This window comes from Ambystoma mexicanum, chromosome 9, assembly GCF_040938575.1.
Source record: "Ambystoma mexicanum isolate Mex_15411 chromosome 9, UKY_AmexF1_1, whole genome shotgun sequence".
In the NCBI taxonomy this organism is placed as follows: domain Eukaryota; kingdom Metazoa; phylum Chordata; class Amphibia; order Caudata; family Ambystomatidae; genus Ambystoma; species Ambystoma mexicanum.
In genome coordinates this window covers 614,656,584-614,800,762 of record NC_090931.1, presented here as the reverse complement: position 1 = coordinate 614,800,762, position 144,179 = coordinate 614,656,584, and positions in this window count along the sequence as shown.

The window sequence follows — 144,179 nt, the reverse complement described above, 5'->3', positions numbered from 1 at the left end:
CAAACAACTGCTAAGTGATGCAAGGGCCAGGAAGGAGCAGAATGGGGAGGATCCACTGTTTCACCCCACCACACCCATGCACGTGGAAGGGGCATGTCACTGAAGCCAAACCTATGACACTGGCCCGTTAAGGGAAACGTATGCCCCAAAAATAGCTGCTCCGATCTCAACTTCTCCATGAGCAGATTAATCTAAAAAGTAGCTTATTGATATTTAAGTGCACAATAGATAACAGATACTAGACACAGGTATTGTGATAAATCTGGCGATGTCACCACTCTTTCCCCGGAAGTAGCTTCTCCTCATGTGGGCAGGGGATGGCAGCGGCTATCTGATCCTGACCCTGCGGGTGACTATATGAGGGAGGACCACACGGGCGGAGACGACCATCATGGCAAGACATGGCATTGTCAGAGGAAGTCACAGATCCCCATTCACGTATAGGGATGTTCCCTTCCTTCCCGAGGCCTTATTGGCATATTGTAACAAACTCCCTCTATCACTTGCTGAGCCAATGGGCAGTTTTTATCAATATCACATGAAAACCAGTTCGATAGGAACCGGGATAAGGACGAGGCTAGGAGTAGTAAGGATTACTCCTAAAGAGAACCAACACCAGCTTCCTCAATATCACATGGAAAAGGACATGCCAGAAACTGTGATGTTGGGACAATCCCATTCGCCCGGCACGGTTGAAAACCATGCTGGAAAAGGAAACATTGAGTTCCCCACCACAAAGCAGATCGAGGTACCGGCGGCATCGCAGACATCCGAACTTGTGAACGGAGCAAGAATGAAACCCGGTGTGCTGTAAATGCAGAGCAGCTCCGCCAAGGCCGTGGCAGGATGTGAGAAAGCAAGTCATGCTTTCTGAGAGCCAGGGAAACTGGAACACCAAATGAAAACTAAGCGCCTGTCAGAGGCGCTTGCATTGGCCACAAGAGATGCGAGAGCCGGAGAAACACCTGACGTCGAATCTGGAAAGCCGCTGAAGTGCAGGCAACAAACCAGTGAGTGCAGGGAAAGGGTTGGGACACTGAGGCACTGTCGGGCAAGAGAATGAAGGCCCTAGACAGTGGACTTGGGGTCTGGGACCCATGATACGAACTTGTGAAAACCAAAAGAGAGAAACCAAACAGACATTGGGCCTCATTACGAGTGTGTCAGTAAACCTGCAGGTGATACCGATGGGTTGCCGTCAGACTTGCAATATTTACTGGCAGTTGGCTTGCTGGAATCACAGGGGATTACGACCCTGGCGTTCCAGGAAGTCAAGCGTCGGTAAATGTTAATCCCCATTCCCATTTCAGTCCCACAGGACTCAATGGGAATAGGGACCTCGGAAGCACCGGCACCGGTAATGGTGCCGGTGCTTCCGTGAAACTCTGCGGGCAGGTGCCGTTCCGTCCATCAGGTCTGACCCTGGGACGGCACCTGCCCGCAGAGTCGTACAATGCTGGTACAGTAACAACGGTGCCGGTAGGTTTACCGGCACCATTGTTATCAAACCGGCATGGTCGTAATGAGGCCCATTGTGTGTTAGGATCTGGCAGGGGAGTATACCAAGCTGGATGAACATTTACAAACATTCGATGTGTAAAGAAATTGCATGAAAGTCCTGGCAGGAGAGCATACCAGGCAAAGCCAAGTGTGTGAACTAAAGTCAAGTGTGTAGAACAAGCTGCATGAAAGTCCTGGCAGGAGAGTACACCAGGCAAAGTCAAGTATATATATAAATAACTATAAAAAAGGACCCCAAGGAAGACCGATGCCCTTGGGGATTTTGAATTGCATTTGAATGAAGAAGAAAACCTGACAGGGGAGCATACCGGGTGTCCTGTGAGTCTGAGACCCACATCCAAATTACAGTACCATTAAAGGAGAATCCCAAGGAAGACCCATATCCTTAGGACCTTGAGTTATCTTGAACTGCAGAGAAACCTGGGGAAGGGAGCAATTTCCCTGGGAGTGAATTACAACAGCAAGAAGAAGAAGTAGTCCTCTTGAACTACAAAGAACTTGGATAATTCTTTTGTTTTCAATTTTGCATTTTCTAGAGAGAAACCTGGGGAAGCGAGTTATTCGCTGGAGCTGTGAACATTGACCATTTGGAACCTTTGTGTTGGAGTTAGAACTTTTGGTGTTGGATTTGAACTTTTGTACACTTCAAGAAGCAAGAGACAATTCCCTTAGCACCTTAGACTTAGTTTTACAGTGTGAGGGTGAGGATAGGATTTTGGACACAGGATGTAAAGTTACTTTGGACATCTTGACACTGGAAAGACCCTTAGTTTTGGTTAAGGTATGGAAATACCTCCTAGATTAAGGATAGTGAGGCATTTTCCAACAGCTTTTCATTTTAATAAAAGTCTATACACAAAACTATGAGTCCCCCGTGTCTGCGTCTCATTCCTGGCTCTTCCCAGTAGTCAAATAGATTTGTGCAAATGAGCCACAGTGCAGAGATCCCTGAGGGCATTGAAGGAGAGCAAGGACAGACATGCGCAAGACTCTGTGCATAGGAGAACTCCTACTTCATAAACGCCTATAGAGAGCAGGTAGAGCAAGGAGAAGTCACAAAAATCCTACTCTAGCAAAGCTGCTCATTCCCATGCACTCACATTCTGTGGGTTAAGGCTCAGTGTGGGAATACGGGACAGACAGGTGCAGGGATGCTAGCAGCTGGCTTACAAAGTATGAGTGGCCAATCCAACACCAGCACTAAAAATAGTACATATCTGAAAGGATAGGCCCGTATAAGAGGAGTCAGCAAGACCAGAGTGATGTGAGAGTCTGAGGAGAATAGAGGTACGGAGCAGGAGCAGTTTGGAAGCAGAAGGAGTAGGAGAGGCAGAGGTTGGTGGAGTAGGACAGGCTGGAGGCTAGAGAAGGTGAAGTTGAAAGCAACTAAAAGAGATTGGAGAAAAGAGTTGGACAGACGGAGGGGGAGATCAGGAGGAGATGGAATTACAGGAGTAGGTGGTAAGAAAAGAGGTGGCCATAAAATGTCAGAAGCAGGTGTTGAGATGGGGGAGGACGCCATTCAGGAGGAGGTGACAACTAATGGGGAACCTAAAACTAACATAAAAACAGCAAGGGGGAAAGAAAGGAGGTGGAAGAAGAATTTAGGAAGGAGAGTTGAATGAAGTAAAAGTATAAACCATTAGGGGAAGGGGGCAAAGAGTGGCAATAAGGAAAAGAAGGTGAAGAAACACCAGTGGGAGATGAAGTGTAGGAGGAAAACACAGGTGGTGGCCAGAAAAGGCTCAAGAAAGAAAGAGGACACTGTCAGAAACACCGTACAATTAACAGACTAGATTGGAGATGGGGAGGAGGTTGGAGAATGTGGTGAGGCCTCGAGACGACATCAGCAAAAGACAGCGAGGCTCACAGCGCTAGGAGGTGGTAAGGAGAAATAGAAAGTGTTTCCCAAGGAACGAGACCATACTGAGGCATTGAGGCAGATGCAGAGGAGATCAGTTGGAAACCAGTGTGAGGTCCCCTAGGTCAGGTATTCGTGAGCGTCAGTCCACCCAATCTACTGACAAGGCCAAGTGGCCTAGACTTGGTTGCTTACAGTCTCCCCTCTGTCGCTGTTCAGATTTGGGGTAAAGAGACCTCAGGTCTCCCAGAACGGGCCTCCCACAATCTCACACGACCGCAAGAAGAAATGTAATATGGAACAGAGAGAAAGCAAAGAAGTGCAGGGACACTTAAACCACTGAAGACTGTGAGTGACAGAAAATTATCAAGGCTTTCCGCGAGGGAGCCTGATGAAAAAGACTGTTTACTGATAATAAAGACTTTTACCCTGTTGTTGCCCAATAGGAAACCCGCCTGCAAAATTTGGGGAGTTAAAAACCCCATCTATTAATCCAAATAAACCCATATTCGTGTCAACCCCGGTCTTCTGATGTGCATTTCTCCTTGATCACTACTCATATTGGGCCTCATTACGACTTGGGCACCGGTGCCGGTAATCCCTTTGCGCCCTATTCCGAGTTCCCTTAGCGGGTCCCTTCCTTAACGCCTGGTCTGACCAGGTGTTAAGGACAGGACCCGTTAAGGGACTTTAGAGCTAATAATGGTACCGTAAATTGCAGTACCGTTATTAGCTACTTCCCCATTCCCATTGAGCCCTATGGGGGCTGAAATGGGAATGGGGAATGTTTTTTTCAATGGGGACTTACCCGTCCCTCCAAAGTCGGAAGGGACCGGTAAGTCCCCATTGAACCAAGTCGGACTCGGTACCGGTATGGGAGGTAGTCATGGCGCAAATAGCGCCATGACTACGTCCATACTCGGAATGAGGTCCATTGTGTCAAAGTTCAGACTTCAATTGCCCCTACACTTGCGCGTTCTCAATGTCTTTGGGCCTAGTAAGATTGTTGTCTTCTCCTCCCTTTGTTTCATCTCCCTTGCCTCGTCGCGCCTTGAAACAATTGTGTATTATCGCATTATAAATACCATATCATATCAAAGCTTGAATATCAGCCTACCTAGCAATCCTTTGTCACAGAGTCCCAGTCCCATTGTTTCTTTAACATTTCTATTCCTCGGCATGAGGATCCACAGGGTCACTATAAATTATTGGCTAAATCCTCCAAGCTGAGGACCCATTTTTTTGGTTGCAGCTGGGACAGTTGTGGCTAAGAATTGGAAGTCCCCGACTGCACCAGATATACGGGAATGATGGGCAAAAATATGTTATGTAGCGGCAATGTCTAAGATTGATGCCACCATTAAAGGTAAAATGCCGCAATTTGTAGCAGAATGGGACCCTGTATTAATATTGTGAGCCAGCATGATGACCCTGGCACGCAATGATTTATGTTCAACTACTCTTTGGGTCCAGCACTGCTCCCTCTTTGTTTTGTTATTCGATATCATATTTATTGTCTTTGTTACTTCTAGCTACACTTTCAGTTCGTGCATTTGATGGCACCTAGACCGTACTATTGTTCTATGCTTTTGTGTACCCACTGTTGGCTTGTACCTATGGCTGATTGTATTGATTTGTGTTCTTTTTATATAAGTGTCCAATGAAATCTTAATTGCAAAAAACATTCTATTTCCCCTGAGAGGCAGAGGGAAGTTTCCAATGCAGATCAATCTGCCATCCTCCATCATGCACTTTATGAAGGACCTGAAGAGCCCACTCTTTAAAGAATATCTTGCCAGTCGCTGATCGCTCCAATTAACTATACTTCGACCACTCCAGCGTTGCCCCCTCCCGTGCCACCTGTACCTCTAAACCCCTGGGTGTGGCCTCATGTACAACCTCCCATTGCTTTCCAGCGAGGGTTGCGCTTTATAAATCCCATACATGCACCAGAGGCCTGTTTTCTCGAGCCCTGGAGGATGAGAATGGGCTGCAAAGCCTGTCACCGCATGTCACTTTGGAGACCGGAGCATCCCATTTATTCTGAGGCATCATAAGCAAAATGAGAGTAGTGGGACATAAAACAACAAAGAGCATACCGGCAGTGTACACAAATCACAGGTTGACGGTCAGGTTATCTTTTTCTTTGCATTCTGATACAAGTGTGTTTGTTAGTTACACGATGAAGGTCAGGGTGCAAGTATGTTATCAAAATCCAGAGAAAACTGTCATGGACAAATCCAATAGTTTAGGATTTAGTTTCTTGAAAATGGTTTCTATGTTGCTAGATATTGGTGACTTATACCAAAATATTAACACCATTTGCCAGTTATTGCCACCATGTATTCAAGTAGTACCCTTATTTGCTTGTTATTGCCATAACATGCCGAGTATTTCTAGGCTACACCAATTATTGCCAAAATATACACCATTTTCCAAGTATTCCTGCGGTCAGGTCATATTTTTCTTTGCATTTTGATACAAGAATGTTTCCCAATTTCCTTGTAAAGGTCCGGGTACAGGTATGTTATCAGAATCCTGTTACAGTCAAATCCAATCGTTTTGGATTTTGTTTTTTGAAAATGGCTTCTATGTTGATTGATATTAGTGATTAATACCAAGATATTCAGACCATTTGCCAGTAATTGCCACCATTGACTCAAGTAGTACCATAATTTGCCAGTTGTTGCATTACATGCCAAGTAGTTCTTTCTAGCCTACACCAATGATTGCTAAAAAACTGCAAGTATTCCTACCATATGGCAAGTTTTAAGTAGGAGTGTAAGAGCCATCTTGGGCACAACCCCGCCCCGAATTGCTATTCATCATCATCATATGACAGCCATTGCCACCATATGCCCCTGATCTCCTATGTCATACCCGGTATGCCCAGGTATTGCAACTTATTTCCTTAATTTGCTACGGTACTCACATTATTTTCCATGTATTGACATCTTATGTCCAGGAACACGATGGCCCGGTACTGCCATTAGATTCCCCAGTTATTACAGCATTTTCCATTTACTGCCATAAAATACCCAAATGTTGACACCATTTCCAAAGTAATGACATCAAATGACCAGGTACTCACACCTTGCCAGATACTGGCATAATGTTACCTGCTACTTAAATCATTTGACAGGGCTAGGGACTTGAACCTTTCAGGTAGGCACAGGGAACCTTCTCAAACAGGGGCAGGCTGCCTACCAGGGTTTTTACCACAGCCTATCCTGCCCCAGTGGCGGGGTGAGGAAGCTGGGAGGGCCCAAGTCTCTGCCACCACTTTATTTGCGTTGTTACAAGTGGAAGGCACCACTGGCACCCAATGTATGAAGTACCTTGTTCTGGCCAGAGTTCTGTTTCTCTCATTTCAGGATTCCATGTACCAGGAAGCACTGCTGCATATCGAAGTCGCCTTGCTCGCGGAGAAATAAATCACAGCCTGCAATCACAAGACAGAAACCGCAGCAAGAGTCCAGCGAATCATTTCCCCAATGAAACAAAACTCACTACATCTCTACAATGGTTGACACTGTCACTGGAACCCACAGCAGAAAGACCAAAGTGAATGCTAAGAACGAAAAAGGAGCGAGGCTAGGCAGGGATTTTGAAGTTTCCCAATGCTCTGGCACAACACAGAAGGAAATAGCAAACTCATATTGGCCCCCAAAGGGACAGGTGGCTCAATGAAACAATGGGAAGGGGAGTGAAAGACCACCACAGACAGTCAGGGGTATAAAACCCCAGCAGAAGGCAGCAGAAGTGAGGGTTGTTTGGGTGAGTGCAGGTAGAGTGGAGGCAGACTGAGAGAGCAGGCAGTGGAAGGACGGTGAAGCAGAGTGCTGAGAAGACTGTTGTGGAGATTGTGGCAGTTGAGGGGTTGGTTGTGAGAGATAGTGGTAAGTATGTGTGCATGAGAGTGTGTGAATGGTTGTTAGTAGATGTGAGTGGGGATTAGAGAGAGAGTAGAAGGATAAGTGAAATAGTGTAGGTCGAGTTTCTGAGAGAGTGTATGAGGGTGATTGAAAGTGGGAGGAGAGGATGGGAGGAGAGTGGAGGAGAAGGGAGGGAGAGTAGAGCAGTTGAGTTGAATGGAGAGGAAACGGGAGAGAAGAGGGCAGAGGATAGATGAGAGGGCAGAGGAGAAAGGAGAGGGGAGACGAGAAGGGAGTGGAGAGTAGAAGTGAAAAGAGACTGGAACATGAGAGTGTATGGTGGAAAGAGGGTGAGGGTAGCTAGGAGTTTGTGTGACCATTGGAGGGACAGAAGGAGGAAGTAAAAGTGAGGAGACAAAAGGGAAGGAGGCTGAGGGTGAGGAAAGAACCATCAGGGACAGGAACGCAAGGGCAAACAAGTATTGAGTGAGAGGAACTGGACACTTGAAAAGGCACTTCTCTTGTTGAAAACCATATCCAGTGGACTTCCTAGGATAGGTTGTCTCCTAGAAGAAAATCGGGGTGAGCAAGATATAAAAGGCGGTAGCCTTTAGGCCATCTCTCTAGTCAGAATTGCAGATAATATATGTTACCAATCTCAATTTGCCAACCTGTGGAATAGAGCAGCCTGGGATAAAGAGGTGGGAAGCCCATACAAGATGAGAGAGGGGTGACCTTTAGGGTGCCACATTACATTGATGTATCATCAAGTTTCTGAATCATCTGAGTTCTACCAAATAAAAATCCTTGAACCATCCTCTAAAGCCTGAGTATTGAGGCCATCTGTGACATGTGGTGTTACTGTGGAATTGTTTAGGCCCGAATACAGAGGCCACCCACAGGCAGAAACTGACAGAAGATCAGAAGAAGAAGATTCCTGGGTATTCACAACCACCGAAACCCCTTTATAGGGAGATCTAGGAGCTAGGGATAGAGCTTGAGTTCATAACCTTGGAAGCCTCACTCAACGGGTCAGATGACTCCTGGGAATCAGCAGGGTCTAATCATGCCCAAACTGAGCTAGATGACCTAGCGATATCCACAAGACTGACCTGAGAATTGAAGGATGAGCTGGTGGAAAAACATGTGCGAGGCCTGAGGGAAATCTAGTCAGATAAGGCTAGCAGAAGGGTTGACTGGTTTCATCAACACGCCTGCCTTCCGAAAGTGGAGGGATTCACCTAGCCGGGATGACGTGGAAGAAGGACCCAAACACCAAAGTAATGATGTCAAAGACTACCAGTATGGAAGACACGCTAAGGGTTTTGAATGAGGGACAATTAAGCATAACACGACAACATTAGGAGACCGTAGCAGGCTTACATGGAGCCATTACGGAGAGGTAGACACAACCAGCGATAATGGCTACAGTGGTACAGAAGATAAGCAGTGGAGAAGCCCCGGCTGCTTGCATCGTGAATTTCAAACAAGTAGCAGAAACAGCTGGGTGGCCCCAAGCAAAGCCAAATGTTGATGGGTGGAAGTTTTGAATAGTTCGTAACCACGGGCACAGCTTCGAGCAACCCTGCAGATCATCGTTTTTCAGCCTGCCAAGCCTTTACAGGAGGGGGAAAAACCATATTCATATCAGGCATACGACCCCAAAATGGGCAGTCCAGTCCGAACTGCTAGGTCACATCCCTTCTGTATGAGGCCGCAAGCATCCCCAGACATTTTTAGGCCTTGTTGGACGTCATCAGTGAGGAGCAGCTTGGGTTTCTAGGCAAAGCAGGCTCGGCACCCATGTATGGGCAAACCAGTCCCACTGGGGGTGACTAAAGCAAAATCAACATTTGATGGCTGGAAAATTTTGAGTAAATCGTAACCACAGGCACAGCTCTGGGAAACCCTACAGGCCATCGCTTTTCAGCTTGCAAAGCCATTGCAGAAGGGGAAAACCCATCTGCAAATCAGGCCTGGTCCCACCCCAAAAGGGATAGTCCAGCCTAAACTGCTAGGCCACATTCCTTCTGCACGAGACCACAAGCATCCCCAGACATGTTTCGGCCTTGTTGGGCGTCATCAGTGAGGAGAAGCTTGGGCCTTGGAAGGTTTCCCAGAGCAGTGCCAGTCGTGCATATTAATTCAGACCCTTCTACCCACTACTTCTTTAGTTATAGGGTGGCCCCAAGACAGATAGACTCGGTACTTAACCCCAATACTCATGGGTGAGTCCCAGCAGGCTTTCCAAGATCGATATCTGGATGGAGCCACCCCATACGAAGATCTGAAGCAGGGAATCCTGGAGTGACCAATTCAGGATAGAGACCATTACCGGCTACAGCTTCAACATCTATGACAAGGCGAGACTCCCTGACAGGAGTCTTATCAGGTGAAGGATTTACTTGATAAATGGTTAAAAAAAACATGCAAGGAAGTGCAAGAGTGCAAGAGATGTTGGTGTTAGAATCATTCATAGACTTTCCACCCCATGCCTACAAAAGGGCTACTTATTCTTGAGACCGATATATGGGGACCAAGAAACCGAATGAGGAGCAACCTGGGAACCGAGCCAGCGAAGAGATCCCAGCCATGAAAAAGAACAGTCTTCCACCAGCTATCATAAAGACGAAGACTGCACTTCCCCTCCAAGAATCCTGGAGTCGACTACCATCCACTCAGCAGCTGAAATCAGGATTATGATGTTATGCGTGTGGAAAGCTTGTGGGTGATTGAAAGTGGAGGAGATAAGGGGAGGAGAGGAGAGTACAGTGAAGAAGAGTGGAGAGAGTAGAGGGGAGAGGAGAAGAGAAGAGAGAGCAGAGAGAAGTGGAGATTGAAGAGTAGAAGGAAGAGGAGATTGGCAGGTAAGAGTAGAATGGAGAGAGGGAGAGAATAGACAGATTGCATGACCATCAGTTAGTAAGAAGGAGAGGGTAAAGGAGAGGAGAGAAAGGGGAAGGAGGGAAAGGGCGTGGAGTAAAGTAAAAGAAAAGTGAAAGGAATGCAGGGGTGTAGAAGTGTTGAGTGAGTGGAAATGGGCATGTGAAAGAGACTAGATCTAATTGAAAACCATATCCAGGCGAATGTATAGGATAGGTTGTTTTCAAGAAGAATCCTGGAGGGTGCCAAATAGAAAAGGTGGAAGCCTTTAGGCCAACACTCTAGTCAGAATTGAAGATAGGTGTTACCGACATTTAGTTGCCAACCTCAGTAAAAGGGAAGCATGGGTAGGTACGTGGCAATCCCACGGGAGACTAGAGAAAGCCCTTAGTGTGCCACATTTAATTCATAGAGCATCATGTTTGGGAATCATCTGAGGTCTACCAAATAACAATCCTTGAACCATCCTCTGGATTCTGGGTATTGTGAGAAACCAAAGGGTGTCTCGCTACCTAGACCCCGGGTTTTTTTTGTTCACGTGACCATGGCACGGCCATCACCTTTGGATCGAGACACTGGGGGTGGACAAGTGCGGGAGGATCACCTAGGTGAGGGGTCCTCTGGGAGTGGGGGTGAGACATCCGATGACAAGATGCAGTATCCCCCTCTTCACAATACACCCCTACTCAACACTTCCTTCCCCTTTATAGGTTGTTGTAAGTCTTGTCCTGGTGCCCCCTCCCTAATTTCAACAGGTACCCACATCAAAGGGATGCGTAGGAGAACAAACACAACACCCTATATCTCACAACAACAAAGTCTTCCCCCTTCTTCTGACTATATTTTTACCACTTCTCGAAAAAACTACAACTCCCACAATTCCTACCTCCACTCTAGAGATCCCATTTAACAAAGCCACTGGGACGAAGAAGAGGTGAGAGGGAGCAGTGAAGATTACCCATAGAAACCATTGCACCAGGGATTCCTATGGGCAGTCGCCATTTTGTCCCAGTAATGAGGCCAGGCAAGGTCAGACCTCCCTTTACAATCATTCCCACCTGAAACGTGTTAACTCTCCCTGGAAGTATAAAAGGTGGAACACACAGACACACTTTGAGTGAGCTGGGGATGCTGCATGGTGCAGAGAGGCTGTGAGGAGAGAATATGAGCTGGAGAGACCCTGGAAGGCCTGGAGGAAGAAGGACTGCCCACTTTCTGGGCTTGTGAGTACAGGGGACGCTACAGTGTGGCAAGGGAGCCAAACCAGGGGCAGCTGGGGGTTACCTGGCAGTGCCAACATAGGAGCTCCTCCCCTTAGCAGAACAGGAAAGCCCAGACCTTTGAGGGGCAGGTGTCTAGACCCTGACCTCAACAGGTTTTCCCCTTTACCTCCTGCAGCTCCCAAAACATTGGAATGCTGCAAAGGACGAAGTGGGAGTGAAATAAGAAATGTGCATTCTGGGACATGAAGTCCAAAGACTTTAAAACATTACAAATCAAGAGGGGTCTGAGCCCGACTGAGGGAGACCCATGTGAGGATAGAACGTAGGAGAACAGTGCCTCCAACATTGCATTCGAAAGATACCAGCAACCCTCCCGGGTGAACGACAGAGTAGGGGGGCGAGGCTAAGGCTGTGGTATCGTCCTTGTCTCCCAAATCAAGGATACGAACAAAGAAACCAACACAGCTGGTGAGTTGAAGTGAACAAGTGACGAATAATAGTGATACAGTATAACAGAGTGGTACGGCATAGTGACAGTCAAAAGTCTCTGTTGAGCGAGTACTGATGTGAGCCTAAAGGATAGAAAATGTGTTTGGTTTCAAGGCAAGAGAAGCCTAAGGAAAGTGAATAAAGTTGAGTGAGAGGGCCGGCAAAGGGAGACCTGTAGAAAACTTTGAGAAAATCGAAGGGGTTGTGCAGAGGTCTATAGTAAAAGCCTTGCACATTCAAAAGTCTTTGACATCAGTAAAAGGTGAGAGCCTGACTAAGGGAGATCGGAAGTGTAATAAGTTAGTGGAAGGAAATCCCTAACAAATGTGAATTAAGCTTGGGCAAGGGAACCCCTGCAAGTGCTGTGATTGCGAGGTCCAAGCCCGGCTGAGGGAAATCTGCATTGAATTACGTACTTGTTGTTTGAGAGGTCCGAGCCCGGATGAGGGAGACCTATGTGAACTGTTAAAGCTTTGAGAGGTCCGAGCCCGACAGAGGGAGACCTACGTGAACTTTTTGTTGAACTGTGAAAGAACTTTTGGAACGCTGAAAGAAGTGACTTTAATGTGGAAAGCCAGGTGGGCCTCGATCCACGTTATGAACTTCCTTTGTTTTGAGAACCTGTGCCAGAGTGTGTCATCCTGTCTACGGGGGCCACCTTACTCCGTGCTGTACAACATGGGGAGGAGAGCTGACTCAGCCATCTTGATATTTTATGTTATGACATTGATTTTCCTTTACATACACCTTTTTCCATGCACCCATTAATTATATAGCATAAGGGCAGGCCATAAGTTTATTTAGTATAGACCACTTTATTTTGACAGACATGACTAGGACTGTGTTATTTCCCATCTTTAGATATAAGGCCACATATGAGTTTTTCAAACCCTTGTTATTCAATAAACACCCTTGAATCTTGCATCTCTTGTGTCTGTCTTCACTTGTGATACCATGCCTCCCTTACAGTATTCTTAAGGCCATCTGTGAAAATAGTGTGCCATGTTTAACATAAAAGCACCCGTTTTCTTCCAATTTCAATTCAATATTGCTGTCATTCAACAGATTTTCTTGAGATTTCTCCATTACAAATTTTAAAACTAAAACATTGGGCCTCATTACAGGTCGGGCGCTCCGGAATTAACAGTGGCGGTAAACCCGCCGCCACTGTTAATTCTGGACCGCCCGATTGAGTCCTGCAGGCAGGACGTGATCTTCCTGCCAGGTCTGACCTGGCGGGTTGAACACCTCCTGCCTGCAGGCGGACGTGGAAACACCAGCACCATCACGGTGCCGGTGTTTCCACTTCCCCATTCCCATTGAGTCCTATGGGACCGCCGCGGTTACCGCCGGACTCGTAATGAGGCCCATTGACACAAATTCTGCCCAATAAAATACAAAACGTCCCATAAATTTGCACATGTAACCCACATTTATAAAAATCATCATCTCCAACCACTACATTTCAAACATATTTGCTTCTTAAATCCTCTTGTTTGCTGTCCTATACCCCTTTACAATGTCTTTTCCCTTCTGCCAGGGCTTCAATGCCTCTGGCACATGGGTTCACAGAGTGTATGCTACCCCATCATGCTCTGCTCTCAGTAGAACCTCTATAGCTTTCACAGGTTTTGGAATTCTGTACTTCTTTAAGTACAGTGTAACACCCGTGTTGGGTGATTAAGAAAATAAAATGAAAAAAATAAAGATTTGATCTCTGGTATGAGAACCGCACTGGGGACCAGAAGGTTAGAGTAAGGGACCCCGGCGCATACCCACTCTAGAAAAGAAAATGTTGGGAGCGTGAGCGGTGCGTTGGGAGGTCTGTTGAAACCTTCAACAGGGTTAGAGGCGCTGCACTTGGCTCCTGACTCCGCAGCTGCCCAGGCCCTTAATTTGGCACTCCCCTGACAGGCAGGGGAGTACCTTAAACAATCACTGCTGCCCTCCAGGTAGCTCCATCATCGCTGGGCCCCAGGCACCTCCAGTTACTGGTGCTCCCCGTAAATGGTGGTGCCCAACTTATATTTACCCCTCCTTGGGCTGATTTTAAATCAAGGGGCCACCTTCCCCTGACAGGTGGCCCACCTGGACTCCCTGGGCCACACCTGGCAGATGTGGCCAAGGTTGGGAAGTGCTCTGTGGGGCTCCCCACGCTGCCTCTAAGTGCTGGGCTGCATCTCATATACGCAGCTCAGCCCATATAAAGACTTTGGGGCCCCCACACACTGTTGCTGCTGCTGCCCACTGCCAGAAGAGCCACCATCAAAGAGCACAGGAAGAAGGAAGATCAAGAGAGCAGCAAGGACCTTGAGACAGCACTGGCCAGGTTGTCTTGCAAGTAAGGCCTTTTAAAACCGTTTTTTATGCAGTGCACTGTATAGGCTTTGTATATCATTTTAAGGACATTTCATATTTTTAAAGGACTCTTTTTATATTTTTGGTGTTTTATTAGTAATGCAGCTGCTTAGGAGCAACTTAAGTTGTATATAGTGTCTTGTATTTTGCCCCTTTTTGTACAAAACTCACAAAACCCTGCTGGTGTACCAGAAAAGTATATTAGTAAGCGTTTAACAACTAAAAAGAACTGTGCACCAGCAATCCTTTTGTCCGCCTCTCCTTTTGTGCTACAGTTACTTTAACCTTGTGTTTTCGCCTTAGGGGTATTTGGGGAATCTACCTCCCCTAACCTCTTGATCTTCTGCACCCTTACCTTCTTCCTAGCGTAGTACACCAGGGTGATCTCGGACCCAGGAGAGCAGGGTTTAGAGACAGGTAAGAGGCGGGTCAAGTTATAAGTGAAAGGTTAAGCTGTGTATTGTGTGCCCGCCTACACCTGTCTCCCTATGAGGTGCGTTGGAATTCAACCCGCTAGAGTTTTTGGAGGCAGTGCTGAGATCACCTTTGGTGTGCATATACCCTCCCTATCCTAACTACTTAGTCATTGCCTACCTTTTTCCATTCCTGGGGTAGTGTATAGTTTGCTTGCATAAGTTTCTGTTTTTTTGCAATTAGTTTTGGATAGAGATTTGTATATAGTATTATAATCGTGTTTTAATTTTACTGGATGTACCACCTTATCTGACAGACAAGTAACATCCTTATGGATCGTCTTCAGGTAGCTAGCTGGGCTGAGGTTGAGGGGATTAAGCCTGGCCATTGATTTATAGGTGACGTCCCTTGGAGCACACCTCTACACCTGGTGCTCAGGTTGACAGAGTCCCTAGAGTCCCTCACTGGCCAGGTTAAATGCCTGGGTAAATAAAGCCCCTGGTCTGCTATGGCCCTAAGGAAGTCGATCCTGAGACATTGCCCTTTACCATCCATGGGGGAGACCCAATAGTGTCATATCCTCTCTGGGCATTGAACACATGGACAGGGTTGCAGGCAAGTGCTCCAATCACACCATCTATGCTTAGCCCATCATCCTGCAGCGCCCAGTGTAGATGCTATCTGAGCATGGCCTCTATGTCTTCCTGAGACCCTTCTCTGTGGAAAAACCAACCCAGAGGGGTGTAGTGGAATACCAACTTTTAGCGGACCATCCCAGCCAGATGATACATGACTGGAGAGCTATAGACGGGGAGAAGGGGCGTTGCATCATTGAGAGTATGTGAGGTCCTGCATTAAGAGATATCCAGGCACTCCGTGCCACGCATCCAAACCCCACAGTGAAGGACATCATGTACATGCTGGATGGAGTGTTTGGAGCCATCAAGTCCGGTTGCGGAGCTGATGGTAAAGTACTACGCCACCTGACCCAACAGGGTGAGCGTCTTTCTGAATATCTGGCCAGGACCGAGCCAATTCTTCAGCTGGCTTTGCAACGGTAGGGGCTTGAGCCGAACAGCATGAACTGGTCAGGCTGCAACATGTCATGCGTGGAGCCAAATCTCTTCCGCTGTTACTTCTGCAGCTACGACACAGAGAACGGACCCAGAAACCACCCCACTTTGATTAACTGGTCTGAGAGGTGCGTTCTCTGGAAGGTGAGATGGAGGACATCGTAGGCCTCATTACAAGTTTGCCGGTCCGGAAACAATGGTACCGGTAAGTTTGCCGGTACTGTTGTTTCCGGACCGGCAAACTACGAGTTCTGCAAGCAGTGCCTTTCAGCCCGCCAGTGCCAGTGCGTCCATCATCCCCATTCCCATTGAGTCCAATGGGACTTAAATGGGAATGGGGAGTTTCTTTTTCACAACTCCGACGGCAGCCGTGCTGTTTTTTATGGCACAGCTACTGCCCTGGTCGTAATGACCCCCAGTGTACAGTTTACCAAGTCAATTAGTGTCTCCATTCGCTGCCCCAGAGTATGATCTGCGAGATCAAGTAGACGGGTTGCGCCAAACCATCCAGGCGATGCAGCTGCAGAATGTGCTGGCCAAGCCGCCGCCTGTAATGGCATCCAGGCCACCAGAGCGAGGCAGAGGCTCTATACCTCCATCTCGATAGAGAGAGGAGCTCTTCCAGCACGCTCAAGAGCCACAGCAGCCCCAAATGAACCAATGGTGTACCGCACCGCTCCAGCCTTGCCAGTTCTGCCATAGGTCTGGACAGGAGGGTCACACCTTCCATATGTGTACAAACCCACCAGATTACAACAAAGTCGCGCCAAGGTTCCAGGCCTTGAATAGTCCAGCACACGCGATGGTGGGAAACGCCAACGATTACCAGGAAGTGGAGCACCTGAATCCTCAATACTACTATGCTCCAACTGAGTAGAGATAACAACTAACAAGTCTGCACCACCTGACCGGCCCAAGGCTGCAGTGACACCACCGTTGACAAGTCATCTGGGAACCAGCATCCACCCAGACTGGCTAGACCACCCCGAGAAGAATATCACCTGTAGTCAAATTACCAGCAAGTGCAGCACCCGAACATCATGGGCAATACCTGATGGGCTCGTAGGACCTCAGCCACTGTGCCAATTGCCATCGATGGTTCACAGGCACAAGTGCTTCTGGGTACTGGCTCAAAGGTGACCATCGCTTATGAGCGGTTCTACAGAATACACCTGGCGCATATCCCATTGGAGCCCTTTGCTGGGCTGAACCTTCTCAGCCTGGGAGACAACCCTTGAAAATATCTGGGGTACATCCGGGTCAGACTGCAGTTTCTGTGCGATGTAGCTAGAGTCAGTGCTCCTATCGACAGCCTGGCTCTGGTCTGCAGCAGTCGGAGTGAAGATCCCGCAACACTGGTGATGATTGGAACCAATTCCTCAATGTTCGACGCACTGGGTGCATTATGTCGGGAGATGGCTGGACCACGATATGCCAGCACATTGTCCATTCACCCCATGTGCCAACAGGCATACTTGCAGAGAGATATTCGGTCCAGAACTCCACCTGAAGGACCCATTGGAGATGTTTGCACCACCTGGTTCAGGCAGATCACAATCCCGGCACACATCACTGCGACGGTTTCTGACAGTGTGACTCAGCGGGGAGCAACTACCAAGACATCTGGTGATGGAGGCACCAGAATGTGGAGAGCTCCCAGGGGCTTTACTGGTACAATGGACCCTGGTGACAATGGATGGAATGGACCTGAAGACCATCAAGGTACAGGTCATTAATGTGATCAATAGGACCATCCTTCTACCAGGTTGCACCATCATCGCACAGTTCCACTTGACCACGTCTATTGCCCCAGTGAGTGTTGCCACCAGCTCATCTGAGACAGCTTTGGATCCAAGGACCTTGGCCTATGGAAACTCCCCGATCTCGTGGAGGGACAAGGACCACCTGATGGAGCAGCTCGCCCTGCGCACCAAGGCATTCTCCACAAGCCCCTGGGACATTGCCAAGGCCCATTGGAGCCGGATGTCTCATGACACTCCATTCAGGGAGCCGACCCGATGCCTGCTCCCAGAAGACTTGGAAAATGTACGCCACCATCTGGATGATCTTCTGCAGTCAGGGATTATCCAGGAGTCCAGGAGCCCCTACGCTTCTCCCATTGTGGTCGCCCAGAAGAAAAATTGGGATGTCCGGAAGTGCATCGACTATCGTCAACTTAACACCCCCAATATTCCGGACCAGTACACCATGCCCTGGGTGGACGAGGCACAGGACTGCCTGACTGGGAGTAAGTTGTTTTTGATCCTGGACTTGCAGCGTGGCTAATACCAGATCCTGATGCATCTGGCAGATCGTGAGAAGTTCCTCTTTAATCTGTCCCTTGGGTTTTTACAAGTTTGTCAGGATCCCTCAGGGGATTTCTGGTGCGCCCCCGAATTTCCAACGCCTTATGGAGAAGACAGTCGGCGACATGAACCTCCTGGAGGTACTGGTTTGTTTGTTTGTTTATTGATTTGTAGGGCGCACCAAAGCCTTAGGTAACTGGGCGCACAGCATAACAAGAATACTTAAAGCTTAGTTACAGGTACAGAAAGGTACAAAGAGTACTTAGACACTTAGTTACAAATGTCGAGAGCTACAAGTAGGAAGCATACAGGTAAACATACAACTGTGATCATTAGTCTTAATGGTCGTTAAGGCGTAGCCAGGTGAGGGTATTGCGTCTGAAACTGTAATAGGACTGATCAATGCTGGGTCACTTTTACTGGGAAACTGTTGCCCCCTGTTTTTTTAAGTCTGAATCTAGGTATTTGAAGGCAGTAGAAATTGGATGCCCTAGAAGGTCGTACAGAAGTTTTTCTAATTATTCCTTTCCTTCAGGTATGGAGGGGCCGCGTTATTAAGACATTTGAAGGTTAATGACACAGTTTTAAAGAAGATCCTATCGCTAATTTTCAACCAGTGATGGTTTCTCCTAGCAATGGATATATGTTCTCTGGTGGGGAGGTTCAGGGCCATTCTGAGCGCATTGTTTTGCAGTGTCTGTAGTTTGTTGATGATGCATTTGTTGGCTCCTAGATGCATTACAGTAGTCCAAATGAGAGTATTAGCTAAGATAATCCAGAGTGCTAGTGAGAGGAAGGGTCTACATGCTCTAATGAGTTTGCCAGTGTAAGCAGTGGATGAGGCCAAGGAGTTTACCTGTTTTTTTAGAGTTAGTGTGGAGTCCAGATAGAAGCCAAGTGTCTTCACTTCTTTGGTGACTGTAATTATATTGCCATCAATGTTGAAGGTGCTATAGTTAGTGTCAAGTTTTTTTAGGTTATTGGCCGAGCCAAGGATCAAGATCTCCGTTTTATCGTCATTCAGGCAGAGGCAATGGGTTGCCATCCATGCCTGACTGAGGATGTATATTTCGTTTACTAAGGCTGTATCTGAGGTGAAATTGCCCGAAGGGGAAATGAGGATCTGGGTGTCATCCGCGTAATTTATATAGGTGACACCCATTCTATCCAATTTGTCAAATAAAGGCTTAATAAAGATATTATACATGGTTGGTGAGACGCAGGAGCCCTGTGGGACGCTACATGTTGTTTGAATTGGGTCTGCTGATGCTGAAGTGGAGAAGACTTGCATATTTCTATTGTCTAGAAAGGACTGCACCCAAGCTATGGCTTCACTGGAAAAGTGGGCAGCCAATGCTAGGTGTTTGCATAATACTGCATGGTCCACCAAGTCGAACGCTGCCGACAGATCAAGGAGGAGTAGCATAGCTGTGTTTCCTTTGTCGTTGAGCTTGTCAATTTGCGCTTTAAGGTCTATTAATTGTTACTCACCGCTCCGTAAGCAGGTCAGGAAGGTGGATAGATGACCTTGGAGATGATACGTGTACAGGAATCGATAGTCAGCCTCCAATTCCAGCTCCCATGAGCACAAGACTCAGGTTTCCTCAAAGAGGGGCTCTTCTTTACAACGTACTTCTCTGCTATTTCGATGGGAACAGGCAGAGGTGTCAGTTGAATAAAATAAAAGAGCGGGGAGAACACGCACTGCCAATACCAATGCTGCAAAGGAATACAAAGATATTAAACAGTGCTGAGAGGAACAATAAGCAATCAAGCAACAGTAGTGGATAGAAAATACCTAGGCAAGGATTGGAGGGGAGCTTTCCCCAGGATGGACCTACAAATAAAGAATTAAACCCAATGAGTGAAAATAGTCTAATGGACTCTTCCTATAGAGTATTTAACCAAAAACAACAGACCTCAATTGTGGGACTCTCAAGGGTTAACGAAGTCCAGGATAGGAGAAAACGACAGGATAAAATAATAAACAGGTAAGTTAGTACAGGGAAGTAAACTCGGGCGGCACGAGGGTCGCGCTAGAGCCGGGTTGGTGCAGGATCAGGAAAACGTTAATATGCACTTTGAAAATAAGTTCACTGAGTATTGTAATCCAATAAATGTCCCAAAATCCAGTAGAGAGAAATACCCAACAGAGCAGTAGGTAATTTAGGTACAATAGTCAGAGATGGTGCTGGCAGAATTATCAATAAACAAATACAGCAGGTTACCTGAGAACACACACTTTCCAGACGAGAATTGGAGCAACTGAGGTGTTCAGGGTAGCGGCTAGCAGGTGAGCTGCAAGGGCAGCAGGTGCGGGAAAGAACAATCCAATAACGTTCCGCATCGAATACCAGGAGATCACGACAATGATAAGGAAGAGAGAAGGCAGTCCAGGTGCAGTCCGGGTCGATACCGTAGCGGTCTGTAAAAAGTGCCAAAAGGGGAGAAGGCGTACCAATCCAAAGTTCAGGCGGGGGTTGAAACCAGGAGATCAAGTCAGGATTTCGTAACAAGGGTTTCACGAAGGAAAACGGACGTAACCGCAAATAGCAAGAAACACTAATTAGCAGCAACAAGCCCTCTGAAAGACAGCAGTTTTAAACCGGTATGGGGGCGTGTCTTGCTGTACGTCCTCCACGTATGAGACGTGTCAGCTGACACAGGTTCCGCTGTAGCTTGTACAGGCGCCATAGCAACCTGTATCTGCTCCACAAAGGAGCTTGTGAATGAGACTTACTCCGCAGGGAAGCCCTTCTCTGCCGAAGTGTAACAGCATCCTCCCCAAAGACAACGGCAACCCCCTGGCGGAATGAAAACCTCTCAAAAGATCAGGGCAATGCAAGTTGGACAAAGGCTCCCAGGTACGATCCTCAGGCCCAAAACCCTTCCAATCCACCAGAAAGAACTCCGCACCCCTAGAGACTTTGCAGTCCAGAATGCGTGAAACCTCGTACTCCTCTTCGCCGTCCACCAAGATCGGTGAAGGACGCGTTGGTAGACGAGTAGACCGGACAAAAGGTTTGATCAGGGAGACATGAAAGACCGGGTGAATGTGCCACGAACGTGGCAGTGTCAACTTGACCGTCGTAGGGTTAATAACATCAGAAATGGTATAGGGCCCCACAAATTTAGGCAGAAGAGAGCGTTTACCAGCAATCCGTAAGTTACGGACGACAACCACGCCTTCGCAATCCGATAGACCGGTGCCGGCGAACGATGCACATCTGCATATCTCTTTTTGCACGGACTTGAGCCTGGAGCAAATGGCAGCGTACATCCCGATGAATCTGGTCCAGGTCTTTTACGCAATCTCTTGCAGCCGGGTTGGAATCCGGCAAGGTCGGATCCAGTGGGAGTGCCCTAGGGTGGCAACCATACAGGGCAAACACGGGAGAAGCCCCCGTGGATGTATGCATAGAATGATTGTATGCAAACTCGATGTAAGGCAAAGAAGTGAACTAGGACTGTTGAAACTGAAGACATAAGCAACGTAGGAACTGTTCGATAGTAGCATTGGTTCTTTCAGTCTGCCCATCCATCTGAGGATGGTATGCCGAGGAATATCTATCCCCAAAGCGTAGGGAAGCCATAAGTGCCTTCCAAAACCGTGAGGTAAATTGCGTCCCACGATCGGAAACGATGACAGATGGCAACCCAAAGAAACGAAACACATTCATCATGAACAGTCTAGCCAGTCCAGGAGCTGACGGCAAGCCGGAACAAGGGATGAACAAAGCATATTTTGTGAAATAGTCCACAATCACCCAAATGGTGTTGTGTCCCTGAATATCGGGCAAGTCAACAATGAAATCCATCAACACCATCTGCCAAGGTTTGTATGGGATCGGCAAAGGCTGTAATAAACCCACAGGTTTGGCTCTGGAGGTGTTACATTGGGTGCAAATGGCACAGGTTAGGATGTAATCCTTTACGTCGCGTGCCATGGAAGGCCACCAAGCCCAACGCCGCAATGCCTCAAGGGTTTTCTGACTTCCTGGATGTGCTGCAACCAGAGAATCATGGGACCAATGGAGAGCCAAGGTCCGGTGGAACAAAGACGTGCCCTTGGATGAATGGCAAACCTTGAACCAGTTCCAGGTTGAAATTAGCAATTTCCGTTGGATGGGTTGAGACCCAATCAATGATGATTGAACGTAAAGATGTTTGAACCGAACATCCACAAACTACTCTGTTCCGTAGGAGAGGTAGTGCTTCAGTTCGTTGGAACTGGTTCCCCTCATGGAGGCGGGAGAGAGTGTCGGCCGACACTTGGGCCTTAGCAGGACGGTATGTGATAACAAACTGGTACTGCGAGAAAAATAAGTGCCACTGCGCCTGCCTGACAGTAAGACATTTCATTGATTTGAAGGCTAACAGACTTCTGTGATCCGAGTATACTGTTACAGGATGTCTTGCCCCCAGGAGGTGATGTCTCCATTCCAGAAAAGCATCACTGATGGCTAGGAGTTCACGTTCCGTAATGGGATAATTCCTCTCCTAAGGTGTCAATTTACGAGAGAAGTAGGCAACGGGATGTATGTTGCCTGAATGGGGACAATGTTGAGACAACACAGCACCAACTGCATAACCCGAGGCATCAGCCTCCACGAAGAATGGGAGATCAGGATCGGGATGTTTGAGGACAGGGCGGAAGTGAAGGCGGCTTTTAGCTGGTCAAAAGCCTTCTGGGCTTCAGACAACCATACATATGGCACCTTGGCACTGGTCAGGGAGGTAAGAGGTGCAGAGATCTCCGAAAAGCCATTAATAAAACGCCTATAAAAATTTGCAAAACCTAGAAATGATTGTAGAGATTTGACAGTTTAGGAACTGGCCATTCCAAAATCGCACTTATTTTGGATTGGCTCATACGAACCCCGTTGCTAGTAAGATCGTAACCTAAGAATTCCACCTCTGAGGCGTGAAAAATGCATTTTTCGGCTTTTATGAACAAATTGTGATCCCTCAGACATTGGAGCACCGTTTTGACATGTAGTAAATGGTCTGTCTGATTTTGCGAATAGATCAGAATATCATCCAGGTAAACTACCACGTACTGATCAAGGATGTCATGGAATAAGTCATTCATAAATGCCTGGAAGGTGGCCAGGGCGTTACAGAGCCCAAAGGGCATCACCAAGTATTCAAATAGGCTGTAACATGTCTTAAACGCAGTTTTCCACTCGTCCCCTCTTCTCATACGGACTAAATTGTAGGCCCCTCTGAGATCAAGTTTAGTAAATATTTTTGAGGATCCCAACTGATCAAGGAGAACAGAGATCAGGGGAAGGGGGTACTTTTTTTATGGTAGCTGCATTCAAGGCACGATAGTCAATATATGGACGTAAATCCCCTTCTTTCTTTGGATCAAAAAAGAGCAGCGACGCAACTGGGGATTTTGAAGGGCAAATAAATCCCATGGCAAGAGCCTTATCTATGTACTCTTTGAGTACTGCATCTTCCTTGAGAGTGAGTGAATACTCCCTTCCAGCAGGTATCTTTATCCCTGGTAACAGGTCTATCGGACAATCATAGGCCCGATGTGGAGATAGAGTTTCTGCCATCCCTTTGTTGAATACATCCAAAAATTCTGCATATTGAATAGGAACCGTGGACACAGTGTTGTTTGATAGGGCTCCAATATGCATGGTAGAGGATACCAGTGCCCTGGCAGGGCTACCCTGTCTGATTCCAAGCAAAGAAGTGCATTGGGTATTGCAGACATTAGAAGGGAACTGGATCTGATATGTCGACCAATCAATGACAGGGTTGTGGAACTGCAGCCATGGGATACCCAGGATGACTTTGTAGGCCGGAGCTTTGATAATATCGAAGGATATCTCTTCTGTATGGCCTTCATCAGTGCTTATATGCAATGGAACCGTTTGATGGGTTACCATTCCGGAGACAAGGATCGAACCGTCCACTGCATTAACAGTTTCCGGAACGGTTTTGCGAATCAGTGGTATCCCTGACATAGAGGCAAAGCATTGTTCAACATAATTACCTGTTGCTCCCGAATCTATCACTGCCATTGCCTGAAATGAACCACCATGGTTCAAAGAAAAAGTAACAGGAAGGCGGACCAGCTGAACCGGATTCTGTATCGGAGAATCCATAGGTGGTCCTCCCGACGTAGGGACTCCATCTACTGTCGGGATTTGGCATTTCCCGCCTTTCTTTTAGGTTTTTTGGGACATTCGGGCAGCAATTGGTCAGAGGCTCCACAATACATGCAAAGATTGTGTGATCTGTGGTATTCTCGTTGGGCAGGCGTGAGCAGACCCCTAACCACACCGATCTGCATCGGTTCTGGTGCAGGAAGTGTCGAGGACGATGCATCCGCAGGGGCTGAAGCGAATAGGGCAGGTTTATTCTCTCTGCGCCTTTCAGCTTTATGGGCATCAATCTGAAGGGCTAAATCAAGCAGTTCGCCGAACGCTGTGGGAACCACTGGGACAGTGGAGAGAATGTCCTTTAGTTTGCCCGAGAGACCTTGGTAGAAGACTTCAGTCTTCTTTTCTTCGGGCAAATCTGTTTCCGCTGCCAGCTGATTAAAGCGAGCCAAATAAACCAATAGGGAATTGTTCCCTTGTCGATGCTTCAACAGTTCCAAGTCAGTAGCTTGAGTAGTATAACGTGTATCAAATACTTTACTCATCATAGCTAGAAGGGCATCACAATTGTAGAGAACATGGCTGTTTGATTCTAACAATGGATTTGCCCAGGCGACCGCAGTGCCACCCAGTGCCACCCAAATGTGACAAAACAAAAGCAGCCTTAGTCGTGGAAGTAGGGAAAGAAGCAGGACGGCACAAGAAGTGCAGCTTGCATTGATTAATGAAGGTCCTGTATTGTTTAGGATCACCCAGGAAGCGTTCAGGAGGAGCCAGAGGAAACTGGGTGGTAAGCATAATAGGGTTTGATTCCTGCGTGGGAGCTGGAAACCCGGACCCTGAAGCTGTAGCACCAGTGCCTGATGTCTGTGCATTCCCACGGGTGTCCTCTTTTGGGAAATACATGGGGTTCCCTGTTTTCCTTGCTGGCTTCGACACCCTAGGCCCTAATCTGTAGTTTGCCCACATGAACAAAATGGTCAGTGGCGAAAGGCTTGGGGTTACCAGTAAGAATCCACAGAGGTCCAACTTGCACGAAGCGCACCAGAATGTTGTACCCAGAACCCCCGACAAAATGAAAAGTGTGGGTTTTTTCCGCACATTTCGGACTTTGCCGGGGCTTCTGGGTAATAAATTCTGGGCCAATTTGCGCAAATCATACCTCTGCGGATTCCCACGGGTGTCCTCTTTTTGAAATGCATGGGGTTCCCTGTTTTCCTTGGTGGCTTGGACACCCCGAGGCCCATATCTGTGTTTGTGTGCCGGTCAGCAGAGAGTCTGAAATTCAGGTGTCAAAACAGACTTGGGAATACTTGTGTTTTAGGCTTTCCCCTTGGCGCCCAGGTAGGTGCACCCACACATGTGAGGTACCATTTTCATCGGGACACCTATGGGAACGCGGGATGGTAGGCCATGTGTTGTTGACGGCGTGTTTCGATGGGTGCGCTGAGTGAAATGTTCAGAAAATGCATTTTTTTCCTCCCCACATTTCGGACTTTGCGGGGGTGTCTGGGTAATAAATTCTGGGCCGATTTGTGCAAATCATACCTCTGCGGATTCCCACGGGTGTCCTCTTTTCGGAAATGCATGGGGTTCCCTGTTTTCCTTGGTGGCTTGGACACCCCAGGCCCATATCTGTATGTTGTGCTTGTCTGGAGAAAGTGTCAAATTCAGGTGTCGAAAAAGACTTGGGGTTACCTGTGTTTTAGGCTTTCCCCTTGGCGCCCAGGTGGGTGCACCCACACATGTGAGGTACTGTTTTCATCGGGACACCTGTGGGAACGCGGGACGGTAGGCAATGTGTTGTTGGGGGAGTGTTTCGATGGGTGAGCTGAGCGAAATGTGCGGAAAATGCATTTTTTTCCCCACATTGCAGACTTTGAGGGGGTGTCTGGGTAATAATTTCTGGGCCGATTTGCGCAAATCATACCTCTGCGGATTCCCACAGGTGTCCTCTTTTCGGAAATGCATGGGGTTCCCGGTTTTCCTTGGTGGCTTGGACACCCGAGGCCCATATCTGTATGTTGTGCCGGTCGGCAGAGAGTCTGAAATTCAGGTGTCAAAACAGACTTGGGGTTACTTGTGTTTTAGGCTTTCCCCTTCGCGCCCAGGTGGGTGCACCCACACATGTGAGGTACCGTTTTCATCGGGACACCTGTGGGAACGCAGGACTGTAGGCCATGTGTTGTTGGGGGCGTGTTTCGATGGGTGAGCCGAGCGAAATGTGCGGAAAATGCGTTTTTTTCCCCACATTTCGGACTTTGCGGGGTGTCTGAGTAATAAATTCTTGGCCGATTTGCGCAAATCTTACCACTTCGGATTCCCACGGGTGTCCTCTTTTCGGAAATGCATGGGGTTCCCTGTTTTCCTTGGTGGCTTGGACACCCGAGGCCCATATCTGTATGGTGTGCCAGTCGGCAAAGAGTCTGAAATTCAGGTGTTGAAACAGACTTGGGGTTACCTGGGTTTTAGGCTTTCCCCTTGGCGCCCAGGTAGGTGCATCCACACATGTGAGGTACCATTTTCATCGGGACACCTATGGGAACGCGGGACGGTAGGCCATGTGTTGTTGGCGGCGTGTTTCGATGGGTGCGCTGAGTGAAATGTTCCGAAAATGCATTTTTTTCCCCACATTTCAGACTTTGCGGGGGTGTCTGGGAAATAAATTCTGAGCCGATTTGCGTAAATCATACCTCTGCGGATTCCCACGGGTGTCCTCTTTTCAGAAATGCATGGGGTTCCCTGTTTTACTTGGTGGCTTGGACACACGAGGCCCATATATGTATGTTGTGCTTGTCTGGAGAAAGTGTCAAATTCAGGTGTCGAAACAGACTTGGGGTTACCTGTGTTTTAGGCTTTCCCCTTGGCGCCCAGGTACGTCTTCCCACACATGTGAGGTACCGTTTTCATCGGGACAGCTGTTGGAACGCGGGACGATAGGCCATGTGTTGTTGGCGGCGTGTTTCGATGGGTGCGCCGAGTGAAATGTGCAAAAAATGTGTTTTTTTCCCCCACATTTTAGACTTTGCGGGCGTGTCTGGGAAATAAATTCTGGGACGATTTGCGCAAATCATACCTCTGTGGATTCCCACGTATGTCCTCTTTTCGGAAATGCATGGGGTTCCCTTTTTCCTTGGTGGCTTGGACACCCGAGGCCCATATATGTATGGTGTGCCGGTCGGCAGAGAGTCTAAAATTCAGGTGTCAAAACAGACTTGGGGTTACTTGTGTTTTAGGCTTTCCCCTTGGCGCCCAGGTGGGTGCACCCACACATGTGAGGTACCGTTTTCTTCGGGACACCGGTGGGAACGCAGGACAGTAGGCCATGTTTTGTTGGGGGTGTGTTTCGATGGGTGAGCCGAGCGAAATGTGCGGAAAATGCGTTTTTTTCCCCACATTTCGGACTTTGCGGGGGTGTCTGGGTAATAAATTCTGGCCCGATTTGCACAAATCATACCTCTGCGGATTCCCACTGGTGTCCTCTTTTTGGAAATGCATGGGGTTCCCTGTTTTCCTTGGTGGCTTGGACACCCGAGGCCCATATCTGTATGGTGTGCCAGTCGGCAGAGAGTCTGAAATTCAGGTGTCAAAACAGACTTGGGAATACTTGTGTTTTAGGCTTTCCCCTTGGCGCCCAGGTAGGTGCACCCACAGATGTGAGGTACCATTTTCATCGGAACACCTATGGGAACGCGGGATGGTAGGCCATGTGTTGTTGACGGCGTGTTTCGATGGGTGCGCTGAGTGAAATGTTCAGAAAATGCATTTTTTTCCCCACATTTCGGACTTTGCAGGGGTGTCTGGGTAATACATTCTGGGCCGATTTGTGCAAATCATACCTCTGCGGATTCCCACGGGTGTCCTCTTTTCGGAAATGCATGGGGTTCCCTGTTTTCCTTGGTGGCTTGGACACCCGAGGCCCATATCTGTATGTTGTGCTTGTCTGGAGAAAGTGTCAAATTCAGGTGTCGAAACAGACTTGGGGTTACCTGTGTTTTAGGCTTTCCCCTTGGCGCCCAGGTAGGTGCACCCTTACATGTGAGGTACCGTTTTCATCAGGACACCTTTGGGAATGCGGGACGGTAGGCCATGTGTTGTTGGCAGCGTGTTTCGATGGGTGCATCAAGTGAAATGTGCGGAAAATGCGTTTTTTTCCAACACATTTCGGATTTGCAGGGGTGTCTGGTTAATAAATTCTGGGCCGATTTGCGCAAATCATACCTCTGCGGATTCCCACGTATGTCCTCTTTTCGGAAATGCATGGGGTTCCCTGTTTCCTTGGTGGCTTGGACACACGATGCCCATATCTGTATGTTGTGGTTGTCTGGAGAAAGTGTCAAATTCAGGTGTCGAAACAGACTTGGGGTTACTTGTGTTTTAGGCTTTCCCCTTGGCGCCCAGGTAGGTGCACCCACACATGTGAGGTACCGTTTTCATCGAGACACCTGTGGGAATGCGGGACGGTAGGCCATGTGTTGTTGGCAGCGTGTTTCGATGGGTGCATCAAGTGAAATGTGCGGAAAATGCGTTTTTTTCCAACACATTTCGGATTTGCAGGGGTGTCTGGTTAATCAATTCTGGGCCGATTTGCGCAAATCATACCTCTGCGGATTCCCACGTATGTCCTCTTTTCGGAAATGCATGGGGTTCCCTGTTTCCTTGGTGGCTTGGACACACGAGGCCCATATCTGTATGTTGTGGTTGTCTGGAGAAAGTGTCAAATTCAGGTGTCGAAACAGACTTGGGGTTACTTGTGTTTTAGGCTTTCCCCTTGGCGCCCAGGTGGGTGCACCCACACATGTGAGGTACCGTTTTCTCCGGGGCACTGGTGAGAACGCAGGACGGTAGGCCATGTTTTGTTGGGGGTGTGTTTCAATGGGTGAGCCGAGCGAAATGTGCGGAAAATGCGTTTTTTTCCCCACATTTCGGACTTTGCGGGGGTGTCTGGGTAATAAATTCTGGGCCGATTTGCACAAATCATACCTCTGCGGATTCCCACTGGTGTCCTCTTTTGGGAAACACATGGGGTTCCCTGTTTTCCTTGGTGGCTTGGACACCCGAGGCCCATATCTGTATGGTGTGCCAGTCGGCAGAGAGTCTGAAATTCAGGTGTCAAAACAGACTTGGGAATACTTGTGTTTTAGGCTTTCCCCTTGGCGCCCAGGTAGGTACACCCACACATGTGAGGTACCAATTTCATCGGGACACTTGTGGGAACACGGGAAAGTAGGCCATGTGTTGTTGACGGCGTGTTTCGATGGGTGCGCTGAGTGAAATGTTCAGAAAATGCATTTTTTTCCCCACATTTTGGACTTTGCAGGGGTGTCTGGGTAATAAACTCTGGGCCGATTTGTGCAAATCATACCTCTGCGGATTCCCACGAGTGTCCTCTTTTCGGAAATGCATGGGGTTCCCTGTTTTCCTTGGTGGCTTGGACACCCGAGGCCCATATCTGTATGTTGTGCTTGTCTGGAGAAAGTGTCAAATTCAGGTGTCGAAACAGACTTGGGGTTACCTGTGTTTTACGCTTTCCCCTTGGCGCCCAGGTAGGTGCACCCACACATGTGAGGTACCGTTTTCATTGAGACACCTGTGGGAATGCGGGACGGTAGGCCATGTGTTGTTGGCAGCGTGTTTCGATGGGTGCACCAAGTGAAATGTGCGGAAAATGCGTTTTTTTCCCACACATTTCGGATTTGCAGGGGTGTCTGGGTAATAAATTCTGGGCCGATTTGTGCAAATCATACCTCTGCGGATTCCCACTGGTTCCCTTTTTTCGTAAATGCATGGGGTTCCCTGTTTTCCTTGGTGGCTTGGACACTCAAGGCCCATATCTGTATGTTGTGCTTGTCTGGAGAAAGTGTCAAATTCAGGTGTCGAAACAGACTTGGGGTTACCTTTGTTTTAGGCTTTCCCCTTGGCGCCCAGGTAGGTGCACCTACACATGTGAGGTACCGTTTTCATCGAGACACCTGTGGGAATGCGGGACGGTAGGCCATGTGTTGTTGGCAGCGTGTTTCGATGGGTGCACCGATTGAAATGTGCGGAAAATGCTTTTTTTTCCCCACATTTCGGACTTTGCAGGGGTGTCTGGGTAATAAATTCTGGGCCGATTTGTGCAAATCATACCTCTGCGGGTTCCCACAGGTGTCCTCTTTTCGGAAATGCATAGGGTTCCCTGTTTTCCTTGGTGACCTGGACACCCGAGGCCCATATCTGTATGTTGTGCTTGTCTGGAGAAAGTGTGAAATTCAGGTGTGAAAACAGACTTGGGGTTACTTGTGTTTTAGGCTTTCCCCTTGTCGCCCAGGTAGGTGCACCCTTACATGTGAGGTACCGTTTTCATCAGGACACCTTTGGGAACGCACAAAGGTATAACATTTATTGTGTTTGTGTGGTTTTCATAACGTTTTGACCCATTTGCTGGTGCCCTTTGTCACACAACCCTTTCATTTCCCAAATGTGACCTACATTTAGTCACTGCTTTAGCCACCATACACTTTTGTAACCTGCACAAGTCACCTACCCTTGAAAAGGTCTGCCTGTGCTCTTTCAAAAATGTGATGCTTGCCGTTCCTCACCACATTGGTTTTACCGATTCACACATGCTAAGTGCGTCTGTTCAGGCCGTGAGCATAAAACTCCTGTGTACCATGGCTCAGTGTTTGGCTTGTGGTATTGCTTATTTTGTAAAAAACTACAAAAAATGTGTGCTTTCCTAACTGCAAGAGTTGGGGGAATGTAGCAGAGCATTGCTTTTCTCAAAATTCATAGAAGCCATTGCCGTACCAAGCCAACCATGTCCAACACATACCTTTTCTTTTGGTCATTTTCCCGCTTTTCCCCCAATCTATGGCATTTTCCGCTACTTAGTTGTTGCCTAACCTACGCAAATCACCCCTTCCTAAACTTGGAATTTTGTCTACTTTTCAGAAATATATGCCTTTCTGTCCTCCAATTCGGCTTTCCTACCCTTTTCTTCCATTCCATCCATGCATGTCCAATTGGCAAAAATGGCCAAAATCGCCTACCTCTCACAAAACAGTTGATAACCACATCAAAATAATTTTCTTTTGTTTCCACTCAACCTTTTTGCTTATTTTCTCTCACCCCCCTACAGCAACCTAGAATTCCTGGTTGGCGTTACGACCGCCTACATGTGGGGAAAAAAGGAGCCAAATGTGGTTGCGATACCTCATGTAACAAAAAGGTTACAAGACATTGAATGGCCACATACCGAAATCACCAAAAAGGCCCTGGCACTGGGGGGAAATACCCATGGCACTTAAAGGGTTAAACGCGGTGGGTATCGAAGGACAAAGAACTTTTGCAGGCCTGAACCCAGAAACCCCTACAGGAGAAGGTGATGACGTCTATCAAGAAGCGAAAAGGAGAATAGCCAAAAGATTCTTGTGTAAAGAAAATGTAGTGCTACACAGAATCAGATTCTATGGCAGGAAGCAAGAGCCGACAGAACCCGTGGACGTCTAAGCTAAGAGAACTGACTGCGTTATGCGCATTTGGAGCAACGTCAGAGGAAAGAATCTGCGACATTCTCATCGTACACACAAACAACAGAAAGGTACAAGACAAATTTATTCTTGAAAAAGAAATTGGGTTAGATAAAGCAATCCAGATTGCAAGGGTGGTAGAAGAGACATCCAGCAGGCGCAAAGAGTGGGGAATTGCTGCGCAATCACCCGAAATACAGTGGGTGCAATCCAGAGGCAGAAGGGACAGAGGACAACGCAAAGCCAGTGATGACGTAGCAGTGAAATGCGAACTATTGAAGTGCCACAGGTGCGCCAGCACAAGCCACTTAGCCAACAGCAGAGAATGCCCGGCAAGAATTAAAGAATGTTCAAAATGCAGAAGGTATGGACACTTTGCATCAGTGTACACGTGGAGAGCAAAGAAAACGGTGACAGCAATTCAGAGCGAAGAAAGCAGAGGTGAGGCATACTCAGATGAAGAAGCATGCGCCACAGTGTCATGGTGAATGGCGGCACAAGTTGGAGAGAAAAGCCCCATTGCACCATCAAAGTCAATGGTCATGAAATAAGAGTGATGGCAGACTTGGGTTCCGACCTCACCATACTGCCGTTAAATTTGTACAAAAACATGCTGGGAAGAAAGAGTGGAAGCCTACAAAACAAATGTCAGTCCCACGGTGTATGGAGATGCCGGCATAAATCTTTTGGGGTATGTCAGAGCGACAGTAGAATTCAAAGACAGAGTCACCAGAACAAAAGTATATCTGGCATAAAATGGACCACCAGTGTTAGGCTGGGATGACCAAGCAAAACTGCAAATCGGGCTCGACCCCAGCATGGAGGAACAGGTCCTGTCCATAAACAAAAATGGCGCCTCAATCAGCAAAGAAGAATTTCCACAATTGTTTTCAGACACGCCCGGCCGCATCAAAAACTATGTGAACAGGATAAAACTGAAACAAGGAGCGGTACCAGTCAAGCATAGAGTGAGACCCGTGCCGGCAACGGCGAGAATTGCACTACAAGAAAAGCTCAACAAGATGTTGTCGGAAGGAACCATAGAGACAGTAGAGTCATCTGAATGGCTCAGCCCGGTGGTTCTTATAAAGAAACAGCATACCAGCGACTTGCGTATTTGCATCCACTTGCGCAGCCTAAATCTGGAGTTGGTGGCCGACAGTTATCGATTACCGAGTATAAACAATCTGATCTTGCTCATGAAAGAGGCTAAAATATTCTCAAAATTAGACATGAGGGATGCCTACCACCAAATTACTTTACATCGAGAATCCAGACCCCTCACGGCGTTCATAACCCCATTTGGAACGTATCAATTCACCAGAATGCCATTTGGGTTGTCCTCGGCGGCCTCTGCGTTCCAGAGCATGATGGACTCTTGAAGAACATTGGAAATGTTTCTTACTTCCAGGATGATATTTTAATATATGCAGAAGATGCAGAGACACATGACGCAGCTCTCTGTGAAGTGTTGGCAAAATTGCAGCAAACAGGAGTGCGACTACGCTACAACAAATATGTACTGCAGGCAGATGAACTAGAATACCTGGGATATACCATATCCAAGGCAGGTATCAGTCCCAAGAAAGACTTACTGCAACCAATTGTTAAGGCTCCTCCCCCAACCAGCAAAGAAGAGTTGACATCATTTTTGGGACTATCAGAATAATATGCAAAATTTGTACCGAACTTCTCAGAGACCACTGCTCCCATGAGAGAATTACTCAAGAAAGCCACAGAGTACCACTGGGATGCAGAACAAACCAGAGCATTTGAAGATGTCAAAGAAGGAATAATGCATGCGCCCTGCTTGCAACCTTTCAATCCCCAATGGAAGACCATGATTACCACAGATGCCAATGCATACTGTATAGGAGCAATGCTCACGCAGAAGAAGGGCGATGAAGAACACATTGTCGCCTTTGCATCTAAGGCCCTCTCACAATCAGAAAACAATTACTCCACCATTGAAAAGGAGATGTTAGCATGTGCATGGGACGTGGATTACTTTTGCACATACGTATGGGGTACAAGATTTCAGCTGGTTACCGATCACAAACCCCTAGTGCACCTATTGAGCCCAGGAGGAACCCGCACAGCGACACCGCGGCTTGCTCGCATTGCCGCCAAGCTACAAGAATACACATACGAAATACAGCACATTGCGGGATGGAAAAATACCCAAGCGGACTGCATGCCCAGACTCCCACAGTGCAAAGATAAGGAAACCAGCTTTCTACAAGACGAATGCATCGTCGCGTCACTCACGGACCTAAAGAGCAGGGAATTCCTCAAAATGAGCGAGAGATACTGGATAGAAGAAGCAGCCAAAGATGACACCACAACACAAATCACACAGTGGGTCAGAAAAGGGTGGCCCAATGAGAGGTCCATTCCAGAAGGGTTTGGTCCCTACTGGAAAGTGTCAGATGAAATATTTGAAAATGGCGGGATGCTCATGAGAAGCGACCAAGTGATTCCACCCATAACCATGACACGAACCATCATATGCAGAGCTCACACCGGTCATCTTGGAAACAACATGACGAGAAGGAGAGTAAGGGAAGCGAATTGGTGGCCAGGCATGGATTTGGAAATAAGGACCAGGCCAGAAAGGTGTCACGAGTGTGTGAATAGTGACAAAACACTCAAAGACAGGCAGGCCCCACTACACCCCACAGAAGTGCACGAAGGAGTGTGGCAAAAATTGGGCTTGGACTTTATAGGCCCGCTGGAAATCATGGAGCATGACAGCAAGTATGGCATTGTGCTGGTGGACTATTTATCAAAGTGGGTAGAGGTTGAATTTGTACCCAATATAACCACAACCACAGTGATCTAGTTCATTAAAAACATCTTTCAGAGGGAAGGATTACCCAGAGAACTAGTCACCGATAATGGAGTGCAACTCATATCCAGAGAGATGTACAGTTTCCTGAAGGAGAACAATATCATCAAATTAAAGCAGCTTTATATCACCCACAAGCAAATGGGTTGGTGGAACGCACCAGCAGATTCATTAAGGGAGCGTTGCAGTTGGCCACAGCATCGAGACTCGACCCGCTCTGTACAATCATGGAAGCCATAGCTGCGCATCGCCTCACCCCCAATGGGGTCACGAACATATTGCCATTCCACCTCCTCGGAGGATGCAGAGCAGCCTCTACCCTGGTCCCGCCATGGTTGGCAAGCGTGAGAGAGGCTGAAAGGGTGGACATGGAAGAATTGGTATGGCGAGTTAAGAAGAGCAAAGAAAACATGAAGAGATATAGCGATGAAAGGAGAAAGCCCCAACAAAGCACAGTCCGAGAAGGAGATCTCATAAAATTAAAATGGTGCATAAAAATCCAGAGACGGGGTCCAAGTTCAGCAGACCGTTGAAAGTGGTGCAACGAGGGACAAACCATGTATGCACCCAAGACGGCAAGCAGTGGAATTTAGAAAGAGTAGCATTGTATGAAAGGGGGGCAGAAGTAGAACACAACTCCGAAACATTAGATCACAGAAGTCAAGAAGAGAGCCTGGCCAAAGAGAACCTGACCATAGGAGAACAGTTAAGACAGGCAGAGACGGAGGACATAGGAACACCCTCTCAAGTGGAAATCAGTCCCAGGAGGAATGCAATGAGGCAAGGGAGAACCAGCAAAAGGGCTGCAATGCCGCAACAAGAAAATCCAGAGAACTGCCGACCACAGAGAGAAAGAAGACGAGCAGGGAAGTACACCAACCACGTGATGGAGTAGAGCCAACTTCGTCCAACAAAAGGAGATATGTACAGTAAAGGACCTTAAGAGGTCCCGATGGAAGTCCCCGGGGAAGTGCTGCTCACGGCATTCCAAGATGGCAGGCAGCAGAGCAGCAAGCTGCTTCACAGCTCTCCACACAACCTCCTACTTAAACAATAGGTACTTCCTGAGCATGAAACCACAAGAGGACTTTATTACTCACATCAATAGATATAGTAGTGTATGTTGGATGATCATTATAAACACAACCATCGGGCTTGGTGTCATCATTGACAGGCAGCTACACAGTGGAACTCTTTGTTTGTTTTGCTGTTGAATACATCAGCCCCTCAAAGGCAAGATACTTTTTCATTGCAAAGAGACTTAACCATCGAAGAACCTGATAGCTGGTTACAAGTAACCCATATCTTCTTCTGGTCAGTGCTAATCTGTACACTCTTGAGATGTCCTCATCACATCCCATCCGAGCAGTCGTGCCACAGGGATCGAACCTCAGACCCTTCCTGTTCAACATCCTCACCAACGACATCCCGACAGATCTCCACAAGACCGACCTGGCAATGTATGCAGACGATGTTGCAGTCATACCCCAATCTTTCAGCGAAAAGGAAGTGGCCAAGACCCTATGAAACCAGCCCTACTGTGACAAGCACACACAGACCATGAAGATATGCAACCCACGACTAAGCACTCAACCCTAAAAGATGGAGTAATGAGGCTCAAGGCTCGGTATTCAATAATCACTGCTGATGGACAAAATCTGTCAGCAAGACGAAGAAGCGCTAGTCAGTCATTCTATGAGACTCCTGCCTGCTGTGTATTCCTGCTGTGCAACGTCAGAGGGCGTGCCCTGCTGAGCCCTTCATAATGCCAGTGTCCCTGTGTGGCAACCCTGTCCCATGTTTACCGTGGCAGAGCCCCTGCGTGGCAACTCGGTCTGCTGGGTCTTGCTGTGTGGCCACAGCCTGTGTGCGTACCCTGGCCCGTGTGCCCATGCGCAGCCAGGGACTGTTGCTGTCCTGCCGGGTTCCCCGAGCCAGACAAAACAGGTCTTTGACACCCTGGCCCAGTGTTTGGACCCTCCTGCCCCACCACAACACTGAGTGAATACGCTTATGTATAACTTCTGATCGAGAGGCTAGAGGTAGAAATTCAAACGAAAAACAAGCTCAATTCATTATAACTGTGACTATCAAGGTGGGTAAGAATAGACAAATCCAACTCCCAAACGCAGTTAGAAGCGAATGGGAAATAAAAGAAACACAGTTATTAACAACCCCAACACCTTTTCAACGCAGTGTATGTTTATGCCAAAAACAACTTTTATGGAAAACCTGTATAGATATTAATACATGATAAAAAAAAAACTGCAGAGTGTATAGGCAACATTTGCTGCTTGGTTGAAAAGAAATTTAAATACTTAAATTATGTATGTGTGTTATACGTTACGTATGTGTTTTACCTGCTGTGCAGAAGCGTACAAGATTTGAGATTTGACTACCTCGTGATTAAATACGTTTTAAAAGCTGTTGTTTCTGTATGATACCAGAAGGTGGTGCTATAGGAAAAGAAATATGTCAAACTGCTGCCTCGGCACTCTATAGAATACTTCAGGGTTTAGGATTCCAGCGAGCTTGTGCCTTGTAGGTGACACGTCACGATACTGTACGCCTGTCAACAGAAAGAGAGTGATTTAAGGACATAGAAAGCACGCCAGCGGCAGTGACTAATGCTTCCGACAGCCGGAAATAAGGATTTCACGGGGAGAGTGGTGGGGGGGTGAGGGGGTGAGGGGGAGAGCAGAAGATGCTCATTGGGATGCAGTGACAACTGAGTGGTGGAAGTGGAAAAAAGGAGCTAGTGGTACTCTGGCTGCATCCAGAAGGGGGGGGGGAGTGGTATGCCGGGACAGATGGGAGGGGGGTGAGGTGTTAGGGAAGGGGGAGGGGGGGGAGTGTTGTGGGTGGGACAGGACAGGGGCAGGTCCGGGCTTGACCTTTGGTTTGCAACGTTCGGTGGCTTTTACATTATGGTCACTGGTCGGACTAGACATTGGCTATAATAATAGAATAATAAAAAAAAAACTAAAAAAAAACAAAAAAACTGCAGAGTGTACATGCAACATTTGCTGCTTGGTTGAAAAGAAATTTAAATACTTAAATTATGTATGTGTGTTATACGTTACGTATGTGTTTTACCTGCTGTGCAGAAGCGCACAAGATTTGAGATTTGACTACCTCGTGATTAAATACGTTTTAAAAGCTGTTGTTTCTGTATGATACCAGAAGGTGGTGCTATAGGAAAAGAAATATGTCAAACTGCTGCCTCGGCACTCTATAGAATACTTCAGGGTTTAGGATTCCAGCGAGCTTGTGCCTTGTAGGTGACACGTCACGATACTGTACGCCTGTCAACAGAAAGAGAGTGATTTAAGGACATAGAAAGCACGCCAGCGGCAGTGACTAATGCTTCCGACAGCCGGAAATAAGGATTTCACGGGGAGAGTGGTGAGGGGGTGAGGGGGGTGAGGGGGAGAGCAGAAGATGCTCATTGGGATGCAGTGACAACTGAGTGGTGGAAGTGGAAAAAAGGAGCTAGTGGTACTCTGGCTGCATCCAGAAGGGGGGGGGAGTGGTATGCCGGGACAGATGGGAGGGGGGTGAGGTGTTAGGGAAGGGGGAGGGGGGGGAGTGTTGTGGGTGGGACAGGACAGGGGCAGGTCCGGGCTTGACCTTTGGTTTGCAACGTTCGGTGGCTTTTACATTATGGTCACTGGTCGGACTAGACATTGGCTATAATAATAGATTAATGGCACTAGATTAATCCATGACAGAAATATTCAAACAATATTCAATAGTCTAGCGTTGTGTTATACGCCGGGTCTCTTTACTCAAAGGCCCTACACAGAGGCACACATGACGTGACTGTTGTGTGTTGGTCTAGTGGTTTCGTCTCCGTGGGCGTTATGACTGTGTCATGACGCTCCTTTAATAAAAAGGGCTCTGCTGGCACGCGGAGGGCAGTGTAGCAGAGCCCCAGGAAGCTCTACTCGTGTCTGTGTCCTCCTCTCGTTGGGGGGGGCCTATTGCCACGTGATCGCAGCCTGCGTGAGCAGCTCAGCCAGGGTGATCCCAGTGCTGAGACTGCCCAGCCTGGGGGTGATCCCTCAGCAACTGGTATCCCGTCCGGTGATCCAGACATTGCAGGGCATGCCCTGCACGCAGCCTGCTGGGTGCCCCCGTGGCTGCCCTGTCGAGTGATCCCGACATCATCAGTGACCCGCCCCGGAGACCGTAAGCGGGCCACAACAGTGACTGTACTTTTATTATCTTTTTGCTGATGACCTCTTCGCCCTTGATGTCACTTCCCGTTCCTCTACCCTCGCCCAAACCCCGCCTCTACCATAGCGAGGCTAACTGCAACATCACATCTCCTCCTTTCCTAAAAAGTGAGTCCACGTTAACCCATTTCTTCTATGAGGAGGGGTGGACTGGCCTATAGGGAACTCTGGGGATTTCTCTGTAGGCCTCTGCACCCTGGACCTCTTTTGTATTTTATTTTCCATATGTTCTCATAGGAAAAGGGTTGGACTTGCTGAAAATATGAAATATTGGGCTACTTTGAAAATCATTTCCAGGGCCTTTTTTGGTTCTCAGTCCACCCCTCTCTATGAGTTTTATGGGTTTTATTCGGGTCCTCACGGAAAGCTCTTCTCAGTGTTGTTCTGGAGTTCCCCATGGGATGCTTCCCCTCAGGGCCTCCCAGTCCTCATCAGACGGTTCACAAACCCCAGGTACGAGTCTTCAGAGTAATCTCCACTCTCTCCACTACTGGGATGCAGCCACAGTCCGTCATCCATATTCTGGCATACTTTGTCCTGAGAAATATATACACAGTACACAGATCTACCCCAAAAGAAGAAAAAACTTTGAAGGGACTTTTTGTTGGTTAGAAATACTAAAGAAATATTCTTAAATATTTTTAAATCCTGTGGATAGAGAAATGGAATAAAAAAGTTTTTTTCATCTATGAAGCAGTTTTAAAAAACACAAACTCCCCCAAAGAAACCCCAAGAAGAGGGCGAACCTAAAACAGAAAAATTAAAAACTCTAAAAAAGACCCCAGACGTACTAGACCTGCCTGAGTCTTCTAATGTGTGAACATAATTGATAAGGGTACACTCAGGTGTGAGACCCGCTTCTCGGTCCCTCTCAGTGCAAAGAATACTTTGAAATGTGACATGTTTTGCGCAATGGTTCTTTTCTTCCCATTTCCCGCTGTGATCATAGTGCCTTTCTTATGCGTCACTAGCAGGAGCTCCGGTAAAAATGTCACGTCTTCTTTTCTTTTCTGAGATTGTCTCAGCGTGACTTGAACCCCCACTTGGATGTTTGCATTCCAGCTCCGCTTCGGCTGTCAGCCAGTCTTTTAATTTTTTTCTTTTATTCCTCATCCTTTACTCTGACCTGATGATCCAGTTCTCCATGATTTTTCCTCTCTGTACCTTGGGGCAGTCATGTTCTGACTATCCACTCAAGCATTTGCTTTGCTGGGCACACCCCTGTTGTGCTGTTCGGAGTGTGACGGTAGTCCCTAAGCAGCTGGTATAACGCTTGCTAAAATCGTTTGTCAGTGACATTTGCAATCTCTAGGGCCCTCTTTATGGTTGCCATCAATCGCGGTACCATGCCATTGACATGTGGCCATTTCGGTGCACATTTCTGGTGTTTGAAACCCATATATTGAGCGACATTTGCAAAGTCCTGACTTATGAACGGTAGACCATTATCCGATTTGATGACCTTCGGGATACCATAAGCCGTGAGTATCCGATACAGAACAGCAATGATGCATGTTGCCACTGTAGATGACACTATCTGTATTTCCAGGAATCTTGAGTATTCACCAATCACCACCAGAACATAAATGCCATTCCTTACAACCCTAAAGAAATCAATTGCCAACTCCTGCCATGCTCCTTCTGGCAGCGTTAATATTCGCAGTGGATTTGGGTATGGGCCGGGGCTACCAAACAGCATATGGCACGCTTCCATTACTCTGGTGTCCAGTTTCAGGAACCATATTTTCTGTCTCATCAATCTTTTGGTTGAGACAATTTGTGATGTCCTTTATGGGCTAGGTTGATTACCTGCTGTCATAGGGACATATGTAGCACCATTTTGCAACCCTTCAGGGTGATGTGCTCCTTAGTGGCCGGTAGTTCATCTTGTACTAGTGTTAGACTGTTCACATCTTCCTGTGTGGCCCTGTCCATCTTCTTTGCATCTCTCATCTTTCACGTTTAAAAATTGTTTGCACATAAACGGCATTTGAAGATACTTTTATTCAAAATACAGTCAAGGATATGAATGACTAATGTCATAGCGTTGTTTGTCAGCATCACATTTCTTTAATTATCTATAATTGATTAGGAATGTTAGGTGCTCTTCCTGGTGCTGATACTGCTGCAAATGACACACTTATAGATTAGGAGCACAGCACACTCTATTCAGATTACACGCCAATCTCTGGCTCTATTGTTTATTGGACTGATATTTCCAGTTTCTCAAGGCACTTTGGCTTGGGTATTGGTGGTATGCTTGGTTTTCTAGTACAACCTCCCCACCAAATACTTGGTGTTTGCCCAATCTCCCACTTTCATTCCTGGACCTCGTTTTGTTTAATATCAGCCGCTTTTGCAAGTTTGCAAAAGTTCAGTATTAGTAAAATGTATTAGCCTACCTTTGGAAAGGTGCAATGGTTCAGTATTTGCAAGATGTATTAGTTTGCCTTTGTAAGTTTGTAACAGTTCATATTTGTGATGCTTATTAGCTTGTTTTTGTACGTTAACAACAGTTTGGCATTTATAACGTTGTTTATTCTGCCTTTCACTCGCACGCGAGTGATCCCGTCTGCGCTGAACACGCAGCCTGCACCGCAGCACCCCAGAGTCACTTGCGTGGCTTAGTCTCTCCAGGTAAGTCGCTTCCATGTGCTCCTCTCCACGTTCGCAGGACTGCTGCAACTGTGGCTTCTCCCGACCAGGCGCACCTCTTCTCTCTCGTCACTGCTGCCTCTGCCACGTTAATTTGGAGTTGCTCCGACTCCCGAGAGTCTTCGGTGGAACCCTGCCACCTAACACCTCTTGACTGCTCACACTACGCCTGCTCCCTGCTGCGAAAGCTCTGCATGACGTAGTTCCTGGGTAAGCGTATTTTCCACACGCTTTCCGCTGCAAGACCTCTTCAGTTTAGGATGATAGAGGCACGTGCGCTTTAGGACCCACAATAGTACCAGCGTCTTAAAGCTCATCTACTCCTGTCTCCCGCACCACATACAGCCCACGCTTCTTCTGCTTCTCAGACTGCTTCTGCTTCTTCTCTGCTGCCTGCACTTGAGGGGGCCTTTTATGCCTCCCACTATCCCTCAGGTGTAGGTAATTCTTGTTAATTAGCTGACCACTTCTACATCTTTGTTCCTCTGTATCCCTCTTCCTCATCTCAGTACTGAGGGAATTATGGCACTTGAAGTCCTGAATGAAAGAGTTTGTTTTCTTTACTCTATCCACTTTACAATAAGCCATCAATATACTAGGATCTCGGGGAAAGTTAAATAGGGGATTGTAGCCTTCCTCTTGACCTGTTTCCTCCCTCGTGAGATCCTCCTTGATCAGCCAAGCAGTTTGCAGTGTCTGCATTCTGACCTCACAACAGATAATTTCAATGGGAACCCATTTTGGAAGTCCCAGAAAGTATCTCCAAATCTTCCCCTCTAAACGGTGCACCCAATGTATTTCTGAATTCAACAGAGCTTCCAAACCATACATTACAATATACAGCTTTCTTTCATATAGCTTAACAAGAGCAGTGACGGAATACCCGTCCCAGCGAGCAATAAACAATTAAATAACTCTCAGTTATTTCAGTATTTTTGCCATTAAATACCCTGCCAGTATTTTGACATTCATTCTGTAGTTTAAAGGTATGCCTAGATAAACATAATCCTGTACATTCATCACTGATCCACAGCCTAAAGTCTCCTCCCATTCAGCCGGGGAAGGCAGCCGCTACCTGATCCTAATCCAGGGGATGGTATTCTGAGGGTGGATCACATGGGAGGAGATGGCTGTCAGGGGAGAATGGTGACTCCAACAGGAGAGAAGCAATATTCTTCTGCTTCTTGCAAGGAAGATCCCTTAATTCCAGAGTTGTAATGGCATTCAGAAACATTTAATTATAAAACTTTGAAAACTACTTTGTTAAAATAAAACCCTATTCAGTCCTCATGTGTTCATGGTAAACCTAGAACATATCCAACATTTGATGTTCATGGTGATTGTATTTTAAATGCAACTGTTCAACAATGTAACTTACAACTTGAAACTTCCTTGGACTCCAAGTCCCAGAAAGCTTGAGGCACTGAGATGAGGAAGAGGAGCAAGGAGTCCATGTGGAGGAAATATGACATCAAGTGTAACATGCAGTCTAATTGTCAAGATACTAGTCAGCTGTTCGGGACATTTTAAACCTGAAAATCACCTGCAGCTGACAGAATGGAGAAGGAGAGAGGAAAAAGGCTGCTGTTACATTCCCCCGGCACGGGCCTGCAGTACCTGCCTTTTCCGGGAAATACATGCGAGGGATGGAGCGCTCCAGATCCTCGCTATGGCTCAGGTATCGGTTGCCATGGTGCCTGGCCATGCAGCGGAGGACGCCAGGTCAGCTGAGGCGCTCCGTGCACGGAGAGCGCGTAAGGAGGCCCCGACCCCCGGCACCATAAAAACTGAAGAGCTCAAACAACTAGTTGCTGCTAATTGTGGCGTTACACTTCTTCGGTTATTTTCCGCTCCTGGATTATCTCCTCCTTTAATCCATTCTCCTTGATTCCTGTTGACGACCTCGGAACGCCTCTGGACTGCTTCTGCCTTCTCCTTCAGTCCATTTCTTGATTCCTGTTGCCGACCTCGTAACGCCTCCGGACTGCTTCTGCCTTCTCTCTATTTGGTCCGCTTACCTCTCGACCTCTGTGCAGGATGCTGTTTTCTGCTACGCGGACGTTCCTGCTGAGTTTTCCATCTGTTCTTGCCCGTGGCTATTCATCCGGCTGCTGTGTGTAGCAGAGGTCACGGCGGATACAGAGGGATTCCCTCTCCCCCACCAGCACCCAAACAAGGTAAAGACACTTTCTGCTTTCATCCTTAGTTGTCTGTATACCTTACCTGAACCACAACTTCCCTTCCATTGTGGTGTGGATTCCTGGAACTCTGCATTGACTCCACTACCTACTGAACCTCTCCACAGTGCATTTAAGTGACACTTTCTGGTTCATGCACCATCCCGTGACTAGTGCGACCCTTGTGCCGCCCGGGTATTTGCTCCCTTTACTACCCTTTCTGTTTGTTATTTAATACCTGCCGTTGTTGTTCCTTCCATTTTGAAATCCCATGGGAATTCCACTTCTCGGGTCTGTGTTGTGTATTACAGTCATAAGTAAGAACCATTGTTAGCTAGTACAGATTTCTTATATTTGGGTTTTCTTGTAGGTGCAACACATATCTCTACACCACGACAACCAACCTCTAGGTATTCCCAGAGTTATCTGATTGTGTTGATTTGATTCCAAATTACCATATCATTCCTAATCATTCTGTATTTCCTTTGCAGCATTGTTTTGGCGGTGTGTGTTCTCCCCCGCTCTTTTATGGAATAGACTTCTCTGCTAGTCCTCATCCTATTAGCAGAGAGGTACATCGTGGGAAAAGAGCCCCTCTTTTGAGGAAGCCTGAATCTTTGAATTCAGGGGAGCTGGATTCCTGAGGCTGGATTGTACCTATCACGCATTCCCTTCCTTTGTGAGGTCTGCTTACTACGATCCAATCAAATACCGGAGTGGTAAGTAACAGCTGCAGAGCGTGCAGAGCGGAAAGCGAGTCCGGAGGCAGAGGCAAACTCACAGAGAAGAGCCGTGGGGAAAGCAGGGAATGTGAAGATGTGGTCCTGCAGAGCTGCGCTGGTTCTGTCGGCGAAGGACTCATGAGCCGACTCAGAAACCAAATGAGACTCTGCCAAGAACGGGAAGATTGCCCAGTGAAAACTCCTTGCAGCAGCTGCACGGTGAACCAGTGAGTCAACCTACACAGGTAGGGGCCCCCGGGATGTGCAACCAGGTTAAAGAATATTTGAGAAAAATGTTTGAACCAACCAAATAGAACTGAAAAGAGAAGGTAAATATGGTACAATTCTGCTGATATGAGATGTAAGTTGGGGGAAACCTGCAACAAGTGTTGCCAAGAGACATTGAAAGAACGGTTGACAGACAGAGCTAGAAAAACCCCTCATATATGGGATGTCAATATGGGGGAATGCCTGAAGTCAACAAAGGTGTATTATTGAAAGAGCGTAACTGTGTTAGATCTAAGAGGAATTTGAATGTCGCAGAGAGACCTTATAAGAGCATCAGTTAGTGAACGTTTTTGGAAAGAGATACCTGGCAGGAGAGTACACCAGGAGATCTGCATGAGCCAAAAGGGGGATATTCCTGGCAGGAGAGTAAATCGGGATATCAAGAGTTTTCAGTTGAGAAGATTTCTGGCAGGAGAGTCTAACAGGAAACCCATTTTGAACTGGTGTGTTGAAGAGAAACGTTGTCATATTAAGTTGTTGTTTCAATTGAACATTTTGTCACCCTGAGAATTTGAAAAGACTTGCCTTTTGGCCTACTTTAATCACTACTGGAGAAAAAAACATTTGTTTAACGATCCTGAAAATTAGGAAAGACTTTCCTTTGCCATATTCCAACCAGAATTGTGGAAAAGACATTCTGTTTTGCCACCCTGAAGGACTAGGAGAGACTTCCTCTTTGTTATATTCCAACCAGGGTTGTGGAAGAGACAATTGTTTTGCCATCCTGAGGAAAGTATTAGGTAAAAGAGACATCTGCATCGCCTTCAAGAGACTGGTCTTGAAACAGAACATTCTGAACAATTTTCCTGGAATAATTCAGGGGAAGGGAACCAACACCTGGACACAAGAATTGTTTTGGTTGAAGATAATATGATTACGTTTTTGCATGTTTTTGTTCAATTGAAGTTGAAAACATTTACCTTGCACTTTTTGATTGTGTATGTTATTGTGAGGTCAGATTTAGTTTGGACACGAGGTTAGCCTGCTTTAGTTTTAGTTTCAGATGAAGGGACATTCACTTTAGGATAGGGAAAGTTAGGCCTTTATCCAAACCCCTTGCTGTTAATAAAATGTCTAATGTTGAGAATATTATCACTTTGTCTCCTCCTCTCATTTCTGACCCCTCACAAATTGCAATGGGGGTATTGTCCACTGTGATGAATCCTGCAGAGTCCTCACAAAATCCCAGCCTGAAGTCTCCTCCAATGTGGCATGGGGAAAGCAGCGCTCCCTGAGCCTGACACTGGGGGTAGTAGTAGCTGGGTGGATCGCATGGGAGAGAAGGCCATCAAGGGAATGTGAGGACTCTGTCAGGGGAAACACAGTATTTATCCTCTTCTGAGGGTGAAGGTTGCCTAATGCCGGAATAGCTGATGGCTTGTTATCATAGTAAGACTTCCCCAAGGCATAAAGTATGAAAACCCCTATGGTAAACAGGAAAATAAAATATGTAAAAGTCAGGGAATTAATACTACTTCTGATTGTCATAATTCTACAGTATGTTTGAATCGTGAAAGCAAGAACAATCACTAATGCCTTTGAGAACTTACTCTAAATGTATGTCCTATACATCACTAAACCAAAGTAAATTGAATAACCTTAAAAGGAATATGAACATTATGGACTTCAAGTCCCATAAGGCTCTGAGTACTGAGACGAACAAGAGGAGCTCAGAGTTACAAAACTGTAGTGTGCAGCCTAGTGGTTGTAATGACCCATACCTAAGTGGGACCTTTAAACATTTAAATGCCTTCCAGGTGCAGGAGAAGCAGTGGAAGCAGTAGGAGATGGAGACGCCGCTGTTTTGGAAGCAGGATTCTGCGTTGAAGTGGCAGAGGTTGGGAATGAAAACTTGCTGCCCCGAGGGAGAGAGAAGCTCTCCTTGTCCTGCGTGCTGCTGCAGGGTCTGGCGTTCACCGAGTGCGAGCGGAGCAGAGACAGCTCCAACTACAGGAGGCGCAAGCAAAGGGAAACGTTACCAGAGCTGTCAGATGCCTGTGTTCCCCCGACGAAAGAAGAAAGAGGAGCAGCAGGTCCAGTGGAGGTGCGCGAAATGACCCTCGAGTTGGCCTTTGTTAGGTGACCATAGGGTGCTCCGAAACAGACTGCTGGCTCAGAAGATAAACTTTGCATACAGAACTAATGAACTAAAGCAATTTGGGCGCAACTCTTATCTTAAGAGAGAGAGAGAGTGAACAAGAATATTGTAACCACCATTGTCAAAGCCAAAAGGGAACAATATTTAACCAGAGTGAAAAAGAATATTGTAACCACCATTACCAAAGCAGAAAGGGAACAATATTTAACAAGAGTGAAAAAGAATATTGTAACCACCATTATCAAAGCCCAAAGGGATCATTATTCAAACAAAGTGAATATGATTTGGAGAAAGGACGATCATTTATAAAAGAAGATTATCACAAGCATTGCCTAAGCCAAAGAAAAGCAATTAAAGAAAAGCAAAGATGGCAGAATAGAAGCCTTCCTTGTAGAAATCAAGTGGGAGAGAAATATAACCTGCGTTGCCTAGGGCAAACAAATCAACGTGAGAGACATCGTCAATGTGTACTGTATCCTTGCAGAAGAATTTGTAACCTTCTTGAGGATGAAAGTGTGGAAAGTTTGAAGCAATCTTCACCACAAAGTACTGGTAGTAGTAGTAGGAGTTTTTATCCAGGCAGGCAAATATACCAGGAAAGGGATATTTAGTCATTAGTCCTGGCAGGCGAGTGGACCAGGAAGAAGATAAAGAGAAGTACTACAATGTGGTAGAAGGTTGTGGTGTCGAGACAGTGGTATATCCATTGCTGCATACTGATGAACTCATGTGGCATCATCCTGACAAAACTGTGTCGCTTTTGAAGAAGAAATGTGATTTAATGAAAGATGATTGGTCTTCAGAGAAGAGACTAATTATATTGCATACTGACTTGATGTATGAAGACAAAGGGCCTCGTTATAACTCAGGCGGTACGGGGTTAATGGCGCTGGTAAAGGTGCCGGCGCCGTCAACCCTGTACCGCCTGATTATGAGGTCCCCTCGTGGGACCCGGTCTGCACGTCTGGTTTTACCAGACATGCAGAGCGGGTCCTGCGAGGGGAGGAGGGAGCAAACAACGGGCCGCTCGTAATCGGCGTGTGTTTGCTCCCTCTCCTATTCCCATTAAGCCCTATGGGGGCTGAAATGGGAATGGGGAAGGTCCGGGCCCGGGTTCCTAGAAGGAGGAATTAACGGGCCCTCCAAACTCGGAATGGCCCGGTAATTCCTTATTCTGGGAACCCGGACCGGGACGCGATTTCGGCGGCAGCCATGCCGCCAATAGCGGCATGGCTACTGCCGAGATCATAATGAGGCCCAAGGTCTTTTTGGCTTGTCAAACAGCAGCTGACGAGTGAGAAGACTTACTTCAAAATAAGACAATTCTATTGTCAAGTGATGGACATATGGAATGAACAGAACTTTTGTGCTATATTTCAAGTGGAATTTGGCTATTGAAAATAACTTTCTTGATTTTGAACCTATGTTTGAAACATCCTGAATTGATCCCAGGAATGAAGTTTGAACCGTCAGATAATCCCTGTATGATTTTTTTGTATGTATGAGTGTGAGGGACAGAGATCTTTGGACATTAGGTAATTTTCTTTTAGCCTTAGTTTGACAGGCAGGAAAACCATTGTTAGGTTATGGAAAGATAGGTGTGTGTCTCGCCCTTATTGTTTAATAAAATGGCTGCTTGTGAGAAAACTCCTATCTACTTGCCCGTCTCGTATTTCTGACCCCTCACACCACTTTCCAGGCAAAGCCCTGCCTTGTCTTTTTATGGTCACCAATGATCACCACCTTTATTTTGGCCACATTAATGACCAGACCATTTTCTCTAGAATACCTGAAGACAGCATCCATGCTCCACTGGAGTCCCAAAGCCGTATTATCCATTAATAAGGTGTCTCAAAGGTGATGACCCTATTTTTGGAGGAAAGCTTCAGCCGCTTGTCAGGGAATACTGCACATCAGAAACCAAGAGGTTGTAAAGCAAGGATGAAAGAACGCATCCCTGCTTGACACCCATATTTGTGCTAATATTGTCAGATACAGTGTTGTGGTCCAATCTGATTCTTACAGTGTTATATTGATACATACACAAGGCAAATATTTTGGATATAGCATCAGATAGAGCCAATAACCTATAGATATTAGGGTCTGATCGGTCACCCTTCTTAAATACAGGTAGCATAACGGCTTGTTTTCAGGATAGAGGGATTGTGCCTGAATTGACAATATTAGTGAAGATATTTTGAAGGATAATCACCCATAGCTCAGGATGAGCTTTAAAACCACATTAGGGATACAATTGGAGGCCCGAAGCCGAGGAAGATTTTAAGCTTTTGATAATTCTACAGATATCTTCGTCATCAAAGGCAAACCAATTACCCTCATTCCCCTTAACAATAGCTCTCATGTCACCAAATTGAAACTGGACATTATCACAAGGTCCCTTAGCATAATAATGTTTTCCAATGTAATCTGTCCAAACATCTTCCGAGATTACATTGATCGACGCTTTATTGCCACTTTTCATATATTTATGAAAGTATGCTAGAATGTAAGGCTGTCATTGCTTGCCAAAGGTTTATACTGTAAGGTGTCATGAATGAAAGTGCGTCATGATTTTGATTAAGGACTTTTATTGAAAACAAAAAGGGGTTGGGAAAATGCCTCTCTGACCCTCCTCTAAGAGGGATTTCCCTACCAAAATCAAAAACGAAGGATTTGTCTGTGTCAGAATGTCCAAAACAAAACTGTCACATGTCCAATGTGCTATTCAGACCCTCACACTATAAACTAAAATCTAAGGTGTAGATGGTAAAGTTGGGTTGTTTAGAAAAGTGTTAAAAAAGGAAGAATAACTAGCTCCAACACAAAGGTTCTTAAATGATAAAAGATCCTTTCTCCAGAGGGTGGCTCCCTTCCCCTGGATTCTTCTTTCAACATAAAAGTTCTTCAAGGATAAAGATCCTTGCTCCAGAGCGTGGCTCCCTTCCCTTGGATTCCTCTTCTCTTTCTGATATTTTCACAAGTACCAGTTTCCTGTGCCTTTCTTGACCAGTAACAACACTGACACACAAAACTGTCTGGTTTTGTACTTTTGGCTCTCTCAGGATACCTGGTATACTTTCCTGCCAGGGGTTTGCTCCTTCTCTCCTGGTTAACACAATCCTTGTCCTAGTCCTGATATTTCTTCTCTGGACCCTTTTATCCTTTGTACATTTCTTATACCGGCCTGATGTACTCCCCTGCCAGGGTTTCTTGTATCCACACACTTGTAATTGCCTCATATACTCTCCTACCAGGGCTTCTTGTATTCACACGTGCTCTCTGCCCTCTCCCAGACCTGCACATTTACTTTGTTTGATAATGTATCTCCCTGATATATTGTCCTGTTTGGGTGTCCCATAAACCTACACTGAATACATTCCCAGATTTGTAGGGTTTTCACTCACAGTTTATTTCCCCTTTTAACAATAAGCTCTCTCGCTCTTACTCTCTTGGTTTCTTTCTTTACTATTGCTTGCATTCTGCATTGCTGCCGATACACCCCGGTGACCCTGCTGTCTCTGGGTGGATTCACCGGTTCTTGTTGGCATTGCTGGTATCTCCTGCCATCAGCTGGGTTCGGTGTTTCGGTTGCTTCCTTCTCGTGACCACTTACTCCTGGCTTTCCCGTCCCTCGCGCCTTCCACTGGGCTCGTTTACATCGTTCCAGGCTCTGGTGAGTTAGACGCTGCTTTATGACACCTGCAGATCACCAGGAGTGTATCATCGCTCCTGGCGTTCCCACAGCGTGTCCTCTTCGCATTGGCAGCTTCTTTCTTCTTGGCTTTCGAACCGCCTGGCTCCCCCACACCGGTCTCAGCCTTTCGGTATCTCGATCTGCACAGAGAGGCACAGCTCTCTCCCGCCAACAGCAAACTTCGACTCTGCTTTTGCTCTTTAAATTTCCCGGTCACAAGTGTGCATGTGTAACAACTAGAGTGCTCCTAGGGCTTGTGGCCTTCTCTGCTCTGCATTTCTCGGTTCCTCTTCCTCATCCCAATATTTTGATAATTCTGGGAAAGGAAGTCCATTATTGACATTTTGCACAAAGAACTTGGATTAACATTTTTTATAGTTTTCAAGGGCAAGTCAGTCCTGGATGATTGGTAGGTGGAACTGGAGAATGTGTTTTCATACGCTTCACTAGGCAGATCAGAAAAGTAAGTTTGGGCTATGGGATTACCGAAAAGGTTTTTACTACCCTTCATAGGAGGATGAGGAGACATAACAATAGGATATGAGGGTATTAGTTATAGTAGGGTTATCCTCAAGGGTCAGGATCAGGGAACACTGCCGTCCCCTGGCGACGTGGGAGGAGGTCACCACCGGGAAAACAGTGATGGCTCCATCAGATTCATCACAATACACAATCATCCAGTTATCATCATGTTACGATTGCTTATGCTGCCTAATCCAGTTCTTATATTTTGTTTGTAAATTAGTGATTATTTTTAGTTTCAGTCTGATGTCTAAATTAAGTTGTTTTTTGTCATGTCTTAGTTCAGCACGATACCTCTTCTTTCTGGCAATAATCCTATTATCAATTCAACCATACTTGGATATGGTTTTGTGAGCTATATTCCTTCCCACATCATGTGTTACCGACATAGCTGTCTTGATTCTATCGAGAATAGCATTCTTACTATTTTCCAAACATTTTTTGTCTGAAATCTCTTCCATAAACCGTTGGTCTCTAAATAATTCCAAAAGTAGCACATTAAACTTCTCTGCATTTGTTCCTGAACAGCATAATCTGTTTTTCTGCATCTTATCATCAATCAGCCCAATTGCCCGTATACAAATGTAGCAAATGGGAAGACTGAATACACAAAATATTGCTACATGGTCACTGACATTAGTTTTAATAGGAACACAAACTTTGATGAAATCATTCAGAGGGTGTGAGTCAAGAATATAATCAATGCAAGATATTTGTAGATGCCTGAACCATGTACATGTGACCATGTTATTACCTAGTTCCAACCTGCTATTATTACAGAGGAATTTGCAACCCCATCCATCTAAAAAGGAGGACCATTCTACATCACTTGCTATAGCACCGGCCGGGCATGCAAAAAGGCTTTCATCAAGATTTTGTCACTTAGTATTAAAATCACCTGTGCTCTTAAAATACAGATCCCCAGAGTCATGTGTCTGTGCATAAAAGATCTTGCTAATATAATTCTGCAACGATTTAGTAGAATGTTTTCCCAGTGGATCATATACATTGATTACCAGCAACTCAAATTGTTATGCTATGCTAAACCCTGTTATAACCATGGAAAGAGCATATGGAATGCAAAAATGAGGCAGATATTCTACCACCTTCAAATCAGTAGACACGCCAGTCAATAACCCCCCTCCCTCCAGAAGGTCTCAGCAAACTTTTTTTTAAAAGCAGATCTCCGTAACAATGTATATCCATCAATATAACAATTATCAATAAGCCATGCTTCTTGAATGCAGAAAATATTGGTGTTCAAAAGTACTTATACTCCACAAATAAAGGGGGAAAAAATGGACGATGCTCCAGTTAGTAAAATATTATACCCGTAATGTCATCAGAAGAAATTACTTGCAGCTGGGGAATGTTATGTAGAAAATGCATCACCCGACTTCTGTTAAAAAAGGGTCTGTCATCTGTGGCCAATCTCCGTCATTTTAATCTTAGACGCAATATACTTATCACGACAAGCCAGATATTCAGGTTTTCTTGTGTCATCCTTTATCTGTAGCTTACACTTTTCCTTAACCCTCTCTGCCACACTCTCATACACATCAGATCTGCTTAATCGAGAAACCAATGACCAGGCAGAGGTTTGAGTACAATTAAAGGTTGGCCCTAACACTTTCGCTATGGTCTCATCATGCGTATTTCCCTTATCTAGCTACTGTTCCAGCAGGCCACCCTTTTAAGTAAAATATTTATCGTCATCCAATCCACTTATCCTTTTTCTAAATATTTTCCTTTGATGCTGAAGGAGTTTTTTTTATTAAACCTGTGTTTCAGCACTGCGTCTTCCACACACACAACCTCATTAGCACTTGCATTAAAACTATGGGAGCTGTCACCAACAGTTTTAACATCCTGGACAATATTACAATCAATGTCTGGTTCAAGTGTTATCAAGACATTTCCAGCATCAATAACATTCGTAGAGGTCGCTGTACATGGTGTATGTAGTATACTGATGAGTTTGCCTTGTGAACTCATACCACTGTTAAATACAATTATATCAACTGTGCAACCCAGAGCAAACAATTGATCATTCTGCTTCTGAGGTATGCTGAAGCAATGTTCAAAAAGAGTTTTAACTGACGCAGTAAGTTTCAATAGTTCAGACTTCCTAGAGAGGGACAATCGATAAACATCTTCATTAGAATGTATGCCCTCAGAGGTCAATACCAGGTTCAGAGATTTGGATAGTCTGTGGTCAGATAGATCAATTTGGTCATTATGATTGGTCGGTTTGGTGTCCCCACTAAGAGGCAATGCCTTACAGCCACCCAATGATTCCCCTTGTAAGAAATAACACATGTTTAAGAGCGAATGAATGTTGTCAGTAAGTGAGGTTCTAAAAGAATCTAGTTCATCAATAACATGAGGGGAGGAAATAATATCCTTATTAAAGTCAGCTGTAGCACCGTCTTTGTTTGTATCATTATTCCAAACAGGAAACAAATAAGTAATTTTCCCTGGATTGCAGGTGCCAGTCACTCCACACGTTTTGTCAATTGATAAGACCACTGCAGCTTCCTTATTAGCAGTAGCATTATCAAGCTCTTCACCTCCAGATTTGGGAACCACTTAAGGTATAGCAGCTTCTTTTCTAGTGGCACTGCGCTGAAAGGTCTTGTGTGTGCTGTGAGACACCAGAAGGTGTTTCACCTGCTAGTCCCCGGGGGTCTCTCTCTCAGATTGCCAGGGCATGGCCATCGTCTTTGGATCCAGCCCCTGGGGGTGAACCAGTGCGGGAGGATCACCTGTGTGAGGGGTTTCCGCAAGTGGGAGTCAGACACCTGATGGCGAGACGCAGTATCCCCTTCCCTCTAACACCTTTATCCCATCCTACCTGGTAGGATATTTAGGAAATGTACCCCCCCTTTCCCGCTTTCCCGTCACAAACACTTTCACACAGACAACCCGCTCTGGGAGAAAACAGACTCACACCGAGCATTGTATCTGACATGTCCCACTACTATGGTCAGGCAAGGTCAGGCAATTACTGGCAATCACTCACCCCTTACTTCCATTAAACTTCCCCACACAGATAAAAGGTGGAGCATGAGAGCACACTCTGGGGGGAGGCAAAATACACGAAGGAACAGTATTTTTCTGCTGGCAGCTGAACAAGGGAAGAAAGACGGCAAACCAGGAAGGGCGCGCAAGGAGGGAGAGACCCTTGACCTTTCTGGCGACAAACCGTTGCTTTCCAGAACCCGTCAAATTAGAAAGCGTAAGGTCAGGAAAGCAGACTGAATAATCCTGTATTGTGTGTTGGAGATACCCGAGCCCTCCTGCACGGCTGATCGAGTCGGGGAGGAACAGCAGCTGTTCAAAGCAGCACCAGAGAGATCAACGCAGCCGGTGAGTTGGGGAGACCGATGCAAGACCGGTCTGTGTTGAAGTCAAGGTTGCAAGCAGCAACATTGTATAAAGAGTTCAAGAATGAAGATTGGTAACGTCTGTGATGAGAGACGCAGGGAAAGCTTAATTGCTGATGATGTTTGAACGTTTATGGAGAAAGACACAATACCTGTGACAGAGTGGTCCGGGATCATGAGGGTGCTCAATCGAAGGTCTCTGTAAGGTATCTATCCAAGAAAGGGCAGAAACAAAAGTGGACAATTTGTAAGAACAGTGTGTGAAGTGAATCGTAGTGGTCCTGCAACAGTTTAAGCAAAACCCATCGCACATTCAAAAGTCTTCGATTTATGATATAAATAGCAAAACGTAGAAAGCGAGAATACATTGTCCGAGCCCGAACGATGGAGACCAATTGTGAACATTGTGCCAAAGGAGTGCGAGCCCGAATGGTAAAAAGGGGTCCGAGCATGAATGAGGGAGACCCATGATGAAAACTGAAAGCGAGAACTTGTGAATGTGAAAATCCTGATAAGGAAGGAACTTTGGTGCTTGTTTGTTACGACAGGCCCTCTACAGCAAGATACTGGGCCTCATTATGAGTGTGCCGGTCCGGTAACAACTGTTGTTACCGGACTGGCACACACCAAGTTCGGCGGATGGGTGCCGTCATGCCTGCAGACTTTAACGGAAGCACCAGCACTGTTGCAACAGTGCCAGTGCTTCCGTCCTGCCCATTCCCAATTAGTCCTATGGGAATCGAATGGGAACAGAGATTTACTTTTTCTGGCACTTGGCTTCCGGAACTCACAGGGCTTTAATGCCCTGGTAATTCCCCAATGCCAGGCACCGGAAAAAAAAACGACTCTGGTGGCAGCCGTGCCGTTTTTACCGGCACGGCTGCTGCCGGGGTCGTAATGAGGCCCACTCTTAATGGGAAAAGGGCTTTGGCGGAAGTCCCTGTTACTTATGCTTTGAACTGTATCCTCGCAGCAGAGAAACCACAGTGTGTGCGAAGCTCGAACATGCCGCCTTACCCCACGCTGAAAACGTGGGCAAAGGAAACCAACTGCTCATCCTGACATATTATTTCTTGAACACTTCTCCTTTTGAATACACTATTGTCCCGAAAAGCTTTTATTTAGAAGTAAGGATTGGCAATAGGTTTATTAGTAAAGGCCCTTTTATTTTGACAGAGACTCGACTAGGACTGCATTGTTATTATTATTTGATGGTCGTAGCTTGCTCCCATCCTTAGATTTAGGCTTAGATAGGCATTCAACCCACCCATTGAAGTAAAATAAACACCCTTGAACTGTGTCTATCTTCACTGTTTAATACCATGTCTTCCTTATAGTGTGCAGGGTGGTTGCGGATTTTGAGTGCATTGTCACACGAACCAATACTTATGAAGTTTGAAATGCTGTATTTGTGTTCACATTGCTCTGAAATCAAATCAATGTTTTGTAACACTTGATGAGGATTGTTTGCTTGACTATTTGGGACAGATCTAGATTTTTATGTTGTCAGGTCGCAGACATTTCTCAATACATGACCTCCAAATGTATTTAATATTTTTGAAGATCGCAGGTCCGTGGTTTTTGATGCTTTTGATGATTTTCTGATGAATTAGTCAAGTTGGTGAAATGTGCAACATCCTTATGTCTAATTTAGCACTTATTTTCTTTTTTAGCAAGACAGTTCCTCCTCCCTTAAAGTAGGATATTTATTGTATCTGAACCGCCTTGGGAAATGAAGGGTTAGAAGGGTTCCATGTAATAATGTTGCCACAAAAATCTCGCAATGCAAAAATATCCGTTTTTTGTGGCGACATTATTGCATGGAACATGCGGGGGACACCCCGGCAATCCCAAAACATTTTTTTTTCTTTTTTTAATTTCTTTTTTTTGCCCCTGTCCCCATATATATGGTCACCCAAATGATATCGCCACGACATTTTCCCGGCAATATTATTTACGGCGACCACATATATGGGGATATTATTACCTGATACCGTTAGAAGATGCTATAGTATTGATTTGTCATCTCCTTAAGAAGAACTGTTGAGTTGAAAAATGTTATTTGATTTATTATTAAGATTGCTTTAAAATCATGTTGAACAACCATATGTAAACTGTGTGAATGTAATGTTGTCAATTAAATTATATTTGATTTGTTTAATTATGTAGAATTAAATGTTATTTTATATTTTGTGTTTACTAATAATTTGAAATTGTAACTTGTTTGGACCTTTTTTTAGGGCAGGGTTGATCCAATTTGAGTGCCAATGGAGTCTCTCAAGTTTGGTTTAAATGAGCCTTTTGTTAGGCACCTACAAAGTGGGCCCATGTAATTGGCACACCACCTTCTAAAGATATGGGGGAAGCAGGTCAACAAACTGCTCAAGGGTGAGTATCGCCCTCATCTCTTCGAAGGTCTTGTTGCCCAGCCATTTATTTAGTAAATCTCTGACCCTATATGAAATTTGCATTGGGGCCTCCTCTTGTCTTAGGTACAGATGTCATAAGCGCATTCTGTAATGCTTTCGATCCTGGCCCAGGCATTGCAGAATTCCCAATTTGAGCTCTACATATGTTGTTTGGCTCTCTGGTTTCAAGGCTTGAAAAGCCTATTGGGCTTCACCATCAGCACTGGGGCAACATAACATGTCCATCGTTCACCATGCCAGCTAGCAGTTTTTTTGCCCTTCTCGAATTAACAAAAAAATGCTGCTGGGTATTCTCCTGTGCAGGTTTCTGCAGGATGGTCAGGGGGAGGGCTGGTTGTTGCTGTCTTTTGGCCATCACAGTTTGCAAGGTAGCCATGGATTTCTGATGTTGCTGACTAATCTGTAGTTGCCCCTCAACCAGAACTCATACTAGGTCCCCCATTTTGGTTGGATCTGGGGCAGGTCAAACTTTTCTATCAGCAGTTGCTGGAGTCGTAAAAATTGGCTATTCTTCCTGGTCTAGGTACGCTGTATTTCTCCACTTTGGAAATTGAGCATCCCCACTACACTTATAGCTTGGGCCTCCAAGGATTCCACCAGGGTCTCTTCCCGTGTACCCGGGTCAGTCTTTCCCCGGGTTCTCTCACCCTTCGATCGAGCTCCAATAAGGTTAGTTGGAATGACCCCTTGCAGTGTTGTTACTTCTCCAAACTCTTAGCTCAGGGAAGCTAGGGTGTGAAGGGTGAGTAATGTAGCGGTACAGCAGTAGTACAAGGTGTAAGTGGAGGTAGCAGAGGAGGATTAGTGGGAGTCCGTAGTAGTAGTAGCGAGCGGTAGTTGTAGTGGTGGGTGGTGCATGGTAGTGTGAAGAGATAGGGGAGCGGTAGTAATAGGCGAAGCAAAGTTGTTGTGGTAGAAATGAAAAGGAAGTGGTAGTGGTAGTAGAGAGAGAGAGTGGAAATGTGGTAGTAGTGACAAGCAGTAGCTGAGTGGTAGGAGTAGTAGAAGGTACTGTGAGAAACCTGATGGTATACTCTCACCTACTCCCTCAGGATCTTCCTTTTAGGTGGCCTGGGAAGGGCCATCACTTTTGGATCACGACCTTGGGGGTGGACAAGCGAAAGAGGATCACCTGAGTGGAGGGTCATGACGGCTTGGGAGGAGAATATGCACGGGCAAGACATGGTATTCCCCCAGTCCTAGTACTACCTCAACCTACTCTCCCTCAGCCTTTTCAATCTGACCCCATCTCCCACTCCCCATTTCCGACAAATACTGAGACGAGGAGAAGGCAACTAAGAGCAGTAAAGATTACCCATAGAAACAACATGGAGAAAGTAACGGAAACCTACTGTAGAAATAACTCAAGTTGTACCACTGATAGAGTCAGGCAGAGCCACGCATTTAATAAGGATCACTCACACCTGACTGTTTTTCCAACTATAAAATGTGTGGTTTTTCACATGAAGGAGAGGGCACTGGGGATGCTGTCAGGACCCGAGAAGCTAAGTAGCAGAGAGCAGCAGGAGTAAAAGCCTGGAGGAGAATGGTATGCCGAGACGCTGGCCCAGTGTTTGTGAGAGGCTGCAGCGTGGTTAGGGAGCCGTGCCTCCAAGGAGCCGGAATAAGGCAGCCTGCATCCTGCTGGTGGCATTTGGGAAAATTATTGTTCCCTTGGGAAGTGTGCCGGTCCCAAGGGTGTCTGAGGGGCAGGTGGTGAGATCCTGACCTCAACCATGTGCGTCCAGAGGAACCTCTTGTCAACACGGCGCTACCCGGTAAGAGAGAGATAGTGGCACACAGGAGCATGCGTTTGACTGAAACATGAGCAGGAGAAAGACATAGTTCTAAAGCGGCACGGAGCGGAAAGGTTTGAAAGTGCGCAAAGGACAGAAAGCATAAGAAATAAAAAGACAAAGAGAAACAAAAGGAAGAAAAGGGGCACTAGCGGTGCAGAAGAAAAGACAAAGCAACATAAAGGCATGTGCAGAATTTAAAGAGGGTGCTACTTCAGCGCCTCCAGATCCTTCAGAATGCGGCAGCTAGGCTTGCCCTTAACGCTCCCAGACTGTCCCATTCCTATGATCTCATTCAGCGCCTTCATTGGCTGCCCGTTAAAAGCCAGGTGATTTTATGCTTGGTTCACCACGCCATTCACTCTGCTGGAGCTGAAATTCTTCAAGCTAAACTCTCTCTTTACCAACCTAAGAGATCTTTCCGTTCATCCAACCAGTTTCTGTTGTCTGTCCCCCGCTTCTGATGCGCTCGTGCTGGGGGGCAGATCTTTCTCTGTGCTTGCCCCGTTTCTGTGAGATGCCCTCCCTCTTCATATAAGGAACATTCATGTCCTATCCATCTTCCGTAAGCAGCTCAAAACACTGTTGTTTTAATGTGGGATGCTGCCTTACCCTCTCTGGGTTTCAGCGCCTTGATGCCACCAGGTCTTTGTTGCGCTTTACAAAATACATATACAATACAACAGGGATCAGAGCAAGCAGGATCTCATTGGGAGTAACATCCCCCTCTGGAAAATCCCTCAAAGAAATACTCTCCCTTATTATCCTGGGAGACCTTTGTAGGAGGAGAACAATCTGTGTGGGTCTGGGAAAACAGTAACCTCAAAAGAACAGAAACCTCAGAAGAGGGGTGCTACAACAATATATACATCGAGATGAATTGAGTGAAGATCTTTAACACTTATTGAATTCTGAACCAAATGAAAAGCATATCAAACATATCTTCATACATAATGAAAGAAAACGGTTACCAATGAAGATCATAAATGAAAGAAACTTTTTAATACATCATGTATTAAGCTCAAAAGTGAATGCAACTTTAAATACAAGTCAAATTTATCTATGTTGAATTTACAAGAAAATAAAGCTTTGAACCCAAGAAATCAACCCTTATTGAACTTCAAAGTGAACAGAACTTCAACAATATGAACTGGGGTTATCGACCCAGCCTGTTAAGACGAGGTAGCAAAACTTTGAGATGGATGGGGATGCAGAAGATACTCAAACATCAATCATCAAACTAACTCTGGAAGTTGGAAAATCACATCTGTTTTATTTGCAATTGTCTAAAACAGGGAGTTACAATGAACATCGACAATCCTCTCGATCTTCTCTCTTTACTAACATCATCCTACGTGGTAAACTACGAAAACCTACTCTGGAAAGTGATAGGATTAGAGGGAACATCTAGATATACGTTCCATACTTTACTACATGGCCCTCTATGATTGGTTGGCACCCTTGTATCCGTCAGGCTGGCATCCAGGTGCTGGTGGGCTGGTCTTGACCATAGCTTCTCACCAATTAGCCTACTATCTATCACCACTCTGCTGTCTGCCAGTCAAAGCCCTTTGAAGATTGGCCTTGAGTTTGTTCTTTTTGCCTGGAAATAAGAGGGAGTATAGCATACTCTGTCTCCTGGACTTTGGCGTAGCACGTCATGATTATTTTCACTCATCGACGTGACTGAAGACCATGTTTTAGAGTTCTGCTGCATTTAAAATACTCTTATTTAAAGAACCTCTGACGTCTTCATTGTTCTTGTGCCGTCTTCTAAACAGGAGTTTTATTTTTTCACACACTTGTAACCGCTGTCTGATCCTTCAGGCCCAGAACAGCCTTGGCTTTTTGGTGCTGGTCCCGCCTCGCCTTTCTTTGATTCACCTCTGTAATTCAATTGCTTTTCAACTGGGACACACTGGAAAAGCCTTTCTTTCTCTGGGTCCAGCTCTGCTAAAATGCGTAGCGGAATCGGCCATAGTTCATTCACTCCTATACAAATACATTTGGCGCATGCCGCAGTCTGTTCACTATATAGCTAGCCTTAAGAATACTTTGTCTGCTTACGTGTCTTGCATCTGTACATGTGTAAAAGGACTTGATTATCTTAATCATTTCTGTAGCATAAACATCTTCATCTCGATCTCGAAATGTTGCTTATCTTCGACACTTTCTTAACACCTATAGAATGTTTATGTTCTCTTCCCTCTTCATCTCTTCTGGGTACGTCAGCCCTGCTTCGTGTGATGTCACCAATCTTCCCTTTTGCTCACTTTTCCCCTCTTCTTCTGGAATTTCATTCAAATGGCCATCACATTATCGTGTATGCAGGTATGGTTTTCTCAATGGGTACCTTGCTTCCAGGATTCTCCTTGGCATTGGTATCTTCACTGGTACTGCACGTATTTCACATTCTGGTTCCCAACATATAGGCAACATGGGAGCGGTGCTTGAGGTGGGGGTACTTGGCTCCTTCTCTACAAATACAAGTGGGCCACATATACATTGGACTCCAGAGTGAATGAATGTTGGAGGTAAACTTTAACAAGTGAATGAACTGCAACTTTGAGTCAAAACATTCTTGTACAAAGACCGACCATATCCAGAGGGAGCAAGTGTGATACAAACCTTTAAGAAAGCTGGAAAATATCCTTACACTTTGAAAGTGAATCTTGGGGAAGGGAGCCCTGAGATGTAACCTGTTCATTGACTTGAGGACAGAGTCTCAAGATATTTTGTGTTTGGAACTATGTTTTGAAACTTGGGGAATGGAACTGAGTGTTGATTAACTCTATATTATTTTTGGGCGTAAGGCAATCTTGAGACTTTTATTGGAACTACTTTATACTTGGAGAAGGGAGCTGAAAGAAAGCTGCGAGCTTGACAGAGCTCCGAAATGTGTGTTGAACACTGTTTTGTTGGTTGCTGACATCCTACACATTGTATACGTTTAGGTATGAGGGCCAGTATAGGTTTTGGACACAGACAGATTCCAAAACAAGTTGAACTTTTGGACTTTAACTTTCCATAGTTTTGGTTTGTTAGGGAAATCCCACCATATTATATGGCAGGATAGGCATTGTTCCATATTTAAGTTAATAAAGTTTTATTGTTAATTCAGACTCTGTTGTCTGTGTCCTACTCCAAGATGCCTTCACACTCTCTAGTTTCCTTAACCTCTGTGGTTGTATCTGTTCTTTGTGCCAATGTTCAATTCTCACATTTCTAGGGCTCCTGTAACGCTCCTTGTACGTTTCTTTCTCTTTGTGTAGTTCAACTCGCCACTCTCCACCCTGGGCAACCCTGCTACCTTCTCTGCCTTCGGGTGTGCCCCAGCAGGATTGCGTTCCAGCAGGGATGTTGCTGTTTGCCCCTCTGTCCGTTGCCGGCAAGTAAACGTGTGCTTTTTTGCTTCTGGCCGACACTGCAGTCTCTGCATTCTTTGCATTTCAAGTGGAAGAATTCTTTCCTCCATTCTATCCTGGCCTCAGCGTAGGTCTGCAGGTCCCAGACCCAGTATGGTTGCAGCATGTTCATGCGACAAGGTAAGACAGTGCTTCCATCCCCATCTCTTTCTTGGCTGTATCGCCTTTCTCAGCGCCAGCCTTCTGGCATCTCTGCTTTCTCTTTGCCTCTCTCCACGCTACCACTGGCTATGCGGTAGAGCGCACCTCTGCCCCTCCAGGAGGTCTGTGCATCAGCGGCTCGCTTATGCATAGGATTCTTTCTTCTCCATACAAGGTTTCTTGTGCCTTTATTTTCGCTGCCATACTTCAAAGGGGCATGTTGTTTTTTCGTCAGTTCCTGAGTTCAAGGGGATTCCAGCATTACCAGTTCAAGGGGATTCCAGCATTACTAGCCAGTCAAGTGGTACAGCGAATAGAGCACTCGCTCTGACATCTGTGCAGTTTGCTAACGTAGGTTCAAATCCTTCCGAGGATCCTTTCATTGATAAATGAGCACCACACACCATGGGTAATAATAAGCAGCGCTCAGATACCTGAGGGTTTGTAGCACTATATAAATGCGAAATTATTTTTATTTAATATTACCTTGAACCAATGATATAAAAGGAATGTCAGTATTTGTTGTATGCAAAACAGAAGTAACAACAGTCTCTTCATTACCCATATATGCAGTCAGAGTATTCTTCATAGGGGGTTCCTTGCAGGAATGGCAGTCTCTTTCCAGGTTCACTCTTTATTCCTGTATTACTTGTATTCACAAAGTTCCAATATTCTGTATTGATCTTATTGAAAAACTGGGTCTCAAACCCACTTTCATTCACTTTCTTTACCAGATGTCCCAGTGACCCAACCACCTTGTTCGGGGTCACCCGACTCATGTAACTGACACTTTTTGGTACTTGACAGAGCTGGCAAAATGCCCCAGTAACCCAGCTTCCCTTCTGAGGGCTCACCGCCTTTCTTTGGCATTCTCAGGACCTCTCGTGGCAAACAAATAGAAGGGCCTGATGTCCCGCCTCCACTTCACGGGCTTACCGGCTTTGTCTGGTAGCTTCCATGTCCTTTGCAGCTCCTGCTTTGCTCCTGAGTCCTTCTCTCTGTTTGGGCGGTGTTGGTACTGACTCTCAGTTCCCGCGATCACCAGGAAGTGTCCTCTTCTCTTCCTGCAGTGATCACAGCATGCCGAACCAGCTCCTGCAGTCCTTCCTCTCTCACCCTCTCCACGAGCCTCTTTGCTCCACTGTCTGCTCTCTGGCTCTCTGGCTTCTCGACCAACACCGAGACAACAAAGCATCCTCAGGCAGCAGCACCTGGATTCCGAGCAATGACTAGCCGGTCGGGGCTCTCTGCATTCCTCCACGGCTCAGTCCTTAAACTCCTGTGCTACTGAAGGGAGCCGTTTGGAGCCAATCAGATTTCTCCAACAGCTAGACCACTCTCTTTGGTCTAACTAAACAATCTTCATTCCGGTTGCTTCATTCAGTCTTTTTTCCTGATGTAACTATGTGATGTTTAAATGTTCTATGACTAAGTGTTGGAGAATACTGAGAGTTACTGCCACAATATGTCATGAATGATTACTTCATCAGATTCATCACAGTATTGTTTCTCAATCACCTCCTCTTAAACAGGCTTCCACATTCTCAATCCCGTAAAACTGTATTTGTTCACTCAATCCATCTTCATGTTGTGTTATCCATTGTAAGGCCAGTGTTGGTTTTACATCTTTGATCTTCATTGCTCTAAAATGTTCATACATCCTATTTTGCAAAGGTCTAATCATGGTTCCTAGATATACTTAGTTGCATATACAAGTTATTCCATGAATAACATAGTTACTGGCACAATTGATACATTGCTTAATATGTATAAGTTTGTCGTGTGCGTCTTTGAACTCCATTCTATTATTGTCTGCAAATTTGCATTAGTTACACTTGCCACATTAAAAAAAATCTCGTTTTGGTTTGTTTGCTCAGTTTTCAATTTGTGTGGGTTCCCCACTCTTTTGAAAGAAACTGGGTGCAAGTAAATTCCTCAATGTTTTGGCTTTTCTGAAAACCATTTACAGTTTCACATCGAGACATCTAACCTTAGTATTTTCCAATGTTTGTTGAGCATTTTATATATCTGATTACTTTGTGAATTAAATGTTGTAGCAAACATACAGTTTTCTTCGTTCTTTGTATCTTTAATTTTAGGACTAAGTAAGCTATCTCTATCTACATGTATTGCTTTGTTCTCAACAGCTTTTAGAGGACCGTGGGCCTCATTATAAGGTGGCCGGTATCCTGGCAGTAAATCCACCAGGATACCCGCAAATGTAATTACTGTTTGCAGCACTTGGTCCAGCTGCATTACGGCTGGATTATGAGTGCCGGAGTGACGGCGTTAATCCCCATTCATGGATTCAGGGATTTACTGTCAATACCGCCACTGGCAATACTGTGCCAGTAATGATGCCATTTATTGCCGGTTGGTCGCCCACCTTACCTAGCTGGAGGTAACGCAGGTGCCCCACCGGCAAACCTGTAGTCGGCCGGGCCGGTAAAGTGCCGGAATATGTCAATACCAGCACTTTAATACCAGACCATCTGACTTATAATGAGGCTGCATATGTCACTGAATCTGGTTGTTAAGATTTTGCATTGTTTTTCAAAGAATTCTTTATTAGTAAAGTTTCTCTGAGCTCTAAGAAATGTGCCTGTTGGTATGTTTTTTAATCACACTCTTTTTATGAGATCTCGGTGCAGAGAGTATGGTATTAGCTTCTGTCTTTTTATTAAGTGGATTTGTTTCAATGTTGTTGTTCATGATGATTATTTGTAAATCTAGGGGAAAAATTGTCTCTTATCAAATGTCAATGTGAATTAAATATTGTGAGTGTTATTAAAACATTTTGCAAATTGTTTAAATTTTCCTCTGAGCCATTCCAGATTGATAGAATATTGTTAATGTACCTTGCTCGTTTGATTATTTGTGTTCTATTGTTTGGGATGATGTTTGTTTCTTATAGGCAACCCCATAACTAATTGTCATATATAAGGGGAACACTTAGACCCCATTGCCACCCCTCTACATTGTTTTTATATTTCATTGCTAAACAGAAAATAGTTATTTTTGAAAACAAGATCCAACCAATCTAAAAGCATTTCTTTCTCCAAAAAAAAAAGGAAGCAGAATGTTTGTTAAACAAATGTTCTCCTGTCTACAAGGTCAATGCGTGTTCAATTGATGTGTGTAATGCCGCCACATCGAGAGTCACTAACCAATAGTTATTGTTCCAAATTATTTGTTCTAATCGGTGTAGTATATGCGGTGAAGTGTTACCTCTTCCCCAGCTCCCACCATCCAACTAGGCCCTCAAGATAATCTGCAACCCTTCCCTTTCCCCCTCCATCCCTGACCACTTACCTGCTGCCCCAAGGGTTTCTTCTCAGGTTGCTTTACTCTGTCCTCATTCTCGGCATCCCTTTTCTATTAGCTATGGTGGCAACAATCTTGAGGTTTTATTTCCCTGCAGAATATTGGGCTTGCACAATACGTGCAGAGCCCATCTCCCATTGGGATAACAAATTAAAACTATTTGCACCCCTGACTAAACCATGGGGTGCGATTTGCTATCACCCCCGCTTTGGGAAGGTGTGTACAGGGCTGGTAACAGTCCTGAGCCCTCAACGAAGCTCAGCCAACTAGTCCTGTAAGGCCACTGAAATGGGGATGATAGCTATGTTATTACAGTTGTTAGAAACAGGAGGAATTAGTCATGGCACACGTGTTATAAACTTGGTAACATCGTTACATTTTGTATTAAAAGGACTGGAAGGGAGTGGTGAGTAGATAACATAATACATGCTTTGGAGCTCTGAGCAGAGGTGTGCAGAGGTATGCTGTCTTGTGCAGTCTGTCTGCTGTTTCCTTTGCTTTTGGAAGGTACAGGTAATTCTACTAAAACCCCTGCACAAAGCGGAGCGTTCGCAGAGATGTGAGCAGAGGTGTGCTGTCTTTGGGAGTTGGTGGGATATCCCCCCTGTGCGGAAGGGCAACTGCTGTTTCTCTTGACGTGCGCCCGCTAAGGACCTATTCATCTGAACAGGAGCCTAGTGGAAGGTATGGCCCACTGGGGTCCCTCGAGGTGTGTAAGTCAAAGACATTTTTTTTGTTTTCATGTTTTGTTCTGCTGCCACTCCGGTTTGGACAACTCTGAACTGACTGCACATCGGATCTTTGAAACTGGAACCTGTGTGGGCCATCATTGGTTGAAAGGGAACATGTTTGGCCTTCAACTTGGGGAGACCGGTGCTCCTGCCGGGGACTACATCTCCCAGCTGTATTTGATTTCTCACACATTGCTGCATGCATGTGTTTCCTCGCTTTTGTGATGTCACGTGTCACAGGAGACCGGGCCACGTGCTGAGGCAGGGGCCAGGAAAATAAAGGAATCACTGGAACTGGCGGTTTGGCGCCAGTCCGGGTTTATGCTCTATACTAACTAGTCCTGTGTCTTTTGTGCTGCGTGACATCCATAGGCCCGAGTGGGCCCTTATCCCTATCTGGGTCCCCCACACCATTGGGAATCCTCAGACAGAACACTGGCGATGAGAACGGCGCTTCGACACCCGGCCCTACCAGCATCTGCACCAGCCTGGTTGGACCAAGCTGCTATCTCGCCAGACCGCAGCCCAGTGCAAGAGCACTCCTGCCCGGTAAGGCGAATCACTGCACTTATTGCCTCACACCGCTGATGACAAGACATCAGAAGTGTCAACGCGGATACCGCGTAAAGACGCCCAAAGTTCCACAAACCTCCATGAACTTTGCAAACACATGTGAACATTCATAAGCTCCCGTAACGTTCTATTGACATTCTCCCTCTGTGCCGAACCTTCTCCCCCACATTCCAAAAACTAATTCTACACAATTTGATCTCTCCATTATCTTGCGAACGCACGTGAGCCCCGTTCACAAAGCTCCTTCAACATTCTAATGACTGTTGTCTGCACGTTTGATCACTCCAACATCTCACGAATGCACACGAGCACCGTAACAAAGCCCCCTCAACATTCTGGTATCATTTTCCTCCGTGTTTTGCACACACTCCATGCGCAGAGGAACATTTCTGCCCAGAAACCTCCCGGTTCAACAGCAGAGCTGACAAAGATCACTGGGGAAATCAGACCTCGGAGGCCAACAGCACATAAGCCTCCTACATGTGTTCCAGGGCAGAACTGGTATCTTTATAAGGAACACACCCTACCACCACCTGCAAGTCAGCAGATCAGCATGTGCCCGCACATGCGCCTGGCATTTTAGCAATCGTATACCGCACACCAAAACAACACCTTTACATCACCATGTCTAGCATGAATGCAGCCCAACGAGGGCAGGGGCAAGCCCATCAGAAAGGAAGAACATCAACCCCAACCCTGATCGCCTCGACCCTGGGCCAACCACCCTCATGGCTCCATTCGACCCATTTGCTAAGTGTGCGGCTATCCGTTGGGGGATCTGGCTACAACAATTCGAGTTGCATCTCGAGGCCACGGAAATCGTCATGGACAGAAAGAAACACGCTTTTCTCCTGCTCAATGTTGGTGCGGCCACGTTACGCCTCTTCAACACAATTCCAAACATCGGGGACACCGACGACTATGACACAGCCAAAGCAGCGCTAACAAACACATTTAAGCCTGACCTCAACCCAGACTACAAGAGGTTTCACTTTTCCATGGCCAGACAACTTGAAGGGGAGACAGATGACAATTTCCACGCACGTCTGCGGGAGATGGCAGTAGGCTGTGAATTTTCAAATTAAGAATGTGTTATTCGGCTCCAGATCATAAACGGGATATCATCAGAGATGCTGAGGAGAGCCATCCTGTCGGAAAAGAACATAGCACTGTCCTGCATCCTCAAGATGGGACTTCTTCGCGAACGCACAGACGACCAAGTGGCAGTGATCGAAGCCGCGATCCAACGTCTACCGCTAGACAACCCCCAGAAAAGCGGGGAGATCGCAGCCATTAAGAGACGGCAGAACACTCGAGATCAAGGAGGCAAGGGCCCAAACACCACCCAATCCTACCATCCTCCAGGGCGGGACAGCTCCTGTAAATGGTGCAGAGGCCCATGCACCGATGGCAACAACTCCAGCCTCCTGAGGGGCTTGTCACTTCTAGGGCTTATTAGCCCAGTTCTTCGGAAGGCGGCAGACACCATGATACAGTGGAGACACACCAGAGAGTGTGGGTTTGTTGTTTTAGTTTTTACTTTCAATTTTCCAATCTGTCTGTTTTTTTTTTTAAAGTAGTATTTTATTTTCCTTTCAGGTGCTAATGCGCTGGGCGGCTGACTGTACACCAAGGTTTATTGTTAAAACCATTGCAATCATTTTTATTCACACATTCCATTTTGTTTAAAAAACTTCTTTGGGCCCATTTTGTTTCCTTGTACACCACGCTACGCGGTTTCAAGTGTGCCTGGATTTGTGGAGAACGGTGCTCGTACCGGGGACTACATCTCCGAGCTGTCTTTGATTTCTCACACATTGCTGCACTCAAGTCTTTCCTCACTTTCATTCAACAACTCCAGCCTCCTGAGGGGTTGGTCTATACAATCTCACGGCTAACCTACTGAACCCTAAAACCTAGGGCCCTTTAAAACCCGGTAGCAAGTAGTAAATGGGAATGCAGATGTTACTCAAACATCAATAATCAAACCGACTCATGAAGTTGGCAAAACTTAATGCTGTTTTATTTGCAATTGTCTAAAACAGGGAGTTACAACGGACATCAACGCACGTTCGCTAGATTTCTCTCTGCGCATAACACAAAAAACACAACATTTATAGTAAAAACCCGTCATAAGTAACATCACACTATGTGGCAAACTACAAAAACCTACTTGGGGATGTGATAGGATTACAAGGAACATCTAAGTTTACATTCCATACTGACGGGGGGGAAGTGATTGGGTTTCTACTATCAGGTGGGCAACTAAGCCCATCCCAAGTGCAGATCATCTTTCGTGTCACTCTAATACTCTACACTTCATTGGTTATACAAACTATAGGGCTCTTTGATACTTGGCCCCCTACCATTGGTTTAGCACCTTTTGTACCCTCCAGGAATATTCCACACTCTAGCAGCACGCAGGCTTCCATACCAGTTGCATGGAAGGTAGGCGTGATCATGCCTCCCCTCCCAATTAGCCTTACATCTATCATCACTCGAGCAGTCTGCCTGTCATTTATGCTTTTAACTTGACCTTGTAGAAGCTCTCTGTGCCTGGGAAATAAAGGGAGTCTCTTTTTGGTTTCGGTGTAGTTCAACCCAATGTCTATTTTGATCTGACCATGTGACTGGGAGACCGCATTTTCAAGCCTTTTGCAGCATTTAATTCTATTAAATGATGAACCTTTGACGCCTTCAGTGTTTTTCCATTTAATTTCAAACAGAAGTTTGTTTCTTTCTCACGTTCAGTGTAACTACTGGATTACTGGATAGACAACCAGGCTCACAGTGACCTCGTTTTCTTGGTGCTGGGCCAGCCAAGCCTTTCTCTTATTTCTCCAGCACTTTTAGTTATTTTCCAACTGTGCCGCACTGAAAAAACCCTTTTCCAATCATAAGGGTTTCAAGCCTTGCTTTAAAGTGCACTGTAGAATATCCAGGTTCTATACATTCCTATGTATTATACATTGGTGCATTGCCGCAAAACTATTCACTACGTAGCCAGCCTTAAGATGACTTTGCCTATTTGCGTTACTGAGCCTGTACAAGTGTAAACTGATTTACATGTTCTTCAGCGTTTCTGCAGCAGGAGCATCTTCATCTCGAACCCGAAATGTTGCTCATCTTTATCACCTCCTCTTCAGAGCTTATGGAACATCTATGTTCTTCTGCCTGGTGCATCTTTTCCAGGTGCGTCATCATCTGCTCCATATGACGTCAGCAGTCTTCTCTTCCACTAATTTTCACACTTCTTCTGGAACTCTGTCCAAGAGGCCATTATTTCTTCGTGAATGCATATAAGGTTTTCTTCATGGATACCTTGTTTCCATGATTTTCTGCGGAACAGGCATTCTTACTGGCACTGCGTGTGTTGCAATTTCTGGCTCCCAACATATAGGCAGCATGGGGGTGGAACTTTTGGCGGGGGTGCTTGACTCCACCTCTATACCCCCCCCTCTGGGTGATTCATCGACCACTCTCTCATCACTCTTTACATCAAGACATCCTTGTCTGAAGAAATGCTTCTTTGGTACACATATCTTTATGACTCCTTTCAGGCCTACTGCTGATTTGACATGCTCATCAATGCTCCGGGTCCTAAGCATGCATTGTCCATTGGGACTGCAGTAGACCCATCTCCCCACATACTTCTTGTGGTTCTTAGGGTACAGGAACTTCGTTCCCTCAGGTGCATGGATGCTGGCCTTTACGTAGTTTCTGATTTCTTCATTTGTCAGCTCCTTTGGTTCAAATCCTGATTAGACATCAATCACAATCTTCATTCCTACTGCTTTCTTTGCCGTCTTCTTGCATTGTGTGACTATTATCCCGATCACGCAAAATCCAAACATGATCATCACCAGCAGGGCTCCAAGTAATTTGAAAATATTCGCCATCCATTGTGGAACCCACAAGAAGATTGACCCAAAGCAGCCTTCATCACCAATGACTTCTTCTTCCATTTTGACATGTAGGTTTGTCAGCAACGTTTTGGGCTCTGTCAGGGTGCAATTCTCATCGCCATGAGAAGGTATGAATGTGCAACATGAATCTCCGTTATTGGCACAAACACCTCCACTCATAGCTGTGACCATGTCCAGGACATATCTGATCTGAAGAGTCATCAGTCTTATGGCTCTTAGCTCCTCCTTGATAGCATTGAATCATTTTATAGTGGTGTTGATCGTCTGCAAAAGCTCCCATCTTGTTATTTGTGACCATTTAGTATTTGCTTCCTTCTGGTTCCTGGGCATGAAGATTATTGTGAATATTGATGAAGTCTTACTAAACAATCTATGTTCATATGGGATGGCATCAAAGGCTTGACTGAAAAATAAATCTCCCTCTTCATCCGATTCAGGTGCTCAACAGATCTCTTCTTCCTCAGGTGAGCATCTGCTTTGGGAAATTCACCAATATTTAAATCACTCGTCAGGATCACTAATGCTGGAACATAAACAATCACTATAGAACATAGTCCTCCCCAATCTCTGGGCAACTTTATGTAGGCTCTGGATCCACAGGCCCAGTAGTGATCCATTATTACTGCTGTCCTGTCCTTCATTCCTGGCACATCAAAGATTCGTCCCCATTGCTGATTCCCTCCAACTTTTCTCGTGCCATTGTTTCTGAAGCACAGTTCTGCCCTGGCCAAAGGCACTATCTGCAATGGACCTCCTTTGTCTTCAACCCATGTCAGCAATTTTGCAAGCCTCGGGCATAGAAGTTTGCACAAACCTTCTGTGTTTTCTACAGCTGCTTTATGTGATCCCTGTGTTGCATGTGCTTTGCATTTAACCACACCTTCTCCCCATCTGTCTGGAGAAAGTACTGTTCCCCATATCTGCATCTGACCTCTTTCTTTGCATCTTCAAACCTCTTCATCAGTTTTTCCTTGACAATTGAGTCTTCTGTTGATTTCCCATCTGATTCCTCCTCCCTTCATACCAGGCTGTTCATATCTTATCACTTGATTTCTGGTGTGTGCTCTCACTCTTGTCTTTATATCTTGCACATAGTCATCTTCATCAGGTGCTGACCATTCTGTTACCCATATCAAAGACACTTTTCGGCCTTGACATCGACCTTTTGTGAGGCAGATTGCAAGGTGAGTAAGGCAATGAGCCATCTGAACATCTATTGCAATAGCTATGCATATCTTAGACTTCCCCATAGCATAAGCAGGAGTGCACATACATAGCAATCCTCCTCAGAGGTTCTCTTTTACACCTCTCTCATGTGCTGGTACCACATGTTGTTCCCCAAATGCGCTGTACTGTCCAAATAATTGTTTAATTCATAATCATCCTCCCTTGCACTTCTCCTAGGTCTCTTTCTTTGTCTCTCTCTCAGAATCTGTATCTGGCGTTCAGTAAGAATATCTATAAGAGTCCTTCCTGCATAAGGATTTCTAGGGACTATTGCTACAGGACCAGGTGTCTCCACATAAACTACTGGAGTGGGGGCAATTACATAAGGACTTGGCTGTCTCACAATGTCTAGTTCTGCCAAGGTAACTAAAGTAGGAAAAATCAAAGGGACCATTGCTTTCTTGGGACCAATGAAATATACATTGTGAATTAGCAGAATCAGAAAAACAATGATAAATGTAGAACAGGCATATATTACAAAACCAATACATGAGGCTCCACTATCAATGCCTCTCTGCTTGTCGTTGACTCTGCTCACTTTCAGGTCCTGCAATATGCTCCATGGAAACCTTGTTTTATTCAGGCAAACTCATCAAATACTCCGGTAGTAGCTGAATCTGTTCAACAATTTTCACAAGATACTGGCTGATTGCTGGACGGTTTATAGGATCTCGCATGAACACAAAAGTGTTGGTGTCTTGCCAAACATGGTAAGGATGAACTTGAAGCAAATAGTAAAAGATCATAGCAAGTAGTTTGTGGGCATCATTGTTAGACAGGACCATCTTTACCTCCAGTAAGATGCTCAGGTAATAGTCTAATCTGCTCCATTATTGCTGCCAATAGGTGTCTAATAGCCGGGCCATTCTTAGGATCCTGCAGAAAAGTATGCATGTTAGTGCTCCTCCCAACAAGAGCAGGGTAGGTTCTGAGTACACATATGAAGACAGCAAGAAGTAGTCTGTGTACGTCAGCATCAGACAGAACCACAGGCACCTCCAAAAAGAAATTCACTAAGAAACAAATCCAGAAACTGCTGCCTCTTCCAATCATCAAACATAATGTCCAGATCTGGCAAGTTCTATTTTACTCTAGCACTTTGCAGTCCAATGCCAGTACAGCTTCCTGTGGCTCAAGAACAAATATCTTTTTCACTCCATGCTTAGCAGCTACAAAGAGTGTCTCAGTGGAACCACAGTCCAATGTACTCTTTATCTGTCTACTGGACAGTCTCTGCTTCCTTCTTCCTCATCATCGATCTAGTCTGCACATGCTGAACTTCTTCTCCTTGACTTGCTTCCGAACGCGTTGGGAGTAATGCAGCCTCTCCAGCGTAGACTTTCACGTCACCTTGGTGTATCCAAGCTCGTCGTCCTAGGAGTTTAACTGCTGATGGAGTGATGTCCTCCACAACGAAAGGGCCGCTGAAACAAGGCTTGTGCCACTTTTGGGTAACGTTTCCAATCAATACTTAATCTCCAGGAAAAAGTCTAGGTACAGGTAATTCTTGAACTTTGGTTGCTGTATGGTCTTCATTTGTGTTCTGAGACCGACACCCCATCTGCTTGACTTGATCTGAAATGACAGAGATACTAACCGTCATACATGTTAAGTATGCACGTAGCTCATCACCTAACAATTCGGCAGTTGTCTGGGCATCACTCCTAGTCCTCAATGGAGGAGTTAGAGGCATTCTCATTCGCCTCCCTGTAACTAGTTCATGGGGTGTGAGGTAGTGGTCTGAGCCAGGCTGATTTCTTAATGCATATAATGCAAGGGGAAGGCAATGCAGCCACCCCTTTTTCAGTGTCAGTTTCAATTTGGCTATTCCCTCTTTGAGCAGACCGTTGAGTCTCTCACATTTCCATTCACTTGTGGGTGATAAGCAGAAGAAAACTTGTGCTTTATACCAAGCAATACGCTTATTTGTTCAAACACCTCATTCACAAAATGGGGGAATTATATGATCTCAGCACCTCACATATTCTCCCTCTAGGAAATACTTCTCAAACTAAAACCTTTACAGTGCAAGTGGCATCAGGTTGTGTTCATGGACCGGCCTCGATTGACCTAGAGAAGGGACACACCACCACTATCATATACCTGTATCCTTTACAGACCTGCAGTATGTCAACATAGTCAATATGTAAATGCTGAAAAGGACCATTTCGTTGAGGAATTACTCCTCTGACTGTTCGCAGCAGGTGCCCACCAGTAAATTTTTGATATACAATGCAATTTACAACATAAAAAGCAACGTGTTCTAGCAGGTTTGGTATGAACCAGTCTTCCGCAATGGTTGCTGCGAGGCTTTCCCTGGTGACATGCGCAGGGTAGTGTAGCTGTTCTAACACCACTATTAATAAGGCTACAGGCAGCACCGGTTTGCCAGTGTTGTCTTGTCCCCACAGTGCCTTGGAAAGGGATAAAGAACACCCCCTCCATGTCCACAGGTCTTTCTCTTCCTGTGGGGCTCCACCCTGAACTTCCATTAATTGTGTCCTTGATAAGTGATTAAAACGTTAATTCACAACGATCATCACAACAATTTTCTCTTCCACATCAGGCATGTCAAAACTCCTTGGGCCTCATCACGAGTTGGGCGGTAACGCCGGTGCTAATAGCGCTGGTGCTATCTGCCCTACCGCCAAACCCCCCGGTGCTTTTAGCGCCGGATCACGGGTTTGGCGGTAATGGAAGTCCCCATTCCCCACTGAACCCATTCGGGAATCCCCCATTCCCCATTGGGCTCAATAGGGAATTTTCACGCTCATACAACTGGCGGATTTCCCGCCGGCGGTATGAGCGACGAATTTTCAGCAGATTTCCCCCCAGCTCAGAGCTGGGGAGAAATCCACCGAAGCCCTGGTTTGGCGGATCCTTAAATCCAGCAGTAATAGCGCTACCCCCGGATTTAAGGGTTACCGCCAAACTCGTGATGAGGCCCATTATGTCAAATGAATATGCAACCCTCTTTGCCTCTTCATCCGTCGCTTGGTTTCTGCGTGAAATAAAGTCTGTTTTCTTAGTGTGCACTGCGCACTTAACTATTGCAATGGCTACTGGGGGTTGTAGTGCCTTAAGCCTGTCCAATAAAGCAGCATGGTGCACCATAGTGCCGTCCACTAAGAGGTAGCTCCTCCTTTTCCAACATGCTAGCCCTGCGTGCACAGTTGACATCACATAGGTGGAGTCACTGGACACTGTTACTTCCTGATCTGCGTGTTTCTCGAGTGTGACAATCAGCGCCACTAGTTCTGCAGCTTGTGCTGAAAAGTGAGATGGTAGTCTTGCACTCGCCATTACTTCAAATTCCCCATTAGCCTTGTGCTTCACTACAGCGGCACCTGAATGCCTTTCTCCATCAGTTTGATCGATCCTTGGAGAACCGTCAATAAAGAGAATCTCCACTGCTGCAAGAGAATTTTCTATCACTCTCGGGATGTCATCATAGAATTCCTCATATTTCAAGCAGTCATGCACTTGTTCATCCTCTGCCAGTGGTTCAGCTACAAACATGGCAGGGTTCACCATTTTACACCTGAATATTTTGATCGTTGGATTCGAAATGACCACCTCATAAGCAGAAGCTCTTTGAGACGTCAATGTACCTTTAGGTTTCTCCAAAACAGCAAACAAAGCATGCTCAACTATTAACGTCATGGAACACACCATTTCTATGGTTGCAGACATCTCAATAGCGACCGCAGCGGCTGCCAACGACTGTTTGCAAGGGAAGTGATCCCTCATTACTGGGTCCAAAATCCCACTGTAATATGGCAAAGACTTATATCCCAATGTAGTTCTCTGTGTAATTACTGCTGTCATAACTGTTCCATTCATGTGCAAGAATAAAAATAACTCCTCAGAATAATTGGGAATCCCCAAAACTGGCGCTGTGCATATTGTCTTTATTAGTTCATCAAACCCCTCCTCCATTTCCTCAGTCCATCTTGTAACAATGCTCTTGTGTAAAAACTATAATCAAATACCCATGCTCTGACATAGTTACACAGTCCTAAAAATTGTTGCATTTGCTTTATTGTGTTGGGTTTTCCTGTTTTCAAACTTGCATCAGCTCTTTCAGAAGTAACCTTATTTCCTTTGTGTGAGATTAACTGCTATATGTAAAACACCTCTTCTTGGCAATACTGCAATTTCTCTTTGTCTACTTTATACTTTTCTCTGCTACAATAATCATTAACTGAATTGAATCTCGTCTGCACTCCTCTTCTGATGTGCTACAGACCAAAATATAATCTACGTATTGCAGCACAATACTTGGCTAATCAATATTGCTTAGGTCCATCTGCAGGACTCTATTGAAAATTGATGGAGACTCACAATACCCTTGGGGCAAACATGTACTTTTCAACTTAGTGTGATAAAATATATAAATGACGTAAGATCTTGAGAGTCTTTATGCAACGTGATTGAGAAAAACGCATTTTTCAAATCAATCACTGTGAAATATCGCACCTCAACTGGGAACACCACGTAGAATCGTCGCCGGATTTGGAACTAGAGGAAATTCTGCCTCTACAATCAAGGTTAATCAGCCTCATGTCCTGAATTAAACGCCACAACCCCCCCTTTTGATTTTTCGATAGGGTACACTGCAGTATTGCATGGTGACTTTGGCGTCACTAAGATGCCTTGATCCATCATGGCTGATATAGTCTTAAACATTCAGTTTAATCTTGACTTCTCCCACCCCTTTTAATAGGCCTATGTCATAGGGGCCCGTAGTCCATAAAGAAGTTGGTACTTTTTCCATATCTTCAAACAATGCGGGCGCTGTCGCACTATCATCATTTTCTGTGGGATCTCTCGTCTCTCTGTCTTGATCCAATATGTAATGCTCATCTCAAACACTACTTCGTCATCTGACGGATCGTCTTTAAACATATCCTCATCACTGACGTCAGTCAATCTATATCCTTCCCCAATAGCAATCACTGTTTTCCATGGTCCACCGTCATCATCAAACCCTTCAAGCAAATCCAACTCCCCTCGCACTACAGCCGCCTGCATCTCTAAGGGAAAAACCTGTCCCCCTTTTCGTCCATGGGAATCTGTGGCCTGAACAGGAATTTATCAGGTATTCACATAACCTTGCCCGCTAAACCGGGAAGCCATGTTAACAAAATACATACCCCATAGTGAAAAACATCTGGTTCTAGCGGTACTCCTCATTTGGCTATTTGTCCTGTAAATGCCATGATAAATTCACCCATGTTTAAATAATGTATTCCTGGCGTTGAACACACTATGCCATCAGTGAAGGAGATTATCATATTTAACTTCGTCATCAAATCCCTATCCAGTATATTAACTGGTGTCTGTTTCGAATACAACAATGGAACAGACATGTCACATTCTCCTATAGAAACTGGAAATTTCTCAGTAAAAGGAACTCTACTTGTAGCTCCTGAGAACCATTGAGCATTCATGGCATTACCCAAAAATGAACATTTTCCCTCTCATACGCATGAGCGAGTTGCCCCAGTGTCTTCTCAAAAAGAAAAGGATTTGCCTCCTATCGTGACGTCAACCCTTGATTACTCTTGAGGATTAGGTGTCACAGATAGTATTGAACACATCAAGTCACCCAGTGACCTGTCCTATTGTGGGTACATACTTATCCCTGTACCTGTGAAAGGATTCCCTCCCACACCAGTGACACCCCCTATCCTAGGAGTCAATACCTGTCCTGTGTTTGTTCTCTGCTGTATCTGCATGGGTGCATTTTGTGACTGCCCTTGCAGCTGATTCAATGGTGCTTGCTGTGGTTGCAAAGCCTGCTGTGCTGCGGCACTTGTGTTTGATACACTGTCTGATCCTGGCTGAACCCGTTTCTGCTTTGTGGGCTATATGCTGGAGGATAAGCTGTTCCCCCTCTTGAGAATTGCCCATTCTGCACATACCCTTCGCTCCCACATGTTCACGCAATCTGCTCTTTCATTCCACATGTCCAACATACAGGAGGGAATCTTCTAACTTGCCCATCCTGCATGCTTTGATTACCGCCTTGGTTATTCTGAAAGTTTCCCTGATTATTCTGAAAGCCCCTTCTTCCGCAGAGCCTCCTCTGCCTCTCGGCTTGAATCTGTTCCCTCCATAATCAAATTACTGTTGGTTGTTCACCTGCAGCATACCTGATACTTGCTGTGATCCTGTGCCTTCTCCACAAGTCAACATTGCCCCTATAGCATACATAGTCAGTTTCTTCTGCACTAATGTAGCTTCCTTGAGCTTCCTAGCATCCTCTCTCTTTTGATTTTTCTCTTGTAACAATCAGCAATGATGCGCAATGGTCAGCTGTATTTCTGACCATGGTTTCACCTCCATGCCCACCAGCTTCTTGCGCTGTCTCTGTACCTGGTCTGGCAACCACTGACATAAAATATGATAGAATACAGGTATCGATTTCCCCCAAGGCTCTCGAGTTTCCAAAGACCACTGCTCTTGAAAATACTTTATGTAAGCAAGCAGATCTTCCCCTTCCTGCATCTTACGTGCCATTATAGTTCCCATGCCCGACGTATCAGGATATTGCACTCTAATCGCTTTCCAAACTGCCGCACTACAATTTTTGAACGGTACGCCATTGTGCGCTGTGTTCTGTGCTGTGACACTTGTGTACCCTGCTCTCGTCCAAATGTCATCAGCCCTCTCCCCAAGGATAGCTGCTTGAAGACCCGTAATGTCTCCTAGAGTCAACGTGTTTCCTCCTGTTATTTAATTCATAGATCCATTTTCCAGCAACCAAAGTCAAACTCGGGATCTTACACCTTAAGTTATCCTTGTCAATCTGGAGCCAGGGAATATACTGCGGTCTGCCCCCTCATTTTTCTAACAAGGGAAACTGCGAAAATCCCCAAATCCCACTTGGCTTCCATTGTCTGCCTATCCATAGTAGAGACAATGGTTCTCGATCACCTTCTTCCTGGCAATGACCTTAGTTTGCTCACGTATGGTGGCGAGTCCCCCCTCACACTATGGGATCACCCTTTAGATTGTTTTTTTTGTTGCATGCCATAGGCTCTGGTGTTTTTTCTTTTGATAGGTCCAGATCTGACCATCTAACCTCTTTATTTGTCGGAAAACATCCTCAGAAACATATGCACCAACTCCCTCCTCCCCACGGAAGGTTTCTCTATTTTCGCCTGACATGTCTTGTCCCCAACTCGTGTGGCTTTCCTCTTTCTCATCTCTATTTAGAGTCAGCCCGTCCAAAGACAAAGCTCTGTTCTTGAAACTAAACAAGCTTCCCTCCTTACCTTGTGACTGAGAAATCTCAAATCGATCATCTTTCCCTTTATATTTTAATTCACTCTTTGTCCTCTTCTCTCGATAAACATTTTCAATTTTATCTCCTATCTCAGAATCTTCCTTTAGGTTTACCCTGGAGGGCCCTGGCATCGGTTCTTGCGATGGCAAGAACTCCTCTATGTCCTCCCATGCTACTACTGGATTTGGCTCTACTAGCTTCTTTTCAATGCAATCAATGTTGCATGATCTCTGTCTTCTCTTTCATTCCATCTCCTCATCAACTGCCTTTCGGTTCTTTGCTTCGTCTCTAACCCTCTCTTCCTCCTGTCTTTTCACTTCCCTCCTCACCTCCTCTTCAGAGCTTATAGAACGTCTATGTTCTTCTGCCTCGTGCATCTTTTCCAGGTGCATCATCATCTGCTCCGTATGACATCACCAGTCTTCTCTTTCACTAATTTTCACACTTCTTCCGGAACTCTGTCCAAAAGGCCATTATTTCTTTGTGAATGCATATAAGGTTTTCTTAATGGCTACCTTGTTTCCATGATTTTCTGTGGTAGATGCATCCTTACTGGCACAGCATGTGTTGTAATTTCCGGCTCCCAACATATAGGCAGCATGGGGACAGAGCATTTGGCGAGGGTACTTGACTCCACCTCTACACTACTTAAGTGATCATGCCAGGAGTGCAGCCCGAAGTCAGGGCAAAATCTGGCCCGTCTGTGCTCGTCCACGCAGAGTCTGTGCTCTGGGCACAACATAATGACAGTAATGGTGTGAACCATAGTGAGATACTCGCCTTAGCCCCGTCCCAAACAGTATTTCCCGAAAGTTGGCAGGAAAGGTAGAAAACACTTCAAGCTGTTTTTGTGACGTCAACCTCCTTGCATGCGTGTTTGATCAACGCACGCTCCTTGGTGGTGCATAGACTGGAATTGTTTTTCCTGTTGGACGATCACTGCCCCAACCTCGTGGTTGTCACCAAAACCTGATTTTCTGACTCCACGGGCCCGAATGCCATACAGACTCTAACACCTGGCTATGCTATACTCCAATAGACCAAGGTGACAAGCATCTAGGTGGAGGGGTGGCTTTGATTTATAATTCGTAAAATGAATGTTTACTGCTGCCCAGTTAACTGGAGGCAGATATAGAACATGTAGTAGTTAGAATTGTAGCGAATGTGACGTGGGTGTGTCACCTCTTATTAGGATATTGCCCGCCCTAGACATACCTTGCCACATTTACGAGAGCTTTCTTGAATGACACATCTAATCTGCCACGGCAGTACAAGAATGTTGTTGTGGTAGGAGATTTTAATTTATGGGCAGAGGAGGGTCCTGTCAACACGAATAAGGTTTTCCTTTAGAGCCATGCAGCAATTGCAACTTGTACAACAAGTTGTGGGCACTACTCACATTAAAGACCATACCCTGGACGTTATATTTGCTCCCCCTTTGCTTGTGAAGGTCAACGCCATCCTCTCATGTGGTCAGACCACTATGTTGTCCCTTTTATGGTTAAAACCACTGGACCACCAAAAAATCTTTTATCCATAACATACCAATTTTGAAAAGTAATTGGACGAGAGTTGATCCTGCTTTGGGTTTTTCTAAAATTGTTCAACAGCACGCTCAGGATCCCCATTAGGTGGGCCCCATACTGCTGAATATAGTGAGACTGGTCAGCTCGATGGAGGCAGTGGCAGACGAATTGGCACCACTGCAGTTGACGGCAAAGGCGTCACAACGCTGTGCCCCTGGTCCACACCAGCGCCTCGCATTCTACGTCTAGCGACTCAACAAGCAGAGCATACATGGAGACAACACTATGATGTCCAACTCTGTGAAGGCTATAACCAGCAACGTACAGCCTACCATAAGGCCTTGAAAGTGGCAAAATCTCTTTTCGTTGGCGACTCTATTAAAACGTCAGTGAATGCGCACCATTTTAATAGAGTCCAATGGGACTCCATGAATGGGTATTTACACTGCACCGCCGGCACTCCTAATCCATCAGCAATGCAGCTGGACCGAAACGGTAACAGACTTTGCCGGTATCCTGACGACTCTACTGGTTACACCTTCAATCAAGCCCAGGTGCTCAAGGGCCCAATCGTCAAGAAGCTCAATACCATAAAGCAGTTTAGGACTAGTTTTACCTTCGAAAAATTGGATTATGGGAGTCAAAGAGAATCTACAATATCTGCTCTTAATTCGCCTCATTTGTGGAATGTAAAAGTCAGCCTTCGCTCTCAGAAACTTCTTGCGGTAGAGTCTATCCGGAGAGCAAGTGATGAGAAAACAAGGTAAATAGCAAAAGCTACCCAGTTCAAGGCAGTGCCATTGATCGAGCAATACAGTGAGGTCTTTCGTTTCTTCTTTACCAGAGACATAATCTGTGTTTTTTAGGATTAATCACTAGATTATTTTCTCTAGCAAAGACCTTGAATGCCTCTACGAGCTGTCGCAGGCCAGTTTGGGTACGATCCATAAGCATGAAATCATCAGCGTAAGCCATCCAACAAACCGCCAAATTCCCTATTCTAAGTGGAGCGAGGGATGCAGCTTCCAACTTCTTACCCACATCTGCTATGTACAGGTTGAAGAGACAGGGGGCCATGTGCACCCCTGTCGCAAAACGTTGGCCGTGGTAATCTTTTCTGACAATGAACCCTCCTGATTCAATCAGACTCTAAGATTGGAGCCTTCATGTAATTTAATGATCGAATTTAGCAACCCTCCAGGCATGCCCCACTTCGATAGTTTGTCCGATAGTCTAGATCTTACAACTGTGTCAAAGGCGTTGGACAAGTCCAATGCCGCCACATGAATGACAGGATAATTTCCCTGATTGACTAAATCCTGAAGACTTCTTAGCAGAAAACCATTTAAGTCGGTGATGTGCGATTTTCGAAAGCCAATTTGAGGGGGTGGAATCAATGAGTTGTTGCTCACCTAGGATTCAGATCTTTTAATATTAGACTTGCGAGTCCAAAATGGAAATCGGGCGGTAATGGAAACTTTCTGCTAACCTTTTTATAAATTGGGATGATGTAAGCAGTCCTCTAAGTAGAATGAAAATCACCAGTCCCCAGGATGTCATCAAAGTGGAACTTCAAAATTCATGCCCATTTTAATGGGGCTCCCTTGAATAGCTTATTCAATGTCTTATTAGATCCCGGAGCTCTTGAGTCGCTAGCTTTTCATTTCATAAGTGATAGCCCCCACCAGTTCAACCACTTCTGATCTTTTGGGTCTTTTAAATTGGGCTGAAACGTAATGTAACTATATAGATGACTAAAGTGGCCCACCCAGTCTTCTTCAGTCACAGCATTGATGACGCATTCCCCAGACCACTTTTTTTTGGGTCATTCATCAGAGCCCAGAAGGAGCGTGAGTCCTTCGTTTGAAGGTGCCTCAACATTACCTCTAAGTCTGCCTGGACCAAAAGGGCGCAATGGCTTCTGATTCAGTTTCTATATTTTAGTTTGTTTTTCTTTATTCTCACATCCACATCTGAGGCAATGACCTATTCCCTCTTTATTTTCCAGATTCCATATCTTATCTACTTTTTTTTATGGCAACTGCCTCATCATAGATATGTGACTTCTTATAAATTGGTCTTTTAGACTTGCTCTTTAGAGGCTCAATCCCCAATGATGAATTAATAGTTTCACACATGAAATCAGAAAAATGGTCATGGTTAAAAGTCTGTAATTTCCAACTGTAGTCAAATACTTTAACAATCCCTTCAATTGTCCTATTCTCTGTGTCAATCCTGTGTTGATTCCAGACCAATCTACTATTGGCAAAATTCAACACTAGATCTTCACAATAGTATGCTCTTTCATTATTATTGGGACGATTAATTGCAAGTCTCAGCATACAGTGATCGCTCCAAGTAGTTCTAATAATTTCACAATCACTGCAAATGGTCATCAAATATTGATCCAAATATATGTAATCCAGGGTGGATTTTTGCAGACCACAATGCCAGGTAACATAACCCCCTCTTCAGTTTCATTGATCCCGTTTAAAAAATAAAGACCCATACTATTCAGACAGTTATTCCACTTTGTTCCATTGTCGCATGCTCCCTGGAGGTCAGCGTGTAGAATCAATTCCCCTGTTCAAAAAAAGTCTTGTAAAGTCAGCATCCTCCTCTGCATCAAAGCATGCAGAGTTAAAGTCCCCAAAAACAATTATGTGGCCATCCCTATTATTCGTCATCCAATTGGTGGTGATGAATTCAGTGAGTATTGCATGGAATAAATCTATTTGGCTCACACACTCATGCCAATATACGTTACAAGTAAGAAAGGGCAGGTCCCTAAACCCTTTTACTCCTTCCCACTCTGTGGCCTGTATTCCTGCTATAATGTCATACCTCTTCACATTCTTTATGCCGCAGTCAAATGTACACATCGTAAGGAGCCTCCCCTTGGGTCTCGCCCAAGAGCCCTTTATTGCTAATTGAGAGATCACAGTATAGCCATCTATTACCGGACACTCTATCAACCAAGTTTTTGAAGACAAATTAGATCAGAATATCGCATCAGTGACCCAACATTCAGATTCGTAAAGAATTTACTTTGACCTCCAGTATTCCATGAGGCTAAAGTGAGAACAGAAGGAGCTAGAGCTGAGTTGCAAAATGTTCTGCATCTCGAGTGGAGTTAAGAGCTGATGCCACCCATGACTAATCCTGACTCATGCTCCCTCCAGCCCCTTCTCTTGGACGTGTAGTGATGAACTTGACCCCATACCCCGAGTCCATCATATACGTAATTTGGGGTAGATAATTATCATACTGGTGGGGAACCTCTTTAGTTTGAATATCCTTTCCCCAGGTTGAGTAGTCCCTCATAGAGTCAATGGTCAAGATAATAAAGCCAATCCGACTCAGTGTTTGTGCCTCTTTCAGAATTAGATCATTCACCACTCTAGAGGCAAAGGCCAGCACCACTGTGTCAGTGCAACAACAGTCAATAAACTCCACACTTTCAATGTCTCTAGATGATATCACACTCAAACTCAAGCTTTCAGAAAAGAGAGACAGAACTGCAGTTCGATTCAAAACAAGGCCTATTTCGCTGACCAGGTGGCCTTCCAAAAGTACATGATATGGGGCTCTGTATTTGTGAGGCCTTCGTTTAGAGTCAAGTTCCACTTTAGAAGTTGCTTGGTTGTTAGGCAATTGAGCGGATCTCTTAGTTCCAGATATGCGATCTCCATGTTCATCACAGCACTTGGCTGCTTTCAAAACTAAGTGGGTGCTATACAGCCGTCTAATGCCTGCAATCAAACTGGGTCCTGTTTATGTCAAGGGGACCCCCAAGAGGTTTTTTCAAAGACTTTCCTGCATCAAAGGATTCTAGCTGGGAAAATCCTGCAGTCATGTCAGGGTTTAAAGCAGGTCTCAAAACACTTTGGAGAGTTGCCTGAGTAGTCAGGATATGATTCCTCTCATCCAGATATTACGGACAGGCACCCATCTTAAACCCACCAACCTTCACCCTGCAAGTTTCCTCCCTTCGAGCAGCAGTGAAGTCTTGGATGGGTAGATCACTGTGGATGGGGCCAATTAGATTTTAGCTAATTCTCACATTGTGAACAGTGTTTGCATTAATCATCTTGTTAGGCACGTCAAAGTTTAGCCGGCACCAGTGATATTCCAACATTTAGAGTTCCATTGAACTGTACTGAAATGGAGTTCATTATGGGAACGAATGTAGAAGGAGACAAATTCAAGTTCCTTACAACTTTTGGGTGGCAAGAGTCCTCTGGTGCGTGAGTGCCGGCCATAGGGACTTCAGGTTCCTGCAACTCCTTGTCAACTGACTCAATTACTGTTACTCCAGGTTCTAGAGGTAATACCAAGATTGCTGGTACAGCCTTCATATTCTTTTGTAAGGCAAGCAGTTCAGGAATAGTACGATTGTGCATTGAGTTATCTACATCATCTGGTCGGTTGCTTTTATGCCCCTTTCCTCCTTTCGTTTTTCTCTGGTGCTTTTTTTTCCCCCCGGACCATTTAGAGGCACTCCCTCTAAATCTAAACTGGTCTGGTCCACAGGCAGCAAGTTGTGCTTTTCCTTGTTCAGTTGCGCAGCCAAATTAACTGTTGTGGAATTAATATTAATATCCTCTTGTCGTTTAATAATAGTAGTGTTCTCTACATGCAATTTCCCTTCTTGTTCAATAATTGCCACAGCTTGTGATAAGTCTGAACTTACCACTGGGAGACACAGAGGGAAGTGAGACAGATGAACATGGGGTGTAATCTTCGCTATCACAGTGTCTAGGTTCTTGAGAATCAAGCCCAGAGTCGTCAAGTCAGAGCACACTTCAATCAATCACCTACTTGTTTAGCGCACTTTCACCAAAGGCATCATGGCTCTTCAAAGCAGGACGACCCGATAAAGCGAAAAAAGAAGCAGACCGGGAGGGAAACCAGTCTTTACCTGAAAAGAAAAGTTTTGAGGTTTTGTTTAAAAGGGAGAAAGTCCACGATGGTTCTAAAATGGACAGGCAAAGAATTCCAAAGTCTAGACCTCGCCACCGAGAAGGCCCGGCCACACAGACGTTCCCTCCAGTATTTAGGTATATGCAGTATTGCTGTGTTCGAGGATCTCAGGGACCCGGGTGGAGTATATCTATGTAGCTTCTCCTGAATGGCCAAACAACCATTGCCATTCAGGGCCCGGTGCATAATACACAAGGCTTTACATTTTACCCTGGCTTTGATCGGCAGCCAGTGGAGAGACTGCCGAGCCCTCGTTACTCCTGGTCCAGCCGGAATATGCGTGACCAGGCGCACTGCTGCATTTTGCAGCACCTGCAAGCGCTGGATAAGGAAGGATGGTTGTGCCTGATATATGGCGTTGCAGTAATCAATGCTGCCATTTATGCATGCTGCCACTATCTCGGCGTGAAATTTATCAGAAACAAACGGGAGGACTTTCTTCAACTGTTTAAGTTTCACAAACCCTAATCCACATACTGTATTCACTTGGGTCTCCATAGACAGAGATTCCGGTATCTCGATGCCCAAATTTCGAACTGAGTCGTCGGTCCATTCCCTGGCTGCCTCTGGTGAACCAGTGATCAGGACCTCTCTTTCCTGCCATTCACCTTCAGCCAATTTGCCTCCATCCAGACCCGGACCGATTCCAGACACTCTTTTAATCTTCCGCTCACCTCAACCTGTTTCGGGTCCAATTGAAACAGAATTTGTGTGTCATCTGCGTAAGAGAAGACCCTGGAATCAAACGAGTAAATGAGAGCCATCAAAGGGCGAATATACAAGTTAAAAAAGCAAAGGGGATAAGACTGAGCCCTGTGGAAACCCACAAGTAACCGCAACCGGGCATGAGTGATACGGATAAGGAGAGACTGTTTGGGAACGTGAACCCAAAAAGGCACAGAACCAGTCCAGTACTGCCCCAGAGAACCCTACTTCATCTAGCCTTGCTATCAAAATTTTATGATAAATTGTGTCGAAGGCGGCCTACAGGTCCAACAAAATGAGGCCTGTCGTGCCGCCCTCGTCACTGATCATGGTAAGAGCTCATCCAGTAGCGATACTAGGGCTGATTCCTTTCCCATGAGGGGTCAAAATCCCATTTGACTGCTGTCTAGGATGTTTTGTCCTTCAAGAAACATCCTTAGTTGAGGGGTCAGCACTGCTTCTAACACCTTCATAAGGAAGTAGAGGGGTCAGCACTGCTTCTAACACCTTCATAAGGAAGGGCAGCAGTGAAATGGGTCTGTAATTTGCCATGACAGAGGTGTCTTTGGTAAGCGTATTTAATAGCGGTATGACCAGGACCTCTTTTAGCTTAGGGGGAACTTGGCCCCACATCAGGGATACATTTACTACTTTAGCTAGCATATCATAAACATTCTCTGGTGCCAATTTAAGTAGTTGCAGTGGAATGGCTTCAAGAGGGGATGTGGATTTTAACCCTGCTACTGTCTTCTTCATTTCCTCCTTATTTGTAAATGCAAAAACAGTAAAACATGCGGCAGTGTTTGCTTCTCTAAGCGGTATCAGGGTCTCGCATTCTGGGATCCAAAAATTGCTATCTTTTAAATTCCCCTTATCTGTGATACCTCTCCCGATTTCTTCAATTTTACTAATGAAGAAACCTGAGAGATGATCACATAGTGATTGTGAACTAACTACCTCTGTATTGCTATTTGATTGATTATTTCGAACAGCATTTTCAGGGCATTCACCGCCGTTAGCAATGGTGCTGGTGCTCCTGTGTCCATGGGAATAGGGATTTACAAACATACCGGGCCTGACTTCCCGGCCACCAGACTCCGAATGAGCCAGTGGCACCGGGAAATCAGGCGCCAGTAAATTATTCCGAGTCCGGAGTTACTGCTGGACTCGGAATGAGGCCCATTAACTCTCAATAAATCAGGCCCCTACTAGCAAAGAAATGCCTGAGTCACAGACACTGGTAATACCAGTTCCGGTGATTCAGGCAATCCCATCCCATGGAGCCCCATGGGACTCCATGGAATGGGAACTTAATGGCTCTTAGACAAGATTTTATGCAGTACCCTGTGGGAGACTGCACCAGCCTTGTCCTCTTAGCAATCGTTAACCCAACCTTTGGTATAAACATGTACTACAAAAGTTGGTAGAGTGACTGAGCAGCCAGTCTTATCTCAAGAGGGGTCAATGTGAGCTGTAGAGTTATTACACAGATTCAAAGTGATAAGTATCCAAATAAACACTTACACTCAAAGTTTCTTGATTAAACAATTATTTATTAATTGAATAGGACTTCCTTGCGATGATATGCGCAATGACGTCGTCACGTGATTACGTGATGATGTCACCGCATTAGTGTGTGCGCGCACGTCAATACTTAAGGCGGCCATTTTTTCACATTTGTAAACTGCGAAAACGACTGATGGAGTAATTTTCTCCTAGAGAATGCGATTTTAGGGTGAGTTGTGTTTTGAATCCTTTTGAATCCTTTTTCAGTGGTTTAGGGATGGGTTTGGAATAATTTTTACCTGATGCCCAAACTACATCATATTCATTTTTTTACTCACAAGGAAATTATTATTCTTCCTTGTCTCTAGATGTGGATATAAGGATACTTTTCCTCCTTTGAGAGAAAACACTCTTTGGCGTTTTGGATACCTGTGTCTACTCTGACCTGGAGATCCAGATAGTTGCATAGTGAGCACAGTGAACACTCTTGAAGTAAGTGCTGATGGCCCCTTTTCTTTTAATTGTCTTAAAAGGAACAGTATATATTATAGCTAGGAACTGGTGGTTTTAAACCTACATATTCAGTATGGTTTTTCTCCTCCTGTCTTACCCTCTCTTTTAGTTTCTCAACGGTGAAACACATTTATACAATTTCTTTGTCAGCCACATGACGGCATATTAGAAGTGTGGATAAATGTATTACCGAAAATTCCTGCAGGTAAAAGGGTTCCCAACAGGGGACAGAGTAGTCTTGATGGTCTTAACATAGTTCCTTGTTTCTCTGTTTGTTGTAGAATAGAACAAATGTTTGGAGTGATATTCCCTACGAAAAGGAAATCTCCTCTACAATCACCATTTCTAGGTGTTTTTCAGACTGTGGAAATCTTTCCCACAATCCATTAGGTATGTAAGACAGAACACATCTAGTCCCCTAGGTGGATCGGGACTCTTTGTTAAGGTCTAATGATAAGATCAAAATGACAATAGGTAAATTCTAACAGTTTGTCTTTAACCCATAGGGTCCATATTACTGAATACATATGGCAGACAAGAAGTGATAAGAGAGAAGACCTATCACCAGTGAAAACACAAGCAATATTGTACCCCTGATGAATGTCCTACATTTGTCTGGGTGTAAGGGACAGAAACTTGTGCAAGTTGGGTTTAGAGAATAATAACGGCATTTCTAAATAAGAAAAACAATTCCAGTGTGAAGTATCACAGAGTTTCGAATTAGACATTAGAAAAATCAACCCACATTTTTGTACTCCTTGTGTTCTGTGAGATATATGTTTAATATGTTTTTATGTAGTTTTATGTAATGTGATCATTTTATGAGTGTTAACTTTGATGTGTTTAATAAAATGTAAAATTTTTATGTGTGAAATTTGGTTATCAGATATACCATCTGTTATTTCACTTTTTGGGTTTAGACACCTGTTAATACATCTTCTTTTGGTAGAATATATATCTTATCCATGTGGTAAGAAGTGTATGATCCCCAGAGCATGGTACATGCCGTTTGAGAATAGAGCAAAATATGTAACACAATATTATACTTCAAAAATACACACTCTGAGGTTCAATAAATCAGTAGATACACATTTGGGATGACACACAGATACTTCCTACACCCTGAGGTGACTTAAATAACTAGGACACTGTGGACATTGATATATCACTGCTACATTTAGAGAAATACTGAGGTGAGTGCCAAAAGGAAACAGACGAGGAAATAAAACAATGGTTAACAAATATTTATAAGCAGGTAAGTACTTTTTGAATCCTCCAATGTGTTCTGACGTTGAGACCTCCGTCCCCAAGTGACGCACAGGGGAAAAAAGATCCCGCTGTGCGACCTTTGGAGCCACAGGTGGGAGATGTTACTTCCCGGACCAACGGAACCTCTGGAACACCGATGCTGCGGCAGAGAGAACGAGGTTAAGTACCAGGCAAATACAATATTACACAAGAATCAAAGGATCTGAATAATCTTACCTATCCAGTGATTGGAAAGCCCGGGAAACCTAGTGAAGGAGGTTCGAGACTCAGAGAGGCGGTCCCCAGAACAACAGGGAACGGAGTCAAGCGTGGACACAGGATAGCCCACCTGTAGAGCTGAAGACGTAGCTTGAGTTTCCCAAAGGACAAAAGCGTAGAAGTCCAACAAAGTACCAAGGGATGATCCGAAGACAGGTGAGGGACGGGTCGAGGTTCAGCAATGGGTAAACAGTTCCAAGCAAAGGTACAAAAAAGGGTAATCCGAAGGAGTCCAGGTGAAAGATCCAAGATCAAGGTAAACCAACAGAATATCTCAAACGTAGCGCCAAACAGAGTCGGAAGACAGCTGAGAAGCGGTGAGTGCTACGTGTATCAAGCTTTATATACTGTGCGCTTCTGAGTCATGTAACGTCCACCATGGTCACGTAGGAAACGCCGCTCTGAATCACGTGAGCAAATGAATGATCTATGCGGAGGTGTTCTGCCGCCCCTTCTGCTGTATGTTCTCCATGGCAACTGCCAATGCAGGAAGGGCTGCAACCGGGCACGTACATTGTACCTGGTACAGAGCTTTCGATCCTTTGGGGTAACCACATCACGTGAGTCTCGAACCTTGGAGGGAGTAGTGTGGGAACCCGGGGAAGGTGTTGTGGAGATGTTAGCAGTGTTCTGGTGTGCAGAGGAGCGTCTAACAAAGCCGCCCCCAACGGCCCACGACCCCGTGGGCAGGACGGGTGATCCCTATGGAACCGGGCCACCAACCGAGGAGCGTTAACGTCCAGGGCAGAAACCCAAGAGCGCTCCTCCGGGCCATAACCCTTCCAATCCACCAAATACTGGAGCCCACCCCTAAACCAATGGGAAGCCAGAATAGCTGACACTTCAAAGACATCAGGGGAGGCCAGGGACACTGGGGCTACTGGGGCCCGAAGACGGGAGAAATCAGGGCAGGGCTTGAGGAGAGAGACATGAAAAACAGGATGGATACGCCAAGAGTTCGGGAGAACCAGACGAAAAGCCACTGGATTCACAACCTGAGAGATCACATACGGGCCAACAAAGCGAGTCAGAAGTTTCCGACAACCAACCAGACGAAGCTGATGGGAAGACAATCAAACCTTAGAACCCACCGCAAGGGGAGGAGCAGCCAAGCGCTTGCCATCAGCACGGGACTTCATAGAGGCCTTTGCTTCAGTAAGGTGGACCAGAGTACGAGCATGAACAGCAGACAGATCCCTAAAACAAGCCGTGGCCGCAGGATTCAAAGAGACAGAGGTGTCAGGGACAGGCAAGACCTTGGGGTGTTGGCCATAGAGGGCGTAGAAAGGAGAAAAACCTGTAGCAGAGTGAGCCACGTTATTGTATGCGAACTCGGCAAGCCGTAAAGCACTCAGCCAGGAGGACTGCTGTTGCAAGATAAGGCACCGGAGATACTGCTCCATAGATTGATTCATCCTTTCAGTCTGCCCATCAGTCTCGGAGTGATAGGCCGAGGAATACCTGGTATCGATGCCAAGCAGCTTAGTCAAAGCTCTCCAAAAACGAGAGGTGAACTGCGACCCATGATCGGAGATAATGACAGAAGGAAGCCCAAACAACGTGAACACAGATTCAAAAAACAACTCAGCCAGGACCGGTGCCGAAGGGACCCCCTTACAGGGAACAAAGCGAGCCATCTTTGTGAATGTATCCACCACCACCCAGATGGTATCAAAACCCCGCACCTTGGGGAGATCGGTCACGAAATCCATAGTCAGTGTGTGCCAAGGTCTTGGGGGTACCGGTAGTGGAAGCAGCAGACCGATTGGACGACCTCTTCGATGTTTGGCCTGAGCGCAGACAGAGCAAGAGTTGACATAGCATTCCACGTCACGCTTCATGGAGGGCCACCAGCACCAGCGCTTTAGGAGATCCATGGTACACTCCTGGCCGGGATGGGCATTAAAGGGGGCATCATGAGACCATTCAAGGGCCAGGTTACGGGTGTCAGGCATGGGGAGAAACAAGCGATCATGCACGAAAGGTAAACCATCACAATACACGGGCTCCCAATCCCGCAGTTGGTCAGAATGACTGCTCGTCCATGCTCGCACAGAATCCAACAATGATAGAGAGGGAGTGCAGAGACAAATCACGTGACTCTTACCTAGAACGGTATCGGGGAAGGTTGGCAACGAGACTCCACCCGGAGAGCGTGACAAGGTGTCCGCTTTTCCATGAGTGATCCCAGGACGATGAGTGATGTGAAAATCAAAGGCGGAAAAGAAGAGGTGCCACCGGACCTGTCTGCTGTTGATGCACTTTAGGGAGGCCAGATCCTGTAGGTTCTGATGATCGGAGTAGACAGTGACTGGATGCTTAGCCCCCAGGAGATGATGGTGCCAGACACGAAAGGCATCCATGACAGCCAGAAGTTCCTTCTCCATTACAGTATAATGGGTCTCAGTACTGGAAAACTTACGGGAGTGATATGCCACTGGGTGCAACTTGCCCGTCGTAGGACATGTCTGAGACAACACCGCACCGAGGGCAAAAGAAGAGGCGTCCGCCTCGACTATGAATGGAAGTTCGGGATTGGGGTGCTGAAGAATCGGTGCGGTGGTGAAAGCGGTCTTCAGAGCCTCAAAGGATTCCTGATGTTCCTTTCGCCACTGATAGGGTACTTGAGGGCTAGTCAGGGCCGTAAGTGGGGCCACAATTGTAGAAAAGGACGAAATAAAGCGCCTGTAAAAGTTGGCGAAGCCCAAAAAGGCCTGCAAGGCCTTGAGTGTCTGAGGAATCGGCCAATCTAAGACCGCCTTAACCTTGGATTCATTCATGGATAGTGCCCCAGGGGTAATGTGGAAGCCCAGAAACTCAACAGACGTTTTATGGAACTGACATTTCTCGGGTTTGGCAAACAGCGAATGTTCCCTCAGACGGGATAAGACCTCCCGAACATGCTGTACATGGTCATCAAGATTCGTGAAAATATCAAGATGTCTTCCAGATAAACAACCATGTATACGTCCAGAATGTCCTTGAATATGTCATTCATAAAACGCTGGAATGTTGCCGGGGCATTGCATAGGCCGAAGGGCATGACTAGATATTCATACAACCCGTAACGGGTGCAAAAGGCAGTTTTCCACTCATCGCCCTCGCGGACGCGCACTAGATTGTATGCGCCCCGAAGGTCCAGCTTGGTAAAAACGGAGGCATGGGATAAGCGGTCCAGAAGGGGGGTGATCAAAGGGATTGGATACCTGTCCTTTTTCGTGATGGCATTAAGGCGTCGGTAATCCACACAAGGACGTAAGTCCCCCTCTTTCTTGGGTACAAAAAAAATAGGGCTTGCAGCTGGTGAAGTAGAGGGGAGGATGTAACCTAGTCGTAGGGCGTTCTGGACATACTGTTTCTGAGCTTGTTCTTCCGAGGGGGACAGAGAATATATCCTGCCCGAAGGAACGGTAGAGTCCGGGATTAGTTCAATCGGGCAGTCATATGATCTGTGTGGAGGAAGCGCCTCGGAAGAACCGTGATCGAAAACTGACTCGAATGCTTTGTACTCAGAGGGAATCCCGGTAACTACCCCTCCGACGGTATGGGAATTCACAACCGCTGATCCACCATCATTCAACGTGAGCTGAGCGAGAGCTCCCAAAGCCCGTGACGGAGTATCTGTTTCTAGATGGGTTGGGAGACAAAAGTTCTGGCAGATATCCGACTCAAAGAGAACCGTGCCTGTTTGCCAATTAATCAGAGGATTGTGTTCACGCAACCATGGTATTCCTAATATGATACAGAACTGGGGTGTGGTGATCAAGTCAAAACTTAGCGTCTCTGTGTGAATGTCTTGTATAGTCAATAATAGAGAGCAGTTTGGTGTCTAACGGGACCAGAGACTAGGGCAGTGCCATCTACAGCCTGAACCGGTTCAGGTCGGGTTTTCACCACTAAAGGTAGATTGAGAGAATGGGCTAAAGCAATGTCTATGTAGTTCCCTGTGGCACCAGAGTCAATGATGATCGTGACTGCGTGAGAGATACCCGCAGAAGGACAAAGAGTGGCCTGTACAAAGATGGGCTGGACACGAGCGAAAGCAGGAGTGGCACCCGGAGATGAGGACTGGAAGCTCGACCTGGTCTCCAGATCTAAGGTCGAGCTGTCCGAAAAACCTGGGACTTCTTGGGACGTCGAGGGCATTCCTTAACATAATGTCCCGTGGTGCCACAATAAAAGCATGCATTATCCACCCTCCTACGTTCTCTCTCAGATGTCGTGATAGGACTACGTAAACCTCCCACTTGCATAGGTTCCTCAGTGCTGGAGGCGGGAGTACTGACAGCTGTAGGATGAGAAAAACCCAACTCAGCCCTGCGCTCTGAGCGACGTGCATCTACCTGCAGGGCAAGATCCACTAGTTCTTGATACTGAGTGGGCACGGAAGGGATCACGGCTAAGGCATCTTTCATTGGATTATTCAACCCTCTATAGAATATGACCGCCCGCTTGCTTTCTGGCCATGATGTCTCGGTGACCAATTGGTTGAAGCGGGTGATGTAGTCTATCAAGGTCCCTCTACCCTGGGTTAGTTCTAACAACTCCAGATCCCTAGATTGTGCCTTGTGTCGGGTGTCGAAGACTCTGGACATCTCGGTAACTAACAAATCAAAATCATAGAGAACCGGGCTATTGTTCTCCAGTAAAGGATTAGCCCAAGCGGCAGCCGTTCTGGCCAGGTGGGAAAGGGTAAAGGCCGCTTTAGCAGTGGAATTAGGAAAGGCCAGAGGTCTACGCAGGAAGTGTAACTTGCACTGATTGATGAAGGTCCTGAACTTCTTGGGGTCGCCTTGATAACGTTCAGGAGCGGCCAAGGGAGAAGGGGCTGGAAGGACCACCGGGGTTGGAGCTGGGGTACTTGCCAATGGAGGAGGTGTGGCTGGAGTGGCAGCATCCCCGAATTCAGAGTCTGCAGGGAGGGAATGCTGGACACTCTGTATGGAATCTAGCCTTTGGTGAATCACTGTGTTTGCGGCGGCCATATCTGCCCTTAATACTGTAATTGCCTGAACTAAAGCAGCTATGGGTTCTTCCGTGGACCCCTGCATTATCCCACACAACTATACGGCTTCTCAGTCTGTTCTGACTTGAGTGTCGTGTAGACTGTTGAGACCTCCATCCCCAAGTGACGCACAGGGGAAAAAAGAACCCCGCTGTGCGACCTTTGGAGCCACAGGTGGGAGATGTTACTTCCCGGATCCACGGAACCTCTGGAGCACCGATGCTGCTGCAGAGAGAACGAGGTTAAGTACCAGGCAAATACAATATTACACAAGAATCAAAGGATCTGAATAATCTTACCTATCCAGTGATTGGAAAGCCCGGGAAACCTAGTGAAGGAGGTTCGAGACTCAGAGAGGCGGTCCCCAGAACAACAGGGAACGGAGTCAAGCGTGGACACAGGATAGCCCACCTGTAGAGCTGAAGACGTAGCTTGAGTTTCCCAAAGGACAATGACGTAGAAGTCCAACAAAGTACCAAGGGGTGATCCGAAGACAGGTGAGGGACGGGTCGAGGTTCAGCAATGGGTAAACAGTTCCAAGCAAAGGTACAAAAAAGGGTAATCCGAAGGAGTCCAGGTGAAAGATCCAAGATCAAGGTAAACCAACAGAATATCTCAAACGTAGCGCCAAACAGAGTCGTAAGACAGCTGAGAAGCGGTGAGTGCTCCGTGTATCAAGCTTTATATACTGTGCGCTTCTAAGTCATGTGACGTCCACCATGGTCACGTGGGAAACACCGCTCTGAATCACGTGAGCAAATGAATGATTTATGCGGAGGTGTTCCGCCGCCCCTTCTGCTGTATGTTCTCCATGGCAACTGCCAATGCAGGAAGGGCTGCAACCGGGCACGTACATTGTACCTGGTACAGAGCTTTCGATCCTTTGGGGTAACCACATCACGTGAGTCTCGAACCCTGGAGGGAGTAGTGTGGGAACCCGGGGAAGGTGTTGTGGAGATGTTAGCAGTGTTCTGGTGTTCAGAGGAGCATCCAACACAATGCAAAGTAAATTAACACTTTCCTGGGGTAAAGTTAAAGCACGAAGTCTAAGGTAATAAGAGTCTTTCAGGGAACCAGGACAGCCAATGTTAATTGAGCAAAAGTCTAGGTGAGCTGAAGCACTTCTTGCAGGCAGGTAAGAAGTCTTGCACAATGTTTTAGAAGTCTTTGTATAAAATGAAATCACTGTAGGGCCACACGCTGGGAGGCTTGTAAGAATCAAAGCTGCAAGTAACTCTGCAAAGGCAACCAAGTCAAGTCTCAACTGAGAGCTAGCAAGGCTACACAACAAGAGGTAAGTCCACTTAGTTTTACAGTACCTTTGGTTTGAAGAAAGTGGTTCCAGCTGGCTTTTGTTCTTGTGTAGGTCTGCAGACCCTGTTGTTCCTGGGACTCAGTCGTGGGGACAAGAGGTAGGACATCTGGGGACTCCTACACTACGGATTGAAGGTCAGCGGCAGCAATGGGAAAACTTCAGATAAGCTGCACTTTGCAGTTTCAGCTTCTCGCGGCTCTCGCAAATACCACCACCGCGGTTCTCGGATACCTTTATGAACTTTCCTGGCATCTGGGGTCCAGTACTCGGTTGAGGTGCCTCAGGCTTGTTCAGTCCTGCTTCCTGGGAGTCCGGAGGATCTTCCTGGAGCTCGGGTCTGACTTAAAAATGAGACACTCAATTCTGGTGTTCCTCTCCCTGGCAATCGGTTCCTGCAGCAGCAGTCGAAGTACAGCCAGCTCCGAGAGGATGTCCAGACGAGTTCGCTTTGGGGTTGATTGGTCCCACCAACCCAAGGGGAAAAGTCGTCCATAGCAGGGCTTCTCTAGTTGAGGCGAATTGGGAGCTTCAGCAATGCAGCAGGGCTTCACCGGGCAAACCAACGGTCCAGGAGTTGCAGCAGGTGTCTCTTCCAAGTTCTTCTTCGGATTCCTTCGTCCAGTGGTCGACTCTGCCTTCCAAGCCAAAAGCCTCACCTTTTATGCAGGTAGCTCCCATTCATTTGCAGCCTAGCTGTCAATCATACAGCAGGGTGGCTGTCCTACAAGGACAGCCAGCCAATCACCTTTGGTGGCATTCCAAGGGGATTAAGCATAAGGAGTTTCGGGCACCTACCTCACTTCCTGCCCCTGCTAGACACGCTGGATCCAGAGGCGGGATTCACTGTTGAATCCTGCCAAAGACAAAACTAACAAAGGGACCACACCTGGTTTGGCGCGCAAAGTAATTCACAGGAACGACCTTTCCAGCAAGAAATGGCGAAAAAAGAAGACCAGGATCATTTTGGCAAAATGGGCACCCATGGGTGCTTTACTGCAGCAGCAATTGCAGCTTGCAGTAGAAACACACAATCGTAGGAAAAAGTAAACCACTGCCACCAGCGATTAATTGTAGAAAGGGTAACATAGAAATGTTACATGAGAAACTAGACAAAGGGAATACTAAGTAACCCCTCCAGCACCCTATTGTAAGATAGTGTGTGCTGGGTCTAGAAAGTTACAAAATGTAAGTAAAGTCAATTTCACTTCACTGCTCTTGAAAACAGTAGTTTATCCAAGAAGGTATTTAACCCTTTGGGAAATCTAAGAGACTTCCCTGTGCCACTGCACTGAAGGTGCTTTGTGTCACAATGTAAAGATGATGCCTATGGAGTTTGTCAGACTCCAAAGTCAAAAGAAACACAGAGTCCCAATCACAGAAAAATATATAAGAGAGTGGGAAAAAGGTCTCACTCTCTCCAGATTAGAAATTAAAAGTCCTAAAGTCCAGCAAAAGTGCTGGGGGTCTCTAAAGTAGAAGGGAATTAGCACATTTCTGAAAATTCTCCGTCACAACATCTCCAGCCCCTGTAATATCCCAGTAATACCAGGATATCGGGTGGTGGAGACGGTAGGGCCAGTTTGCTGGTAACCTGTCGGGGTTCCCAGCGGGGTACAGGCAATCTCGTAATAAGGGTCTCTGTGCCCCTCCTCATATGTCATTCCTTCCTATCTGTACTCCAATGCCATAGATTCGTCTTATAGGTGTCGCGAGCTAAACCCAATAGCCCAATCTAACAAATGTGATATCATATCCACCATTCTAGCTGAATACGGTAAAATAAATGCCACCGTTAATATCAGAATGTCGATTATTTTGGCATGTGCGAAATGATAGGCAAGGGAACAATAAAGGAATCCAATGAACTCTAGATACGAAGCTCCTGGACTGGGGCATCCAGTCTGCTTGTCCTGTATAGACAATCCATGGGCTCTAGCTGTTCCTTTGGGAATATAGCACATTAGAGAAAGCCAAAACACATTTGAAATACGGATGGCATCTGGCAAGGGGTATTGGGGAGGAAATGTCTTACTACAGCTAACATTATATGCAATGCCCACTTCCCCCACACCCCCCTCACCCCAAGTAAATCCCATGTTCATGCAACTCGTGACCCAACAATGCATGCCATGATTGCCACTGTAAAACAATATCCATGCTGCTAATGCTAATGGCCAAAGAAAATATGGGGCCTATTTTAAGGGTATGCCCACGCTGGCCCCATTCTCCATGGCTGCGCCTGAGACAAATCTGTTAGGCCATGTGAGCAATATAAGCCTGGCGCTACTCCCTGATTTAATGCGGGTAATGTCCAGACCAACATGCATGCTGTCTGAAAACTATATGCCCATGCTGCTGTGCCAAAATGTAACCATGCTGTCTCAGCGATATTTCTTCACACTTATGCTGATAGATAGTTCCCATGCAATTCACGAGATCTGTCCCCACAGTGTATGCCCGTGCTGCCCCTGTTCTGCCTTATGCCTCTCTGCGCTCCCAGACAGGCTTACACACACATTCCCACAAACACTTTTTTTAACGTATCTTTTCTTGAGTGGTCACTTGCCACCGCTCCGATTTATGCTGAAACTAGAGCTCCTACCCCCCAAATGTCCCATAGAATGTTTTGAGGGATAACATTTGGAGCCCCGGCGTCTGTTCTCTGCGCATAAAGCGCCAGGGGACCACTTCAGTGCTGGTAGCGTGTGGTATAAATATCCTTTAACAACGTTACAACGCTAACATAAAGAGGCTCCCTCCAACCCAGGCGTCCTAGTCTGTGCGGCTTTGTTTTTGCAATTTGCGGTGCAAATTAAATAAATGCCACTGCCATGTATGCATGGCCAGTAGCTGGGTATTAACGTCCCAGAGACTGGTCCACTTGTCCACCGTCTCTGTCACATTGGAGCTTATGAAGAGGCAAGCTGTTCCTCCTCCGCTGATCAGTACACAAGATGAAACGTATTTTGCAGGCCTCCCGTAAATTGCAGGGAGGGGATCTCTTATATTTGCACCTACATGAGAACAGGACGCCTCTGTGCAATTTTGAGTCATTTGCATTAGGAAGTGGAAAACAAAGGTGTAAATGCAGGTGTAATCGCCTATGCGCCTTTGTTTTGCACTTCGTAGTGCAAATTGCGGAAGTGCTGCCATGTATGCCTAGCCAGCAGCTGGGTATAAACGTTCCAGAGACTGGTCCACAGTCTCCGTCACTGTAGCGCCTGTGAGAGGGCAAGCTCTTCCTCCTCTCCTGATCAGTACAGACGGGGATTATTTTTCATGTCGCCCTAAATTGAACGGAGGTGAACAGGGTCCCCTCCTTGCAATTTTAGTCATTTGCACTACACAGTGCAAAACAATGGTGTAAATGCAGGCATACTCGCCTGTACACATTTGCTTGGTTACTTTGTAGTGACATATTGAGTAAATGCTGCCTGCTGTCTATGCCTAGCAGGAAGCGTTTGCAGTGTATTCCTATGAAGTCTGCCTGCTTTTAGTTGGAGTAAAAAGCAGGCGGATTCTATAGGATGCCAAAGCATTTGCGCCAGCATGAGAACGTCATGTTCAGGTACATGCTTGTGCATTTGTATATTGTATGTCGAGTGGTTGCTGCTGGTGTAAAACAGGAATGACCCTCCATTACCCTGCTCCACCATAAACATTGTTCAAAGGGTGGAGTAGTGTAAAAAGCATGCATACAATTTGTACGTAGACATTTTACGCATGTTTTTTACCCTTCTCCACAATGAACATGAACCCCACAGGGTGTGCTGGTATTTACCAAAGGAGATTTCCGGTCTGTATGGGATATGATGTGTAAGTAGAATATGTTGATTTTAACCTAGAGAAAGTTACAGGCTGCAGAAAATGCTTCATATAGATACCACGGGGTACCATTAGGCAGAGGATAGTTCAGCGGCAACGTGCGCGCCTTGGAAACAACGACACGAAGCAACACAGGTTTGATCCCCGGGTCTGCGCTTAGAAACCTCTGGTTAATAAGCGCCTTATAAATACAAAACTAAGACAAAAAAATCCTGTAACAGCGCCTCGATGCCCCCGGGCTGTGTGAGCGCTTTAAAAATGCTAAATAAAATAAATTAAAAAGAGAGTTATCGACTGTGCAGTGCGCTGCCTATAAAAAGTATGGGGCCATTTTCTGAGAGAGGGTTACCGGATGTGGAAAATGCTGCGTATTAATGGTATGTGGGTATTTTCCTGGGGAGAAATACAGGGTCTGTAAATGTGTAGAGCATGCTGATATTTACCAGAAGAGATGTACAGACTCTGGCATACACTGCGCACAGACAAGCTGTAGGTTTTTACCTGGAGACGGCCCCCCCGGGAGGAATGTGCAAGCGTTTCCCCCTGGGGATACTTTAGCAGCGGCACAGGCCAGCGAGTTGGTCCGCGTGTAGGGCACCCCTTTTCCCGGGTTTAAATGGGGGCAGGGAAGGTTCGGGAGCAAGCGACGCTTGGCGAATACTGTTCGTCCCCACCCTCCCACCCCTGCTGTGGGTCCTGTTGTTCCGTTTTTGGTTCGCCCGTTTCCAAAATGTTCAAGTCTGAGCGGGGTGATGGGTGGTCCATTTAGAGGGGGGGTGGTGGCGTGACAGGCTGAGGCGTTAGCATGGGACATTGCATTATGTTATATGGTTCAAAGTTGCTGATGTGGCAGGTCAGCCTCGCTGCAGGTCATAGAATAGGTTGGAGGAAGATTGGTGTAGAGGGGGGCATGGGGGAGGTAACAGAGGTAAGGTGTTTCCGAGGACATGGCCCTTTGGAGGATGGTTGGGGGAAGCAAAAAGGGGTACTCGCGTGGTAAAGTAGGTGGGTGGTGCTGTTTGCACGAGCAGGCAACCCCAGGGGCACAAAGATGGGGAAGAGGTATTGAAGAAGGAGGAGCGTGGCCTCGGGGAGAAGATGGGAAAGAGCAGAAATGAAGGTTGAGAAGAATTGAGGGGAAGGGGAGGGAGGAAAAGACAGGAAGTGATGAATAGTAAAGTGTTTAATTATTTAATTGTTTTGCAATCGTTAAATGATCTGTTAGTCTGTAAGGCCAGGTAGCCAGGTTAGCATTTTATTGTGAGCTGCGGCCTGTCACATTGAAGCAACATTTTCCACTTTAAGCGAGTTACAGGTTGTGGAATATGCCACGTGGCGCTGGGGCAGGGACATTGTTTTGTGGGGAGAGTTGCAGACATTTGGGCACAGCAGCAAAGACAGTATTGATAGTCTTCCCAAAGAATGTTGTCGATTAATATTATATAGTTCCTAAGGACAATGCAAGGGTCTTTACCCAGAAATAGTTAAAGCCTGTAGTAAGTGTATTTTATTTATTTTTATTTTTTACATTTGTATAGCGCACAAACAGCACATGGGCATCGTGCCGCTGTTACTTGCAGGGAACTTAGTTACAGGGAGGTACAATATACATATTTTACATTTTACATGCTTTACATTGGTAACACATTAATGCAGTAAGCTAGTTGCAGGTACATTTGCAGGTTTATCAGGAGATGTGGCGAGAAGTCCTATAGGGACTGTGGTGTTGATCAGGCGAACAGAGTGGTTTTCCTGGCTTTGCGGAAGGCAATGAGTGAGGCTTCGGCATGAAGTGTCATAGGAATGGCGTTCCAGTCTAGGGAGGCCAGGTAGGGGAAACTAGCGCCTCCTGCTCTGGCTCTTTTTACCCTGGGCACGATTAGCATATTTGCGTAGGGTGATCTGGTTGGCCTTGTAGATGTGGCCGTGTGGATGGAGTAGTATTGTGTATAGAGGAGATTAACAGACTGTGTAATGTGTTAAGTTGAGAGAGTTGCAGGCAATGGAATAGGTAAAATAGCACCTAGAGAGAGATCCATGCCACAGTATATGCTATGTTGGCTACAGACAGTGCAGATGTTATTACCTGGAAGGAGTTGGGCACTGTGGGTAATTTCCAGGCTGTGAGGTAGGCCTCATACAGGCAGTTTGGGGGCATTTAGCAATACCTTTCACAGAATGTCCGACAACAATGCAGAGGTATTTACCCAGATACAGCTCGATGTTGTGGAATATGGTATACAGGGTATGCATCCTTAGTGGGGATTAGATATACAGCCTACTGAGGCGCTAATGGTGTAATTACCATACGAGGGTAACACCCTGGTGGACAATCCGGGATATCATTTAGACATTATTTCTAATAGATACTGTTGCTGTCACTGTGGCTTTTCAAAAGCTCCTGTGATTCGGGTAAATTGCCCCGAGGCCGCGACAGGGGTATAGTTTCCCTGTGACCGGTTCTAGAAACGTCTGCCACAGGCACCGCTCAAACCGCCCAGAGAACACGCTTTCATTCGAACTAGGCGTGTCCCAGAGGCGCTGACGGCATTTCGGGCCGCCAGTATTACTCGGCGTGCAACATACGTTGGCGGTTAGTCACAATTCGGCGTGGTCAAGCGTGCTCTGTGGGATTTAAAGTGACTCACGAGGTCGGGGTGTTTTCAGTGAATCGTTTAGAAGGAACTGTGCAGAGAACAGCTGAGCGGCGTCAAAAAGTCAAGCATGGGGAAGAGGTAAACACGGAAACATTTAATGAAAAATGTAAAGCATTCCAAATAACCCACGTATATACAATCCGCGAATCATGCAAGCAAGTAAGTGTCACAACCGTAAAGCAGCCATACGGTTTTCATTTCGAAATATGTTCTGGAAGGGAACTATAATGAAAGTTTCGACAAGTCCGAAATGAGATTGAACGTTTGTTGTATAATATTGTCTTTAATGTTCAAACGTGAACACTAAAGCTGGAAGATTGTATACACCATGGGAAGCCATTAGCTAAAATATATTTTGTAAATTAAAAGCAAATCTACAAGGACAATATAATCCAGTGTAAGGACCTTAACACATTGGACATGAAAGCGCAAACTCATATGAAAATTATTGGGCAAAATATTGTCTTACTGTACTTACCCCTCACCTTTGTTTTTTTAAAATTAAAATGATCTTACAAGACCATTTGTGTGTGCTTCTTGTAGTGTATCCATAGGGAAGACCCAAAAAAGAAGAACGGAAATAAAAAGCAAGGGAGAGAGGTTAAAAGGTTGGAAAGGAGGGAAGAAAGGAAGAATGCAAGGAAGGAAAATAAGGAGGGAAGACAGAAATGAGTTAAGGAAGAAAAAAGCTAGGAAGGAAGAAAGGAAGGCAGGGAGGGAGGAGGGAAAGAAAGAAGGGAGCCGGGAAGAGAAGGAGGAAGGGAGTGAGGCAGAAGGAAGACATGGAAGGAGCAATGAAGGAGAACATTTATTTGAAGGAGAGCAAACACGGGCAGCGAAGATCAGGGAGGATGTGGGGATTAGAGGCATACCCTATGGGGGAGTAGACCATAAAATAGCCCTCTTCCAGTGCTCAAACTGTTAACAGTCCCACTACTTTTTGCAACTATTTTCACCCTTCCAGAACTGTTCTTTGTGAAGTTAAAGCACATTTCTCCACTGTACCACCCAATAGCAGTTACAGCTAAACTGAAATCTGTTTCAACTCAATTGTCAGTCAAGCAGCATGGCTGCAATCCTTGAAAAATGTGTTGCACGTTGCTCTCCACCCGGGTGACAGTTCCACTACATTTTTTGGTACACTTCTACCACTGCCCTCTTTGCAGATGACGTAATGTTGTCCCTATCGGACCCTGGCGCCTTCTTACCTCTCTTGCTAAGGATTTTGGAGGGCTTTCAGGAGGCGTCAGGGTTAATCTGAACAAAAGCGAGGCACTTAATATTAACTGCAGCCAGAATGTCAAAGAAAACGTACAGAGGTCGACCCTGTTCCGTTGGGCAACAGAGTCACTCAAATACCTTGGGGTTCAAATCATGCCACAGTGCGAGGAGCTATACCAGGCCAATTTCCCAAAGCTGTTTTCAGCTATTAGAGCAGATTTGCAGGCTTGGAACCCACGCGCACTGTCGTGGTTTGGAAGGATTGCCTCGATGAAGATGAATATTCTACCAAGGATTCTATATCTCTTCTAAACACTGCCGTTGGTTGTACCCCCCAGGCCTTGAGAAAAGCACAGCAAGACCTTAAGTCCATTGTTTGGCAGGGAAGGAGGGCGAGGATGGCCAGGGTGACCTTTTACAGACCGAGGGAGAGGGGTGGGCTTTCGTTTCCAAATCTGAAGCGCTACTACCAGGTTGCCCAGCTGAGAGTGCTACATGACTGGGTCAACCCGAACACAATTAAAGGGTGGTGCTGATTGGAGGAAGACGTAGTGGGTAAACCCATCTGGTATATGCCATGGTCTCCTAGGGCAAGGCAGCCATTATGCATGCAGGAGCTGCTGCCTTTGAGAATGACCACCCATGTGTGGGATCGGGCGGTCATCAGGCAGGGCTTGTTCTCGTTTCCGTTCCCATGAACTCCCATACATGGTAATCCCGATTTCCATTCAGCGTATGAAGGGGGGGGGGGGGTCCTTCAGAGTTTGAAGAGCGGGAGGGTGTGAATTTCTGGTACACCTGTTTATTAAGGGGCAAATCCAGACATTCGAATCATGGTAGAAGAGAGGGAACGCTACCATTACTGGCAGCTGCAGCACTGGGCTTTGCAGCCATGTAATAGAGCGGCAGCCAATAGGGATCTCACAGAGTTTGAAATAGTGAATTTCTCCATGTCAAACTCGAGAAGATTGATATGCCAGTTATATTGATGCCTGGGGGCCTAACAGTGTGAAAATCTGCTGACGTATGTACATACCTGGCACGGGGACCTGGTAGTGCAGATCACAGAAGAGGTTTAGAAGGAGGTATGGAGGGGTCTGAAGAAGGCCAACCACAGTGTGCAATATTCCAAAAGGGGCTTTAGATTACTAGCTCATGATTACCTTACCACGGATAGGTTGAGGCACATGGGACCCAGAGCAGGTGATGGTCTGTGCTGGAGGGGTTATGGGAGCGCTGGGACGTATATACAAATTTGGTGGTGCTTTCCTAAACTAGTCTGCTATTGGTCAGATTTATTCATCACAATCACCGGTATTACAGGATTATCCCTCCTGATGGACCAGATATTTTTTCTCTTTTGGGTATCTTCCAGGGCAGGGGGCTACAAGGACCGCACCACAATAGGCCTCTCTTACACACGTTGTTAGCCGCTAAGGCGACCAGGGGTGCCTGTTGGAGGTGGGTGGCTACCCTGTCAATGGAGGATTGGTGGGCGTGGATGTGGTGTCCTCCACTGATTGAGAAAATGGACCTCACTGTGCAGAAAAGGGTGCAGGAGTTTTTTTTTTTTTAAGTGGAGCTACTTTCTGTCTTATGTGAAAAGGTACAGTAAGGACTTCACATGCCCTGTGAGGGTGAGGCCACGCTGCCTTCTTGACTGCTCCTGATGCCGCCATGGCCTCCTCTCCTGCTTTAGCCGCTCGACCCAGGGACTGCGGTTTGGTGGGACTGCGACCCCGATGTATGCAACTATTGATTCCTCCATGGTTCTTTGTTTGTTCTGTGTCCTTTTTGGTGTCTTTCATTTGCCAAGTTCTCATGCTTCACCGCCATACAGTGTAATATTTTGCTGTTACAGTTATGAGGGGTGTGAGAAACATGAAGGTATTCTCTCAACTACTCCCCTGGGATCTTCCATTGTGGTTGCCAGGAACAGCCCATCGCTTTTGGATCCTGACCCTGGGGCGGACAAGCGAGGGAGGATCACCTAAGGGAGGATCACCTAAGTGGAGGGTCTCTGGGGGATTGGGAAAAGAATGCGAGAGGGTGAGACATGGTATCCCCCCTTTCCCAACTATCCATCACCCTACTCTCCCTCAGTCATTGTGGGATATTACGAGTCCTGTCCCGTTACCCCTTCCCCCTTCTAAACAAGTACTGAGACGAGGAAGAGGCATCCGAGAGTAAGGAAGAGTACCATGGGAAAAGTCCCTATAGTACTGTGAGGAGGAAGATGAATGGAAAAGCCTACTACACTACACTACCAATATATCCCTTTAATGAGGTCAGCCAGAGTCAGTAACTGGACAGCAACTATGCACACTTGACTTTTATTGAACACCGACCACAGTATAAAATGTTATGTTATGTTATGTTATTTGGCATTTATATAGAGCTTTATATATCATTGGTATGACCTACAAGTGCTGGTAAGTTGAACACTCTCGGGGACAGCAGCCCAGGTCAGTCGAGAGAGTAGGGTGTAATAGGGGGCTTGGGTGCACCGATTATGTGCGCAGCTGATGCGAGTGCCTGATGGTAGCTGCATGCTAGCATTAGGTGTGGTGATATTTGATATCAGTTGAATGTGTGCAGTCTGGAGGGAGTTCACCAAAACTAGGTTTTGGCTGTGTTAGGCCTGTGTAGGACCCTTATGTGTGCAGCTAGGCCCGAATTTCGTGGGTATAGCAGCGTTTCATCAGAATGTTGAGGTGTTCATGGAGTATTGTTCGTATGTGAGCAGCTAGGCCAGGAGGGGTGTAGCTGCGCTTATAAAAGGTGAATTTTCGCTAGAGAAACAGAGCGAGCTGTGGGAGCAGAACAAGCTGTGGAAGCTCTACGCCAAGAAGCTGCAGCAAGGAGACTGTGAGGTATCCGGAGGAGAGTGGGACGCTGAGACGCTGACCCAGTGTTTTGTGAGGATTGCAGCGTGGTGACAGAGCCATGTCTCCAGGAAGCCGGACTGGGGCGTGCTGAGTCTGTTGGATAAGGAATCCAGGTCCCAGATGTGTCTGAGGGGCAGGTGGTGAGAGCCTGGCCCTCAGACACAGCGAACTCCCCGACAGCAGTAACCAGTGAGTTTTTCGAGTGTTGGGAAACCGAGTGCACGTGTGAGGCTGAAGCAGGAGATTTGAAAGGAAAAGGAGAAATGTACGAGTGGCACGAAAGAAAAGAAAGGACAGAAGTTAAAGCGTGCAAGCAGCATGAAAAGAAAGGACAGAAGTTAAAGCGTGCAAGTGGCATGAAAGGAAGGACAGAAGTTAAAGCGTACAAGTGGCACAAAAGGAAAGGAAAGAAGCTAAAATGTGTAACTGGCACGGAAGAAAAGGAAAGTCATTTAAAGAGTGCGAGCGACACGAAAAGCAGAAGTTAAAGAGTGCTAATGGCATGGAAAGCAAAGGGAGAGAGAAAGAAAGTATTCAAGAAGCATTAGGAGGAAAAGAAACAGAATCCAATAAAGAGGGTGTCAGAAGCACAGGAAGAAAGCAAAGTCCTGGGTGCTAGAGGCACAGCAGCAGCAATAGAAAAGTAGAGAAAGAAAGCAAGAAGTAAAAGGAACTAAATATCAGAGTGGTCGTGCATAGCGGAAAGTAAAGCTATGAGTTCTCAAGTCTCCGATACCAACCCAGTGTTGAAGGAAAGAAACATACTGCGCTACTTCAGAGTGGGTGGAAAAGGGGGAGCTACACTGAAGAGTGAAGTGGGAGCAAAAACCCCCAAAGTGATGTAAAAGGCTGTTTGAACCCAAGTGAAAGGATTGTGTCTTGAAAAGTGAATCTTGAAAAGCTGAACTTTTGTGGTTTGTGAACTTTATGTGAATCTTTGAAACCAGAAGGGCCTAAGCTTTGGGAAAGGGAACCCTGAGAGGCCCAAAAGGAACGTGAGCTGGACCTTTATGATATGATATGATATGGCATTTGTAACGCGCCAATACACAAGTGTTTCAAGGCGCGAAAACCAGAGAAGCCTAAGCTTGGGGAAGGGAACCTTGAGAGGCCTAAAGGAAATATGAACTTTAAGAAGCTTGGGAAGGGAGTCCAAGCGAACCTAAGAAGCTTTGTTGAACTGATTGGTTTTGGTGAACTGATTTGTTTGAAGTTACAAGAACCTTGCCTGGAAGATTCCAAGGACATTTTTAAGTTGAACTATTTTTGAAATGGCAAAGCTGAACCTGATGAGAAGGCCACCTGAAAGCAGTTTTGTTTTATACTTCTTTTCGGAACACTGCTTTTCTTTTAGGAAAACCCTGCACAACATTTGTTTCAAGAGTGAGGGCAAGCATAGGTTTCACGCAGACAGACATTTGTTTTGGGATTTACGGACCTCGACTATCCTTAGAAATATCAGTTGAGGGGAAACCCAAAATAGAGATAGGGCAAGATAGGCATTACACCAACCTTAAGTATTTTAAATAAAGCTTTTCAAACTGTTATTTCTTGTGTCTGTGTCTCTCTTGAACCCATGCCTGTCTCACAGGGGTCACTAATGAAAGGCGGAGAACTGCTTGTGTTTTTCTCAGAATTAAACATTTTATTAAAGAAAAAGGTGTCAACAAAATCCTTACTAATCCTACTCTATCAGGGAATTCCATACCTATTCTAAGGTCTAAGGGAATTATTACTAACATAAACAAACTGGCCCTCATACTAAACAACAAAACATTCCATGTTAATTATAAACAACATAAAAGAGTGAATAACAACCAACCAGTAATTTGGATGACCTTCACCTGTCCTAGGTAGATCCCTTCCCCAGGACACTCTGGCAACATTATTAAACTATTTAACAATGAGAAATAGAGAGCTTTTCTTCATATGCGAGCCCTCTGAATTTTACTAGAAGTGCGTGTGATACATTTCCATTGTCAGCAGGACTCTTGACAACGACTAACAGTTTCTACTCGCTCCCCCTATTACGCAAGTTAATTTAGAGCTGGTAACAGTTACCAGCAGGGTTTTCAGAGTGAATCTGAACACAGAGTTTCCCTCACCGGCTATAGAAACACTGCAGTTGCAGGCTGCTTCACCATCCCAACTTCTTCCTCTTTCTACTACAGCTTAGGGCACACTTGGGACCCATACCCTTCGGCAGCACGGGTGTCTCTGGTCCAGCCGCGCCAATGGGCAATCTTCTTTACCTATCTGTCCCTCAACTTGCTTCTTGCTACGGGCCTCGGGTTTCAGCAGGGTCACGGCTCTGCAATTACAACCACTAGGCGCGCCTGGGAAGACCCTCACTTTCAGCACGTCTCTCTCAGTGCAGCCACAGTAAGGCAGGCTTTGTAAACACAGGACCCTCTCAGAACTTGCAGATATAATCTGCTCTCTCCTTGCCCCTGCATTGTTCAAGTGATCACACTTCCTCATGAACTACCAGCCTCATGCTTTTCTGCTTCTGCTACTACGGCCAGCCTTCCAGCTCCTGCTCCTTCCCCAACTCCTTCAGTGTTGCCTCTCCTGCGGCAGCCTTTTAAACCTCTTAGGTGGGGCAATTGATTTCAGGTGCAGGACATTATTGTAAATTGCCTGACCCTGGCAAAGGCTGTTAGGCCTAACTGCCTGTCCTCTACTTCTACATGCCTCTTCAGCCCTCTTCTTCATCTCAGTCCCTATGGTATTCTGGGACATGTAGTTCCTTTTATCAACGTGAGATTTGTCTACTTCTTGTGTATTTTTAAAGGTAGATTCAATTCCCTTATCACTCTTAACAGAGGGGATGTATGGTTTAACTCTATTAGAGGAAGAAGGTGTAGATAAGGTAACACTTTAACTATTACCTGAGGTGTATTTAGGAGGATATTCTCTTTTAGGGACCAAAAAGATTCTCTCTTTTAATATAAAAGGTCTGGGTGTTATAGCCTTAGGTTTCACCACCTTAGATTTACTAGGAGGTTGAGAGATATTAAAATGACAATAGGCCTTAACCTTTTCTGGCATAGTGGTAAGAATCTCCCTGTTAAGAGTAAAAATACTGTCTCTTCCCACGGAATGTCCCCACTACCCTGGGCCTTGTTTCTACCCAGGTGATCCTCCTGCAGTTCATAACCCCCACGGTTGGGACCAGGAAGCATCTTCCCTCCCCTGGCCACCTGGAGGAGATTTTAGGCAGGGTTTTAGTGAGGGATCCGCAGGATTCTTCACACAGTGTGTGATACTCGTTGTCAAATCTCAATAAAGAAATTTAAATACAAAAGAGAAAAACAAAGGATGCCTTCTGAGAGGCAAGAGAGAAAATAAATCTGAAGGAAACTGTGAAGTGTTTGGAGAAACGGGAAAGGACTGGCTGGAAAGGGAGCAAGAAGGGAACCCCTCAATGAGAAAATTAAGGTTTCACACTTGAGAATTAAGACTGAAAGACAGTGGATTCCAAGATGGCCACGATCCTCTAAGCATCGTGACCACCGAGCTCCCGATCCTGGATGCCCCATAGCCCTCACTTAAGCAGTAAAAGCCCTCCCAAGCACGGCGAAGGAGACTCCACCAGCACACGGAGCACAGGGGGGCCCCATGGGAACCCTCTCGCGGCTTCACATTGACCCGGTTGGGACCTGCGCGGGAGCACCTGAGGAGCTGCGGCGGCATCGAAGCCGGCACACCAAAACCAGGACAGGAGCGGTGGTGCCTGCCCGACCTCACTCGGAGCATGGATGAGCCCCTTCCCCTGTGGGGCTCCTGCAGCAGTATCGTGCTCTTCTGCCACCTGGGTAGACAAGTGGAGCCCGGCACCTGCCATATTGGGTCTGCAGCACACTAAGGGACCCGCAGGGAGTGAGACGCGGACCGGGGCCGCGTACCATCAGATTTGCCAACACAGCTGACCCCGGTATTCGGGCTGCGCCGGGGGAAGACCTAATCGGAAGGGATACCGGCCCCGGACCGCTCCCCTAACCTACATCCCCCGGATGACCTTGGCGGGGTGAGAAAGCATTAAGAGCCCAGGCAGTCAAGGTACGTGAGGTGCTCTCTTTTTTATAGCGGGTCCCCGCTCCCCTACTGTAGACACATTTGGCAGGTTACTGTACCACAGGGCTCATGAGGGCCACTGCATCACCTTCACAACGCATGCAGAGCCCACTCAACTACAACCTGCACCCACCAGTGATCAAAACCAGCGGGGTCGCTGCATCACGCTCACAACGCACGCAGAGACCACCCAGCTACAACCTGCACCCACCAGCGATCATATCCAGCGGCCACAGGCGCATGGAACCAGAACCTGGAGCCAGCAGCGAAGGCCCACTAAACAAATTAATGAAGCAGCGCCGGGCCAGTGCCCAGTGATCACCCCGGGGGCAGACCAGCCCGCAGTTTGGTTCATCTGGATCCAGCCCACCCAGTCCGGACCCCTCTCTGGCAATCAAGACACACAGCTGCGGGCTACCAGGCTCCCGAGTACAGACCTGCCCAAGGAGGGGCTTCCCCAGAACTCGCGCTAGCATGCCCAGGGGGGAGTGGAGTGGTTCTCGTGAGCCCATCTGCACAATCAACCTGTTACGACTGGGCACCCTCACCCTCCCACCCCACATCCATCCCGCATGGGCATTACGGTTAGTAAATCCAGGAAAGCACTCCCCACATAAGAAGACTGGACAAGGATTTTTTGAGATCTAAGAAGATCAGTCTGTCTGTGCTGTCCCACCGGCTGCCCATCCGTCTAAAGTAGACCACTCAACAGAAGCATGTCAAAAAATAAGACCAAGGACTCGCATCCACCTCAAAGACCTCCCAAGAAAGCGCAGGAAGGCACGTTGGCCAAAATATGGGCCAGGGACCAGGAGCAGGAGGAGGCTCAGGAGACCCGACCCAATGAGTGGCCTACTGAGGAGTCTCCAGCAGATTGAGGAGATAGCGAACAAACTGTCACACAGGCCGCCTTGAAGCACCTTATGGCCGACATTATCGACAACATAACCACAGAAGGCCAGAGGCAGGTGGACGCGCTCAGAGAGGACCTGCCGGAGGGTATACAGGAAATGAAGAGGGACATCAACAAGATAGAGGAGAGAGTCGACACGAACGAGAGAGCAATCCAGGACCCAGCCGAGGATGCAAGGAAGACGGATTGCCTACTGGACACACTGGCCACAGCTACCTACATTTTGGAGCTCCAGGTGGAGGACTTGGAGAACAGTTCCAGCCGTTCGAACATTCAAATCAAGGGCCTCCCGGAGGCCCCACAAGACCAAGACCTGCGCCAGGTGATGAAGGGAATCTTTGCCGACTTCCTGGACGATGCTGCCCCAGCGGACTTAGTGTTCGACAGAATCCACAGAGTGGGCCCGAGAAGGTCAGACCCAGGCGCCAGACCTAGAGATGTCTTGGCGGCAATGCACAGTTACACCCTAAAAGAGCAAATACTGGCGAAGGCTAGGAAGGCCAGGCGGATCACGTACAACGGAGTAGAGATAACGCTATACCAGGACTTAGCTCAAGCCACCCTGGCTAAAAGGAGAAGGATGGGCCCGGTGCTGGTGTACTTGAGATCCAAAGGGATACGCTACAGATGGACACACCTGTTTGGATTGATGTTTAACTGGAACAAGAAGCCTCAGAAAATCACCTCTTGCAAGCAGGGGATCGCCCTCCTGGGCCTGGAAGAGGACTCCCCTCCCCCGTCCATCCAATCCTCCACACAGCAGGCAGACCGCAAGTCATGGGAATGGTCCATGGTCCCAAGTCATGGGAATGGTCCATGGTCCCAAGTCATGGGAATGGTCCATGGTCCAGCCCAAAAAATTGAGGAGGGTCAATGCCCAGTCGCATTTGCGAGATCCACCACCAAGGAAGGAACAGGAGACTCAGGCATGACAGCAGCTACTGGCTTCATCATCGTATAGACGAGGGCCCACTGGGTCAGCACAGGAATGCCTGGGGAGGGCATACAGGAAGAGATGAATGCATGAGGTTACACACAGTGGCGGGTTGGGGGGCCTCGGGCGGGAGGTGCTCACTCTTGGAATGGGATGGGGAGGTCCTGAGTTGGACACAATGGGGGGGCAGGTTGTGGAACGTCTCTCGAGGTTTTGATCCGAGGGGAGCCGCTGGCCAGTTGTTCTGGCTCACCAGGGAGGAGAGCGGGAGGGAGAGGGGGGAAGGTGGGAGTGGTTTGAGGGAGCCCAAATTGCAGTAGATGGCACTCAGGTGGAGGGGCCCATGGGAGAAGGGGAGATTCAGGATGGGGCACCCGAACCCAACACCTGAGAGATTCAGGGTATAGCGAAGTTCTCTGATCCAATATCCCAACTAGTGGTACGATGAGAATTCTCTCCCTCAATGTTAATGGGCTTAACACCCCAGTTAAGTGGAAAAAACTAGAGCGCTATTTCAGACGTGAGCGCCCGGATATTGTAACGCTGCAAGAGACCCACATACAGTCTCTGGACAGAGCAAGGGTCAAAATATGGGGCTACTCATAGATTGATACAAGCCACACAATCCAGTAAGAAGGCGGGGTCCTAATTGCGCTGGAGGATGGGCTAAATTTGCGGGTCACGGGAAAGGACGCGGATGAGCAGGGAAGGTATCTGGCAGTGTCTCTGGAGGGCAAGGGGGAGGCGTTTACGGTCGCGACTCTTTATGCTCCGAATACAGCACAAGACCCATTTATTCAATCCACACTAGACAAGCTCGAGGAGTTCGCCGGATTACCGATAATACTTACCAGTGATTTCAATATCGCTTGGGACCCGACTAAGGATAGGAGCTCCGGGGCAGCATCTCCACATAGTGGCCCATCACACGAACTGAGGGACAAAATTAGTAACCTGGCCTTGGTGGATGAATGGATGGGGATAAGCGGGGACACTGAGGGATATATGTTTTACTCGCATGCCCACCGCTCCCACTCCAGAATAGATTACATCTGGCTGTCGGCAAACCTTACTGGGAGAGGTGAGCGATATTGCTATCGGCACTACAATACTATCTGACCATGCCCCAATAATCCTAAACATTAAGGGAAATAGGAGGCCCTCGGGACTGTGGAAATGGTGCTACCCGACGCCTCTCTTCAAAGACCAACTTATCATCCGAGAGGTTGAGGAAGAAATAGAACGCTTCTTCTCGACCAACAAAGCAGGGCACACATCCCTTCAGGTAAGATGGGATGCCTTTAAGGCTACTTTGAGGGGTACCATTATTGCAATCAAGGCGAGAAGGGACCGAGAATTAAGATTAGAGGAGGCTCGTTGGAGGAGGAGCTTAAAGGGATAATGGCCAAAATGGGCATTAATGAGACCACAGCCATCAAAAGAGCGTACAGAGCTGTACGGGGTCAGCTAGACTTACTCCAGACACAAATAGCAAAACGCAATCTCTTACAGCTGAGGCAAAAATACTATATCAAAGCCAATAAGGCAGATCGCTTGCTGGCGAGAATGCTTGGAAAGGAACAGAAAGATAAAACAATAGTGGGAATTAAAGTCGGCAAGGGGGAAGTTAGTCCTAACAATGATGACATCAAAAGGGAATTCACCAGATTATATTCCTCCCTATACACTGCTGATAACCCATCACATATGACCTAGCTAGAATACTTAAATGGAGTCCATCTACCATGCTTATCAGAAGAGGAGAAGGAATCACTAGAAGGGGACATTACGGAGGACGAAGTGAGGGCTACAATTAAATCATTACCTACCCTTAAATCTCCAGGCCCGATGGGTTCGTAGCTGAATTTTATAAAACCCACAAGGAAGTGTTAACATCGACCTTAACCATCCTTTTCAACCAAATAGGCAGGGACAGTCTCGTCACGAGATCAATGGAGGAGGCGAAAGTTGTCCTCATCCACAAAAAGGGGAAAGACCCTACAGAATGCTCCTCCTACTGTCCCATAGCATTGATTAACGTGGACTCCAAGATTCACGCGAAGATATTAGCAACGAGGTTAGATCATATAATCCCCAAATTGGTCCATCTGAGAGAAAAGGTCAATAAAATATAAATCCCCGCCCACCTCATGGCGGTCGACGCAGAGAAGGCGTTTGACCGGGTGGAGTGGGGATTCTTATTCGCAACTATGCAAAAAATGGGATTTGGCCCCAACTTTCTGGACAGAGTCAGGGCTAATTACAGACATCCAACTGTCCGGCTAGTGGTAAACGGACACCTGACGGAGCCAGTGACCGTCGAGAGGGGGACCAAACAGGGATGCCCACTATCCCCAATCCTACATGCGCTCCACCTCGAGCCCTTTCTGGAGGCGGTAAGATGCAATCAGAACATAAAGGGGGTCCCGTTCGCCAGGGCTTCTCATAAAATAGCAGCGTTCGCGGACGACATGATTTTGTCCCTGACTCAGCCAGACCTAGCCATACCAGCGGTAGAAAGGGAGCTCCTCCAATTTGGAGCCGTAGCAGGCCTCAAAATGAATGCCTCCTAAACAGAAATCCTCAACCTCACCATTCCGAAGGAACCCTCTGAGGCCTTATAGGCAACTTCCCCATATAGATCGGTCGGGTACGCAATCACCTACCTGGGCATAAACCTGGCTAAATCAATTGAACACTTGTATCAGGCTAACTACCCCCTTGCTCGAGAAAATTAAGTCCAAATTGGTGGATTGGGGGCCCCTGGCTATCTCATGGTTAGGGCGCATCAACACGCTAAAAATGGTTGTGCTCCCACAAGTGCTGTACTGTTTTGAAGCTCTACCGGTATATATCCCGCCAGCCTTCTTCAGAGCTTTGAATAGAATAATCAACAGATTTGTGTGGGTCAACAAACGGCCGAGGATGGCGGCTAGGCTGATGAGAACCCCTACGGACCAGGGAGGCATGCAGAGTCCTGACTTTAGGGCATACTATAGGGCAGCCCAACTAAAAGTGATTCGGGACTGGCAGAAAGACGACCGGGGGAAGGTATGGAGGGCTATGGATAGGGCAGTACTGGGGGAAGATCTAGAATTTGTTCTATGGAAGCCGAAACAGGACAGGCCCGATTGTATGCACAGTAGCGCCCTCTTGGAGCTAGTGGGCCGAACGTGGGACGAGGGAGTGCAGGAGGCCCACCTTACAACCTTCCCCTCACCCTACACACCCCTGTTCGGAAATCCCCAATTCACTCCGGGGTACAATACAGCAGCGTTCGATACTTGGCACCAGGGGGGCTGCAGGATGCTAAGGGATATGTTCAGTAATGGTCAGATGAAACAATTTGAGCAATGCAAGGCAGACTTTGCGTTAGGCGAAAGAGAAATGTTTAGGTATTTCCAATTGCGGCACTGGCTTCACCATACTATCATGCTACAAGCGGCAAGTCGCCAGCTGACCCCGTTTCAAAGGTATCTCAGCAGGGAATCTGGAGACAGAAATTTATAAACATTTGAAGACATGAGAGCAACCCCCAGTGAGGCCATACATGAGGAGGTGGGAAGCAACCTCGGGAGGGGTGGTGGGGGAGAAAGAGTGGACCGGGCTGTGGACACAGATTCCAAAGTTAATGAGGTCTCTCCAGATAAGTGAGATCTGGATGAAATTGGTAACCCAGTGGCACTTGACCCCCTCGAGACTCCATAGAATGTATCCAGGAGTATCGCTCCTCTGTTGGAGGGACTGTGGGGGGGAGGGCACTTAGGAGCACATATGTCGGACCTGCCTGAAGATTGCGAAATACTGGGAGGGAGTCCTGGAAGCGGCTAATCAAGTCCTAGGAAAAGACCTTAGGCGATACAAGTACCTTGCGCTCATAGGTCTGGGGGGACCAATTGAAGCAATCAAGACCAAGACAGGGTGAAAGCTGTACATGATAATGGTGATGGCGGCAGCCCTGGTACTGGCCCGAAAATGGAAGGCAAGGGACCCCCCCTCAGGACCATGAATGAGTCGCAAACATGTGGGACTTGTTAGCAATGGAGTGGCTCACGTATTCCATCCAGGGGGACCACGCGAAATTCTCCACAGTCTGGGCTTCCCTACCATGGTATCTGATGGATGGAGCAAGTGTGGTATGGTGCCCCTGAGCTATGTGGCTCTTGGGGATAGTAGAGCGCCCTGGAGAGGGCAAACTAGGAGGGACTTAAGGGCATGTGGCCATCACGCTTTCATATCCATTGAACACTGCCCACAATGCAAAGGTCGATCTGTTAAATCTTGGGTTTACTCTCAAACCAGGGGGAGGGGAGGGAGACGGTGGGGGGGCCTTCTTTCATATTTGGAAGTATTAATGTTTAAAAATGCTAATAAAACCTTAAATTAAAAAGACTGAAAGACAGTGGCCAGAGATTGAGATCACACAGGACAGAGGGAGTATTGGGAAAATGACAGAATAGGATAGTATGGAGTTATAGGAGGAGCTGGAAGAGAGGAATGGTACTGGAAAGCGTAACAGAGAGAGGTATGATGAATCACAGTTATTCGTCCCTTCTCCCCAACAAGAAGACTCCCCCTGTGAGGATAGGGAGGTGAGCCTGCAATGCAAGACCATCCCTAGGGGTTGAGGCAAGTGGGAACTCACAGGGAGAGACACCCTTTTGGGGACAAGGACTCCCGTTCCTGTGAGGAGCTCCCTAATCCACCCACTATAGCTGCATACATGGGACTGCCCATTATAACAAATAATGTGACATCTTTTTATTTGGCTGAAGGCAATGCAAAGAGAAACCCACGTGGAAAAGAAAAAGAAGATGTCTCTTTAACAAGAGATGTATATTTAACTGGGATGAGTCCAATGAGAGGAGGAGGAGGGCCTTCATCACACCTTGTGGAGGTAGAGTGAATGCCAGCACGAAAAACCAGATATCCAGCGTGTTCTGATGCGAGAAAAGCATTATGAGGAGGAAAGAAGGAATGGGATATCCTGTGATGGTGTGACCACAAGTGCAGTGAGGTGGGCATGATGCCTGAACATCGAAGCTGATATCATGATTGCGGCAATCGTCGATAACTTCAGATAATCCGAGCCAGTGTACACCAGGGACTTGACAAATCAAGAACGAGAAGCCTTCGACCGAGAAGAGCGAGAATGCATACCCAAGAAAGAGCCGAGCCTCCCACCTTCTCCTGGATACAGAACGGTACCAGGACAAGTGGGAGGCTGCCAGGGCACCATTATCAATCTGAAGAAACTCGCCCCAGTGCTAAGGACGAAAATGTAAAGAGAAGACTGTGTAATTGGAATTGTAAAAATCAGAGAAAACAAGTAACGAATAACCCGGTTGGGTAAGAGGGTTGTTCTAAGAAGAGAGAAACTCATCCCAGTCCTGAGGACGAGATATTAAAAAGGAAACCAGTTAACGAGAGAAGTGAGAAGAATATACAAAAGGCATTTAACCAACCCAGATGGGGAACAAGGACAGGCTGGAAACAAATCCCCTGGGAGGAAGGGAAGATACCCTACATACCGGATAAAAGAGGAAAGTTTAAGAGAGAGAATGCATTACAAGGAAAGCCTAAAATGCGTCAAGATAAACCCAACTCAGGAAAGCCTGAAGTTAAAGACTGGGAAGAGTCTACCAGAGATGACAAGAGTGTGAGGAATCACCACCAGAGAAATCATGAATATAGGACCACAGCACGAAAACCAAGAGTGCCTTTAAATAACTACAAGAACTGATCTCAGAGACTATCTAAAGAGACTATGTTACACCATATCTGTACCACAGAGAAACGTTGTAAAATAAAGACTATGGCCCTCATGACTTACTTTACTTTATTGGATTTGTATAGCGCAGCCGCTGACCCGGAGGCTTAAGGGCGCTACAGTACATAGACAAACAAACAAGTAATCCAAGAAACAAATACAGGGGAGAGCCAGTCTGTTAATGATGTTCTGAAGACGAAGAGTCATATTAGTTGAAAAGGAAAGTCTTCAGTCTTTTCCTAAAAAACGAGATTGAAGGCACCTCTCTAAAGCCCAATGGAAGGCTAATCCATATCGCCGGGGCTGGTGTGTAAAAGGCTCCTTTCTTGACCTGTGCCAATCTACAGGCTGGAATTTTCAGTTGCATGGGGTTGTTGGATATCAAATTATGTGTGTTGGATTTGACCACCAGTTCGTTCTTAAGATATATTGGAGCTGTGCTTTTTAAACATTTATAAGTAATCAGCATGAGGCGGAAACAAATTCTATCTTTAATCGGAAGCCAGTGTAGGCCTCTTCTGGCATCACATATGTGGTCATTTTTCTTGCGGTCCATGATGACTCTGACCGCATTATTTTGCACCATTTGCACCACTTGCATTACTAGTTTTGCGGTGCGGGAATAGTGCTGGTAAAAGTGCTGGTAATTCTGTGACCCGCACTTTTACTGCATTAAAAAAACTACAAGGTTGCTGGTGGGGGTCACACATTTACCTCCATCCAAGAGCTGACGTAAATCAGGCCCCCATCGGCAAAAATATTGCCGCTACTACTGGTGCTGGTAATACCGGCAATCTCCTCCATAGAATTCTATGGCGCTCCATGGAATGGGGATTTACCGTCATTTCTGCCAACTGCAATATCCCGGAAATTCTGGGATATCAGGCAGCGGAAACAGTAGGTCAGTTTGCCGGCATCACAGCAGAATTACCGGCAGGATACCGCCAAACTAACAATTAGGCCCAATCTGAAGAGAAGACAAGGCAAATATAAGACACTCTCCTGGCCTATTTAATTTAGTTATATATAGCTGTAGGGTCAGACAGAGTTAGTTTGGATGGCGGACACATTATTTTGGACTTCCTGACAACTGACAAGCACCTGTAGTTCCTTTAGATGGGTAGGGTATTCCCACTAGCAATATGGAAACTTAGGCTTTTTATTTATAATTTCATTAAAGATGTTCAATAATGTCCTCAGCGTTTCCGGCTCCTTCTTCAGACCCTCCACAGGGGCTATCTGGAGGGAGAGAGTAGTTAGAAAAAGGAAGATTTAAGCTTTTATCAGAGGCGCAAGGAGGAGGGTGAACTCCTTAAAGAGGAAATGGCTATTAGTGAGAGAAAGACCAGTGAGCGGGAAAGAGTATTCAGAATGAGGAAGGAGAGAGGTACTGAGGCAGAGGTTAAAGAGCTAGAGAGGGAGATGCACTAGAACCATTTGGAAAGGAAAGAGAATGATGTATTGTGTTTTTTGTAAGGCCCACTGATGTCGTTTTGGGAGGGCAAAAGGGGCACTTTCCCTGGGTCCCCACCTTGGAGACGGACCCCACAAAGCTATGTAGCTGGTCAGAAGAAGGATGCAGACTCTGATAACCAATTTTACTGTTATCTTTATTAAAGAATAAGATAATGCCCATCTTTCCCTGTGATATGAGGCGGACTACCCAACAAAACTGGCTAAGTTGCTTTTCAGTCGTCAGTGAATGTCTTAAGAGAATCTGTCCACAGTCCAAACTAACTCTAACTGACCATAACACTAAGATAATAACTACAGACAGGAGAATGACTCTCTTCTCCTGGGCGTTTGCTTCTCACAAACTTCTTGTTAAATAGTTGATTTTTCAATAGTCTCTGGTGTGAGAAACCTGAAGGTGTCTCTGTGACTAGTCCTCGGGGGTCTGCCATCCAGGTGGCCAGGACACGGCCATTGCTATTGGATCCAGTTCCTGGGGGTGGACCAGTGAGGGAGGATCACCTGGATGGGGAGTCCTTGGGGAGTGGAAGTGGGACACTGATGGGTGAGATGTGGTTTCCCCCTTCTTATAACACCTTTTCCCCAACCTACCACGTAGGATGCTCAAATACTCAACCCCCCCTTTTCCGACGCGAACACTTTCGCATATCATGAAGGACAACAGACTAACAGTCGAGCCATTTACCTGACATGTCCCAACACCAGGGTCAGGAAAAGTCAGGCAATTGAACAGAACCACACACACCTGATGGCCCTTTCCCTTCCCCACAGCGATAAATGGTGGAGCACAAGAGCGCAATACGAGCAAGGCAGACCGCACAACGAGACAGATAACTCAGCACAGCAGTTCAAGAGGAGGATAAAGACGGTGCCAACCTAGAGAGTGACAAGGAGAGAAGCGACCTTGCCCTTTCTGACCAAGGCCCAGGACACCTCAGCAGAAGGAATCGTAAGACCACGAACAATAGCCCGCGTGTGTTGCAGCTGATGTCAATGGTACACAAGACCCTTCTCCGCTGAGAACCAAGCCGGGGAGAGACGCTTGTCTCCTTGGTACCAACCTTGACTCCAAAGAGAAGGCAGGCCAAGCGATTTGAGGGGAAAGTCGATAAGAAACCGAACTGTGTTGAACAGAAAGTAGCTAACGGCTAAATGAACTGTGAAAGCATAAAGAGCTATTGATGCTAAAAGGGGAAAAACCAGCAACAGAGGAGTCAGGCACTACACGGAAGCTCACTTAGGAAAACTCTGGGCGATTACCCGATTGTTGAAACTACCAGTACCAGAAGGCCTTGGGAAAGGCAAGAGAAGGGGTCAAAGTGGTCATACAGGGGTCTTGTAAAATCCTCTGTACAGTCGAAAGTCTTTGACCAACAGATGATTGTGAATCTAAGGGAAGTGAATCCTGCATCGTAAGAGTTGAATGAAAAAGGCACGATTGACAAAATTGGCAAGAGTGAACCCTAAAGAGTGATGCCTATAAAGAGGCGGTGAAGTCTAAAGTCCTGAAATACAGTGGGCATCATTACGTGTCCGGTGGTAACTGCGCCGGTGCTACCGGCAGGTTGCCGCCAGACCCGTAATGATTAACCAGCACCTGACTTCGCCAAAAACAAGCGCTAATACAGCCGAGATTTACCTCCAACTACATGTACATGTTGGCCACACCTTCACAGACGTGCTGTTCAACACATGCAGCATCATTGTAAACCACACACATGACCACAGGCACCACAATGCATCATGCATGATCTTAAGCAATACCAAACAAACTGCAACATTGCCTTGCCCAACTACAGACCTGCCAGTGCCACAGCCATGTACACATATGTTTATGTTTATTATGTTCATGTTTACTGAGTTTATATAGCGCTTTAAGCCAAAGCGCTTTACAGTATAACGAGGTACAATAATGAAAGAAGCATATTTACAAACATGAAACAAACCAGTGATACAGTATGTAGAACAATTTACCTAAAAAGAGGGGAAGGGGGAGGGAAGGGGAGGGGAGGGGAGAGGAGGTAGGTGATGGGGTTTCAATGTCGGATTTGAGGTCAGGGGAGTGGGAGGAAGGGGGAAGGAGGGAGGGGACGGGCAGGGAGTCCCCTGGTGACCTCCTACGCCCCTAAGTGGTTTCAGTGTCCAATTTGAGGTCATCGGGAGGAGGGGGAAGGAGGGAGGGGAAGGGAGGGGAAGGGAGGGGGGGCAGTGGGGTCTGAGGGGGAGAGAGGTAGGGAAGGAGAGTCAGGGGAGTGAAGAAGAAGGGCTTTCAGAGAGGAGCGGAAGGAAGAGTAGGTAGGGGACGAGCGGATAGAAAGAGGTAGGGAGTTCCAGGGAGGGGGGCCAAGAGTTGGAAAGAGCGGAAGTGTGAGGGGGTACAGTGAGAAGGTAGAGATCAGCTGAGCGGAGAGAGCGGGAGGGAGAGTAAAATGAGAGGAGGGAAGAAAGATGGGGGGCGAGGTCATGGAGAGATTTGTAGACAAGACAGAGGAATTGAAATTTCAGTTGTGAGAGGAAGGGAAGCCAGCCGAGTTGAGAGAGTGAGGTAGAAATAGAGTCTCAAGGGCCAAGAAGACATATAGTATGGATAGAGGAGTGGTAGATGGATTTTAGGGGAGTCAGGTGAGATACAGGGAGTCCAAAGAGGAGAGAGGAGCAGTAGAAGAGGCGGGAGAAAATAAGGGAGGAGATTAGGAGTTTAGAAGCGTGGAAGGTGAGAGGAGCGGGTCTTGCGGATGTTGAAGAGGTGGTGCCGACAGGCACGAGAGGATAGAGGGATGTGGTTGGAGAAGGGGAGAGAGGAGTCAATATGGAGGCCAAGATTGCGGGCATGGGTCGAGATGGGGAGATTGGAAGGGGGGAAGTGGATGAAAGGGGGGGAAAAGCACTTCAGTCTTGTCAGTATTGAGGGAAAGAAGATGGGATGACATCCAGTTTGTTTTGGCCGTAAGGTAGTAAAAAGAGTGTGGTGGAGGTCGGAGGTGAAGGAAGAGAAGGAAAGAAAGAGTTGGGTGTATACAGCTACCCTGCAATGTTGCCCAAATGCCCCAAGATCAGCATGGAAGGCTGATGGCAAACCCTGCATGCCACAAGCAAGAGAGCAATACACAGGCCGAAGGCCGCCTACAGGAACACATCTCACCAACAGACACATTGCCAAGCAGCTACAGCAATGTCACAGGGTGCATATGAAGGTCAAAGAATGCATGATACCAGTGACACAGCATGCCGAGAAATTGTAGAGGCACATGCCATGTGAAGAGTCTCCATATGCATGCACATGATGTCCATTGCCCTGATACAAAATGTTAGTCCACATCACACATTTCACAGTGACTGAAGTGTGTGCCACTCCCCAGGCACGGGACTCTGGATATCCACAGCTGGCCTGGCTGATGACCCCTGTGCGTGAACCACGAACACCCCACAACATGGCATATAACCACACACACAGCAGGACCTGTGTGTGCATTGAGCAGACGTTTGGACTCCTGAAGGCACATTTTTGCTGCCTAGATCGCACATGCAGAGTCCTTATGTATGCTCCTGAAAAGGTAGGCAAGATTGTGCTTTCGTGTGCTATGCTGCACAACATTTGTGTAAGGCGGAATGTACCCGCAGAGGAAGATGATGCAGTGTCTGAGGCAGTTGTCAGACCAGGCAACATCAAAGATGACGTGAGGGAAGGGAGACTGGCTCACCAGGCACTGATTGACAATTTCTTTTGAATCATTTCTCTTGCACAAGTCATGCACCACTGTGTGACTGATACATTTGTAAATAAACTCCACAATGACACAACCAGGAATGTCCTCGCATTGATGTAGTTCAACTGTTTTATTCTATCCCCCCTCCCACCACCAACTACCCAGCATACTACCCCCTCCTGCCTCCCACCACCAACTTGCCTGAACACTAGCCCCCCCACCACCAACTCCCCAGCACACTAACTCCACGGCATGGCCACTCAGGGCGATTGACGTCATGACATTATTTCCGTGGGCTCTTACCACCCCTTTCAGTAACCAGTGTCTTGGATCGCAGATGGCGCAGGGACTGCCGCCTTGGCGTGCTCTGCTGGGAGTCCCCTGTTGGTGTGGTGAAACTAGAAGGAATGGACCCAGGCCTAAGGAGCTGTTACCAACTAATTTCTTTGGGGCATGGCCGGATCAAGTGCTTAGATGCCTTTCGTCCTCTCACGAATCCTCTGGTCAAATGTCATCAGTGCTGCTGTACTGGCAGTTATCACTTTCCGTGTCCTTGCATTGTCCCGCACAATCCTGCGTGTTGCCCCCTGGATGCTGTCGCATATGGCATGCATGTGTCCTGCGTGGGTGTGCCCAATGGCCTCCATCTTCCTCTGTCTCTGTTCCATGTCCCCAAGCTTCTGCAGTACCATGCCAAGGGTGGCTGAAGGCTGCATAGGAGAGGGTCTGCGTTGTGCAGGGTTGCTGTTGACAGGGGAGCCACTTGATGAGGTGTCAGTGTCCGGCTCAGGTGTATGAATTCTGCGGTGGCAGGGTGGGCTCTCAGGTGTGTTGGAGGGCTGTCAGTGGAGACTGCAACCAGGGTTTGTTGGCTTTTACGCCTGTGATGTCTCTACAGTTACTTCGGTAGGTGGTGTATCCTCCGTGGCTGAGCCCACAGCTGTGGGTGTGGGTGCAGCTGCCATGTCCGTGCTCCTGGTGGGCTGGGGCAGGTGTGAGCCTGGTCCTGCTGTGATGCCGTGTGACTCTGCGGGACATCCACCTCGGTGTGGCCTTTGTGCCACTTTGCAGGGTGGCGGCGATACTTGCGGGTCCTGATGGTTGGCACGTCACACTCCTAGATGGGCATGCCGCCTTGCTGTCATCGGATGCCTCAGGCGTTGCTTAAGTGCCTGTAGGGGACATAAGAGATATTGTCATGTTTCATTCCCCCACGTGTTTTGGCATGCAAGACATTCATTACATGGTGCTGAGTAGGAACCCCAGACAATTGGGCTGATGTGCATGGTTGGTCAGGGGTGTTTGCATGTGGGTTCAAATTGATAAGGAAGGATGTGGATATGGGTGTGCGTCACATGGCCAGTTGGTCTTTGGCCTGTGTCTGGGGATATCAAGCGTCCGTGATGGGGCAGCTGTTGTCTGGCATGCACAATTCGGGACCCCATCCCACACATCCCCACCACAGGTGCCACTCTAATTGTGGGTGGAGAGGCTTGGTACATGGCACTGGCAGGTCCCTATGGGGCACTGCTCTGCTGCCAGCATGGGTGTGCAGTACAGGACACTTGGATGGGTCCCTTAGCTCCCCTTCCCACTGTTCTGACTCACAGGGGTGGTTTTGGTGCACTGGCACATGGCTGCTGTGGTTGGTGGCTGATGTGGCACTCACTCGATGCATCCTGTCGTCATGGCCAGCGAATGGGTCTGTCCACTGGGACAACTTGTACTAGCCTGTTATTGATGCATGCACATGTACTGGTGGGGGGTGAGGGTGTGTTTGACTCACTGCCTGCCTCCAGGCTGCTGGCACCTGCCTCCGCACCTCCAACTCCCTTGATGCCCTCCATGTCCAGCACCGTGCTGCACTTCTCCTCCCATGCATTGAGGACCAGTGGCTCTTCAGTTTCTCCACCAGTTGTCATGCTTTCCCGCCTGTGTTGGGACAGCAGTCCACGCACCCTGACCCTTAGGTTGTGCCAGTGCTTCCTGCAGTCCTCCCCATCATGGGGTGCACTAGCCACCACTGTCACCTTGCCTCACCCTCTCCTGGGACATTCTGTCTTGTTTGCAGGTCTGGGTGGCTACAGGAAGTGGAGATATTTGATGGATTGTGTTTTTTGTGCCGGTTTACCACTCGACTAGTAATGGGGCCCAATGTGTCTTTAGTGTGTGTTTGTGTGACCCTGTCTTGCTATGTCCGGTATGTGTGGGTAGGTTGTGGAACTCCAGCCTTGCTCCTGCCCCGACAAAGGGACTCAATTTCCACCAAAATCCGGCCAACACCCCCACCCCGAAATCTAAACCTGTTCCCAGCCCAGGCAACAGCTGCCAGTTTTACAGCCAGAGTAATCTGCAGCCTAGGGCTAGCCCTTTCATCTCTTCCTGTGAACTTCCTCCCCTCCTCAGTATTGCCCCCTCCTGTGTTTGCCCACTTGTCCAGCACCCTGTGATTTCATTCTACCTTCCTGTCACCAAGCCTCCTTGAGCCCTATGAATAACCTAGAAACCAGTTCCCCTTGCTGTGTTCATCATGGAATGGGTGTGGGTGGGCTCTGCAGGGAGGAGTGACAGCTGTGGAGAGAGAACCTGTCCCTTCCTGTGCTTGCCTGCTTGTCCTACACCCTGTGATTTACCTCCCCTCTTCCTGTCACCAAGCCTCCTTGATCCCTGGAAACAGCCCAGAAACCAGCTCCCAAGGTGTGTTCATCATGAGGTTGCGGGTGGGCTGACTCTGGGAGGACAGCCTCACAACTGTGTGGAGAGAGGACCTCTGGGCTCTTTTTTGGTTGCTGGCAGTGGTGTGTGGGTGGGGGCAGAGAGGCTCTGTAGGCCCTTCAGCAGGTACCCATCTCCCTGTCTGTCCTTCTCCTCCTTTCCCTCCCCTTGTTCCCCTTTCTCCCCAACCTGCTCTACATTTCCACCAGTCTGCCTCTGTCCATACTCTTCCCTCTCTTTCTCATTCATTGGTTTTCACCCTCTTTGGTGTAGCATGGATGTTATTTCCAGAGGGGGGAATCTGTCCGGCTACATATGCAACCCACCCTTACCAGGTCTGTTAATCCCTGTCCCAAAGCGGTGGCTCTGTCTGGGGTCTCTCACACAGCCTTCCCCATTTTGGCCTGCTTCCCAAGTCCACAGCATGATTACAAAACAAAATTCCAGCAAGACCAACTCAGACTTTCCTGTGTCTGAAGTTGATAGACCTGCAGGTATGTACTTTGGTTAGTAGCAAATCAGGTGCTTATTATCAGCAATGCATCTACACCAGATATTGGTTGCTATAAAAACAAATATAGCATTAATATTGTGAAGGTCTAGAATTCGGTTTCTTAAGACAGGCGGCTGTAAAATCTAGTCAACCACCTCTAATGATGAGCATAAAGTGTTAGCCTGTCGAGGTGACTAAATTCAAGACTGTTAGCCTCATTACACGGATGGCGGAGAACCATGGCGCTATTAGCGCCATGGTTCATGCCGGTAAAATACCGGCACCGCCTTGGCGGAAAGGGGAATTACCGCCCCATTCCAAGGTTGGCAGGGCGGTAATTCCCCCTTCCACCATTGCCATTGGCAGGGTGGTAATTATTGCCCTTCCCCATTCCCATTTTTGGCCCATAGGGCTCAATGGGAATGGGGAAGGCGCTAATTACGGTACCGCAAATTGCGGTACCGTAATTAGCTCCCTGGGTCCCTTTACGGGTTGGTTTTTAACGCCTGCAAAAAGCAGGCGTTAAATCTCCCACCCCGCAAAGGGACCTCGTAGTAAGGCGGTAAGGATTTACCGGTACCAGTATTTTACCGGTACCGGTAAATCCTTACCGCAATCCGTGTAATGAGGCCCTGTATCACCAAAGCAATCATTCTCGTATCCTGGCTTTGGCAGATGTTGATACAGTGATCCTGGACAAATCATCTTATATCACTGACCGCGCTGTGCTCTCTTCTGTGAAAAGGTTTACCTTCTCACTTGCTGGTGGCATTGTTTAGCCCATTACCTGATCTTTCTTTTCATGTATAATTCTTTTGAGTTGAAGGGGTTCTAGACAGAAGAAAGAGGACCAGATATTGCAGGCGTCTGGCAAGCATATTTTAAAGGAGTAGTGTGCTAAAAAATGTCATTGACCCGAACGTTCGGTCATGTGGTTTTAAGGAAAATGTGATTGATCGTAAAAACATTTCCTATGTACCTTACCTTAGTTTTCTTCACTTTTAAACATGCAAAATAAAAGAGTTGGCGCAGCCATCTTGTGCTAATCTTATCCGTGGATTGATCGCCCTAAGTTCAAGTGCCCCAGCGGCACTAAATCATATCACCCGCCCCTGAAGCTGACATCAATAGACGTGTACGGCCCGTTTCACAACGTGAATGCACGTCTCCTGTCAACATTCTCTGTGCGCCAGCAAATGACATGTCTACATGGAAATGGCAGGACGCCTATTTCCTCAGTAAGTATAAACGGACCGCTTCTCATCAGACAAAATCAGAGTTGCTTTTTCAATTGTTTCAGTGTCTTTTTTTAAATATATCCTGTGACTCGTTTCTGCTCTGTTCAGCTATCTTCGTTGCACGGAGCCCCTGCGAACAGATACTTATAATAGCATTACTATTGATTTCAATCGTTACTGCATTTGATTTAAACATTTTGGCGTATACTTGCAACAATACAGCCCTACCAATACGAGCCAGAGTATTCCAAGGCAGAATTAGTTGATAGAGAAAGATGCTGAAACAATGGGGCATCAGACGACACTTGGGAAGACGAATCATTGGATCTTGAGCATGAGCCTAGACTCATGGAAGACGTTTCCGCCTGGTGTACCTGCAATCGTTGTGAGGTCATGCCAAAAGAGGAAAACTGCTGCTGCAAAGAAAACTCTGGATGATTGGCCTACATATCGGAAGAAGACACACCACTGCTATGCGTTACCGAGCTGCATGACTTCAAGGCAGCCTACCTCACAATGTCTGTGTTGAGGATTATGATGGTGCTTATGCACAAACTTCGCGCAACTTTGTGCCATCTCAATCCAAGTAACGAGTAAGTGTACTCTAGAATGATGCCATTTTGAACACTGAGGCCACTAACATTTCATGTTTGTCTCCTATATTGTCGTAACTTTGATCTATCACTGCCTAATGAATGTAGTCTGCCAATTCAATAAATTTCTCGTGCTTTTAAGAAATCAGAGTGTTCATCTTATGTGTCTTTCACGTTTAACTAAGAAACAATATTTCTCTGTGCCCCAAACGTTATGGATTACATGTGTGTTCACTTTTGTAATGTGTGTACACTCCAAAGCCCAAGTTCATTGATCCATGAAGTAACATTTGTACGGGCAACTATGCCATAGGATACAGGGTGCATTTTCATGTAAGGTTTGTACACTTATCAGGTTCATTTAAATACAGTATGTATGTTTCTCTTCCACAGGTGGTACAGGCTGGTGGCCTACTGTTCATTTACATGGTGGCTTTATGGGAGGCTTGGATTCCACGTTCAACGAGTAATACCCGCCTGTGTCATTGGAGCCATTTGCACCAAATTCCCCAGTGACAGTGGACAGTACAGGGGATTTTCACACACTGTACTGCAACCCGAAGTTTAAAATTTGTAGTATATTTGTGCCATCAACATCAGCAAAAAGAAATATACAAATGAGCTTTTATGAATAGTTGTTTACATTTTTCAGTGAATCAAGGACACGCTCACTTGTCTATGATATGATAGGGCATTTATAACATGCCTATACACAAGAGTTTCAAGGCACAATGAGGCAAGGGAGGGGGAACAGAGGGAAGACAGAGACAGCAATGTTATAGGCCCGGTGACATTGAGATTGTGCAAGTGCAGGGGGGTAAAAGTGCGGGCAGAAAGGGGGAGGGGGCATTACAGTACATAGGATAACAATAAAATAAATAAGACAATACATAAAATAAACAATAAATAAATAAGAGACAATAAATAAAAGTGTGGCCAGTTGGTGGCAAGTCTATGAGGGATATGAAAGAATGGTTGGTGCCCTTTTACACTCACCTACTCTGCAACAATTCAGCTCCCCACCATTATAACCCACTACAGTACTGGGTGGGTGGGAACGGCTAATGTGCCAAACACCATGTACACTTCAAAGGTATCTTCCGCACAGGAGCCATTGTGCACATGGCCCCACCAGACACAGTGTCCGCAGGTTCCCCTCTCTCGCAGACCCCGCCCCTGCAATTCACATAAGTGTGTCTCCCATCAGCAGTATTCGGGGCCTCGTCTGCACGCCTCATGCCAATCCATCCCCCCCTCCAGTATCAATGGCAGTTCGCACCTGTGGCCTTGCGCTCCCAAGGGGGCTGGTAGGGTGGGAACGGCCAAGGTGCCAAACACCATTTACACTTTAAAGGTATCTTCCGCACAGGCGCCATTGTTCAAATGGCCTCCCGAGACCCAGTGTCTCCAGGCTCCCCTCTCACAGACCACACCAGAAACATGCCACACATTCACATACACACCCACTTCTCTAATCCTTTATAAACCCCTTGATATTTTGCCAGAGAACATCTCTGAGCACTGGAAGGCAACTCTTTGTCATGCTACCTGTTCTCCTGCTACTCGCTGGTCTGCTTGCTGAATCTAATTGTTTGTTAGTCAAACTAAGAGCAGGTCACCTATTAACTTCTCTATATTCATCTATTTCTGATCTCAAATTGTCTATCTATTTCGACCGTGTGTACCCAGTAGTTTAATGTTCATTCATCTCAATGACTTTGCCATTGTCTAATGTTTCAAGTGTTTTGATCTCGATATATAGCACTTTTAATCAATGTCCATTGTAATAGAATGGCATCTTTCTTGCTTTCTTGCATCCATCTCATGCATACAGTACAATCTTTTTGTAATTATTTATATTTTTTATACAGATCATATAGATTGCTTGTATGGTTCTCGGTTGCCCTTCTAGGAGCCATGTCAAAAGTGGGGGCACAGTCCTGCCTACATTTCAGAGGAATATTGATTTAATAAGAAGATGGGTTCAATATTGTGGTTTTGCGGTGGATGAGATTGAAAGTAGAGCAGAGGATGTCTTAAAGGACTTGAGGCCAATCGATTCTGCATCTGCAGCCTGCACTTTATAGACGATATGTACGACCAATCAAAGTACACAAAAAAGCGTTGACCCAGAATTTTTCGTAAATACAGTCATGCAGAAGTTTATATTCTCGACAGTTGGAACTTCCCACATATCTAATGCACATCTAATTTTCCCCTGTACCACTTTATGACAATGCACTGAAAATGAAGGAGCAAGATTCTGCATCCATTTCTATTCCGGAGTCAACAACAACTTCAAGCGCCTATCAGGTAATTTTATTTCACTTTTAATTTACGAGAATATATTATGCTTGGAATTTTAAAAAATATGAAAACGTTTATCTATCCTGTCGTTTGTTTACACTAGGTGGCATTTATGGGTTTATCTTTATATGTACCATTGTCTGCATCCCATCGTCTCAGTTCCATTTTGCTGTTTTCATCCGTGCTAAAACAAGTACTGTGTTACAGGGGGATGCTGGTACTTCAACTACAATTACATCATCCTTTGCAGCTGGTCCAGAGTATGAGGTATGCGTACTTACAGTTCCCTTGAATGAAAGAAAGTAAATCCTACAAAGGATACTATTAGACAGTGACATGTTTGTTTGTTTATTCATTTGTAAGGCGCACCGCACTTGAAGGTATCTGGGCGCAGCAGTTACAAGCATGCTTTAGGCATGAGTTACAGGTTGCATCAAGACATTACACAGATAGACATTTTTATGCATATAAACATGCAGTGTTTCAAACTTTTATGATTTCAGTTCTAACGTTACACTTCCTCCCTAATGCAGAATACATTGCAAGATATTTGAGGGCAACATTACAATCAGTATGTTTAGCCACTGACAGACATGTTTCAATAGCCAAGAACATGCGAGAGCAGTTTCCAAACATTCGTCATCAATTTGATGTATGGCATGTTGCCAAATTAGTCAATACAAAAATTACACCTGCTGGTAAAAAAAGGGTTCGGAAAATATTTTACAGTGGTCTCAGTCTTTCAGCAACCATCTTTGGTGGAGCACCAAAACTTGTGATGGGTCTATGGAAATTCTACTTCAAAAATGGTGCTCATTGATGCATCACTGTTCTAATGTTCACTCATGGACAGAAAACCAACATTTTCATGAATGTGTACATGGACCTTTATCAGAGGAGCAGGAACGCAAGAAGAAGTGGTTGGTGCCATCTTCACCTCCACACAAAGCTCTTGAGAAGATTGTGTACGATAAAACTCTTTCAAGAGACCTAAAGGGACTCAAAGAATTCTGTCACACCAGTGATTTGGAGGTGTTCCACAATATGTGCCTAAAGTACAGGCCCAAAAGGTTGCATTTCAGCATAGACGGTATGCAGGCCCGAACATTACTAGCTGTATTAGCACACAACGAGAACCTATGGAGAGAACAATCGAGAACTGCCGGAAACTTTGGGATGCTTCGTTACACCTTGGCCTTTGCAAAACAAAGCAAAAAATGGGTTGCCAAGCCAATATACCAGGAAATGGAATTCCATTTTGTGAAAGATCTCCCTTTGACTGTGTTGGCCATGCATACTCATGGAATCAATCCTGATTTTGTTCGTAGGACACATGCAACGCCACAAAACATTGCAAACGAGCCCTGTCCACCTAAAGCTGAACTTGTTGAACGGTTGACTTCCGGGTATAAATAATTTACACCAGTGTTCTTAATGTGCTCACTATAACTTTTGGGATATGTTCCCCAATGTTTGTACATTGTATACCAACAATGGAATGCTATTAAACTCTAATTTCAATGCTATAAAAAATATTAAGAAGTATTTAATTATGCAGATTGAATCTAGTTTATGATTCATTAATTTATATCTTTTGCCTTCCCTTAATTTATATTACTGGTCCTCAAATGATAACATATATGTCTGTGGTTGCTTGGTGTCTGTAAATCCCTCTGCTAGACCCAAACCATATCCACACATGTACTACATGGCTCTGGCGTTGATGGCCTATGGTGGGTAAAATTTTCATCGCAATGATAAATCGACTGACCAAAGTCTACCCCATAACATACAGATCGTCTTGCTTTAGCGGTGTAGTATTTTGAAAAACACCTTGGTGAGTGTGCACCTTTTTTAAACACTTGCATAGTGTTTTGGTCTTTTCATGTGTGTGATTTTTTTGGGTTCTACAGAGCTCGACATAGGTGGCCATAGCGTCCAAATTGTCTTTTCAAATGTATCTTCTTTTTAGATATTTTGGCAAGAAGTGCCTGTTGTAGGATGCCATACAGTGTAACTCTTGTTTTGCCCCCTCCCGCTTTCGCTCCGTGCTTTCCCCTTCCCCCCTCAACAAGACTTGCAAAATCTCAACGCCTCTCCGTCCCTCTTGGCACACGTGGGTCAGCTGGGCTCATCTACATGGTGTGAAGGTCAGGGCAAGGGAGCAATTCATCTATCAAACTAAACTAAACGACAGAAACTGATAATGCAGAAATAATGGCACACATAAAATCTTGCATAAATAGGGGTACTTTGGGGAAATTAGCTAATGTATTGCCATTCTAATTTCTACCCTTTGGAATCTATTTGATACCACAATCTCTGTACCCAGGTGCACAAGCTAAAGGTTTGATCTGTCATCTGCCCTGCTTGGGTCCTCAGGATATAGCTAGATGTGTCTTGCTTTTTGGGAGAATATATTACTACATGGGATTAGGGCTGTGATGTAGGTCCTTGACTGATCAGGGCACGGGAGGGTCAGATGGATATCAGCATGAAAGGAACTGCGGGGCCTGAGCTGGTGGGCTCAGGCCTGGTGGGTGGGGATGATAGGGCACTTGGATTTATGACTTGTCAGTGTCTCACGTTATCCGCCGAGCACATTCCTCTGCGAGAACAGGGCATGCGCAGAAGTGGCAATGAGGAAGAGATGGTGTGAGCTGGCTGAGTGAGGCGCTGGGTATGGGAGATCTGCATTTGTACAGAAAGATGGATTTTTGGGCCTAGTAGAAAGAAGTCATTCGGACTATTTCATAATGATTTCCTAATGCTGGCATTGAAACGGAATCATACAAAAATGTCGCCCTCATTTGTGCGCCCCCACAGTTACAGCGATTTTGGGGGTGCACAATATGAGGGTGACATTTACTGTGCCCAAGCACAGCAGGGGTTGCGGGGGTGTCTCCCGCTCTGCTTGGGCACCGTAATGGGAGTCAGGGGTTGTGGGGGTGTCCCCCGCTTACCCATTTTTGGTAAGTGGGGGACATGAAAGAAAAAAAAAAGCACCCTGCAGCGTCAGCTCTAACCCACGTTAGTGGAAGGAGCTGGCGCCGCAGGGATAATAGGGTGCAGGCGGCAGACGCAGAAGTGTGCCACTGTAAAAGGTAAGTTGGGGGTGGGGAGGGAAAAGCAGGCTGGCGAAGCGGGCACAGTGATCTATATGATCACTGCGCTGCACCGTAACTGGCGTTGGCATTTCGGCCGTCGCAGTTATGGGTGGTGCAGCGATCACATATATCCCTTGAAACTATATTTTGTGTGTTATTTGCGATGGCGTGTGGTGTAACGGAATGTCGCGGGGATTGGCTACCCCTCCCCCCTTGGTTATTACATATGTTATGTTTCGAGAGTGACGCACGAGGGGGAGGGTGGGCAAGGATCGTCTACTTGCCAACACTAGTAAGATCGCTGTCTCTGTCTTCCCTCTGTTCCCCCTGCATTTCCTCAACACGCCTTGAAGCACTTGTGCATTGGCTTGTTATAAATCCAATATCATATCATCATATGATATCATGGTCTGTTTCAGACAGACACAAATGGAATCTTAGGTTACACCAGACTTTCAGTGGCTTGTATTATCTGTTTTACTTACCTTCAGTGTAACTGTTGTCCAAAAATAACTAAATCACTAGCACTATTGATGGGTAAAAAAGTATTCATGATCGCGCGGCATTGGTGGATGCCAGCAAACGATTTGTTTATTTTTTTAACATATTTAAAATGCCACGTTGGTCGGCCAGGCTCACATCGCTCCCATGGAGTGATGGTCACTTTGTGTGATGTTGCTTGTACCCCCCAACGCGTCTTGTACGGTATGTTTTCGATTTGTGGCTTTCCTTCACAAAAACAAAAGCTACCAGGCATACACGCTCTAAACAAGCTTCAATTGTTATTCGACATTGGACGAAGGGAGGTTTCGCTATGGCTTGAAGGACGGAAGGTGTCGAATACCTGCAAAAATTATAACGTTCACTATTTTGAAACTGGACATTGGAACATATACTTTCAATCTATGCAAACCGTTGTTCTGAGCAGGCACTCTGCGTTACTGTTAGGCAGAATGCTGTGCAGTGCCCTTAGGGACCAGTACACACAATTAAGACTACAGGTGGCAATACAAGTTTTACCTTTGGTACAAGCCTGTACTACTATGTCAGAGTGGTAGCAGTGGCAGAGCAGCCAGGCCTATCTCAAGAGTATATGAGCAGTAGCAAAGATTACACAAAGGGTCCACAATTACTGTGACTCAAGCAAACACTGACTCAAGGTTTCAGGTAAAAAATATAAGTACATTTATTTTTAAACCATTCGTTATAAACACACTATTATACTTCTATTAAACTCACTTCTATTAAACTCAAATAAAAACCACACATTAAATATACTACAACTAACCAATTCACTTTGTACAGTAAGTCTCAAGGTAAGTACCCTGTGTTTGAATGAACCAGTGTTACGACCAAAACACGTTACCGTGAATACGATTGCAATCACTTTTTGACAGTTGGTTGTACTAAATAAACGTGTATCCGTGACATGAAATGCTACCGGGGCAAAAACAAACTTAGCACCTGAGATACCCAGAGGGAGTTGGAGGCAGAAATCACAGGCAATATTTTGGTTAGGCAGGCAGAATCAAGAAACACTCAGAGACAGGAGTTCAAAAGTGAAATGGCCGGAGCCAGGGTTGAAAAACACTGGGGCCTGTTGCCGAAGATCACACACTTAGACAGTTCACGATTCAACGTAGCCAAAAGTACTTCGATATTGTCAATGTTCAAAGCAAAAGTTATAAGAAGGAGAGAAGACAAGGGCAAGCCTTGGAAATGAAAAAAAGGGATTCACCCAGTTTCCTCAAGTAGAACACAGTACCTTGTTCCAATGGTGCAGCTGGTGCCCTGGCAGTTGTTCCTGTTAGTTTCCCACAGACCCACGATTCATGGACCTTTGTTGTGAAGGAGGACGTCTGAAGGGGGTCTGCACCACACAGGGATGAAGCCGGCAGCAGCGATGTGGAATAAAAGGTGCGCTCCTTAAAAACAGGAGAGGCTCTTCAGGTGGCTGTCCTGACCACTACAGCAGCGTGCAGCGATTTCGACCAAGGAAGAGGGTCCTCTGGCTGTGGAAGATGAGCCGGTTATCCCCACCAAGCTCAAGGGAAGAAGACTCCGGACTGGATCTTCTCTGAGTCGTTGAAGGGAAGATAGCTCAGGACTGCAGCAGGGCTTCACCGGGACGGGGTAGTTGCAGCAGCCGTCGTTCTTTCCGCTTCTCTTCGGTTCCTTGTAGTTCCAGTGGCGACTCTCTGACTTCTACCCCAAGAGACCTGTCTTTTATGCGAAAAACCCCCATTCACACAGCCTGGCTGTCAATCACCCAGTAGGGGGGTTGTCCAGCCCGGACAACTACCCTGGCCAATCATGACAAAGTGCAACTTCGGTTTCCTAGGATACCCTTTGCAGGGGGTGACTACACCCCTCCCTCACATTCAGCCCACCTAGACACCCAGTCGCCTTGACGAGGGCTTCTGAGCAGAAGCCCGCCAAAAGACAGTGAACAACGAAGGCGAACCTAGTTTGCTGCGCAAAGTAAGACACAAGAAGGACTTTAACAAAAAGAAATGGCGAATAAACCCAACCGGAGCCAAAAGATAGACGATTTGGTCAAGCGGGTTTATGTTCGAGGCTAATATAATAGCCAAGAACAGTACCACGTTTATCAAATATAATTGCGGTAGAAAAGTAAGGGTAGATACCACTGCCACCAGCCAAGTCTAAATGTTAAAAGAGTGAAACAATGCTCTAGGAGGTACAGATAAAAATGGATACAAATTAACCCTTTCCAGTACTCCACGGAAGATGGGGTGTACTGGATCTGTGGTAGATTGACTAAGTAAAGTTAATGGTAACTTTACCCTTTTCTGGGGGATGGTAGTCGCCTCAGAAATGGAGTCGAGGGAAGTCTCAAAGACAACCCTGTGCCACGGCACTGAAGGTGCTGTGTGACACACAAAAAGAAGGGGGCTACTGAAGTGGTGTACTTCAGAGTCCACAATCACAAAAACAGGTAGAAACACATAGCAAAACACAGGTAAGGGTGGGGAAAAAGCTCTCACTCTTACCAAGTGGAAAAAAATAAACTCCAGAAGTCCAGCAAAGCTGCTGGGGGACTCACTAGGTGAGGGAAATCAGCCATAGATGAGAATTCTCCCTAAGAGTTATGCCAAGAGAATGGAACTACCAAATATAATGTAAGTTGAACTATTCAGTTTAAAGACGAGTTTAAAGACGAACGAGTAAAGGTTTCATCTTCTGACCGGTATTGCTTGCTTACATTGTTATGGGTAGTTAGTTGGAGCATATTGTGACGATCATTCATCAACGACCCACAAACACAACCTGCGTGCAGGCTAGTGATATCTAAACCACTTCATCCCATGGCATATCAGGGTGTGCTATCAGTGTTGTATTTTTGGATGTGCCGGGTGCAGAACATTTTTCAAGGGGACTTGGTTCGCTTGTTGAAATTTGATGTTGCCCGCCCTGTTACATTTTTAAACAAGGTAGCGGGCGCCCCTCACTAGAAGGGACATGGCATGACAACCTGTTATGTGTTTTTTCCACACTTTGAGTGTCCGCAGCCATCGCCTTTTGCTCAATGTACCTTTCACAGATGGGAAAAAACATTTGCATATCAGTCTTTGTCCCCGCCACATGGGCAGTCCAGCACCAAAATGCTATGGCAATTCCCTACAGAACAAGAGTACCGACAGCAACCCATACACGTGTTTCAGCCTTGTTGAGCCTCATCAGTGAGGTGGAGCTGTTCCTCTCTGAGCACAGTGAGAATGGAGTCCACGTCTGGGTTCCCCCACCAAACCTAGGGTCACCAACCCCAAGTTTGTTGCTAATATTTCATTAGAATGCTGTCTATGTGTTGTTAAATTTTTCCGTCAGCTTCCGCATCCCATTGGGTTCTATACATACTCCACAGCGTTAACCTCACAAGAACATTGTAGACTCAAACTTTCTCCAATGTTTTCTATGTGTTGCCATTGTTTGTGGTTTGTGTTCGCTATTAGGTTTCACCTGGTGCAGAATTACAGGGCAAATGGATACATTTGAATAAAGAACAGCTACTAAAATATATTTTTTATTATGTTTTCTACAAAGCTACATTGTACCGTTTTGCGAATGCCATAGTTTCCAGATACCGACAGAAGTTTTCTTCAGCCAGCAGTGGCAGATACGCCTAAACGGATGGATTTCCGTTTCGCTGATGTGGGACGATCGCCTGGGACCGATATGCCCTTTGGCGGTACAAGCGGCAAGGAGCAACCTTTCATCGTTTACGGTCTAGCAAGAAGCTGATGCCGAAGCCTTGCGATTCAAGGTGCGTCAAATGCACATCTTCTCCTGAAAGAAACACTGTGGGCCTCATGATAAAGTTTTGATTCTCTAACCCAAGGACATTCAAAAATTGGTGGTTAATCGAAATCAGTGAATGTTTTCGGAGCGTTTTTTGTGAATTAAAAGCACATTATAAATTGCAGAGTATTGATGTTTCCTTTAAAAATAGTGTTTTCTTGTTCCATGACCTCCCTCAACTGCCCCGTGACTCCAAGAAACTAGCAGGCCTATGCATGCTGCTGGCAGTTCGCTGCATATTACTAAGCTGGCTCCGCCCCAGGGCACCGACCTACACGCAGTGGCTCAGATCAGTCACATGGGCTCATGACACAGAGCAGTCCTGGAATGCAACGCAACACCCACATTCCAGGCCGAGAGACATCTGGCGTAGATTCCGGGAATATATGACCGCCATGTCTTCCCCATCCAATTCGTCACCCTCCTCACTGTTGGGCTCCCCCTAGATACACACCCCCTCTAGTACAGCAGTTAACACCTTGCTTACTGTCGATTTCGATACTTTTTCAATCTACTCATTATGTATTGTTCTGATGTGTATATTGCCTGATTTTTGCTATGCATTTGGTGCCGTGTGGCTCCCTCTGTTTTTTCTGGTACGCTGTCAATTCAAATAAAAAAAGTTTAAAAATAAAAAAATAGTGTTTTCTATTCCAATTTGGGACGTGCTGTGCTTTGAGAGGATGTGTGTGTTGATATTCCGGGTTCTGCGTCAACTGACGTTAAGACGCAGGTGATGACTGGGCGTGTTTGGCTACGCTGCTCACTAACGTCATGAAAATAGGTGGAGAAGAATATCGCTAGGAATAGTGATGTCAGCTTCAGGGGCAGGTGATATGATTTAGTGCCACCGGAGACTTGAATTTAGGGGCGATCGATCCACGGATAAGATTATCACAAGATGGCCGCACCCGACTCATTGATTTCGAATGTGTAAAAGTGAGGAAAACTCAAGTAAGGTGCATAGGAAATGTTTTTACAATCGATCACAGTTTGCTTAAAACCACATGCCCGAACGCTCGGGACAATGACCTTTTTGAGCGCACTATTCCATTGAGGTCTGCTCATTTGAACCAAAAATCTGTTTGCCTTTTTCTGCAATTTAAAGGTGTATCTGCACGTTTATGAATAACAATTGCACAAGCCTGTGGTTTAGAACTGATGCAGTCTAACCTCTTAGGTGGCTGTAATTTTCTCTGCCACTAGGATATCTCATAACTTAATCCACATAGGGCAAGGACGGGGCCCTTGGGGGATTTCCCGGCCTGAGCTTTTGTAATTAGCAGCCAGGAGGAGTTGAGTAATCAACTTGGCTGTCCTTACGGTTCTGGGGTAAATCCCTGGGACTTGTAACCCTAGTAAGAGCACCTCTGGCTGAAGGGTGAGCCTAGTGTGAGTGATCTCCTCAATATAGGTCAGGATTTGTGCCCAAAAGGTTTGAATTTGGGGGAAATCCCATCACATATGAAAGAACGAGCCCTGAGCTCCAGAATTCCACCAGCATGACGGATCCAGAGTTCTCTGTACATGATGTAGCTGTGTTGGAGGGAGGTACCACCGAAATACCAGCATGAGGGCACACTCTGTTTGTCACACAGGTGGAGGAAGAGTGACTCCTCGTCCAAAAGTCCAGCCACTCCAGGTCATTTTATGACCGACCCAGGTCTTACTCCCATTGAGGCATGTGTTTGGGCCGGACGAGAGTCGTCATCTTGCAAGAGTTTATACAGTTTAGCTGCATTACCCCCTTGGGACGTGTCCCGCAAGGTGAACTCAATAGGACCCAGCGTGCGAGAAGCACCGCGTTTGACTACCAGGTGCTAAATCCAATGAGGTGGGTTTATGTAAACCTACCCTCCTCAGACAGGTGAAACCTTTCCTTACAAATGTCAAATGTGCAAGGCTGGCCATGTCAAACAAGTCCGATACAGTGAGCAAACCTCCCTGTATCCAGCACCCAAAGCACCCCGTTTGTAGGCCCGGAGTAAAGGAAGGGTTGTGAAAAATTGGCGTTTACCCTCAGGGATTACTTTAAACCGTAATACCCAATCCCAAACCTTCACTGACGTTTTTGTGGAGGAGAGCATGGTTTGAGCATATTTAAAGCTTTAAAATACAAAAGAGAAATGTAGATGCTTCCACATATATACATACCTGGATGATGGAGACAATGTAGCTAGATTCATTCCCATTTTGCATAATATGCTTCTAAAACAGCTTTTTTTTAAACTGCCATGCTGGGTTGTGTGATTTGTGCACTTTCCAAGTCAGTTCTATAAAAACTTTATTGTTTTAGTTCATGGTAAAAACTAGAAAGGAAAGTGGCAAAGTGCATCAATTGGAAAGTGGATGCAATCCCAGCAAACCTATTAACCAATGTGCGATCTTCTTCTCATCTAATCTCGTATTACCTAACCTGTAAAAATTACCAGTCCCAAAACCATTGAAAATTGTCACCATTTATAGTGATTTCGGTCTCAGAGCACACATTTTTTTTAAAAAGCCTCACTCATGATTTCACTGGCTACAATGTTGCTTCCTCTATAATAATAGTGAGCATTGATATATTGAACAGCACAGCCACGTGTCCTTGCTCTCTAATACCAGCACTACTTGAAACCTCTTCTAATCTCAGTATGGCTGAATACAGACACCTTCCTGGTAGCTTCTAATCTTCATCCTGTTTATGCTGTATGTGTAGGTTACTCCTTGCCTCCAACTGGTCTCCTGTATCCATTCTTGAGTACTTTTGCATTCTGTGAGGCAGCTCATTGGCGTTGTCTGTCTATTCTGAATTATGTGCACCTTTTTCATACAAACTATGTCCTGCTTTTATACTATGGCTGGTATACCTTCCCCATGACTGCTATTTATGAAAAGTGTCCTGTACCTATGATAGAAAACAAGTACCCTTATTGTGGACTGCTAATATTGTCCTTGAAATGCTACTTGTTTATCATTCTGATTGCAGAAAGAATGAAGAGGGTAAAGGGACTGCAAGGGAGTACCCATGCTTATTTTGATCGTTGCGAGGCCGCATATCAAGCTATGGGTGTTTATTGCGATGAGGGGGGAGGGACCAGATATTCAGATCCCTTATCTCCTTTGGTTCGGTGGAGGGGGGCCATAAAGGTGTCCTTGCCCTGGGCCTCAAAAGTGCTTAAGATGGCCTTGGATATCTTTTCAAGGATGGGAAGTTGCTTACTTGTAAGGAATGGTGTCGGAAATTTGGACTACCACAGGGGCTTTTTCTAGCGTATGGGACGGTGGTTCATAGGTTGGTGGGATTGTGGGCGGGAATCCCGGAGGAGCCAGATTCGTGCCCAGTGCTTCGGGTATTGTTAGACCAAGAGGGGGGTAAAGCACGTGTTTCGCGGATTTATAGAGCCTTGCGGGCAGGGGTTGCAGGGGGTGAGCTGAAAGTTAAGGGGAAGTGTGAGAGAGACATGGGGCGCCCAATATCGGTAGAGGAATGGGCGCAGATTTGGGAATTGGTCCGGAAGTCATCGAGGAATGCCCGTTTTCAACTGGTCCAGTTTAATATTTTACATAGGACATATTTGACCCCGGTGGTACTTCGGGCAATGAATGGGGGTGTGTCGGATGAATGTCCCAGATGTGGGGCGGCCCAGGCGGGGTTTTGGCATATGACATGGGAGTGTGGGGTGATAGTGGAGTACTGGGTCAAGGTCCTCAAGGGGGTGAATGAGTTGCTGGGGCGAGTCTGGAGCGCTGGCCGGAAATCTGTCTGTGGGGTAAGCTGCCGGGGGGGAAGAGGCACAAAGTACGGAATAGGATGGGCCGGTTTTTGCTTATATTGGCTAAACGCCGTATGGCAATAGAATGGAAATCTCCCCAAGGGCCGGCGATTCATCTATGGCGGAGAGATGTACGGAGGTGGGGGCTGGCAGAGTTAACGGTCCTGCAACGCATGGAGCCTACGATGGACAGGGAGGATGTAACGATCCACTGGTCCCAATTGTTAAATGACCTATCGAAGGACAATGATTTACGGCCGCCGTGAGGGGGGCGGGCAGAAGAGAAGTGCTGGGAAGATTGGGTGGGATAGAGATGAGATGAACTTGGGGATGGGTGGTAGGCCGGCCTACCCTACAAAGGACTTATGGTTGGTGTTGGACTGCATGCTGCGACCAGAGGACGGAGTGGACATTGGATAGTGGATTTGGACATTGGAAGGGGGAGGGGGAATGGGGAGTGGGTTGGGGGTAATGCGCAGTTATTGTTGTGGGGAATTAAGTGTTAAGGGAGGAAGGGGGAAGGGGGGAATGGAGGTGGGGGGAGGGGGTAAAGTTAGGGGTTGTTTTGGTAGTTGCTGTTTAAAATGCTAATAAAGAGAGTTTAAAAAAAAAGATGGCCCTGGATACGTCCCCAACTACAGGTAAGAGAAAGAAGGGAACAGTGCCTTAGAGAGTATAGACAGGGAGGATCCTGAGGACCACATTTGTCCAGGGGAGAGTGATGAAGGGGGGAGGAGGTTTATGATGGCATTGTTATTCTGAGTTGCAGGGGGGGAGAGATTAGGGATAGCCAGGCGAAAGCAGCAAAGGAAGAAGTGGGCAACTGAGACTCTCCAAAGGGCCAGCCAGATCTCCCACCAAGGAGCCCCTAAACGCTCAAAGGAACAAGAATCTCCTGTTCCACCCACTTGGGAGAACTACTGGGAACAGATCTAGGAGGCTAAGGTCTGGCAGACTAAAAAAGCATCAATCTACCCGAGAGCCATGGGATTGTAGCAGAGGACATATCATGGTTCCAGGAGATGGCCTGCTCACTGTACATCATGAGGAGGGGAGCTGGCCTCCATGCAAAAGGAAATATATGTTTAGGATATGTTTGTTCGATACAGTAGAAGTACCTTTTGAACTCTGGGTGTTTTGGTTTTCATGTCGCCGAGGAATGCCCGTTTTTTTGTGGGGTGGATTTTGTAGAACTTTAACACACTGAATCTTTCAGTGAGGAACTTCTTTGGAGCAAGAGGGGGAAGTCCTGTTCTTCAAGCTGTCTTTTTAGGAATGTTACGAAGTTCGTTGGTCGTGTAGAGTATGGACAACCCCTCTGTCCCCAAGAAACACCCTGACCGATTTTGTTATATGTCAGTGTGAATATTAAGGCCACAGGTGGAAGTCCGGAAAGCCAGGACGCGGGAACAGCCGGAAGAACCCCTTGAGCGCTGCAAAGCAAGATACAGTGGTTAAGCAATGAAACAGGGCCCGAATACCTTCATGTACATAAACCCCAAAGCTACCAGAATACCTGTGAGTACTTGGGTCAAGGCGTGGGTCTCCTAGCTTAGGCTGGAAACGTGCTGTAGGGTAGAACAGGCAACCACCTATTTGTAGGACCGAGGTCCTAGCCAATGAAGAGCTTAAGCAAGAGGAATCCGTGGAGCAGGCGTGAGTCGGTAACAGGCAAATCCAAAAGTACTTGAAGGGTTAAGCAAGAGGAGTCCGTGGAGCAGGCGTGAGTCGGTAACAGGCGAATTCAAAAGTACTTGAAGGGTTAAGCAAGAGGAGTCCGTGGAGCAGGCGTGAGTCGGTAACAGGCGAATTCAAAAGTACTTGAAGGGTTAAGCAAGAGGAGTCCGTGGAGCAGGCGTGAGTCGGTAACAGGCAAATCCAAAAGTACTTGAAGGGTTAAGCAAGAGGAGTCCGTGGAGCAGGCGTGAGTCGGTAACAGGCAAATCCAAAAGTACTTGAAGGGTTTAAGCAAGAGG